Source organism: Telmatherina bonti, assembly GCF_933228915.1.
Source record: "Telmatherina bonti genome assembly, chromosome: 4".
NCBI lineage: Eukaryota > Metazoa > Chordata > Actinopteri > Atheriniformes > Telmatherinidae > Telmatherina > Telmatherina bonti.
In genome coordinates, this window is record NC_136622.1 from 10,650,701 (window position 1) to 10,794,879 (window position 144,179).

General features: G+C 39.3%; 8 protein-coding genes across 10 annotated transcripts in view; 2 read left to right on the forward strand and 6 right to left on the reverse strand.

Annotated features, from left to right (window-relative positions):
* Positions 1–1,552: 1,552 nt before the first annotated feature.
* adnpb (activity-dependent neuroprotector homeobox b) lies at positions 1,553–13,818 on the reverse strand. The gene is made up of 4 exons (XM_079238723.1): positions 13,453–13,818; positions 6,446–6,562; positions 5,838–5,930; positions 1,553–5,659 (listed from the first exon to the last, which is right to left on the reverse strand). The coding sequence occupies exons 2-4, from the start codon at positions 6,551–6,553 to the stop codon at positions 2,636–2,638; spliced, it is 3,225 nt and encodes a 1,074-aa protein (XP_079094849.1). The 5' UTR covers positions 6,554–6,562; positions 13,453–13,818; the 3' UTR covers positions 1,553–2,635.
* A 926-nt stretch (positions 13,819–14,744) lies between these two features.
* Positions 14,745–18,370, reverse strand: dpm1 (dolichyl-phosphate mannosyltransferase subunit 1, catalytic). The gene is made up of 9 exons (XM_079238828.1): positions 18,228–18,370; positions 17,872–17,971; positions 16,973–17,006; positions 16,816–16,892; positions 16,611–16,636; positions 16,377–16,472; positions 16,119–16,187; positions 15,916–16,030; positions 14,745–15,475 (listed from the first exon to the last, which is right to left on the reverse strand). The coding sequence occupies exons 1-9, from the start codon at positions 18,356–18,358 to the stop codon at positions 15,371–15,373; spliced, it is 753 nt and encodes a 250-aa protein (XP_079094954.1). The 5' UTR covers positions 18,359–18,370; the 3' UTR covers positions 14,745–15,370.
* A 3,656-nt stretch (positions 18,371–22,026) lies between these two features.
* Positions 22,027–81,529, reverse strand: LOC306755245 (collagen alpha-1(XX) chain-like). Of its 2 annotated transcripts, none has more exons than XM_079239563.1 (42): positions 81,410–81,529; positions 79,010–79,118; positions 75,754–75,858; positions 73,223–73,366; positions 68,365–68,544; positions 64,251–64,448; positions 63,551–63,718; positions 62,093–62,212; positions 61,845–62,009; positions 61,597–61,755; positions 60,139–60,311; positions 58,696–58,825; positions 58,067–58,212; positions 55,539–55,668; positions 55,213–55,352; positions 47,850–47,976; positions 47,609–47,748; positions 47,398–47,530; positions 42,129–42,274; positions 41,800–41,929; positions 39,122–39,238; positions 38,859–39,005; positions 36,531–36,587; positions 35,464–35,502; positions 35,151–35,289; positions 34,311–34,453; positions 32,203–32,312; positions 31,090–31,248; positions 30,388–30,465; positions 30,141–30,227; positions 29,988–30,041; positions 26,425–26,520; positions 26,273–26,326; positions 26,133–26,186; positions 25,989–26,042; positions 24,112–24,183; positions 23,983–24,018; positions 23,658–23,724; positions 23,371–23,559; positions 23,202–23,279; positions 22,953–23,114; positions 22,027–22,706 (listed from the first exon to the last, which is right to left on the reverse strand). In XM_079239563.1, the coding sequence occupies exons 2-42, from the start codon at positions 79,107–79,109 to the stop codon at positions 22,678–22,680; spliced, it is 4,755 nt and encodes a 1,584-aa protein (XP_079095689.1). In that variant the 5' UTR covers positions 79,110–79,118; positions 81,410–81,529; the 3' UTR covers positions 22,027–22,677. The 2 variants fall into 2 exon arrangements, with proteins under 2 accessions (XP_079095689.1, XP_079095690.1); XM_079239564.1 differs by having other exon boundaries at positions 23,202–23,275; positions 23,367–23,559.
* Positions 81,530–88,365: 6,836 nt separating this feature from the next.
* On the reverse strand, positions 88,366–98,333 carry LOC306754810 (solute carrier family 35 member C2-like). Its single transcript, XM_079238898.1, has 10 exons — positions 98,302–98,333; positions 96,088–96,311; positions 95,826–95,976; positions 94,871–94,934; positions 94,667–94,739; positions 92,830–92,998; positions 92,617–92,700; positions 91,317–91,492; positions 90,988–91,117; positions 88,366–89,109 (listed from the first exon to the last, which is right to left on the reverse strand). The coding sequence occupies exons 2-10, from the start codon at positions 96,196–96,198 to the stop codon at positions 88,979–88,981; spliced, it is 1,089 nt and encodes a 362-aa protein (XP_079095024.1). The 5' UTR covers positions 96,199–96,311; positions 98,302–98,333; the 3' UTR covers positions 88,366–88,978.
* A 1,217-nt stretch (positions 98,334–99,550) lies between these two features.
* Positions 99,551–100,362, forward strand: taf13 (TATA-box binding protein associated factor 13). Of its 2 annotated transcripts, none has more exons than XM_079239801.1 (2): positions 99,551–99,617; positions 99,701–100,362. In XM_079239801.1, exon 2 carries the CDS (start codon positions 99,702–99,704, stop codon positions 100,074–100,076), a length of 375 nt encoding a protein of 124 aa, XP_079095927.1. In that variant the 5' UTR covers positions 99,551–99,617; position 99,701; the 3' UTR covers positions 100,077–100,362. The 2 variants fall into 2 exon arrangements, with proteins under 2 accessions (XP_079095927.1, XP_079095928.1); XM_079239802.1 differs by having other exon boundaries at positions 99,564–99,606.
* Positions 100,363–102,814: 2,452 nt separating this feature from the next.
* Positions 102,815–106,261, reverse strand: tnnc2.2 (troponin C2, fast skeletal type, tandem duplicate 2). Its single transcript, XM_079239381.1, has 6 exons — positions 106,142–106,261; positions 105,181–105,232; positions 104,720–104,863; positions 104,300–104,414; positions 104,032–104,168; positions 102,815–103,401 (listed from the first exon to the last, which is right to left on the reverse strand). The coding sequence occupies exons 1-6, from the start codon at positions 106,142–106,144 to the stop codon at positions 103,370–103,372; spliced, it is 483 nt and encodes a 160-aa protein (XP_079095507.1). The 5' UTR covers positions 106,145–106,261; the 3' UTR covers positions 102,815–103,369.
* Positions 106,262–108,074: 1,813 nt separating this feature from the next.
* On the reverse strand, positions 108,075–115,568 carry tnnc2.1 (troponin C2, fast skeletal type, tandem duplicate 1). Its single transcript, XM_079239380.1, has 6 exons — positions 114,507–115,568; positions 111,223–111,277; positions 110,808–110,951; positions 109,997–110,111; positions 109,691–109,827; positions 108,075–108,589 (listed from the first exon to the last, which is right to left on the reverse strand). The coding sequence occupies exons 1-6, from the start codon at positions 114,507–114,509 to the stop codon at positions 108,558–108,560; spliced, it is 486 nt and encodes a 161-aa protein (XP_079095506.1). The 5' UTR covers positions 114,510–115,568; the 3' UTR covers positions 108,075–108,557.
* Positions 115,569–124,453: 8,885 nt separating this feature from the next.
* The window catches only part of LOC306755375 (phosphatidylinositol 4,5-bisphosphate 3-kinase catalytic subunit gamma isoform), a gene marked incomplete at both ends in the record, with an annotated part of 21,123 nt that continues 1,397 nt past the window's right edge, over positions 124,454–144,179 (forward strand). The window contains 12 exons of the mRNA XM_079239737.1: positions 124,454–124,511; positions 124,683–124,909; positions 126,348–127,528; positions 129,585–130,239; positions 131,343–131,408; positions 131,785–132,010; positions 135,556–135,650; positions 136,322–136,465; positions 136,551–136,641; positions 141,319–141,449; positions 142,651–142,762; positions 142,985–143,142. Of these exons, the coding sequence (XP_079095863.1) occupies positions 124,454–124,511; positions 124,683–124,909; positions 126,348–127,528; positions 129,585–130,239; positions 131,343–131,408; positions 131,785–132,010; positions 135,556–135,650; positions 136,322–136,465; positions 136,551–136,641; positions 141,319–141,449; positions 142,651–142,762; positions 142,985–143,142 (3,144 nt within the window). The remainder of the gene's footprint in view (positions 124,512–124,682; positions 124,910–126,347; positions 127,529–129,584; positions 130,240–131,342; positions 131,409–131,784; positions 132,011–135,555; positions 135,651–136,321; positions 136,466–136,550; positions 136,642–141,318; positions 141,450–142,650; positions 142,763–142,984; positions 143,143–144,179) is intronic.

The window sequence follows — 144,179 nt, forward strand, 5'->3', positions numbered from 1 at the left end:
ATGTTGGTAGAAATCCCCCACATTGCTGTCAATTTTAGTTTTTTCATCAGGAGGGAAACTTTTGCAGAAGTATCGTTCAGACAAAATATCTAGAAAAAGAAAACCTTGATGTTTTCATCTTGAATGAATCATTTGTGTCACTGGCATTTTTTTTTATGAGGATCTTTGGAGGACCAGCAGGTCCTGAACTGCAGACTGAGAAGCACCACACCATCATGCTACAACTACAACTTCTGGCAACGACTATGGAATCAACACTCAGGAGATGTACATTCACTTCTTTTATTTACTAAAATGTAATTGTAATAATTTAGTCATTTTTATCATTAACAATGGCTTTGTAAATTACCCAAAAAAGTTTTTCTTCATAAAACAAAAAACAAAACAAAAAAACCCTATCATTTGGCCATTTTTCCCCAGATCAAGCAAAAACAAACAGACTCACTCAAGCATGGGGGAAGAAGTCAGGAATCGCCATATATTTTTAATTTCTAAGATAAATACCTGCACAACCCTAAATTTGCAAATAAGACTGCAGCAAAAACAGGAAGCTTTAGGAGCCTTAAGGAGCTTTTGCATCTTCTGAGTGACAGAAAACATGACCCAAACAGAACCGTTCCTTTAAAGTAAATAAAAAGACAAAATACATAAATAAAATTTGTCATTAGGTAAATGAATATACAGTGTGGCAAATATTTTTCCCTCAGATAGCTTTTCTGAAATAATAGAAGAGGTACAAACAAAATAAGGAGGCTGTCAAAGGGAAACATACAGGTAGACCAGGGAAGACACAAAAAGCATGAGGAACAGAGAACTAAAAGAAAAAATGTGGACACAAACAGGAAGCTGCATTTCAAAACAAACTGAGATACCAGCTAAAGGAAATTGGATCTACAGTACATGCAGAAAAACAAAATGCAAACAATCAATGAGACCTAAACAGAAGAAAACATTGCAGCAGACTAGTGAAGTGGCAAATTCACAGATGTACTTTCATGATTTGTACACGGTTCTTATTCCATTGATCAAAAAGACGTTTGTGGATGCTGAGGCCTTTTTCCAGCACGACAGCACGCATTGCCACAGAACAAAGGTTTTAACTTTCTTCAGGAAAGACTTGAAGACAGGACCACTAAAGTCCTCCAATCGGAGTTTAAATTTATAGAAGATATATATATATAAAAAAAAAAAAAGGTCCATAATCTTGGTGAAAACAAATTAGTTTAACGTAAATTTAACAACTAAACTTCAGAACAGAATAAAACCTCATTGGATCCTCAACAGTGCTGATTCCATAATTGTTGTCAGTTTTATTAGTCATACACCTTACAGTCTGTCCCAGGCCAAATCCAAGGCACTTTATTGCCTGCTGTACAAGTTAAACATGACACCACCTGGGAATCACTTTTACCATGTTTCTTTAGACAAAATCCACACGGCAATGTTAAAGATTTAAAGAATTAATAGAAAGTTTAGGGGGAAACTGCACTGAAAGATGGTGTTATAGAAATCTTTAAAAGACGGGTTTTTTTTAATAACTATTACTGTTCATCAACTCAAACTATGACTCATTTGTGTGCCAAATCCTTTTGTTTTTTATTTCAACTGAATACCTGCCACAGCCTCTGGTTTGGTGAGAATCACATTTACCACATTGTCCAATAATGCTTCAAGTGAAAAATGGAAAAAACAAATTCACACAGTTCAGAGAACACATTTTAAACACAAACATCGCTTTTTGAAACAAAGAGAAAAATACATTTGCTTTCACTTTTGTGGACGCCAGTTTAGTGCTCATTGTTCAGTCTTGGGAGCCAAAGAAACTTTAGATAAAACAGAAAACAACCCAAATACAGTACAGTCAAAGCTAATGAGTGATAGCTGCAAAAAAAAGTCAGTAAAATCCTCATTTGGTCTGTCAGAATAAAAGTAGTTCGGTGCTGCCTTTCCGAGCAAATAGAAAAAAAAAAGTTTAAAAAAAAAAAAAAAAAAAATCCCATTTAAAGAAATATTTGCAAAGAAATTATTTTTTTAAACCAAAAAAGAAAAAAACAAAAAAACACACAAGATACCAGCCATGAAAGCGACATCTATTGTTAAACATAACAATGGAGAACATATGAGGCTACCGCACACACGGGTAATAGCGAATATTTAACTGTACATGTACAGCAACATGTGTCCAGTCATGTCTAAAAGGCTGTTTAAATTTACACTACCTACCTCAGTATAACTACATGAAAACAATGAATTATCTGGTTACCTTAAAAGCTTTTACCTCAAAACAAGTCAAACATGTCAGCCACAGTCAGGCGCAGTGGCTAAATCAATAACTCCTGAAGTCAATGCCATAAAGAAGGCAAAACCTTTTTATCATTTTGTTTGGTGTAACTTCAATCTTTGCACCATCCCTTCTCACGTAGGAAAAGAAATCTGAACAACCCTAGTTTCTTGTCGAGTCCTGCCTTTAAGTATCGGTCAATGGCTTGTTAGAGTCGTCCCTTCGTCACTGCCTCCGTTGCTCGGTTTAATTGCAGTGTCCTTCAGTTGAGAAGAGGCGGATTTATTTGGCATGGATCCAAACTGAAATGCCTCAGACTGAGTTATTTTTTTTTTGTTTTTAGTTTTTATTCAGTCAGACTTGTTTGCCCAGCTGGGCTTGATCTCTCCCACTTCTTGCAGACGATGGTACAAACTTGGGAATAATGATGGGAAGAGCATCTCTTCCTTTAGAGGCCTGTCTTCCTGAGCCTTCTGAAGTTCCAAAGCCATTCTCTACATGTGCCCCTACCTCCCCATCATCATCGTCGTCGTCATCGTCGTCATCATCATCATCATCATCGTCATCATCTTCGTCATCATCTTCGTCCTCCTCATCATCATCATCATCATCATCGTCGTCGGACATGTCATCTAGAGCTGAAACTATCTTGGCGTCTGTCCTTGACTCTGTACTCTCCTTCACTCCAGTAAGCTGCTGGTTGCCATGGAGATCTACCTCTCCCACTGGTTTGTTATCCTTCTGCTGTTCTTCCTCTTCACTGTCAGAGTCGATGGAAATGGGCTCAGAAAGGTCTAGAGGCAGTTTCTGCGGTAAGGTGCTTCTGATTGTCTTGGTTTGGACTCTATTCAGTTTACTGGGATTGGGAAGAGATGGAGTTACTTTCAACCCTTTCAAATTACTGGTTGGCTTTCGAGTCACTCCACCATTAGCAGCTACAAATTCCTTGTGTCTCTGGAGAGCCTGCTCTGACACTCCCATGTGTGTCCTTGATGTCCGACGTTTGCCACATCTGCCCTCATATGCACCATCCTCAACAAAAAGCTCATGACTCAGTTTGCTGAGCTCGTGCATGCTGAACCCCAGCAACACTTTGGCATCCTGGGTCTCACATTCCTGTACGCATTTTCTTCTATTAGCAACAAAGTGGCTGGAGATGTCAGACTTCCACAACCAAAGATTAGACGCTAGCTTCTCCACCTCCCGTTGAGTTGGATATGGCGCTCGATTGAAATATTGTGTCAGAAAAGCTTTCCTGGACTCGTATGACTGGTTTTCCTGTCCTTTGGGGTCAAGCGCTAGAACTACAGGTTCATCAGGATTTTCTACAAATGCAAAGGGACCATTGAGATCCCGAGGATGGGCTCTTTCTCCAGGGGGACCAGGTCTCCTTCGTTTTGGAGCGCTGGTGTCGGTGCTATTAAAGCTGGGTCGTTTCAAAGCGCTACTGTGAGATGGACTGGCTCGAGAAGAATGCGCTGCCCGGCTGTCCTGCCCATTCTGAGACTTCCCTACTCCTCGACAGTGCACCAAATGTAGAGTGATGGTAGAAGCAGTCATGTTGCTTGTGTAAACCCCCAAGCAGTGAATACATTTGTAAGTGAGTTTCTTTTCCACGGGGTGAACTGTTTGGATCACCTGGTGCCTCTCTCTAAGGTGGTGGGCCAATGAGTCTGAGATAGGGCCTTTTAGAATGGAAAAACAAAGAGGACACAGTGTTTTGCCCACATCTCTCTTATAGGGCACAGATGCCTGTGGGGCACTCTTGACAGGTGCAATGTCTGGGGGCCCTGAAGGTGTTTTGGGTGAGAGCTGAGGAATCAACCTCTTGCTTGGTATAAGAGAGGCAGACAGTGTTGATGACACAGAGGTGGCATTGTTTTGAGCGTGAAAAGCCACAGACTCCTCAGGAGCATCTCTCATGTTGTATGTAGTGACAATGAGCTGAACATTTTTTGGGTTACCCTGCTGCAGAGTGAGGTCAAAAGTCAAAGGAGAGTCTGTGCGTGGACCCATCCTCTCGTCCGGGTGAGACAGCCGCATGTGGGCCACCATCTTCTCGACGTCATTGAATGTTGCGCGGCAGTGTGGACAGGAGAGGCCGTGGATCAACATGTGGTTTAATAGGGTGTCGCTGGGGAGATAACGGTTGCAGTAGAGACACTTACTGGTAAAATTGTGGATCTTCATGATGTAGTTCGCTACAGCAGGCACCTTCTCTGCTTTGTGCTCCTTCTCAAAATGAGAACTGTAAACATTCTCTGGAAAGAGTTCATTGCAGATTGTACAGATTTTCCATTTCTGGGTGTAGGATGTGCCGAGGACTGAGGAGCCACCTTTTTTCGCTGTAACAGAAGCTACAGTGGTAGCCGCTGCTTGTACACGTGAACCCAGGGGGTTGGATTTGAGTGAAGAAGATGCACCAGCCATAAGTGGGCCACGCAGGTTAACAAGCTGTTTTGCTGCATGTGACTGTTGGGGCACAGAAACCTGGGCATTCCCTGGCAAATTCAGCCTAAGCTGCTGATTACCCAATGAGAATGGCTGGGTGGTCCCAACCTTTAATCCCATTGTATCATGTTTGATTCCAGACAGAAGACTATGAGAGTTGAAGCCGGCCTTTGATGCAATGACAGCTCGATTCAGCTGCTGGGAGGTTGGAGACCTTGTTGTGGCCATTACTGCACCTTTAGGGCCCATCCCAATGATCGTCTTGTCTCCTTGAGTTTTTGGAGGGAACATAATGATGGGCTTTGGTCGGGGGACTATCACACTGGTGTGACCAATCATTGCAGTGACCTGGTAGCCAATCCTCTCATGGTCTTCAATGACATGCTGGACAAGTGCCTCGTAGGTCCGGGGAACAAATAGACACTTCTTGCAATGAATCTGGTTGCTGTTAACATTATTTATGTTGTTACTTTCCGTCTTTCCAGCTGTGCTACCATTATGAGCATTTATCTTCTCACCAGGTTTCACAATATAGGGATGGGCCACTTGCTGAAAGTGTTCCCGGTAAATGTGCTTCCGCACCACATTGTACAAAGGGTCCCTGTAGGTGCACTTCTTGCAGTAATACACTGCCTGCTCAACGCTGTCCCCAATCCTCTTCAGCAGGCCATCCTTCGTCATAATCCCACCAGCTCCTGCCGCCATACCACCGGGGCCCTGCCTTGTAGTGTTGTTGGGCATATGGAAAAGCTTAATGTGAGTTTCCAGAGTCTTTTTGTTGCCATTGAAAGTGCAGTAAGGGCAGTTGAGCAGAATGTTGTTCTCAAAGTCCTCGCTGTGGACGTTGCGGAAATGGCTCTTGTATGCTGAGAAGTACTTGGATGAAAAGAGGCAGCCAGAACAACAGAAAGGCTTTGATCTGTAGTCCTGGAAATGGAGGAAAAGTTTTGATGAGGTTTTTTTTTTTTTATCTCCATCTTCATACAGTTATGTTGACAAAATGTAAGCATAACCCACAAGGATACAAAAACTTAAAAGTTTTCTTTAAACATGAGAAAAAAAGAAGGGGAATTTAGGAGTGTACATTTGCATGTGTGTCACACACCTGGACTTTAGTATGTGATGGTTCCCACATGCAGACATCTTCCCAGCTTGTGTGCTTAATGTACACTTCTGGAGGGGTGAAGTCTTTAAAGTCCTAATAAACAAAGAATGAAAGATGAGTAAATGATTGTGATGTAAGAAATATCATTGCCCACAACCAGACGTATGGGGTGTACCACTACCCTTAGTGGGTCTTTGTCCCAGGTAAAACTAATGGCTGAGCCTAAACCGACATCTCCTCCCCCTAAAGCTGGATTTATACTTGAGTAGCAGCTGTGTATTAAGGCATCCCTGCCATAGGTTCGCATAGAGCCACAGAGGCTTGACCAATACCTCTTCCAGACCTGATGTGCACCCATACTATGCAGCATGTTCACGTAGAAGTATTCCCTTGAGACTGGTCAGTTTGTGATGACATGTTTCTGAAATTCTGAATCTTCTCGCTGTATTTGTGCAGTAACCACCATTTTAAACAACACACAATTATTTATCTATTTGCTTCCCTAAACTTATGAGGACACAGTGCGCCACGTCGTTCGCTATTGTTGCTCTAAAACAGGAAGTGCTCGTAGGAACAGAAGTGATCAAGCAAACTCTGAGCATGCTCACCTCTAGGTGATCTCTGCAGAACTCCAGGCCGATGTCTCCCAAGACTTTCTTGACATTTTTCCTGGCTTTCCGTAAACTGCTGAGGTTATTGACAGGGAGCTGGAACATTCTGCCGTCCTGAAAAGAAAAGACAAAAGGCAACAATCAGCAGGTGTGAGGCAACACAAAACTAGTCCGTAAATGGTTTGAATAATTTGTCTGAAAATTTCTGGTTGTTTACCTTTTAACTCATAGTTAAGTAAAGTCCCATGAAAAGGCTTTATAGACTTAACATATAACTACCCATTAAAACAATGGTCTTTTAGCACGTAGAGATGTTCATTTTAATAAATTAAAACATCATGATTGACAACTGCTCACTTTACAATAAATTGCCCAGATATTACCCACCCATTTCCCTAAGAAATAACATTCTTGCAGAAGGAAATGATAAGACCTATTTTTCATTGAAATCCTGACATGCTATTGTTTGAGTAGCTGTATTTATTTTGAGTGTCAGAAAGTAAGAATAAACCAGGAGACATGCAACAGATGTGGCTAAAAGGAATCCAGTCAGCACTATTTAAATTTCTATTTTTTACATAATTAGGCCTGGGGGTAGTTTTCTGTTGCAGAAAAAAGAAATTAACACTGTCCTGTTGACAGAAGGTCCCTGGATCAGAAGCCTGTCTGTGAAGTTAGTTTATACCTGGTGTTAGCTTCTGACTGGACCGTGTTCTGTAGTAGTCTTAAACTTAAAGTAGCACAACGTAACTTTCTGACATTAAAAAGGTGTGTTTCTGAATAGTTTTAATGCCAAATGACTCTTATCAAATACAATTCTGGAGCATTTGCTGTCCAGCAACATCCCAAAGCTGAGAAACCACATTTTGCAACTTTTTATTCGGAGACCTACATCATATTATAGCAGAGTTCCATTTTATGTTACATGCCAGCAACTGGATATCAACACACTGCCTGTTTTGAACGACTATTGATTTAAAATAACATAACAGCTTACACATTTTTAGAGGAAGAGAGGCAAAGCAAGAGAGAAAGGAAAAGATTAAGAAATTCAATCTGCAAGCAGCATTGGAGGCCATCGCACCGCCAACAACACCATGTCACCACTGCTTTAACTGGCAATCTTCCTCCTATAGCCCATTAGCTCTCCCCTACAGTTTTGCACTCATTTGTGTAATGGTTTCCTGAATTAGGTGGTCAACATGCTCCTCAACAGGGCCAATGACTCCTTAGTGTGCCAAGTAATGATCTCTGAAATGTTCAGGACCATGTTTCTGACACATAGTTATCAATTCATACAAATGGGAGGGGGACTTTTACACAAATGTGACTGTATGTGGCCACTATGTGGCGCTCTGATTTTGGGTGGGTATTTATTTGGACACATGATCAGGATGGGACTTATCCAAACAATTTAAAAAAAATACAACCTGAAAACTTCCTTTTTCACAGAAAGGAATTGAAATCTCACAGAAAGCCATTTTAATCACAATCCTGTAAGAAGTCAGTTGTCTTTACAATCCTGTCTTGGTTAAGGATGACAATAATGAGTCTGATTTGGAAGTAAAGGCATGACAGTGTGAAATATATAGGAATTCCTGTTTTCACTGGGTATGGCTATGTCAATGCAACTGAGATATGAATGTCTAGGTCGTCAATGTTACTTATGTTAAGTTTATTAGACACTGGATGGTGTTTAGAACAGACAGAAAGACTTCACATGATAAACAGGGTGAAACCGCAACTTTGAGCAGAAACCATGGCCACGCTTACTGAAATATTGCTTTTGATAACTTTTAATCACAATGGTCACACACCCATCCTGAAAAAGTATTTATCAGATATGATAAAATCCCTAGAAGGAGTTTGTTCAAATTTAAGAGGCAAAAAAGGCCAAAATCACAGCAAAAATCAAGGTTTAAGTCAAGATGGCCAACTTCCTGTTTTGATTTAACCATGAGTCCAAGAGGCTTTTTTGTAGATCTTGACATGATGCATGTGTGTACCGAATTTCATCCATGGTGGTGAACATAGTGGGCAGAGCTGACTGAATCAAATATTTTGTGTGTGTGTGTGTGTGTGTGTGTGGTGTGGGGGGGGGGGGGGGGGGGGGGGGGGGGGGGGGTCTAAAGAATCGTTTTGGCATCTTCTCAGAATATTTGAATGCATACTAGTTTGGGGCAAATCGTCCTGAGTTTTCGGACATCTTCAGGGCCCCCAAAAAACAATTCATTAGGGAGAAAGGAGAAGAAAAAACAATTCTTGTTGTAGTAGTAGTAGTAGTAGTAGTAGAAGTAGTAATAATAATAATAATAATAATAATAATCTAGCATTACAATAGGCCTTTGCACCGCCTTTGGTGTGAAGGCCTAATATTACAAGTCAATCTTGGACTGACTTTTACTGCATGGAAAGAGCTCATAGTAAATGTAGGATAAATGACGGTTGTCAAATTAGTCATCATTAGGGGTGCCTCGCTGAGAATCTACTAAAGTTTAGTAGTACTTCTATAAAAATGTTAAATTTTCTCTCTGAATGACTTAAATAAATCGGTCCTGGGCAACACTGAATGATCACCAACACACTGCAGTGAAGTTACTTGTGTGGAGCAGTTTCACAGACTCATTCAGCATAAATTCAGATAAATTTAACTTGTTAATTTTGCCCGTCTTTGGTTGGAGCACCACTACCAAATTCTACGCCTATTAAAAAATAAAGTGGAAATACTGGAGCTCATGTCTGAGAAGATATTAAGTTCACCAAATAAAATTCAGGAATATAATAAACCATTTAACGACTAATACTGATGCCCTGTTTTTTGCTGACCACGACTGAAACTTTGGCTTTGAGTTTATTTGAATATAAAGTGTGGAACTGGGATGTTACCACACATGGACACTCAAAATGGAGACATATTTTCCATACCAAGTATAATAAGCTTTTCCTATGCAGACGCGTTATATCAGATATGAATTAGATCAATTACTGAATGTAAATTTAGTTGTGTTTCAGCATGAGTGCCTTTCTGGACACTACACCTATTACCCGATATTGACTGTGAAGGTGCCTGTGCTGAACCTAAATACACCAAACAACAAGATCGAATTTAACGTACGTAAGGCTGCACGTTTGTTTTGGTCCAGTCAATTCATACATCACGATCAGCCTCGTTTGCAATGGGGTGGGGATTAATGTGGGGAGGTAGGGCTTGGCGATATGACCAAAATCTCATCCTGATATAGCTCATTATATATCCTCATAAGGATATAAAACTGTTTGTGTAATTTTGTGTCAGTCATCAGTTATGTGTCAGATGTGCTTGGCAACGGCAGCAGTGATTTCCTGCCATCTGCGGGAACTATGGCCGTATGACGTTTCACGGGTAAATGCCTGTTACAGCGTTTACACCTGGAATTTATTATGATCGCTTCCACCACCGCTTGATGCCGCTTTTGGTTGTTGACTCTATTTTTTATTCTGTATTCTTTATCCTGTTTTAGTTGTGTCGGAGTCCATTGTTGGGACTGTGAGCTAGTCTGTTGTCGGTTCCACGTCGTTTTTTTTTTTTTTTCCTATATCCAACCCGCATCCATGCAACAGAAACTTCCCTTCTTTTAAGAACAAGCACATCAGTTTGGGTTGGCTGGTCATCTTTTAGTGAATTACTCTGCTCTGAAACGCGTCTGCTACCATCTTCCTCCATGTTTGTTGATATATTGCAGCTAGGGCTGGACGATATGATAATATACATTGTTTGAATGATAGAAAATGTCTATCGTTTCATATTAGGCTCTATCAGTTACAACCCGATAAGATGCTTTACTGCAGTATTTTATGTCAAGACGTGCTTTATGGCATGCACGCCATAAATATTTATGTGAAAAATCACTCAACTGAGTGATTTGTCTCATTTTCACACATATGCATGCGGTATATATCATTAAACAAATAAACAAAAAAACAAACAAAAAACATAGGGCTGTTTATACAAACATTCACTGCATCAACTAAATTTCCACTGTAGATTATTTGGTTAAACTTTCCGACAAGCTCCCTAGGAATATTTGCAGATGATAACTGACACAGTGGATATGGTTACATGATGTTTTTTAAGTCGGAATTAATAATTTGGAATTAAATAATTCGAAATTCATATATTGTCCTACGAGTTTACATGAAAATAATTCCGAATGGAGGTTTAAATGAAACACGTCCTCACTTAATTTCTCTTTAGAGCGGTGGGTTGGGAAGGGTTCTGATTAGACAGAGGGTGCAAGTGACGTATGACGTATACAGGAAATAAACAAAGTTGGCTCCCTGCTTCTCGTCTTTTCAGTCGTAACTTGTAAAACCTACATAATAAGTACCAGTTTTGCCGGCTTTTTTTTTTTTTTTAAATAAATTTTAAGTACCAGCTCAACACGAGCATATTACTTCACTTTTATGCAGCAACTGAAAAGGAGAAGAAAGACAGACCACCGAACACGGGAGGCAAAACAACCCGCGTCATCGGGACAGGGCGAGGTAACGAGCATGCACAGAACGACCGGAATTAATTTAGAGCAGAATAAAAGTTTACATGACATAAGAATTAAATAGATCGGAATTAAAATGCAAATAAACCAGCCACTTATCGGACTTAAGTTTAATTCCAAAAAGAAATTTGCATTAGGAATTAAGAGTTTACATGGTCATTTTTCATCAGTTTAAAAGCGGAATTAACTTTTATTCAGAATTAAACAGGAATTAAAACTCCCATGTAAACATAGCAAATGTGTGCCTGTTGTAGTCTGGTTAGTCTTTCAGACAGTGTTGCTGTTCAATACACTTCTCAGGTGATCTGCATCTTTCCATTTGTTTGCCACTATAGTGAAATATTTTAACATACAGCATTACATTAAGTCATTTAAAAAAAAAAAAAAAAGAGTCATGGGCTGATTTGTAATTTCAACTCTGAATTTACAGGATATCAGGTAATATTATCTAATCTACATAAATATCTGTCAGGAGTTATGCTGGAACAGGCCTGGAGCTAAAACATCTTCCCATCAGTTATACCTATAATGCTACTGCTGCTCATTATATTGTGTTTTGAGATCCAATTGATATTTGCAACAGAAAGTAAACATTTAACCTCCTTGCCAAAGCAGCAGGTACTATACACCTATCGAGATCAGAACTTCCACGTGGGAAGGTCAAAGGTCACTGATGCACAATGATATAAAGGCAACAGCTTGATGACAAACAGCTATGACTGCCTCAGTTTGTTTTGCATTGTAGAAACAGAAGAGGGGATGTGGACACCAGCTGCTATGCTGTCCTGGAGACCTCCTCTACATCTGTGTGTTTGAGTAGGAGAAAGACATAGACTCACCCTCCCCATCTTTTTTTACTGCTTCTCTCCCTCGCTTGTAGATGGCGCTAGAGAGGACTACCATTATGTAAGCCTCCCTATATTCTGCCTGCCCCTTTTTCTCCCTGCCTTGCAATACCATCATGGAATGGCGCCTCCTATTGAGTAAGCAGCAGCCCCTACAATATGTCTGCAGTAGAGGGGGGGGGTTGGAAGGGAACAAGAGGAGGGACAGAAGGAGTGAGACAGATCAGGGGAGGGTGGGACGATGAGGTGTAGAGGGTGAGGGAACTGGGAGGAAGAGGAGGAGGAGGAGGAGGAGTGTGGAAGGAGCGAGGGGGGGGAGAGATGAGAGGAAAGGGGAGAGGACAGAGTGAGCAACGGACGTGGAGGGGGGAGGGGAAGGGATAGGATGGGAAGGCAGGGAGGTTGGACAGACTGGCTCAGAGGAGAAGGTGGGTGAGGAAAGTCAGGGGGAGAGAGATATAATGGAAGAGGGTGAGAGAAAGAGGGGGCGATGGATAAGAGGGCAGGGGAGAGAAGAAAAAAAAAAGCAAAAGAGAGGCTGAGTAGGAGGGAAGGGAGGGAGAGAAGGAAGAGGAGAGGGAGGAAATGCAAAGGGAGGCTGCTCTGCTGAGGGTTGCTGGCAGAAAACTGGTTTCCCCCTTGTTCAAAAAAACCAAGAGGCCTTCAAACCTCCAGCTCTTTATACTCACTCAGTTCTCCTGCAGGACATGATGAGCAATGCTCTGACTGGACAGTTTACACTTCCCACATGTGCATGTTTACTTAGGGGACAAGCTCCTGGTGGCATCCACATCCACAGCGATGGAGGAAAAAGTTTGAGATGCTTTAAATGCAGATGAGCTAGTTTTACCTCCAGGGTCAACACCTGTCTGTAACCCTTTGCAATTAAGCTGAGCAACTGCATTAGAGACTCAGTGTGGTTGTTAGTCCATTGTCAAATGCACACATTCCTTTCCCCCTTGGATCAAACACCATAAGTACATCTCAACCCAGATGTTGCCTGGATGTTGTTCATATGCTTGTATTTATACGCACAACTCCACATGATCATTTATAACCTTCTCCGTATAAACGTGTGTTTATCAATACAGCTTTACTCTCAACAGTGGGAGTCATTCTCACCCTGGTGATATTTATATTGCAATATTCAACAGATTTAACAGTGGGCATTAAAACACGCAGTCTGAATCAATTAATCTGACAGGCTCCAGATCGATAGCTTTGGTAGAGATCTGCTGTCACTGACAAAGAATTGGGGGGGAAAAAAAAAAAAGGGGGGGGGGGGAATACCGCGCTGAGTTAGCATGCTAAGCTTGCCAACTCGCACCAACAGCATGGGTTGTTTAAAACTCATGTCCACACCTTTTTCCACACTTCCCCACGCAGAATAGGTGACTACGTCACGTTCAGTCTTATCAACAAACTAATGCATATTTCATTTATTCATACACTTGCACTTAAAACCCAAAGAAACATTAGCTCCTATTTGCAGTCAAGTTGCCTTAGCTTTCGTTCACCACCATCCATCCATCCACCAGCACAGGTAGGTAGGTAGGTAGGTAGGTATGTAGGCAGCTACTCAACACTGGGGACTATATCCAACATTATGACATGTAAAGTTTACCTGTTTTCACATCCAGTGCTCCCGTCTGAGTGATATATGCCACCCCAGGATGACTGAGGCGACGTATGGGCACTTTCACTTGTTCAGATATGTCGACTATTTCTTCTCAGGTGCCTTGTGAGAGAGGGAGAGAGAGCAAGGCAGCCCGCCGTCGATCGACCCTCCAAACCTGCGTGCCCCTCGCCGACAAGGGCTATCCTCTTCCCTCCGGTCGGCAAACGGGAACAGAAAGCGCCCAATCTTCATCAGACAAATAAAGCCTCCATTCCCCGGAGGGGTTAGGGAGAAAGGAGAAACTACCAACCTTCCCGTCTCTTGTAGAATAATTACCTTAACTCTGCCTTTAATATCCTGGTAATATCGCTATGCCCATTCTCCTCTGACAGACAATACACATCCAGCCTGGAAACTGCCCTATCCAAAATGGCGCAAATAAAAGGAGCGGAAGTGACATCTACTTCATTAGCATAATAATATCATTGTGAGACCCTCGTGAGCCCGCCTCATTAAAACTCCTGATTGGTTTGTCAATCAGTTTGGCCAATTAAGCGAATGTATGTAGAAATAAATATATGCGTAGTCCCTAAAAGCCTGAAACTGGCTTTGGTTTCTGTGTCTGAGTCAGAGGGGTAAACAACTCGGCGCGGTAGTTTCCACGACTGGCCGATAGCGGGCGTCCTTCTGTGGTGGGCTTTTAGCATTTCATGCGCATGTGCACTGTGGCTACATCTGGCGGTCCTCCCCTTCCCTGCGGAGTCGGATGTGCACAGTGCCTCACCACTCAGCTGGACGGTTGATCCAACGCTTGGTGGCGCTGTAGTGATGCGGCTCGAAGGCTCTGGCCCAGTCCTGCCAAAGCGACCGGGACTACTTTCCTGCACTGTGCCAGCCTGAAGTAAAACATTATCCCAGTAAAAAAAATATACATAGTAGTTTATATTGTTTTGTGAATACTGTAACTTTAGCAGCTTAGACACACCTTTCTTTTTTCTCTCTTTCTCTCCCTTCAACTTCTTTTTTCCCTCTTTCCCTGCCAGGTCCAGCATGGCCATATCAGGACTGATTACAAAAAAAATATAAAATAATAATAATAAAGATATTCAGATTATCAAGGGCAGCCATATACATGAGATGTCTCTCTTGTCAGAGCAAATCTGTCTGGCAAAAATATGACACGCAGATTGCTGTTCTGTATGCTGAGATACAGGACAGGACATGTTAAAACAAAACACACAAAAAAAAAACCCATTGAGTTTGAGATTGTAAAAGGTTTTATTCAGCTAGGGTGTATTCTTCTTTTATAGGGCGCTCCTTTATCACAGTCTTTATCTGCTAATCCTCGTCAAGATTTAATCAATGGAATTAATTTTGTGTCTTAAAGACAAAAACACAGAAGTAACATACAAGTTTTACTCCAAACTGAACAGCTTATGTTGCTGAGTTCGAGCTGGAACTTTTTGTTTTATTCAGAATAATCCAGAACAGGCCCGACATGACCCTGCACATGATTTTTATGAAGGGAAAACCAATAACAACATAACACATCAAGCAACATAAACAATTCGTTTTAATACAAATGCAAGTGCAGCACTTGAACTTGTGCGACAACCTTGTTTGAGCCAAGTCCAGCAAATTGTCTGAAGTGGGAATGATCAATGTGCTTATACTACAAGTGATTAAAGAGGATGATGGGAATGTAAAGCACTATATTCCATCAGGATTCTGAGGAAATTATATTATATAATTTTATTGATGTCTTGCCTTGTTATCCGCCATCATGGCACTATGAGACCAAAGGGAAGGACAGTGCTTTTTCCCCTCATTACTATTCTCATGTGACTTCTGAATCAAAGACAGACTTTAAGGCTGAGAGAAATGCTAGAATGTTGAAGGATGTCCACATGGAGCACATTGTTGATCATGTCGTGGCGAAGAGTGTGAGTAGTCCTTTCACAAATGATAAAATTTCATTCCCTCCAAGTTTGGATTCTCCGTAAACTCGATCTACAAAGGAAATTGGTACCTGTGGTGTGGAAAAACATTTTTCAGAGGAGTTTTAGGTTTAGGGTAAAGATAAGGATAAAAAACAGAGAAAATAGCATTTTTCTTATAAAGAAAACAATACGTTTTTCAAAATTTATCAACTGTGTGACTGTGAAAGAACTTCTAATGTACATCTGGGTCTACTTTTTAAACTGGTTCAGGTATGATGGATATGACCTGATCTATTGTGGTTTATATTCAGAAAATGTAAGGAATTCCTTCTTGGAGATATTTATTTAAAAAATATGAACATTTTACAGGAATCTCAAAGACTTTTTAACACCATAATTGAAGTAAAAAAGCAGAATTAACAACAAAAATGTGAAACAGGGACCAAATTCAGCGCTATGGCAGGATGTTTGACACAAACAGAAAATATTCATCTTGGAAAAAAAAAAGCCAAAACAATTAATATCTCACCTCTCCGATTGAATAGTTGAGTTGTCTGGCTCGGACGATCATCTCCATCTGAAAGACATACCCTTTGGACACACAGCGCTCCACCAGACTCTCCAACACCTTTTTCTTGTAGAGTCTAAAACAAAATGCAGCACAGGTAGGAAAACACAACCACATGCACCTAAAATAAAAACAACACTGGCATTGATGTGCTGAACATTTACCTGAAGCTACCCGTAAGGTCAGAAGCTCCCGGTCTCAACAACACTTGGGTCAAAAAATTTGCTCCTCGGCTGGGAGGATATAGAAAAAAAAATCTCAATTATTTAACATTTATTTTATCAGGATTGAGATTAAATGATTTCTTTGCAAGCACAGCCTGACCAACATGGCGGCAGTATCACAGGACATCGCATTATACAAGACCTAATATTACAACACACACTGAACACACATTTACAGCATTCACAACTAGCTGATACCTGATGAGTTTCCTGCGCAGGTCCCAACCGTATACACCTCCATTGCCTTGGTATCGAGTACCAGACACTAGATCATAATCTCCTTCCTTCTGCTTTCTGATAATTAATTAAAAAAAAAAAAAAAAAAAAAAATACTAAACCTTACATATTTTTTCCAATCATAATCATTTCACTGTACAGATGAGCAGAAAAGTAAGAAATAAAATAAAAAAAACCTTTAATTAAAACACTTACTCAATAAATTCAGGGATGAACTTGGGCTAAAAATGAAAAAAAGAAAGAAAAGAGAAATAAAATACCAAGCTGTACAAAACAATTTACTGAACTTACTAAATTTTACTAAAGTACTAAAGTTTAAAAAGGAAAAAAAAAGGTAAATGTAATCTAACTGTCTGATCATCTTGAGGTTTAGAAACTAAATTGAACATGTGCTACTCACATGGTGAGACAGATCTGCATCCATAATGATGATGAAGTTCCCAGTAGCGTGTTTCATGCCATGGATGTAGGCAGTACCTTGGAACGAAAACAGAACAGTCATTACTGGTGAACTTGTATCACTGAAACATGCATTTTTTTGACAGTTTCAGTCTTACCTAGGCCTAATTTTTTTGCTCTTGGTCGAAGAAGCTGAAATGCAAAAGATTACATAACTTATTAAGTATGGGATACATTTTTATTGTCTACAATATTGTACAGTTTTGCACCAGCCGTCTGTCACCTCTAATGTCTTGATATATTATCAGAAAAACAGGAAAGGACTTCAGCAACTTATAAAAATATGTGCAAATGTAAATGTAAACATATTAGGCCAGTTTTTCTAAAATGCTTACTAACTTTAAAGTCAGTATTCATAACAAGCACATTTACTCTTCATCACAACCTGAACCCTCTGGTCAAGCTTTCTTGTCATTTCTGGAAGTAGTCTTAAGATTGTTCTCCAGGCTTGCTTAAAGGACATTTAAACGTTCTCAACCAGTTGCTCTGTAACAAACATCTTGGTTGACCAAACTACTTTTTGTGTGTGTGTGTGTCTGTGTGTGTGTGTAAAACTGTCTTATCTTTGGCGCTTTTCCTGAATGCAACCACAGAAACAAGTGTCTGTGACAGAGCAGCAATCAAAGCGGTATTGGTATTATTTATAATAGCTCTTTGCTATGTTGTCTGTTATGTGCAGACAGGTTTATCCACTGCTGAATGATTAATTTCTCAATATTAACTAAACTTGAGCAAAAATACACATTCCTCTAAAAATGATCTGGTAGAAAGACTGGACTGGGAGTGAGTAAGGAGGGAGAAAATGCCAAAGGCAAACCAGAAATACTTCAAAATATTACAATAAAGCTTGGCTCGTTGAATCATATTAAAACAATGAAACTGGTTCAAACTTTTATACTTACAGAAAATGCTTAAAGTTAGCAGCTTAGCTTGTGGACGAAAAACAACATGTCTTTAATCAGATTGATCACACAACCTTTTGCAACGATTAACTTACTATTTTATCCTCTCCATATATTTTCTGCAACTGCTCTGCCACTTCCAATGTCCCATCTGGGCTCCCGTCGTCTATGACAATAATCTCGTATTTGTATCCGCTGCAAATTAAACAAAAAGACGGTTTTAATTTACGTCCCACTCTCACAAAGGAACAAGTGCATTAAGTATGACAAAAATGTCTGTTGCAGGAAAATTAACATTACCACAAGACATTAGTGAGCTATCGTTAAGCACATAAAACCAGTTTGCTACTTGGTATTAGCTCCGCTTTGAGAGACAGCTCATCACTGACTTTAACACGGCGGCGACGTCAGCTCGAGCTAGCAGAGCAGGTCTGCTGCCTCGCGAACTTACCTTTCCCCGAAATATTTCACCAGAAGCCACACGATCAGAGGCAGGTTTTCTCTTTCGTTATAAGTAGGCAATAAAACGGAGTATTTTTCTTCCTCGTTTTGGTTTAGCTGTGAAGCTTTTCGGCTTGCCATGGTGACGTGAGACAATAATCAGGTTACGCAAAGTCGAAAAGAGCGTCAGGGGACTTCCGGTTTGGTGTTGTCAAAATAAATCCAGGATAGTTCAGTGATGTTGGCGACATTGGCAACTTACATTTATTTTCAAATAATTAAGCAAGTAAATAAGTAAATGAAAGCAAAAAAATAAATAAAATAAAAACGTCGCAAGGAGCTACTCCTAACCATGGACAGTACATCTTGCCTCAGCATTACATACGACATAGCAGACCTCATTCTACTATTTTAAGAAATGTATATCTTATTTTAGGATTTTGAAAATTATATATTTTTATACTGTCTTAAATACAAACAATTACTTTTTTCCCCTCAGTTGAGTTCTTTTGTAAATTGTTGCAATGTCATTCCATGTGAATTGTACGACATATTGTGAGTTAAAATAAAGCATAAAAAAAAGCTCATTCTACTACATTATCCTTCTGTTGCACTGTCACACATCTTTCACCTTTCAGCATTTCGGTTCAACAACTAGTGTTCTGGGAATAAGAATAAGACCAGATATCAAATATTTTATTTATATATAAACTGGCGTCTCTCACACACCGGAAATTAGCTACACCAATACAAGGTAACTTAACAAAGTTACTTTTGTCCACTAGGTGGTTGGAACTTCCTAATACCACTGGAAACTATTTAATTCCCGTAGTAGTTAAGAAGCAGAATGAACAACATTAACGATGGTCTAATGAAAAATAGCTTTTCAACATCGATTTCCTAAGAGCGCTCTGCTAGTTTGCTTTAACTAGAGTAAACTAACATTCAACTCTCTCTTTAGACATACATGCATAAATACATACACTGCTCAAAAAATGAAGGGAACACTTAAACAACATGATGTAACTCCAAGTCAACCATACTTTTGTGAAATCAAACTGTCCACTTAGGAAGCAACACTGATTGACAATCAATTCCACATGCTGTTGTGCAAATGGAATAGACAACTGATGGAAATTATAGCCAATTGGCAAGACACACCTAATAAAGGAGTGATTCTGCAGGTGGTGACCACAGACCACTTCTCAGTTCCGATGCTTCTGGCTGATGTTATGGTCATTTTTCAATGCTGGCGGTGCTTTCACTCTAGTGGTAGCATGAGTGGCTCAGGTAGTGCAGCTCATCCAGGATGGCACATCAATGCGGGTTGTGGCAAGAAGGTTTGCTATGTCTGTCAGCGTAGTGTCCAGAGCATGGAGGCGCTACCAGGAGACAGGCCAGTACATCAGGAGACGTGGAGGACAACAGAGTTGTTGCCGTGGGAGGGCAACAACCCAGCAGCAGGACCGCTACCTCCTTCTTTGTGCAAGGAGGAACAGGAGGAGCACTGACAGAGCCCTGCAAAATGAGCTCCAGCAGGCCACAAATGTGTCTGCTCAGTCAGAAACAGACTCCATGAGGGTGGTATGAGGGCCCGATGTCCACAGGTGGAGGTTGTGCTTACAGCCCAACACCGTGCAGGACGTTTGGCATTTGCCAGAGAACACCAAGATTGGCAAATTCACCACTGGTGCCCTGTGCTCAGACGTGACAGAGTCTGGAGACGCTGTGGAGAACGTTCTGCTGCCTGCAACATCCTCCAGCATGACTGGTTTGGCAGTGGGTCAGTAATGGTGTGGGGTGGCATTTCTTCGGAGGGCCAAAACAGCCCTCCATGTGCTCGCCAGAGGTAGCCTGACTGCCATTAGGTACCGAGATGAGATCCTCAGACCCCTTGTGGGACCATATGCTGCTGCGGTTGGCCCTGGGCTCCTCCTAATGCAAGACAATGTGAGACCTCATGTTGCTGGAGTGTGTCAGCAGTTCCTGCAACATGAAGGCATTGATGTTATGGACTGGCCCACCCATTCCTCAGACCTGAATCCAGTTGAGCACATCTGGGACATCATGTCTTGCTCCATCCACCAACGCCAAGTTGCACCACAGACTGTCCAGGAGTTGGCGGATGCTTTAGTCCAGGTCTGGGAGGAGGTCTGACGCCTCATCAGGAGCATGCTGAGGCGTTGTAGGGAGGTCATACAGGCACACGGAGGCCACACACACTACTGAGCCTCATTTAGACTTGTTTAAAGGGCATTGCATCAAAGTTGGATCAGCCTGTAGTGTGTTTTTCCACTTTCATTTTGAGTATAACTCCAAATCCAGACTTCTATGGGTTGATATGTTTGATTTTCATTGATAATATTTGTGATTTTGTTTTCAGCACATTCAACTATGGAAAGAACAAAGTTTTTAATAGAAATATTTCATTCATTCAGATCTACAACGTGTTACTTTATTGTTCCCTTTATATTTTTGAGCAGTGTATATATTCATTCATTTTCCTAACTGCTTTTTCTGATTAAAACTTGTTCCATACTCCACGAGAAGCAAGAACTGAGTTCTTTTTCTCGAGGCTGCAAGAACAAGAAAAAACGTCTTGTTCGGCAGGTGCATACATCCTCCACGAGAAGCACGTCTGCAGCGGGGAGGGATCACTGCAGGGGGCGATGTCTGCTTTCCTGTGCAGTGAACCCGGTTGTTACCTCCGCCAGGTTATGTGTTTCCCGGCGTCTTTTTGCTCAAGATAACTTAAAAGGTTACGGGCGGATTTTTATTAAAAATTTCAAGAGTTATTGCAAATATAAAAAAAAAACAAAAAACAAAAAAAACCCTAATTAAATTCAGGTGGTGATCGAGATCACCGTTTGGATCCAGGAATGTTTTAAAAGGATTCTTTAACATTGTGCTTGGCGGAGGTTTCCACTCTCAGAGAGCTTTTCTAGTTTCATATTTAACGAGCAACTTCGTCCGCGGCAGGACGGGTCGTGCACGCGACTGGGTCCGAGTGTTTTAATGCCACATGTAAAACTGTTCGTACTTTCTCACCACCTCGATCAGCTGTTTTGTCAAAACAATCCGTTTTACCTGCAACAGCAAACACAGGGAAGCAGCAACTCCGCTTCATGCTTTCTCCATGTTAACGACGCCCACCTCACATGTCCGACCAATCACACGATACTTCTCGCAGCTCCGCAAGAAAAAAAGCCCGGTGTGTCAAGAACTGTCCTCAAACACGTCCGCGAGAACAAAATGACGTCATTTTCTTTTCGGCGCCTCGAGAACAAGAAAAAAGTTCTCGCTTCTCGTGGAGTATGTAACAGGCTTTAAGGGTCACAGGGAAGCTGGAGCCTATCCCAGCAGTCTTTGGGCGAAAGGCAGGGTACACCCTGGACACCTCGCCAGTCCAACGCATACACATATACATAAACATATGTGTGTGTGTGTGTGTGTGTGTGTGTGTGTATGCAATAATCACAAACAGTTAGGGATATTTTAATGTTTGTATGATGTCAGAATTTTTGGTAAATCGATTATAATTTTGTGAAATTACTTAATCTGACTTTCTTTAAACTTTTCAATGGACAAGTAAAACTTTTCAAGATTTAAGATGTTGAAAGTGATGAACACCAAAAAACCTAAAGAACTGAACCATGAATATATATACATGTGTGTGTGTGTTTTAAACAAGCAAAATAACAAAAAAAACAAAACACTGTAGACAAATAATTACAGGATTTTATTTATAATAGAAAAACAAAGAAACACATCAGTGAACATCTAACATTCTCTTCCTCATTCAAACACTCAACACCCAAACCCAATAAAACTGAATTTGTAAACTAAACTTAGCAGTTAGGATTTGTATACTTTATGAAATATACATGAATAAAACAATACAGCATATACAACAAACAGGTACAAATTATGCAGATAGACTATCTCACAGTGTTATACCATGGAACAAGAAGCTTTCACACCATGGATTATAGATTTTCATTATTTTTGAGGAAGCTGAGGTTAAAAATAAAATGAAATACATAAAAAAGGACAATAATGGCTTAAATGTTTGAATCTATGCAGTGCATAAGTAAATAAAAAATAGTAAAAAAAAAAAAAAAGCTTTCAGTGCGAATGTGTTGCATAGGATGGCACTTAGCTGATCCCACTGGGAAAATATTTTCCGTTCTGATGCCATCAAATCATCAGTAAACATTTTAATCTCTACCAGACCGCTCTCTAATTTCTCCTCAGTTGTTTAACACTGACAAGAAAAAACAGGAGTGATTTTCCCCCGAGTCGTTCCATATTCCTACATGCTGTTTGGAGAAATCTCCACATCATTCATCTCTGTGGAAATGGGTCCATTCTCAGTGTGTCATTTTGCTCCAAAGCACCATGCAGTTATTTCCTACAGGTGCCTATCAGCATACCACAGCTTCCAGCTCCTCAATGTCCAGTTAGGGCTCATAGCCATAGTAAGGGTCCTCTGGATGAAGAGACACAACCAGTTAACACTTTCTAAAGTACTATCACTGACTGTATTTGGCAGAGTTAAAAAGTTATGAAGCGAACAAAAAAAAAAAAAGTCTACTAACTCTAAAGTTGATATAACTACCAGTTTACCAGTTTAGAGCATGTCTGGTTTCATATGGTTGCCTCAGACAGGTCTGAATCCTCACAAAGACATATTTCCAGGCTGTGTGTCATCGGTCGGCCGCTCTCTGCATCTCACCTGTTTGCTGGGGAACCCTCTGGCAGCCGGTACTGCTGTCACACACACCCGGGGGTCCGATCTCGCCTGGCTGCCCAGGAGGTCCAGGGATTCCCAGGGGTCCTGCTCTTCCATTGTCTCCTTTAGGACCTGGGACTCCCAGTTTGGACTCACCTATAGGACCTGTCAACAAAAACAAAATAAACACTCGTGACAAGACAACGTCAGGGCGTGACACATGAGAGATGCAGGAAACTAATGGAGAGGTACCTGCAAATCCTTTGATTCCTCCGGGTCCCTGGATGTTGCTCCCAGAATCACCTTTGTCCCCTGGAATACCTGTCCTTCCTGCAGAGATGGAACAGACAGATTTCCAGACAACGCAACAAAGAACAATGAACAGCTCTTATTTCATATCATCCAGCAGATGAAGACTTGCCCTGTTCTCCAGGATAACCAGGCCTGCCAGGCCTCCCTCTTGTACCCACATTCCCCTGAGTGCCTCTGCCACCTGGTGGGCCCCGGGGTCCGGGTATCCCAGGTTCTCCTGGTGGTCCTACTGGTTCTTCTATCGGAGCTGGATTATGACTGATCTTATTAATGTACAAGTCAAGTTTTAGCACCTCCTCTAAAAAAAAAAAAAAAGAAGAATATTATTTCATTTATTTTATCTTAAAGTGTTGAAGAAAAACATGCTCAAACCTTGACTTAGTAATTTTTCCTTACTGTGGACTAGTTGCTCACAGGCCTGTGTGACCAGCTGATAGATCGTGGCCATAGACTGAGCTTCTCCCTGCAAAACACCAGTAGATTCAACTTCACTCAAAAGTAACTTATCATTGGAAGAAAACATGGAATAAAATAAGGTTCATATTACAAGTAATTTTTTTTTAATAATAATAAAAAAAACCTGATCACACTTTAGTCATCGATCAACTCACTGAAAGGATTTGGTGCCGTAGACATGAAACATGGACTGAACTCAGTATGACAATCTGTTACTGAGACAGTTTACAGCTGAAATAAAACAAACGATGAAGACAAAACCCACCTTTTCACCTCGTTCGCCTTTGTTCCCTGGCAGACCCTGTGAAGTCAAATACACACAAGCTTAAAGCTAGTCAACTACAGGTGAGAACAGACTGGAATGCTGCTACTGTATTTGTTTGTCTGGTCCTACCGTAGGTCCAACAGGTCCTGAGGGACCCCTCTCGCCAACAGGCCCTGGGTGTCCTGGCATTCCTTGGAAACCCTGCACAATCCGAACAGTAAGTGGTACTATAATAAGATATGAGTGCATTAAGCTGTCACAGCTAATGTGAATCGACAAAGAAAACTAATTTGAAACTCATTTTTTTAGTTTTACTTCTGCTCACTCAATCCTTTCTGTACCAGAGTTTCCAAACAGAACAGAGAGAATGTTTGTCCAAACGAGCCGAACTGTTTCAGCTCGAGCATGGGAAGATTTTGACACTAAAAAATGGAAACACAGAATACTGACAAACACCAGTTACTGTAAAAAAGGTCTTCATGACTGAGAGGCTGGATGTGCGGCATAATATGGTGCCCGAAGTGGGTCCTTGAGGGTCGTTGTCCTGCTGGTGTTTGATGTATCCCTGTTTCAACGCACCTTGCTTATATTAAATTGAGCACAATGACTGATTAATTAGAGTTAAGTGTGTTGAAGCAGGAAAACATGGAAGACCTGCAGGATTGTGGCGATTGAGGGTTGGAGCTGGATACCCCTGATCCAGGATTGAAAAGCTCAATAAACTTATGTGTGAATTTCTATTTGAGTTATTCTGATAAACACAAGACTTACTTTCTATATACGGAGAAGATTTATCTTCTTTCTTTCTCAAATTTAAGTATCTAATCAGGAGGATTTCCATTTAGATGTGCCACAGATGTTTATATTTTACTGCATTAGCATTTCCATCCACCTCAGTAGTAAGGACACCATCACAAGCAGATGGCGCCGGTTCTCAAGCCAGAAGGAAAACGACAACCCTCGTGATAAAGATCTCAGCAGATGATGGAAACAACCATTTTCAACAACTAGTATCAGATATGTGGTTCCAGAAGTGTTCTTAAACATCTATTTTACCACTGTGTGTCATAGTACATATGCTGCTTTTAATAACGCTTATGTTTAATGTACAAAACTTTTTCTATCTCTTACAAACTCTTTATTATAAATAAATATTTGCTATTAAGTTTTCTTCCAAGTGTTGTACTTCTAAATCATATAATGTGAATGGTTTTATAACAATTATTAACTCACTGGCTGCCAAAGATGTGCGTTGTAATCTTTTAGAAGTCGAACATTAGTTTTTGTCAAAAACGCCAGACAGGCTCTTGTGAGATTGTGCAGTTTCTGTAGTGCTAAAAGTAAATATTTTGTGTGCCCCGAAAGATGAGCCAAATGGCTCCAAAACGCTGGCAGTATGGAGCTCTCTGCTATAAGTATGGCAGCCAGTGAGTTAAAATTAAAATAAAGCCGCATATTTAAAGAAAAAAAAAAAAACAAGAAAAAGAAAAGCGAGCGTGACCAGAAAGCGGAGTTAAAAGAAAGCCTTTACTTATATCAGTTCAGTATTGAAGATTTTTCTGTTTATTTCTTTTAATAATAATATTTATCGAAAAACAATTGAAAACTTGCTATCTTTTATTTAAAGCTGGAGTAGGTAATGTTGGGGAGCTAGCAAGACCCTGTCTCAGCTCCTCCCCCTCTGGTTTTGCTCCTTGTGTGATCCAACGTGCTGCAGGAGGGGGAGGAGGGGAGCCGGGACAAGAAGCTTACGAAATATAAGAAATGAACAACTTCATTTCAGTCCAAATGTTTTAATTGGTCAGAGTTTTTACAGATTTACAGTAAACTGAGGGGTCTAACTATATTTCTTATTGTTCATGATTACAACATGTACAGACTACTATCAGGATGAGGACTTGATTCACCCAGAGTAAAAAAAATGTCTCTGAGCAAGTTTACCTGCCCCAGCTTTAATTAAAAGCTACAGTAAATTAAAATATCTTCACCAGCAGAGCTAATCTTACCCTGGCTCCAGTAAGACCAGGGGCACCGATGTTCCCCTCCACACCCCGGATACCCTGTGAAACACATGAAGACAAAAGTGAGAACTGATAAAAAGTTTATCTGGGTCAGAAAATGTGATTATTGACTTGGATAAAATTGTTTACTTTGGGACCTGGGATCCCTTCATCTCCCTTTGGACCTGGAGGTCCTGGTAAACCCTACAGAAAAAAAGAAAAGATGAAAGGTGGACAGAAGATGGTGACAGTTTCATGGAATCAACTTTAAAACTCCACCTTTGACTCACCTGGACTCCAGGTCGTCCAGGATCTCCCTTTTCTCCCCTGGCGCCAGGAGGACCCTGATTGGAACATTATTAACCCAGAAAAACAGTTGTTTTAGTTTGGGAACACTTTACTGGTGCATGGCTGGGAATGTATGGGTTGGAGTGTTACCCACCACTTTGCCTTGCACTGTTATCCCTCGGGGTCCGACACTGCCCACGGGACCAAGACCTCCCTCAAACCCAGGCTTTCCTGGGGGACCCACTTCCCCCTGAGAGGATAAGCAAAAGATGTCAGTTAATGGTTGGTTAAAACCAAAGTGATCTCTGTGTTTTACTCAACAAACAGAAACCAGTTTGCAGCAACATAAAAACTCCAGTTTTCATGAAAAGAGCAATGTTGCTGCAACTAAGAGGCATGCAAACAGAAAATTATTAGTTGTGCATCCAAGTAGTTCATATCTGACTCTGTTTATGTCTAGATGTGCAACTTTATACTTTATAGTCAAGATAAGGAAATAATCTCAATCTCAGACCAAATCAAAGGCAATCCAGTTCCTAGCTAGAATATTCTGACACAAAGACTACTTCATTGATTAAATGCTGAAAATGATGTTTCTGTGCTTAACTTTCACTTTGGAGATTAAAAATGGCAACATTTAATCAATTTCAAATAAATGGAAATTGATTATTTTCTTAGTTTTTTTTTTTTTTTTTTTAACAAACCAACTTTCATTCAGTTGTGAACTTTATATTTGGTTTTGTGCTAGTATGAGCATAGCTTTAACAGCCTGATGTGATGATATTTAAGTGTAGTTTCAGACTCATTTTACTACCTGGTACACTGTCAAAAACAACTAACATTAACTGCTTAATGGCTGCTTATGTGCTCAATATAGTTAAAAGAAATCCACTGTGCATTGCATCAGAATTAAGACTCCACATCTCTCACTAAAGCATTTATCTGTTTATGGAGCCAACAAAGAATTTAATATGACTTTTCTCACAGAGAAAATCTTAGTTAACCTTAAGAAAGTACTTTTTAAAGGTTTGCTTGATAAAATAAAGGTGAGACAGCGGTGTATTTGTGAGTTTGTTTGATTGATATGTGAAGTCATTAATTTGAAGTTTAATACGTGGAGAAATGTGGTTTTGCTTTCAGGTAGAAGATAAAATATTTTACACAGGTGCAGAGTGATTCCAATGGCATTAAACCAAATTAAATTACATCAAACATTCGCCCTCCAGTCTGAGTGAGCAGTGAAACTTTGTACACATGGATAATGTTCCTAAAATTTACTTTTGCTGAAAGTCATTAGTATTTTTGTGTTTTCATTAAAAGTACAGTGTGTAACTAGTTTGGCTTTTTATTATTCTCATTTTATTCATTTTATTATACTCATTCTTTTAGATCTCAGTGCTGCATTCGACACTATTGATCACAACATTCTGCTACAGAGGCTGGAACATGTTATTGGGATTAAAGGGACCACATTAGACTGGTTCCAGTCATATTTATCTGATAGATTTCAGTTTGTAAATGTAAATTATGAGTCTTCCTCATACACCAGGGTAAGTCATGGAGTTCCTCAAGGTTCTGTACTTGGACCAATGCTTTTCACATTATACATGCTTCCCTTAGGAAATATCATCAGGCAGCATGGTAAAAATTTTCATTGCTATGCGGATGACACTCAGATCTACCATGAAGCCAGATGAAACCAATCAGTTTCTTAGACTACAAAGATGTCTTACAGACATCAAGACCTGAATGACTGAATTTTTTCCTTTTAAACTCAGACAAGAAAGAGGTCGTTATCTTCGGGCCTGAAAAACTTAGAACAAAATTATCCAGTTATGTAATTAATCTGGATGGCATTAATCTGGCGTCCAGTACCACTGTGAGAAATCTTGGAGTCATTATTGACCAGAACTTGTCTTTTAACTCACATTTAAAACAGGTTTCTCAAACTGCCTTCTTCCACCTGCGTAATATTGCAAAAATTAGGGGCATCTTGTCTCAGAAAGATGCAGAAAAATTAGTCCATGCCTTTATTACTTCCAGACTGGATTACTGCAATTCCTTATTTATGGGTTGTCCCAAATATGCCCTGAAAAGTCTCCAGCTGATCCAAAATGCTGCAGTGAGGGTTCTGAAGAGGACTAGCAGGAGATATCATATTTCACCAGTTTTAGCCTCTCTACACTGACTCCCTGTTAAATCCAGGATAAAGTTTAAAATTCTTCTCCTCACATATAAAGCTCTCCATGACAAAGCTCCATTGTACATAAAAGATTTTATAGTTCCACATATTCCAAATAGAGCACTTCGCTCTCAGATTGCAGGTTTGCTGGTGGTTCCTAGAGTCTCAAAGAGTACAATGGGAGGATGAGCCTTTAGCTATCAGGCTCCTCTCTTATGGAACCAGGTCCCACTGGGGGTTCGGGGGGCAGACTCCCTCCACACCTTTAAGATCGAGCTGAAAACCTTCCTTTTCCATGATTCTTATAGTTAGGATATGAGCATCTCCTGAGTTGGAGTCTGCATGTACGGGACCCAACTATCCAGGTTTTGCTCTTTGCTCTTATAGTTATGGGTAGTCTAGCCAACCATTACTTATGTAGAAATGGGAATGTTACCTGATGCACTGAGAAGTACCTTGCTCTATTTCTCCAATATATTAATGTATAAATAAATGTCGATATTGCCGTCTCTAACTTATTTCTCCTTTTTTCCACAGGTCTTCCTGAATAAATGCAATTGTACATGTTGATCTGTCTTTCCTGTCCTCTCCACCCCAACCAGTCGAGGCAGATGGTTGTCCTCCCTGAGCCGGGTTCTCCCGGAGGTTTTCTTTCTGTTAAAGGGGAGTTTTTTCCTTCCCACTGTCGCCGCGTGCAGCTCAGGATGGGGGATTGGATTGAAGTCATGACTCGATTAAATCAGTTGGTTTCTATTATAGGATATGTCATATTCTCGAAATGATGTGTATGTTGATTCGTGTATGTAAAGTGCCCTGTGACAACATTGTTGTGAAGTGGCGCTATACAAATAAAGTTGAATTGAATTAGCTTTTTATGAATATTTCTTTTATGAATAGTATTTTACTGAAGTCTTATCACAATCGCATCCAAATGAAAGCATTCTCATGTCTTAGAATGAGTTATATATAAATACATAGGTGGCGGTGCACACAGCAGAAGGCTGCTATGTTGCATCGGCATCTTTGAAATACGGCCATTTTACCAGGAGCTTCAATTTTTATGATTTATTCTGGTCCCTCTGTGCTGATCTTGCATGATAAACTGGCATACTGTCCAGGGTGTAACTTGCCCCCTGCCAGCTAACTGCTGAGATACTCCAGCCTCCCTCCGACCCCGAATAGGAATAAAGGGTATAGAGAATGGACAGATTAAATATGAACAACTAGTTTATTAACAAAGAAGGTAGTTGTTGTCCTCACCTCTTTACTAGGTTACATTATACCACAAAAGATAAAGCAAACTGGTCGCAGAGTAGACTTCATCACGTTATTCACTGTCTACCATGTTTTGGGGAAAACAGGAGTTATTCAATTAGTAACTTAAGAGCCACTGAATGTAAAAATATCCTGCAGAACAGACCTGCTGTCACTGTTCTTGCTGAATTACCGTGATAAATGGGAAGAAAAAGATAATTATACTCCAGCTTAAATTTCTGACAGTTCTTTTTAAATGGTAATAGTAATTTCCATCTCACCTTCTGGCCTTGCTCTCCTTTCTCACCTTTTTCACCTCTAGGACCTGGCTTCCCCTGGAAGAGAAGATGCAAAACTCAATGTTAAAATCCATCAAAAGAATGAATGACAGAAAACATGACAATGGTATTCAGAGTCAAATTGTAGTGACACACAGTTGGTCCGGCGACACCAGGAGCTCCGGGAATGTCTGAGGAACAGGTACAGGTGTATGCAGGAGCAGGACAGCTTTCCTCATCTCTCTGAGGCAAACACAACAAATATTTGGTTTATTCATGAACAAATGATGCACACTTGATAACAATATGACTGAAATGAGAGAAAAATATGGAGGAAAGTAACGAATGGGAGTCATTTTTAATATACAGCTGTAAAAAACATAGTAAAGAGTGACACACTGACCACACCAGGCAGGTCACAGCATGTATCCTCTGAAGCCCATGTGGTGTTGCATACAATCTCAAAGGACTGTAGTTGGAACTGGAAACAAAGAAGAACACTGGGCTTCATTCACCATCCTTTTTTTTTTTTTTACAGAGATCATTAAATCTTCGTTTCTTCTTAGCTTTGTTCTTAGAGAGGAAGAATTTCTGCAAACACGCAGAAGTAGTCTGAGAAGCATTTGAGAGCCAACCATACAGTCTATGGAGCCAACATGTTGAAACAAACATTCGTGTTGTCTTCTGCTGATCAATCAATTGAAACACAGTCATAAAACCACAATAATGTTTTTTCAGATTTTTAAAACAACTATTGGTCATTTCATTCATCCATTTTCTTATCGTTCATCCAAGGGCAATTATTGGATCAGAGGTTAAGGGGTGCTTAGCATGCTACAGATATCTATATATATCTATCTATCTATACATAAAAAAAAAAAAAAAATAAAATAAAATATATATATATATATATATATATATATATATATATACACATATATCCATATAAGTATATATATATCTAAGTATCTGTTATCATGTTCAACTGATCTGCATTGATCACAGGCTGAGCGTGTGACACAGCCACCAGCTTTGTTTATGGTGTGTTCAGAGCATCCACTTTAATTGCAAACTGAGCTGGCATCAAAACAAAAATAAAGAGTACCGGGGCTGATCCACTATTGGGTCCTCGAGTCTTCACCAGTTTTCCCAGCATCTCAAATCCATCGGTCGGTAGGTTGCCTAGAGGGCGGGCTGGCCTTTCACCCACATGCTGGCAGTCAACCGACAGGGACACACTCACCTGGCTAACGGACAAGTGAACCTGCCAGATGGGACAGACTGAGACATTAATATAACCACTTGGCAAATACAGGAAGGGGAGTAACGGGGGTCTGTGGTTGGACAGAAACTGACTACCTCTCTATCTACATGCTGTGATACAAAAATGTCTTTTTGTTGTTTTCTTTCTGGGTGTCCTTGTTATTCATGAGGACAGGGATGGGAGTGCAGGTTGATAAATATTCTGTAACAATCCTGCCTTTTCTTTTTATTCTTGTGTGTTTTCATCAATAAAATCCTAGTTCCTATGTCCACCTGCCTCTAGCACCCTGAAGCTTGGCACACATGGGCTTATCAGGGATCTCCAAGTATGTGGGGTTGAATTGGATGGAATTGAAATCTAAAATCTGAAATTTGATGAAAAATTTCCCCCATTATGCATCTTAAGGCAGTCGAGAGTGTCTAAAACAGCATAACTAAGTCTGCAAGCTAAGTGTTACTACCGACGCAGAGATATGAATATGATGACCAAAGACGTCAGCACATCAGCAGAAACGTGTGCATTATTGTAATGGTGCTAATTAAAGTCAATAGAAAACACATTCAGTGGAGTTTTTGAGCATAACATGAAAATTCCTTCATATCATTGTGTGTAAAAATCAGCATTACATTTTCTTACATATTACATGATTGGCCTTGCATAAAATTCCCAAGAACATGGCTTTTAGGGTGATTTTACTGGTTAAAAGGTTTAAATGAAGCATTTATATAATGGACTGCTATCAAATATAGGAAAAACTCTAACAGACTGTCATGGTTTTGGGGTTGTGTAATCCTGTCATGTTTAGTTTTGGCTTCCTGCTTTATTTTGTAGGTTCTTTCCCCTTAAGAAGTACTTTTTACTAGTTGTGCACAGAAGCATGGTGACAATATGATCTTCTATTCAATTTACATGTCTTCAAAAATTAGTTCAATGTTTGTTTGTTTTTTATCTCACCTTGTGAAAACTGCCGTAGAACAGCTTGTGGACCTGCGGCTGATCGAAGGTCAGCTCCTGCACCTCCCCTCTGTAGTCCAGACTGAAGTACTGCAGATGCTTGGTTGAAGCTGTGGAGAAACAGTCATGCCTCACCTTATGACATCCAGAATGAATACATAAATCAATAAAATACACATGAAACATTCATTATCCAAAGCGCTTAATCCAATAAAGAGTCGAGGGGGAGCTGGGCCTATCCCAGCAGTCCATGAGCGAAAAGAGAGAACCCACACATACATGAGGAGAACACGCAAACTCCACACAGAAAGGCCACTGTCCAAACCTCGCCCCAGCCAAGGATTGCACCAGCGACCTTCTTGCTGTGAGGCCACAGTGCTAACCACTATGCCACCATGCAACCTCACATGAAACATGAAAAACCATATTTTTTGTGGTTCAAAATTTGTTCTTTACCAGACCTTTTTTTTTTTTAATACATTACATCTTCGAAAGGGCAAAGAAGTTGCTTTTGGTCTTTTTTTTTTCAAATCAACAAAAACAACAAAATTATTGCGATAAAAAAATACAAGAGGGGTATTGGCAGGTGTAGCAGGGACTGTTCTACACCCAACTGTACTGTGTACGGTTTCATTGTCACTATGAAGGAGCTCTATGAGCTTTTGGAGAAGTAAAAACTTTCAGATGTGCATATATCAACACATGACAACACTGTTCCACGTGAAAACCATCAAACCTCAGAGGGGTAAAACGGCACTTTCTCCCTCTCTCTCTCTCTCAGCAACACAGAGATTAGAGAAGATGCAAAGGGCTCTTCTTGACTCCACTGACCATAACCAAACCCATAACATCTAACTATTCAGAACTTTTGGCAACAAGTGACTCCTGGTGTTACATGACAGTCTCAAATAACTTGCAGAATCCCATGTAGGTATGATTAGTCCCCTCATTAAACAGCCCCAATACATCTGGCACACATTGATAATTAAACCTCAGTGGTTTCAGGTGGAAGATATTGTGCTCATGGAATCTTTGGTTGAGTTATACAACTCAACCCGAAGCACACTGACCTCTGTAGTCGGCTGTTTTGGGTAACAGCTGCTGTGTTTTAGCAGCAACATCTGGATATAAATACACAAAATTCATGATAACATTACTTTTTTTATTAATTGTTTATAGATCAGAGCTATATTATCAATCTCATAAATATTGGGGCATCCTTGTGTTTAGGATCACAGTCAGCTGGTTACCGACAGCCAATCAGGAGAAACGTGCATGTAATGCGTGGCCTTGTGGTTGTCACAGCGGTATGAAGAGGTCTTGAATGGACGGGTCCAGGTTGCTGTTCTGCTTTGAGGGAACTGTTGCCCACCTTGAAAAAGTCCTTGTCATTAAATGTGTGAAATTCTTACTGAAAGCTGACATCTTCTGCCTCCATCGATCAATTCACTACTTCACTTCTGAATTGTTGATATTTAGGGAGTTTTACAAAGTTTCTGTATGTTTTCCAAATGTTTGTTCTTCTACTTCTTCTTCAAAGCGCATTGACCTCAAATTTGACCCCATAAACACCCATGAAAAGTTGGGAAAGTTTTGCAGACACCAGAAAAAAGCAAAAAATTAGATAGTCTATGGTCTGCAACCACCCTGATGTTGCCATGGCAACAGGTGTATGATTGAATGGGGGCAGTGGGGGCATGAGGATCGGTCCCGATGGATGCCGCTTGAGGCTTTGATGTATATTTGAAACTGTACAAAAGAAATGTGAGGAAGAATTTCCCCAAAGTAGATTTTAAAATGTTTTGCAAACAAGCAAAACTTACACAACCCCCGAGCAGCGTCTCCACAGACCTTCTGGGGTTCACGGACCCCTTGTTAATGACTTGTGCTCTACAGCAGGGGTGCCCAAAGTCTGTCCTGGACTCCGGCTGTTCTTCAGGTTGCCCATGTATCCCCGTTCCAACACACCTGGTTTGTTGGAACATGGATACATGGAAAACTTGCAGGATTGTAGCCCTTGAGGACCGGAGCTAGACACCCCTGCTCTACAGGGTTTATAAAATTGCTCTGATATTCAGTAGTTGGAGAGTTGCAGAGGCAATACTCACGGTCAATCACGACTCCCATCTTTGGTTGGAAGTCGTTGTCAGTGAGCTGCCAGAGAGCGAACGGCTCTCTGGGTGTATCCTGTAGCAGGCGAAAGAGGATGCTGATGGTGTATTCTGGAGAGAAACCTGCAGGATGGATGAACCTTGGAAGAGATGCGAGAAAACAGATTCAAACTCTGTTTGTTTATTTTATTAAAATGATCTAAATGCGTTTGGTCAAATAAATGTACAGATGTAGATTCCTTTATTAATATCATGTATTTGATAACGACAGAAGTGAAACTCAGCAGTTCACAATTCTTCTTCACAACAAAAAAAGAAAACTTGTGACCAGAACAACTTTGTTCAGAAAGTTTGCCACTGCTCAGTAGTTTGGGATGTAATCGCTTCCATCATCTCTGCATGTCAATGTTCAATATCAATCAGTTTTTACAGAGAGCATTAGAATTACCTTCAACAGATGGCGCAAATACATCTGTACTTGTGTGTGTAGAAGTAGTACAAAAGTAAATTCACCTACTCTGACACTTAAATTCTCATCCCTTCCCATCTTTAGCAGTGTTCCTTTAGGTTTTTAGATTTTATTTACCGTACGTTTTTATTTCTCACACACTTGCATCTACTTTCATAGATGGGAATTATCATTCAGTTTCACATGAACATTTGGCCTAAACAGCTGATCGGAAGTTACGGGACAAAAGGTAGAAGTCAGAAAAATCACTAAATAAATGTTAATATTCTACATTTATATTTTTTATGTACATACATGCATTTATACACAAACAGAAGCTAAATTAAGAGAAGGAGGGGATGATAAAAGTAAAAAAAAAAAAGTCTCACTTGGTGCTCTGTGTCAGTTGAACGTCTCTGTACAAAGTGTAGGTGGGGAGTGTGTTGAAGACAAAAGGCTCAGCTGCAACACCCTCCACAGATGAGTGGGCTTCCTGCGTCAGACCAAACGCTTCCATCATGTTAAACCCTGAGCCAGCACACACACACACACACACACACACACACACACACACACACACACACACACACACACACACACACACACACACACACACACACACACAAATCATAACACTGGAAAAGTCCAGTTTATCAATCACAGTAGCATGTGACAGTTCCTTTTGTCAATGTTTTTGTTTACCTTTAACAATGCTGTTTCTGATGGTGACTTCAGGACAGACTGTACGAACAAACAGATCCCAGACATTATCTTCACGACAGACACACTGAGATTTACAGATTTATTTCATTAAAAGTATTTCTAAGTAAAACAAAATTATCTCATATATATAAAAAAAACAGCCTTAACACAAATATGTAAAGTGACCATCACATTAAGTATGTTACAATGTGATTATTGGCACAAATAATAATGTAGCTGGGATGAAAACTAATGATTACTGGGAAATTAATAATTAAATTTCTCTGGACAACATTTTTGCATATTATAAAAATTAAGAAATATTTTATTGATTTATTTTTTATTTAGTTGGTTTATGTGTTAATTTTATATGATTTTTTTATTTGCATTTATTGCAGGTGAGACTCAATATTAAAAGCAATCTAATTTTTTTAAGGGTTTTGTAATTTATAATGCTCAATTAATTACATTGTAATCTAATTTTTTTTGTCTTGGAAACACGGTTTTGATTTAAATGGATTTTACTGGATGATAATAGACACATATTGTTACCTCAAGCTCCAGTAATAAATGGAACAATGTTTTTAAATTGGATTTTCAGTTCAAAACAGTAGAAAAAGAAATAGAAATTAAAGCCACAAACATGTTTGAAGACTGTGGCACCTTCAGCGATGCTTTGGCGTTTACAACAACTGCGTCCCCTGACGACATTCCTGCCACGGCGCTCTCACTCTCACCTGCAGCCATGTATGCACTCGCTCACAGGTACAAAAGACAGCCCTGTCTCCCTAATGATATCACCGGTGCCTCAGTGTGCTCGGTGCTGACATGTATTCATATACGGTCTGTGGGACTGACATGTATCCAGGAGGTCACTGTAGTCATACGTTAAGTTTGATAGACAGGTGTTTGGAACACAGTAAAACTTCATGTTAAGTGGTGAAACATCAACATCGAACAGACATCATGGTAGCGCCCATTGATGTATTGTAAAGTTTTCAATAACTTTTAATCAAAAGGGTTGTATGTTTATCCCAAACAAGTTTTAATCTGGTTTATAAAGTCACCTTTGTTGGGGATCGGGTACATGCGGGGTTGGATGGGAATTCTGGCTGGAGCTGTGGCTGTAAAGAAACAAACACAATCAATTACATCAATCATACTGCAGGCTACTGCAGCAAAGGAGTTGAAAGCAAATAAACAACTAGATGAGAAAGAATTTTCTACAGTTAAATGAAGGCAAAACTGAGATTATTCTGTTTGGTAGCAAAGAGAAGAGGTTCAGCCTTGGTAAACATCTGGAGACTTGGGTTCTTTAAATCCCTGACCAAGTTTGTAACCTTTGGGTGTTGACAGACTCAAACCTGACTTTCAACAACCACATCAAAACTATCACCAGAGCAGCATTTTACCAGCTCAAAATCATGAACAAAATTAACAGTTCTGTCTCCCAAAAGGACAAGGAGATACATTCATATCCAGTGGATGTATGGATATGTTATGTAATGGTCTTTTAATAGGACTTCCTAAAAGGAACATTGCAGCTGGAGCTTTAACTGTCCTGTGACTGACTGGAAACCAGTGTAAAGATTTAAATACTGGTTTAATAATAATGTGTTCAGATCTCTTAATCCTAGTTAAAGCTTTAGCAACAGCATCTGGATGAGCTGCAGAAGTTTCGTTTAGGAAGTCCTGTTAAAGGACATTTCCAGTAATCCAGTCTACTGGAGATGAATGCATGGAGGACTTTCTACTGGTCTTTCTGGGAGATGAAACTATAATTATGTGGATGTTTCTGAATTGTTTACAAACTCTTTAGTGAAGCTTTGACGTGGCTGCTAAAAATCAGATCTGAGTCTATCAACACTCCAAGGTCACAGACCTGATTGGTGGTTTTAGGAGCCCGAGTCTTTTACATTGTTTCATTCTGATTTTCATTCTCTTTATATTCTGTTTTGTACTTCTTCAGCATCTTGCTGTGATGCATGAAATGCTTTATGTAAAGCATTTTGAATTGTCCTGTACACCTGTATGTGCTATACAAATAAATTTAGCTTGAAATTAGTTTGTTTTACTGTTTAAATCAAAATATTTCACCACATATATCAACTTGTTCTCAATGCTGACATGACAAATCTTGATAATCTAGAACTCTGGTTCCCAGTCTGGAGTCTGGGACTACAGGACCAATGCGCTGCCCAAAGTTTTGACCATTCTGAGTCATTGTGATAAAAAGTTAAGACCATGTCCAAACAGAGACGAGTTAAAGTTTATCTGCTGAGGTTTTTTTCTTAATCGTCTGGGCATTTTGTTCACATGGAGCTGTTGCGTTGGGAATCTGAATGACCCTAATATTTTAAACCAAATCCCAAATTGAATAAATGGGGGTCATCAAAAACTGTGGTACAATATTTTAACACACATTACTTTAGTCAAAAATAAACAAAACAAAATGACAAAAAGTATAATATAAGGCTACAACTTGTTCATCCACTTGAATTTTGTTCATGTACTGGGGTTTAGGTGGAACTACACCAGTGGAGCATTTCATACTGGTAACCTTGACTTTTCCTGCAACTTTTAAATCATTAAACATGTCTGACAAACATCACATCAATGATTCGTCCCCATTTAAAGTAGGAAAAAGTCATTTTAAAAAGTATGGCTATATGTTGTGAATTTAACTTTATTTATGAGAATGCTGCTAATTAAAGCCTAAAATTAAAGCATGGTTTCAGCATGGGGTCGGGCAGGGAGTGCACAGCTTTTTAGTATTTAGTATTTAGTACACGAAGGGGCTCTGCAAGGAAAATAGGTTGGGAACCACTGATCTAGAGCGTAAATGTATCCGCATATTAGCAGAAGAAAAGAACAAAGACCAAACTTTACATCTTTACTTTTAGTTTGACAGATGGCTGACACAAAATTACAACTTACAATTGATACATTAAAATTGGTTTTACATTTAAAAAATAAAATTTAGAACTCTAACCTTCTGCTTGAAAGGTTTTGTATAACCCTTCTGCACAAATTTGCCTTAATTTAGATTTGGGGGATTCTTTAAATGATCTAATCCCAAAAACCCTTTTTTTTTTATTTTAATTTTTTTAGTTTAATTACTTTTATTTAACTGTTCATGAATATTCACTCATATACATCTTTTATTTTGTAAGTTATGCATGCCAGTGGAAAAGGGGATCATTTTTATTTTATTACTATTTGTAGTTATGTTTAGAAACAGTTACTGTCTGAATGACATCTGCATCACATTTTCTGGAGGCAGTGCGGATTAAGTAAATAATATTTCATATTCAATATGAGCCATTCAATTTGTGACAAGCCGTAACAAAGAAAAGCAGGCGTTGCCTAACATGCAGCGTTAGATGCCATCAGACCTGTTGGATGGAGAATGGAAACCGCAGAGCCCTCTGTTGAGCCCAGCAGTGAGTGCACGCTGATGCGATACAAAGTCTCAGCTTCCAGGTCAGTGAAGCAGTGACTGCTGCTGGACTCATCGACAAATTCTTGCTTTGTTTGCTTGTCTGTACACACACACGAGAAGCACATGTTCAGGTCAACAGGTGAAACACTGCGGTCATTGTGGTTTCAGCTCAAACGCATACAAACGTCAACTTTCACAGATGTTACAAAAGATCACCTTTTACAGACTGGATGACAATGCGATATCCACCAACAGCAGAGACCGGTCTCCATGACACACATATACTTGAGTGGTCAGATCTGACGACACTTACGCTGCTCACCCGCAAACTGGCTGCAGAGACACACGAGGAAACAGAAAGTTAACAATTAAATGCAGACACAGAAGAGTCCAGGTGAGGCTGTGAGTGTAACATCCACTACTTACAGTTTCAGTCCAGACAGTTCTCACTCATAGAGAAGTCTTATGCAAACTGTCACTCCTTCTCTTCCACTCACACTTCACCTTACAGGTAAATGTTTTGAATGTGATATCTGATGATGAATTCATTTTGATTGAATTTCATGGAATATATACTGTTATGTGACTGCAGGGTGGTGTGGCGGTGGTGGGTAGCACGGTCATCTTCTAGAAAGCTCCTGGTTTGAACCTCAGTCAAAGCCTTTCTGCAAGGAGTCTGCATGTTCTCCATCTGCATACCTAGGTTCTCTTTGGGTGGGCTCCTGCCACAGCCTAAAGACATGCATGTTAGGTTTCTCTCTAGGAGTGAGTGTGAGTGGTTGTTTGTCTCCGTGCTGGCCCTGAAAGGAACTAGAAACCTCTCTAGGGCAGGGGTTGGGCAACTCCGGTCCTCGAGAGCCGTAATCCTGCAAGTATTGGGAGTTTCCCCGCTGCAACACACCTGACACATATCAATGGTTAATTAGCAGACGGTGCAGAGTTTAATGGCAAGCTCTGCACCAGTGTGCTAATTAATCCTGATGTGTCCACCCCTCTGTCTACGGCAGTCCTCTTCAAATGGCGGCCCACGGGTCACATGCGGCCCAGAACCAACTTCTATGTGGCCCAGCTTATGTAAAAGAATAAAGATATTAATCAAGAACCTTCAGTCATTCCTACGCTGATTAAGTAGCCTACAATCCTACAGTTGTGTAGACATGGATGCAACACTTGGTTACCTAGCAACATTAACGCCAGCGCGTGTTGTTTTGTTTTGAAGGTTTTAAGAGCAGCGCTAGCAAGAATGTCGCTCTTTGTCCCAAAATGCAAAATTAACAACAAAAAACACAGATTTAACCCCGTCTGGACTGATAAGTATTTGTTTATTTTGCCGTCACATTCGAGCACCAAACCGATGTGTTTAATATGCAATGAGTGTGTGTCGGTGTTTAAAGATTACAATGTGACGAGGCACCACATCGAGAAGTTTAGTTTGATATGACCTTTTTATGTTAAAAGTTAGGAGAAAAATAGGCTCTGACTGGAATTTTCATTATTTTATTTTGTGCACTTGCCCTTGTCATGTGGGACTAGATTTAAAATAGAAAAAAATTATAAACTGCTTATTTTTCAAAATGTAACAGTGTCTTTTTTTTATTTATTTATTTTTACCTATTTATTTTCCCTTACTTGATTTACTGGCTCTGATCATTTTTTTTATTTGAAAATCTGGCCCACCTGAACATCTAATTGAGTAGCCCTGCTCTAGGGTGTACCCTCCCTCTCACCTAGGAACTCCATCCCCTCAACATGCTTGGAATATACGGCTATAAATGATGGATGGATGATAAAAAATTACAGTACTAAAAGAACAACATATTTATATTTTATATAAGTTATTTAATTAAAAATATGTGCAAATTCATTGATTCATTGTTGATAATCATTGTATCAACTTTGTTGAGACATTTTTTTTTTTTTTATAAATCTGGGCCAAATACAGCACATATTATTACATGGCATCAAACTGTTCCAGTCCTGCATAAGATCACCATTGTTTCTGCAGCTGGCCTCGTGCTGGTCCATGTGCAAACCAGATCTGGGCCTCCATAGGGCTGTCATTCTTTGTGGTTAACTTACTGGCTTCCAGGCATTGTTGCAGTAGAGAGCCACACGCGTTTTGGAGTATTTTGGCTAATCTTTTGGGACCGCTGATTTGGCATGCATGCATGCATTAGGACGTGTTTGAGGTGCGCACCCGGAGTGCATTCACAACATGTTGGGTGTGTCAAAAGACGTCTTTGGCAACCAGTGAGTTAATGGGCCACAACTGTAGTGAGTAGTAGTATTTTGGCTTGCTTTGAACTTTGACTTAGGTAGTACTAAAAAGTCCATATTTGTGGTAGTACGGCAGTCCTCAGTGTGTCCTCTTTTGATATATATGACTGAGAAAAATGTCATGAAAGCCACGACCAAGTTGAACAGATACGCACACAACCACACACGCAAATGACCAAGAAACCCACGCAGCAACACAAAGTCCAGAAAAAACAGATGAGTTTCAAACTGGAATAATTTTCCTTCACAGATAAAAAAACATTACAGGAAATGTTCATCACGCACAGAATGATGCTTTGAGTTGGCTGTTAGTGTCACGTGAAGCGCCTCTCTTCAGCGGGAAACAGAGCCATGACATAAAAGCAACCTGAGATTATTAAAACTACTAAGTCAATAATGTTCCCCCACATTAAATTCTACAAGAGATTAATAATGTTTACTTTTTAATGCAGCTTTTCTGCTAAAATGTATTCAGTGTCTTCCACACTGTGGAGGAAAATAGATCACACACATAGCGATTGACCTTTTCTTTTTAAAAGGAGCTCATGTAAGGATGGAGCTGCACCATAATTGTGATTTTGAGACTACACCAGCCATGCCTGTTGTGTTTGACTCACCGGTTTTGCCTTGAGCCGACCCACTGCCCCCCTCTCTGTTGTGATACTCTGCAGTGACCAAGATGCTGTAACGTGTATCTGGCTGTAATGACTCCAGCACCACGTGCTTATTACCACCAGGGACCAAGACCTGCAGAAAACAAACTAGTCTTTCAAGGATTTAAAGAAAGCCAGACTCCTCCCAACATTATCATTTACTTGCTAAATAAAAAAAAATTAAAAAAAGTTAATAAATGTAAGAAATTTGACAAATATTGCACAAAATGTTAAACAGTAAGATACAGAAAAAGAAATAAAAGTGTTATAAAGTAATGGCTTCAGGCACTCACAGTGTTGTCTTGAGTCTCAGCTCCAGTCAGGGCTATGTAAGACACGCGGTACTGCAGGACATGAGCGTTAGGAGGCACCCAGCTGACCACCATGCTGACCGCAGTCTCCTCTGAAACGGTTACACTGGAGGGACCTCCACCTGACACTGCAACACCACAGCACAAATACTACATAGTTTCACTACATAAATGTCTACTCATGTCCCATAAAAACACATCATTTCTTCACAAATGTATCATCTAAGAACAAACACAAAAGATAACTCGGGACTTTGAACAAAAATGTCATATTTTAGACATTATAAGATGTAAGTACAAACAAGGCAAATAAATATGATGTAAAAATGGAAACAAAGATACAATAACGCTCAATCCCATCTCCACCCCTTCCCTCTTCCACTTAGCACTTCTCCTCCATTTCATGCATTCATGTGGAGGGAAGGAGTATCCCGATTGTCCTTTGGACAAAGGGGGAACGGGGAATAAGAATGGCAAGACACCCCTTAAAACAAAGATTTTCCAGGACCACACTTCAAGTGAAGGGGTGGAAGAAATTTCCCCATTCACCGGGAACATAGCTACCTACACTGCAAAAATGATCCACAAATGTTAAGTGTTGTCAGCATTAATGACGATTCAATAATGATACTGAAATTACGGCATTCATAGTTTTATGTTACAATCATCTTGCACTCGTATAATAAGCTGATCTGCTCTTTATATAAAACTTTGTGAAACAGGCTGGCATTTGTTGAACAGCATTGCCTTTATTTTTGTGCTCAGTGCAAACTGTATCAAACGTCTTATAACAAGGGTCGCCATTAGACACGAAGTCGCTAATCCGTTTCCGCGCAGAAAATGAGGAGTGTTTCCTGAAGTCGACGTATTCAGCAAAAAAACTTTGGGAATACATTTATTGTTACGTTTCCGTTCTTGTACTAATTTCTATTATAAAGCCTATATTAACTTTTTATTATAAAACCTATATTAACTTATAATTGCATCACCACCACATATGTCAAAAAATGTGCAACAGCATTAAAAAAAAATTACACATGCAACACATTCCAAAAAAATTGGAGAAGCAGCAACTAAAGATTCAGAAAGTTGAGGAATTCTATTCTATTCTATTCTATTCTATTCTAAAGAAATGTGTTTTTGGTCTGATGGTGACTTAGAACAATCTGAGAGACCACCAAGCACTTAAAAAAAGGGCAAGGCAAGTTTATTTATAAAACAGAATTCAACAACAGGGTGATTCAAAGTGCTTTACAGAGACAATAAACAATGAGAAAATAATAGAGGCATATAAATAAGCAGAATTTTGAATAAAAACTACTGAAATGCAGCTGAGAACAGGAGGGTCTTTAACCTCGATTTAAATAAACTGAGTGTTTCAGCTGATCTGAGACTTTCTGGGAGTTTGTTCCAGACATGAGAAGCATAGAAGCTGAATGCATCACCTCCATGTCTCGTTTTGACTCTGGGAACTGATAAAAAAAAAAAACAGATGCAGATGACCTGAGGGGTCTGGTAGGTTCATCATGGGATAAGAGGTCTCTGATGTAGTTTGGTCCTAAACCATTCAGAGCTTTATAGACCAGCAGCAGAACTTTAAAGTCTGTCCTCTGGCAGACAGGCAGCCAGTGTAACAACTTCAGAACTGGACTGATGTGGTCCACTTTCTTGGTTTTAGTGGGGACTCAAGCAGCAGATTACTGAATTAGCTGCCGGTGTCTAAAAGATTTTTTAGGAAGAGCCGTAAAAACACTGTTACAGTAATCAAGCCGACTAAAGATGAATGCATGGACTAATTTTTCCAGGTCCTGCTGTGACATCAGATCTTGATACATTCTTAAGGGGATAGTAAACTGACTTTGTTATTCCCTTGATGAGTTTTTCAAAGTATATGTTATCATATGTTACTGGTCTACAGGTAAAAATGAGGTGGTCATTATATTATCAGGATTCATCTATCTAATTTGAGCTCAAGTGCAAAACAGAACTGTGTGAATGCTGCGCACGGCCACTGCAGGCAACATGTCATAGCATTTTTCAGCCACCTGGGGGCAGCATCAGCAACATGAGGGGCAATAAAAGTTGTTGGCTCCTCTCAGCCCAACATGGAAAACAGAATATTAAAATATCTGCTTTGAGACAAGATGAAAAGAATCATTATGTGTTAAGTATCTGAGCTTTTCATAATAGTTTTGGCAGAGCTTCACTCTGTTGTCTCTACTCTTTTAGTGCGTTTCCCACCCATCAATACATGAAATTATAACTGCTTGTACATGCAAACCAAGGGGCTGTTTCCCCCCCCAAAAGCTGAAGTCACACGCAGCAGAAACACACAAATATATGCATGTGAGAAGAGAGAAAAACAGCAGTAAACCTACAAGGAGTTGAAATTACATGATGGTGATATTCCTGATTCCAGATAAATGTCACCGTCAAGCAAAGATGAGTCTTTTTGATTTTGACTTTGACCTTTAACACTGATAACTGCATCTTATAGCAGTGGATTTAGTAACGTTATACTACTGTATCTCACAATAACTCAGCTTCATATAAAACTTCACATTTCAGTAACATTTTCTAAAGGATAATCCAATGGAAATAAAACTTGAATATAGTCAGGGTAGAACTTGTAAAGCAGTGTAGATTACTGTTTTCTGAATATTACTCAACACAAGTGTCTAGTTCTGTCTTCATTTGTGCAGCTTTCCTGCTTGAAAGGGATGGATATGTCTACACAGTGCTCATCAGCTGGATTCCACTCAATGACTGAACCGTTTTCTTATTTTAGCGTTCATTTTTTCCCATTTCTGTTAAAGAGACTGTTCAACCGAATGGTTGTAATGCAGGTAAAATCTAGAGAAATTGAAAGAATTTACAGATCCCATGTATCTATTCTTGTTACTTTACATGGATTACAATTAATAAAGAACAAAACTAAAGAACGTTAAGCACTAAATTCCACACTTATGGATATTTACGTAAAAAATGCAAGATTTTTACAACTCGTATTTCCAAAAACATAAAAAAGTGCAATTAACAATTCTTTACAGTGCATTATTTGAAATTATTAAATATCCATATTCTAAATACTGACCCACACTAACATTTAAACACTTATCACTTACAGATCATGCATCCACCAAAAACCTGGGCTACATCCTCCTATAACCCAGCCCGTTCATCTCACGGTTTTCAATATCGTCCACATCCTTGTGGGCTTTTTAAGCCAACAACCATTAACAGTACAACAATCACAATAAACCGTCATCTACAGTACACTTTATTCCAGTACACATTATCAGCAGACACCCCCATTCATATCCATACACTAGCTCCATTGTCAGAAATCTCTGTCCAAACCATTGGGTACGTTTGAGAAATCTAAAAATATTCCCAAAACAGAACTCAGCAACCACTTTTCATACCCTTAAAAATGTTAGATCTTTTTTAAATGAATCGTTTATCATCAGTGATCTAAATTTAGATAACAAGATGGACTCCCTCTTTTTAACCCCATTATTTAACTTTTTTTTTTAAAGAAAGGCGAAGGAACTGCTTTGAAGCTCAAATTTTATTCAAGGATTGTTGGACTTTATAACATCATTTCACTCCAAACACAACATCTTCATAACTTGCATGGTGAGAACAAGTGATTAATACACAAATGAGTTCTGAATTCTTTTAAACTGTCTGGATGTCAAGCAGCATGTCGCACAACTTACTCACAACAGAAAACACACCCTGGAACTGGTCATTACCTATGGCCCGTCCGCTGGCGTGTCAGACCAGCAGTATCTATTTTTTCACCAGTTGTATGTAACAGGAAGCTCTGGTGACAACCCTGAGGAGACGATATATGCTGCAAACTTCAGAGACATTTTACACTGAGTTTCTACCAAGCAGCAGCCTTCGGCAGTTTAAAGCGAAGCCTATGCGAAGTGCAAAAACTGCACTTCCCTCCTCATCCACTAGGGGCCGCAAAACAGAGTAAGTCCCAATAGACCCAAACTTCACAGCAGAAATAAAAATATTTACAGCCTTGTACAAAAACATTTTTGGGTTTAATAGGTCAGGTTTACTTTCATGACAAATGTGTGGGGAGAGAATTTTTTTCTAACTCCTGTCAAGGTTTGGTGGAGATGTGGACCCAAATGGAGAGACAAGCAGACACTAAGAATGTTCCAGAATAAGTTTCTTTAGTATTAAATGGCAAGGGACTAAATGCAGGCTTCCATACAACTCAATGGACCAGCAATGTTAAAATAAACATGAGGGTTATAAATACACAGAACTAAAACGAGACAAAGGTGACGTCGATGAACTAAACTAACCTAGGTGAACTAATGAACATGGAACAAGGCAAAACAGGAAAAACCACAAAATAAAAGAGGAAACCAGAACTAAGGACACAGGAAAACATAACCTCATGACAACTCCTCCGTTTATAAGTAATCTAATCACAAAACCAGATACCTTTCAGAAAGAGGAATGTAGAACAACCGCTGAGACTTAACTTTAGCCTGCTAAACTCTGTTAGCTGGTTAGCTCCTGTTAGCTCTGGGTTAGCTTCAATAGCTCTTAGCTACAGGTAGGTCGGAGTTTGTTACATGTCAAAGTAACAAGGACATGCTTGAATAGCTGAAAGATGGCGACGGTAGGAACTGTTTAATCACCTACGGGTGATGTCACGGAGGCTCCGTCCATTTTTTATATACAATCTAAGGTTTCTGCCTGCATCATGAAATTCTACTGTGGATCATTTAACTCCAATCGGAAGTCAGCAACTTAAAGCTCCACTTAAAAATAAATCCAACAGGCTCATATTTGTGTTCAGGATGAAACTTGTTTGGCTTCACACCTCATAATACCAGATGATAATATGTTGAGACAAACATCACTGGGGTTTCTCTTCATTACCCAGAATTGATTATTACTGTTACTTGACAATTACTTGGTGAAGTTTAGGGACAGATATGCTCCATCATATTTTCTTCTTTTTTTTTAGTATTTGAACTTGCTCTTGTTGATGTATCATTGTGTCCAATTGGTCCTTTCACAAATTTGTCTCCAAGTTTTATTCAGCCCCCTGACATAACTCTGGGCCCCCCAGTTTGGGAACCACTGTTTTAGGGAATATAAATAAATAGTCTACTAACTTTTGTGATACTGTATAAACTGCACCAAAATGTAAGATGAGGCCGGGCAGGAAATGGACAGATTTATATCAACGCATGGCGTGTTAATGACTTACCGGTGCTATAGCGGATGGCCACGGCTTCACTCTGAGCTCCATCTCCATAAAGTGCTGACAGAGAGATTTGGTATTCTTTATCATTCTCCACCCCCTCCAGAATGGCCCCTTCACTGTCCCCATTTAGCCTCAGCTAGAATAGACAAACAGCACAACAATTATACTCTCTGTCTTTACTTAGACATGCAAATGTCCCATTACGGTTCCCCACCTGTCTCAGGTCTCCTCCATTTAAGGAGATCCACTTTATGAGATAAGAAACAACATCATCAGCTGCAGCCTCCCATCGCACGGTGATGTCAGTACCTGAGAAGTTAGTGACCCTCAGGTCTGATGGGGAGGGCACCTTCACTAGGAGACAGGAACATTCAGTTTTACTTGCTGGTTAAAGTTGATCACATAAAATTATGGTCAGTAAGAGGACATCTAAGAAGCACTTCTGTATGACTTACGCGTGGTGACGTTGCTGGTGAATGCTGCAGACAGACCTTGTGGGTAGTGGGACTGGACTGACACCTGGTATCTTGACAGCGACGAGAGGTTCTGAACCAGCACGGAGGTCAGCCCTGTTACCTCCATCTGGACAGATTATATAAAGGATAAAAAGATGAAACTTTAGAGCCTTTAGATCAGCTTCACACATTTACTTTTTTAGAAGGTTCAGATAAAAAATAAAAATAAAAAAAAGAGTTTATAGTAAATCAAAGCACATTTTACTTCTTTTTATGAATTGGAATAAACTTTGGAATTACAAACTCCACCTACACAGAACCAACTAATTCTCTTTTCACTAAATTGAAAATATTGAAATTTGAGAACCTGTTAAAATCCAAGATTCTCCAAATTCTGTACAAAGTTAAAAATTTTTCAATAACACTATCCAAATGCTTTTCCAAATGAGAGAGAGTAAATTCAGCCTGAGTTAACGTGCATGTTCATAAAACCAGCTGTGAGAACAAAAGCTAAACTTCCTTGTATTTCCACAAGAGGAGTTCAACCCTGGAATAGTTGTAGTGAACATATAAAAAACATGTCAATCAATATTCATTTTGTTGTCAAACATTTCTCGATCAAAATTAAAAAAATAACACGTCACTTTTTAAATTATGAAAGTGGGCCTGTGTGTTGCCTTTCATTTTCTATTTTGAAGTGTATTTGGCTTTATTTTTGCGAAATAAAACATTTCTTTAAGTTATTTAATCTCGCTCCTCCTGAGTGGTGCCAGTGTTTGGTCCTTCACTTTTGACCAAATCTTTCAATGTCACCTTCCAAAATCTTTTTGGCTTTCATTCTGATTTAAAGCCTTTTCATAGGTAGTGACAGATGAGGCAAAGGTGTATTCAATTCTTCAACAATAAAGGCTAAACAAATGCACCAAAATAATTTTAGACAAATTATATCTAGATGGATAACTATATGAAGAGTCCAAGATGTTGCCATGGATGTTCTTGTCTGGGGAAGGAACAATAAAGTTAAATAAGAGAAGCAATGAATAAGAAAAGAAAAAAAGGAGAGAAAAAAATGGAAAAAAGAAAAAGTCAGATATAAAGTCTGATATTTATGAACTGAATTGAAGGTTGGCATGAGATGGCAACAGATCATAATTACATGGCAACCTTAATCTAAATAATAATCCAACTCTGTCACTCTTTGATTTGATGCATAGATTCTAAAAACTCACTGAATTATTTTACATGTATATAATCAGGTGGATGTTCAAATGAACATTATTGTTGATCTGAAATCATTTCTGTTCTGTTGATGTCAACTTTGTTGAGTTATCTTGAAAAGTGTGTATTTTATTCAGCTTGGCAAGCCAGACTGACCCAGCGTAGAGTCTGGGGACTCACTCGCATCAATGGATTTCTAGGGCAGGACAAACAAGCGCGGAGTAAACCAATCAGAAAAATGGCGGATGTGACATCAGTAAAGCGGCAGCCTACAATGTCCGGAAGTGTTCAGTAGAGCGAACTCAACAGAAGGAAATAAACACGACGTGCAGTACAGAAGACATAAATAACCTGTAAAAACCTGAGGCTACATGGCGTCAGTGGCATTTATTTATTTATTGTTCCTGGTCATTTAAAACTGCATTTACGACAAAAAAGAAATGAACTCCTGCTACGTCTGTGCGCCATCTGGAATGTTTTGATAAATACGTGGTGACGCAAGGCATGAGGCAAGAGTTTCCTCAGATCCACCAATCAGAGTAGCCGGTTTATTTAAGACCAATGCAAATTTTCGTGAAAGGGAGGGTGTCCAGACTGAGTCGCTCTCTTTTAATTATATAGAGTACTCCAGTCTGGCGTGGCAGGCTACATTTTATTAACTATTTCAGTGTATTTTGTTGAACTTTTTCCTCTTTTCATCTCTGAAAACCCATTTTGAGGTACCAGGCTTTCATAGTAGAAATGCTTTTAAAGTACTTACTTTCATGTGGTGTGAATTATGGTAAGAGGTCCTGAGAACCGATGATCCATTTACACTGCTGGCCTGAATGCTCAAATCTGACTTTTTTTTTTGCTTGACTGGTTATTTTGCATTTTTAAATGTGACCTGTCTGCGGACTGCTGTGTGAAGAGCTCACGCTCCTGAAGTGACCGGCATGCTCAGCTGGACATTAATGACGTCACGCACAAAACATTGTTGAAGCATGTTGGTTACTGGTATCGCCATTTACTGGCTCCTGTTAAAAACAGTTTGTGAGTCGGCACAAACTGCACATTTGGTTTCTGGTAAAAAGGATGAAGAGGAGAAAGACATTATTTTTGCTATGATGTCCCTATTCAGAGCAACTGCTGAAACATTAGTTCTAGAGGTGGAAAAGTTGAATTGAAAGATCTAAAATTCTGATTTTTTTCTCCACATTTTTAAAATAGTTTTTTTTTTGTTAAAAAATTATTTTTCAAAAAAAAAAAAAAAAAAATCCTCTATAATTTTTTTGTTATTTTTATTGATCTTTTTAGTTGTCTACTTTGGCATTATCGCAGCAGCGGGATAGTCTGGCTAATGTGAGCAAAAAAAAGTTTTATACATTTTTTTGTCTTTAATTTACAAAAATCAGCAATATCAAAGAATTGTGAGAATCACTATTTAAACTGAATCGGCACCCAAAAAAATCGGAATCGAATCAAATTGGGACAATAGCATATCGTCACAGCCCTCATTAGTACAGAGGTGTGTGTGGATGCGGCATTGTAGCCTGGAGTGTTGGGATCAGGACACAAATGATTTCACAAAGCTGGAGTTCTTCCAAAACTTCAGAATGTCAAAAAATACCTTTCACACATCTGTCAATACATCCTCTCAAGATTTTCAACCTGTTTGGCATTGACAAATCTGCTCATGTCCTCATGCCTGAGTACATTAAACTAACTCTAGGAAACAATCTCTAGGAGCTCCAGAATGATGTCAGTCGCATTGAATGCGACCTGGCTGTTCAGACTGTAGTTGCACCTAATGAAATCCAGTATGTATTCAATTCAATTCAATTCAATTCAATTCAATTCAATTCAATTCAATTCAACTTTATTTGTATAGCACCACTTTACAACAATGTTGTCACAGGGCACTTTACATACACAAATCAACATTTCACGCCAATTCATACATGTCCTATAATAGAAACCAACTGATTACATCGAGTCATGACTTGGATCTAATCCCTCATCCTGAACTTGCACACAGCAACAGTTGGAAGGAAAAAAACTCCCCTTTAACGGGAAGAAAACCTCCGGCAGAACCCGGCTCAGGGAGGGCAGCCATCTGCCTCGACTGGTTGGGGTGGAGAGGATAGGAAAGACAGATCAACATGTACAATTGCATTTATTCAGGAAGACCTGTGGAAAAAAGGGTTCAGAACCATATTTGAAAGTGGCCTGAATCTGTCTCAAAAATGTTGCATTCAGCGTAACTTGTGCTGTTCACACTAACAGATATGAACAGATACGGGTCACAATATCTCCCTGAGCCGTCACCTTATCGTGGTGGAGGGGTTTGTGCGTCCCGAAGATCCTAGCAGCTATGTTGTCGGGGGCTTTATGCCCCTGGTAGGGTCACCCATGGCAAACAGGTGTCTAGGGGAGGGACCAGACCAAGCACGGCTCATAGACCCCTATGATGACGACCAACCTGGGCATGAATGTTCCCTTGCCCGGACACGGGTTACCGGGACCCCCCTCTGGAGCCAGGCCTGGAGGCGGGGTACGAGAGCGAGCGTCTGGTGGCCGGGCCTTCGCCCATGGGGCCCGGTCGGGCTCAGCCCGAAAGGGTTACATGGGCCCCACCTCCTGTGGGCTCACCATCTGCGGGAGGAGCCGTAGGGGTCAGGTGCAATGTGAGCTGGGCGGCAGCAAGGGGCGGGGACCCTGGCGGTCCGATCCCCGGCTGCAGAAGCTGGCTCTAGGGACGTGGAACGTCACCTCTCTGGTGGGGAAGGAGCCTGAGCTTGTGCGCGAGGTTGAGCGGTTCCGACTAGATATAGTTGGACTCACCTCGACGCATGGCTTGGGCTCTGGAACCAGTACCCTCGAGAGGGGCTGGACCTTCTTCCACTCTGGAGTTGCTCATGGTGAGAGGCGCCGAGCAGGTGTGGGCATTCTCATCAGCCCCCAGCTTGGTGCCTGCACGTTGGGGTTTACCCCGGTGGATGAAAGGGTAGTTTCCCTCCGCCTCCGGGTGGGGGGGACGGGTCCTGACTGTTGTCTGTGCTTATGCACCGAACAGCAGTTCAGAGTACCCACCCTTTCTGGGGTCCTTGGAGGGAGTGCTGGAGGGTGCTCCTTCTGGGGACTCCATTGTTCTGCTGGGGGACTTCAATGCTCACGTGGGCAATGACAGTGAGACCTGGAGGGGAGTGATTGGGAGGCATGGTCCCCCCCCTCTGAACCATAATGGTGTTTTGTTGTTGGACTTCTGTGCTCGTCATGGATTGTCTATAACGAACACCATGTTCCAGCATAAGAGTGTCCATATGTACACCTGGCATCAGGATTCCCTGGGCCGCAGTTCAATGATCGACTTTGTAGTCGTATCGTCGGACCTGCGGCCACATGCCTTGGACACTCGGGTGAAGAGGGGGGCGGAGCTCTCAACTGATCACCACCTGGTGGTGAGTTGGCTCGATGGTGGGGGAGGAAGCCGGTCAGAGCTGGCAGGCCCAAACGTGTTGTGAGGGTCTGCTGGGAACGTCTGGCTGAGTCCCCTGTCAGAGCGAGCTTTAACTCCCACCTTCAGCAGAGCTTCGAACATGTCCCGGGTGAGGCGGGGGACATTGAGTCCGAATGGGCTGTGTTCCGTGCCTCTATTGCTGAGGCGGCCAGCCGGAGCTGTGGCTGTAAGGTCGTTGGTGCCTGTCGTGGTGGTAATCCCAGGACTCGTTGGTGGACACCAGCAGTGAGGGATGCCGTCAAGCTGAAGAAGGAGTCCTATCGGGCCTTCTTGGCCTGTGGGACTCTGGAGGCAGCTGATGGGTACCGACAGGCTAAGCGGCATGCGGCTTCGGCCGTTGCCGAGGCAAAAACTCGGGCATGGGAGGAGTTCGGCGAGGCCATGGAGAAAGACTTCCGGACGGCTTCGAGGAGATTCTGGTCCACCATCCGGCGGCTCAGGGGGGGGAAGCAGTGCTCCATCAATACTGTGTACAGTGGAGATGGGGTGCTGCTGACCTCAACTCGGGACGTTGTGGGTCGGTGGAGGGAATATTTCGAAGACCTCCTCAATCCTACCAACACGTCTTCCCATGAGGGAGCAGAGCTGGTGGACTCAGGGGTGGACTCTCCTATCTCTGGGGCTGAAGTCGCTGAGGTGGTCAAAAAGCTCCTTGGCGGCAAGGCCCCGGGGGTGGATGAGATCCGCCCGGAGTTCCTTAAGGCTCTGGATGCTATGGGGCTGTCCTGGCTGACACGCCTCTGCAGCATCGCGTGGACATCGGGGGCAGTACCGCTGGATTGGCAGACTGGGGTGGTGGTCCCCCTTTTTAAGAAGGGGGACCGGAGGGTGTGTTCCAATTACAGGGGAATCACACTCCTCAGCCTCCCTGGTAAGGTCTATTCAGGGGTCCTGGAGAGGAGGGTCCGCCGGATAGTCGAATCCCGGATTGAGGAGGAGCAGTGTGGTTTTCGTCCTGGTCGCGGAACAGTGGACCAGCTCTATACCCTCTCTGGGGTCCTGGAGGGGGCATGGGAGTTTGCCCAACCAGTCTACATGTGCTTTGTGGACCTGGAGAAGGCATTCGACCGTGTCCCCCGGGGGCTCCAGTGGGGGGTACTCCGGGAGTATGGGGTACCGGACCCCCTTGTACGAGCTGTCCGGTCCCTGTACGACAGGTGTCAGAGCTTGGTCCGCATTGCCGGTAGTAAGTCGGATTCGTTTCTGGTGAGGGTTGGACTCCGCCAAGGCTGCCCTTTATCACCGATTCTGTTCATAACTTATATGGACAGAATTTCTAGGCGCAGCCGAGGGGTTGAGGGGATCCGACTTGGTGGCCTCAGGATTGGGTCCCTGCTTTTTGCGGATGACGTGGTCCTGTTGGCTTCATCTGGTCGTGATCTCCAGCTCTCGCTTGAGCGATTCGCGGCCGAGTGTGAAGCGGCTGGGATGAGAATCAGCACCTCAAAATCTGAGACCATGGTCCTCAGCCGGAATAGGGTGGATTGCCGTCTCCGGGTCGGGAGTGAGGTCCTGCCTCAAGTGGAGGAGTTTAAATATCTCGGGGTCTTGTTCACGAGTGAGGGAAGGATGGAGCGTGAGATCGACAGACGGATCGGTGCGGCGTCTGCAGTAATGCGGGCTCTGTGCCGGTCTGTCGTGGTGAAGAAGGAGCTGAGCCAGAAGGCAAAGCTCTCGATTTATCAGTCGATCTACGTTCCTACCCTCACCTATGGTCATGAGCTGTGGGTCGTGACCGAAAGAACGAGATCTCGTATACAGGCGGCTGAAATGAGTTTCCTCCGCAGGGTGGCCGGGCTCTCCCTTAGAGATAGGGTGAGGAGCTCAGTCATCCGGGAGGGGCTCAGACTAGAGCCGCTGCTCCTTCGCATCGAGAGGAACCAGTTGAGGTGGCTCGGGCATCTGGTCAGGATGCCTCCTGGACGCCTCCCTGGTGAGGTGTTCCAGGCACGTCCCTCGGGGAGGAGACCCCGGGGAAGACCCAGGACACGCTGGAGGGATTACATCTCTCGGCTGGCCTGGGAACGCCTCGGGATCCCCCCCGCAGAGTTGGCAAATGTGGCTGGGGAGAGGGAAGTCTGGGCTTCCCTGCTTAGGCTGCTGCCCCCGCGACCCGACCCCGGATAAGCGGCAGAAGATGGATGGATGGATGGATGGGTCACAATATTGCAAAAAAAAAAAAAAAAAATCAGAATCAGGTCACATTTAACTGCATAGCCTGAACGCTAATCCCTCACCCACCTGAACCTGTAGATGAGTTGCAGTGTTTTATCTTGTTCTTTAAACAGGGGGAAAAAAAACCAATCCATCTCCAACTTCCTTTTTTCATCTCTAATGAAAACACCTGCCATGTTTCTGCACTGCAGCCTAGCTACCACGCAAAGACAACATTGACAGCTCTGAAGCCAGTATACTCACGTCATACCAGTGTCATAGTATTCACAAACAAAAAGCACACTTGACAGCAAACAAACAAAAATAAAACCTGCCTGGAAAACGTCAGTGCCAAGCCTGATAAGACCAATGCTGCCATGACTGACTGGTCGATGTAACAGAATACTGAACCATAACTGTGTGAGTAACTTTCTGAACTTAAAGATGGTGTTTTTCTGGGGTTTTAGTGGAAGTTTGTTTTTGATGACTTACCTGCTTGATGTCACTTCCGTGGTTAGTGCTATAGGTGATTCTGTGGCCAGGGACATCGACAGCACCCGGCACCCAGCTTACCCTCAACGTACTGTGGGTGACCATTGGGAACTGAATACTCACTGGTGCTGGGAGAGGGACTGCAGGAAAGAAAAATGAGAAAGTACTATACAAACTTTCCAGAACTGCTATTGAAGAAAGTAAACTGAATAGTAAGTGAGTGTGTCATTTGGAGTTAAAAAATAAAAAGTGAAAAAAGGGCTTCCTTCAAGTAGTGACCTAAAGGAAGAAGAGGAAAATACAAGAATGCTGAGAGAAATCCTCACAGGTGGTAGCAACAGAAGTGACAGGGTCACTGGGATCTTCTTCGTAAAGTGCATAAAGTGTGATGGAGTAGTCTGTTGCTGGAAATAAGCCTGTAAGCTCCACCACAGTCTGATCTGCACTGAATTTCTCCTGCACAGACACAGAAACAAAACACAAATGTAGAGATGGAAGCTTGTTAATCTGTCTCATGTTGAAGTACAAAACACTAATGTGTGTGTTAAGCTGACGCTGCTGTATGGATACTTTCAAATATTTTATTACATTGACCATAATTTGAAAAAGGCTTTGGAATAAGGAGGGTGTCTATCCCTAACTACATCTGGAATATATAATGGTATTCAATTATCTAAACATGAGGGAACAGACTACATATAGAGGAAATGGGAAAAAGAGGGAAACATTTATCTCTGTGGAGAGTTTTCAGAAAACATGGAATTTACATTAGAGTACAACAGGGTCAACCATATGGTGTCGGTTCTGCTGGAAAAGCGTAAGAGTTTTTATCACACTGATTCATAAATGATATTGGGGTAACAGCTTATTTGATATTTTATGGAACCAAATGAGAAGGCTACACTTAAATTTTTTTATAAATGCCAGTTCATTAAACCCATTAAAGGGATCTGTAGACAGACAGACGGACGGACGGATGGATAGATACATCCACTAAAGGTTTTCATGTACAAAAACGTGTACAAACTGATTTAGTAATAGAGTGCACTGAGGGTTGCATCCTTTAAAAGTGCAAAATAGTGCATCTGCATCCAGTTAGTAAGTCTTTTACAATTAATATGTTACATGGGGCGTTTATGCACAACCTCGCCAGTGCTGGGAGTAAAATCGATATATGTTCATTTAGGATCCGCAAAGTAATCTATTGAACCTCAAAGCAATTTTTTTTCAAGAAACTCTGCCTATATTTAGCATGTTTCAGTCAGAGGTGCAGTCTGTGGCTGTAGTTATTGTCAGAAAAAGGAAGCGTAGAGCATTTTTCAGATGTGCTGTCCAAGTTCTCAATGTCACATGTTGCCCAGTGGCTATGGTTATTAGGTTTCTATGCAGTTAATAAATGAGACCAAACTAGTTTTTTTTAGCAGTAGCTGGGTTTCTCTCAGTAACAGCAGCAAAAGGTTGCGTCCATGTACACATTGTGTCGCAGACACTGAGCATGTGCACAGAAATTGCATACATATTTGCTGATTGTGCAGTGCATCTGTGATGCCAAAGGCATAATTACCAACATTGTGGCAAAACATCCTGGGTCAGTGGGTGATTCTTATATTTTCAAAAAACAGTCTTCTGTTCTCCAAATTGCAAGCTCGTAAGTTTTAGATGGCTGGCTTGTTGGTTTGGTCAGTTTATGAAATCCTTCACAGATGTTTTCTTATTTATTTTGTTCTCCTTCGAATGTCTTCATATAATTTTTTTAATTTCATCCTGTGTTTGCATCGTCTTACTGACAGCATTAACTTTTTAAAAAATCTGCTCACAAAAAGTGTTTCTTTGTGCGGCTATCACATTTCTTTGCTATAGGTCATTTAAGCGTTTGTTGGTTTCCTCAACCAACACCTCCAATTCCATAGGGTTGAATTTCTTTTTGCACTTTCTCTCCAACCTCCCCCCTGCTGCAAACCACAAAATGCATAAAGCCCTCATTTGAATAGGAAGTCTCCAACTTGTTTCCACTGAAGCCATTTACATTATCACTTAGTAAATCACCTGCAAGCTATGGTTCAGAAAATTCACGGACAATTCTAGACTGCACACGCACATTGGAATTTTAGTAGATCTGGCCCTTGTAAATATTACCCTCTGTTGATAACCATGTAACTGGGTGATGTAAATTATGAAAAATGGCTGAAGGAGCCACCTAATTCTGACAAAGAGATTAAAATTGTATTTAATATCTACACTATGGAAAAGATGTCATTTGCTCTCAAAATGGAAAATAAGAGGTTTTACTGGATGCAGTGAAAATGGACTGAGTGTATGTAAAATATCTTGGGAAAGTAATATAGACGTTGTCATATTTAAAACTTCTCACTTAGATGACGAAAACCAAAAGTACTTAGTTGTGCAGTCTGTGAGAAAATAATTGCAGTTTGCTTAGTTAACACAATTGTATTATGTTGCTTATCTTTAATAAAACAAAAACAAAAATAAAACATCCAATAAAAATAAAAAATAAAAAGCTTTTTCATTGAAATGTTGTACAATAGTATAATGTTTTGAGCATCAAGTTGCATCCTGGTGTTTCATGTTTTTATTTGAATAAACAAACGGTTAAGATTTAAAGTAAAATTTATTATAAACTCAGCCAAGACTATTTCTTTACAGCATCCATGAGTCGTGTGTTGAAACATTTTCCAACAGGATAGCACTATGTACATAATATTTATCTCCCATACACACTCTTGTTCCTCCTTGCTTTCCTTTTCGCCTTTCTTTCTGATGATAACGTTGGGTTTCCCTCATTTTTACTGACATGTCGTAATTCTGCACAAACTTTTACAGATTCATGTCTCACCTCCCTTGCATCATCAGGTTCTCCATGGTTGAGTGCAGAGTACAGGATCATGTACTGAGTAGCACCAGGTGCTGAACTCCAGCTTGCACGCAGTGTGCTGTAAGAGGAAGGAATCACCTGCAAGTTGGTCGGCATGGCCAGCGGCACTGGGGGGGGGGGGGGGGAGAAACATCATTACCTCTGCCAAGGAGGTTATCTGTTTGTTAGTAACTTTACGTAAAGACTACTGGATAGATTTTCAGTGGGTTTTTTTTTATATTTGGCTTTACAAAGACAAAGTAAGAATTCTTCTAAAATTTCTGGGATTCAGGCAGTGATCTGGATCACCCACAATTCCATCTGTAAGTCTGAATGATGTTGCTAACAGACAGACAAGACAGAATGACAAACAGACAATACAATAAAATACAAATAATGATATAAAATATACAAACCAATGCTCCCAAAAACATGACCTCCACGTTGGTAGAAGCATAAAAACCCCCCATCATTCCACATCCCCCTTTTCCCCTGCCATAACTCCAAATTCTGTCCATCTTAGACACTTCACAACTCCCTCCACCTGTAGATTTATTCACATTGTCTTCTTGATACTGATATTGTTATATTTATCTTATTGTCAAGCTTACATGTAGTGACGGTTCCTCTGAGTGCAAGGCCAACGTTGTCTGCATACACAGGGAAGATGGACACGTGGTACAGAGTCTGAGATGACAGACCAGCCAGCAGCACAGTGGATTCGGAGCCAGACAGTACCACCTGCTCATAAAGCATGCAGATAAGTCAGGCCAATACATACACAATCCACCAAGTGAAAACACCTAAGTGAAAACATTTTCATACAAATTTTTAATCATGACGAAACAATAATTAATTTCTTTTGCTGCAAATCTTGAACAAAAATGTTGCACAAGAATCCCTATAATAGGGTCTGCTCTAACGTCTCCAAAATGTCAGATATGTTTATCGAGAATTCTTCTGGTCAGAATTATTTATGTTATTTTCAACAAAAAAATACAAATATGGAATGCTTTAGTATCTATTATTATGTCATATTTCTCACAATAATCTTTATTCTAAATTCTCAGAGTTTTTTAAAAGAATCCAAACAAAACCTGTATGAGGTTGTTCATTCTGAACTGAAATGTCAATCACATAATGTTAGAGAAAAATGAAGAACATAGTTGTATGAATAAATATAATAGTTTTATAATTATTACAGTTTTCACCTTGAAACCTGTGCATTCATATTATGAGCATCATATTCTGTGCAGTTAACATTCTGTACATGATTATTACATTATAACTGTAACCATATTGTCAGTAGATACATAGCTCACCCTTATGAAAGCTAAAAATATATAAAGAAGTAAGATATATTTAAAAACATAAAGACATAAAGAAGAAAACTCAGTGCTAACACTTGTTCTGAGCAACTGCTCTTCAGTTCACTAGTTGCTCACATTCAGTTCACATCTTCTTGTCTTTTGTATTTGTGCTGAAAGTGAATTTCTTGCAAGATAAAGTTACTCTATCAAGATTCTGTCGTTTTCTATTTTAAAGGTTGAGCTTTTTTTTTTAATCCAACTCATAAATAAGGCAAATAACAGAAAGAATATATCCTATTTTTCCATTTTGTCAGGTTCAGTAGTGGTTGCGAAGCTAAATGCGGGCTGATGAGGTAAACTAGTGCAGGAATATGGTCATAATTAAAGCTCTAAGAACCCAGACGGTAATGTGACATTCAAAAGAAAAATAAATTAGCTATGGAAAATGAGACCAGTTGGTATAAAAGCACAGGTGACCAAACAGGGAGCAGGTGAAGCCTATTAACAAATCAAACCAGGTGTACTAATGAACAGGAAGCAGAAAGCAAAATAAAATACACAGGAGGGAAAAAACTATAATCAGGAAACCAGACACGACAAAAAAAGATTGCAAAAGAGCACATATCAGGACACATATTGTTTTACCAAACCAAGTGTGGTAAAAATGTACAATATCTAAAATTTCCTCACATACAAAAGATAAAACGATCTATCTGCAAATGAAACTGAGACTGAGTATCTGACCTCCTGGGGAGTCTGACCCTCAGCACTGTGGTACACCACTCTGTACTGCTGGACTGGCTCAGTAGGATTGGTCCAGTGCAGCTTCACCTCTCTGGGTCCAAGTTCAGAAAACCGGAGATCAGTAGGACTTGGGTAAGAGAGGGCTGGGTCTGCTGTGGGACCAGGCTCCATTCCTTGAAAGATATTAAGAGGAATACTTCATAAACCAAATGCATTGATGTGATCAGTTTTTCACTGAAAAACAGGATAACAGATTATTTCTATCTTCTGCCTTCTGTCAATTGTAAGGTGTTACACATCAGGACATAATGAGAAAGCTAATCTGGACTCTACCAGAGGCTTTTTTTTAAGAAAAATGTAGCATTTAGATATTCAAGAACAATGGCTAATTTGGGTTTTTTGCATTGAAAACAAGAAGTTCTAGGCTTAACTGGTTAAACAAACAGAAGGTCAGGATAAACAGACCTGGATTCATCAAGCCATGAAAATCTAAACCTGGATTAGTGCATGACTACGACTTCCTTAAATATACCTTTGCAAATTTATTACAGAATCACTGGTTTACTATGGCAATGGGAGCAGAGTGATTGAAGCATATGAAGTAGTCAGGGACCAAATAAAACTAAGAGGAAACAGCGCCATGCTTATATGTAATGAAGAGAAAAAGTACAGCAGAATATTGTAGACTGCCACATAATACCAATCTGAAACAATCACATAACGAACACACTAGGCACCAAAAGTGAGGAGGCCAGAGACCTGAAACCTTAAATTTATATATATATATATATATATATATATATATATATATATATATATGTATATATATATATATATATATATATATATATATATATATATATATATATATATATATATATATATATATATATATATGTATGTATATACATATATATATATATATATATATATATATATATGTATGTATATACATATATATATATATATATATATATATATATATATATGTATGTATATACATATATATATATATATATATATATATATATATATATGTATGTATATACATATATATATATATATATATATATATATATATATATGTATGTATATACATATGTATGTATATATATATATATATATATATATATATATATATATATATATATATATATATATATATATATATATATGTATATATATATATATATATTCATGCTGCCGTGTGAAGTGAATACTGCTGTTTTGTTATAAGTGTTAAAAACAAAGTTATTGAACTCTTTTGGTCTGTTGTGGAGCAGTACTAGTATAAACCTGCACAAGGCACTATTTCTGAAACATTATTGAATTTTAAATGATTAATCACAGAAAATCATGGTATTAATCGCAATTAAAATTTTAGAATTACTTTTAGCACATAAAATCTATGACTGAGTTTTTTTGGGTTTTTTTAACACATGACTGTATGTGCTTTACGTTTTGTGATGCCACGGTCCTCTATCCTCCCACACAGAATGTGGACCAGCCGAGCCACCAGCTTGCTAAGCAGAGGAAAGTCATTCACGTTGTAAACGTTCAGATCCACTGGCTCCGATGCCACCTGCCTTAACTCGGCTTCGTCAGCGTTCTTCACACCTGAGCAACATAAAGTTTTAATCATGGATCAACCTTTTTTAACATATAAAATATTGGTAAATGTTTTCTTTTCAGCCTTTCAGCCTTACCTACAGCAATGATTTCCACCCCTGCAGTCTTCAAACGGTTTGCTGCAGCAATAGCATCGTCTTGAGACTTCCCATCAGTCAACAACACCAAGAAAAATGGTGTGTCTTCTCTTGCGCCTGCTTCAGACTTCATGTTCTCTTCCATGACGTGAATCAATGCCTGCCCTGGGGAATGACTAGCTGGTTACGCACCGGCAGCAAATGGTGCATCTACAGTACTTCAGGTTCAATAAATGTTGCGTTTGTACCTGTAAACGTGTTTCCTCCTTTATATCTGAAATTCCTTACTGCCTCCAACAGCTGTTCTTTAGTAGTGTGGTTGTTGAGCTGCCACTCTGTTCGAGGGTCTCCACTGTACTGGGTCAAACCTGAGAAAAAAAAACTACATTAGATGTGATTATAAAATCTGTCACACAACATTTGGAAAAAAGAAGTCCATTCTACTTTGGTGAACTTAAACATTCCTGCTTCTGTTTTTGTTACTTCAGAGTTATAGCTATAATAGTAATTCAATATCAATAGCGTTGCTCTTTTCCCACCTACACAGCGATATATGGCGATAATGGTGAAAAGGGAGTGTTGCAGGTATTCATAGCAGCATTTGAAGAATTTAAGATCAAGGTGTATGCTTCATTTCATTAGATGCATGGATATATCAGTTCTTGGCCCCATCCTCTTCATTAACCTCAGGGGTGTCCAGTTCTGGTCATTAAGGGCCACAATCTGTGCTCCAACATACTTGACCTAAACTAATGTGCCACTGAGCCAAACTACATTGGCTGTTGAATACATTTAATGTAAGTCAGGTGTGTTGCAGCAATGATGCAACAAAAACCTGCAGAACCAATTTTGGACACCCCTGTTCAACCTTATTCCCCTCTGTTGGGTCATCAGCCTCCATGGTTTTTCTTTTCATTGCTATGCTGATAACACGTATCATCATCATTAATCTCTGTCACAGCTCACCACCTGTCTGGAGGAGACAAAGACTGTATGGAGCACAATTTCCTCCAACCCTACAGCCCCAAAACTGAAGCCATCCCGGTGGGCATTCCTCACCAGACCAAATTATCACTCAAAACCAGCATTACTTTCTCTGGCTCCATTATTAATCTCTCATCAGTTTTCACAGTTTCGCAGTTTTGGACCACCAACTCACCTCTGAATCCCATTTTGACCTCATTCTATCACCTCTGAAACACTTCCAAACTCTCTCTCAGATGAAGAAAAGTTGGTCCATGCCTTTATCTCCTCCAGACTGAGCAACTGCTATGCACATCTCATTGGGATCTATAGCAGAGGTTCCAATGCTTCCAAAAAGCTGCTACTCGGGTCCTGATGAGGTTGTGCGAATATGATGATATCATCCCCATCTGATGACTCCACTGGTTTCTTGTCTCCACCAGGACTGAACTGAAGGTTTCCCTCTATACAGCTCAATATATTCATGGACATGCTGATTTTAGGGGTGTCGTGGTCACAGACTCCATTTTAGATCCCTTTCTTTGCAGGATCAGCTTTTCTGTATTTGCAGCTTGTTTCTGTATTTGCAGCACTTTTCTGTCTTTTGAATTATGTTTTTGTATTTGCAGCGCTTCTCTGTACTTGCAGCTTTTCCCGCTAAAATTTCTGTTTGTATACACGGCGTGTTGTTGTATTTTGTAGATGGTGTCCCCACCATACTCCCTAAACAAGCTGGTTCTTACCGATCTGGATGTGATTTGGCCCAATGCGGAAAGGTGTCACCAGTCCCTCCAAGAAGTCTCTGACCCGCCTGAAGTTGCTGCGTCCAATACTCCAGGAACCATCCACCAACAGTATGATGTCTGCTGCAGCTTCTGTGCTGCACTCATATGGTTTTCTTGGATACATCCCTAAATTTAAGGATACAAGAGATGGACATTCTTAAACTGAAGCCGTTCTTTATATTGCCCTAAATATTGCTTATTCATTTAATGTTTTTCTCGTGTGCATTGAGGAAACAGATGACTGTTGAAGGCAGGCAGAATGCTAGTGTGTACAGTAAATACTGTTTGAACATGTGTCAACATGAAGCATTCATGAGCATTTCCATGCATGTAAGGGTCTGTGCGCTCCTTTAGATTATGAAGAGAATGCATTTGCCTTGCAGCTGCAAAGGATGGCCTGTCATTATCCCGTACCTGTCCCTCCCTTATGCAAACACTGTCATCACTTCCAAAACCAACACTTACTCCTCCAACAACCTCATGTTTTCTTAGATCCCCATTGCAGCTGAAGGCATCTTTCAAAGTCAGCGTAATGTCCTGCTAAAACAGACTTTTCTTTTTGTCTGCTATCTATTTTTGGTTCATTTAGGTCAATAATGTACTTCAAAACAGCAGAAGAAGTCCAAGACATTTCCTAATGTAGCATATTAGACGTTACCTGTGACTGGCTGAGTATGGAACGGTGTTTTCCAGGTTTTATCCTCTGTCAGTATACCCTGTTTCATTCCCTGCTCCTCCTTGTTTTCCACCGCAGAGCGATGTCGCTCTTTTTCTTTCTTTCTCTTCCTCTTCTCTTTGGTGGTTTTCTCTGAGGCCTCCTCAGGGATTTCAGAGGGCCTTTCTGTGGTTAGGGGTCCTGGAAGCCAACAGTTTACAGCAAGATAGACAAAGTTAATTCAAAACAAGATGTGACAGGAATGTATCAAAGGAAAAGTGAGATAAAATGTAATCAAACTTTTGAAAAGCTTGCTACTCCTTGACAAGAGCAATTTATTTCACTTCCTCTGACTTAACCACCATCCTCATGGTCTTGTCTTATTTTTAGCTTCTAATTGATCAGCTCTTATTTGTTTATTTATTTAACGGTTTATTTTTCAGGGACCATGTACAAACATTAAACTCAGACCAGACTGAGTACCAGCATCTCCAGTACCTGTGGCAGGTAGAAAAGAAATGCAAAAGAGTTTAAAGAAATAAAAAAAATAAGAACAATTTAAAAAACACATGACAAAATATACTTGTGATAATATACAGTGACAATAAGTCAATAAGATGCATTAAAAAATTTAAGTGCTGACCAGATTGACATCTCAAAATCCTTTATTTTATTTTACTTCTTTGGAAGAAATCCTGTAAATGTGCTGATCTTTGAGTCTGTGGGGAGTTTGTTCCATCTCTAGATATTGTTACTGTTTATTGGTGCAGAGGTAAGGTGAGCAAAGACCTTAAGGGATGAAGATGCAGTGTCATCTATTATTTTAAAAACCAAAACTTAGAATTTTATGCCCGTTCAATGACAATAGTGACATTGTTCTCTTATCCAGGTTTTTTTTTCTTTTAACATATTCTGTCCAGCATCATGACAGCATAATGCTCTGGCAAGAGGAGCCTTTTGGATATGGGGCTCCCTGCCATGGTGTGGAGGTTTTTTTTTAAGTCTTTAGTTCTTGTTTCCTGTTTTTATTTTGAAGTTTTTCCTGTTAGCTTCCTTGTATTTTTCTGTTTTTTTTTTCTTCCTGTTCATTAGCTCCCCTGGTTTCCTCATCTACTTCCCCTGTTCCTTATTAGTCCCTCCAGTGTTGACATACTCCTCTGTTCTCAGCTTTATTTGTCAAATCATTGTCATCTTTCTTCCAGCCAATGTTCTTATTCTTTCTGTTGGATCAGGGGAGTCAAACTCCAGTCCTCGAGAGCCGGTATCCAGCAGGTTTTTGTTGCTTCTCTCTACCAACACAGCTGATTCAAATCAATGGATCCAGCAGCTTCTCGTCAACCTACTTATGTATTTTGGTCAGGTGTGTTGGAGGATGGAGACAAGTTTGACACCTGTGGATTAAACCATTATTTTCATATTCCATCTGCCTCCTACCTCATGGTGCTGCATTTAGGTCCCCACATCTCTACAAATCCTGACACTCCCCTTGTCTCTTACATTTACATTTTCTGCTTATAACCACTGGACTGGAAAGACAGCGATAAAAGAAGAGCAAAACAAACAACTGCAACAAATCCTCAATGGTAAAACTAGCCCTCTTCTACACCTGTAAAGACACATTTATTCTAGGACTTCAAAGAAAACACAACAAACATCATCAGAATCATAAACTACAAACACAGCAGTGACAAATAAATGTGTATCTGTGTGTATGTGTGTGTACTAAACATTACATTTAATATCTATTATGTGATTATGTAAGGTTATGTGAGGATTGTGTGAGGATCAGGGACAGATCTAGAGGGCTCCAAGTCACAGTAACCAGCAACCAATACAGAAGCAGAGCCCACCCACCTCAGGGACGGCCGCACGCCCACCAAGGAGGGGCAGGGTGTGTGGCCAAAGGAAAGCTGCAGCCAGATTCCTTTTTTGCACATTTACAAACTTAATTATTTCTTTGTTTTACCAGGATGAAAAAAACTTGATTTACAAATTTAAACTGAAATGATTTTAAAACATTTGTTTACAGCTGCAAAATATTTCTGACTTTATGATAAGCCCATAAACATCTCACCATCCCCATTCATGAATGATTGTGGAATGTTGTTTGCAATCAAAATAGAGTGGTGAAATCACTCCCAGCACAATATGGGTTGGTGCATTTGGCAGGATAGCCCCTACCCAGTTTGCCCAGGCCACTTCCCACAGTCCACCCTCCCACCCAACAATCTAGTGTCCACCCTGCCAACCCTCTCCCACATTCCTACTCTAAACCCTCCCTATCTAGAGCTTGTAACATCCAGATTAGCATCCTTCCGATGCGAATAGATGACTGTATCATCTGCATACCTGAATTTTCATATAATCTTTCACATACCAAGAGGAGACTGTTTATCTACCGAGTAAACAACAGTGTGCCTAAAGCAGAACCATATAGTATTACCATGGTGCAAACTCTCACTAGTGATTTTATATAATTTATACCAGGGGTACCCAAGTCCATCTCTGTAAAATCTATTATACTACAACTCTCGGATGCATCCCTTCTCCAAACACCACAATCAAATGGTAGAATCCCCTCATCCACATGTCATTCGGCTCTACAGAGGCATGGTAACAAGACATTCATTTGATTCAGGTTTGTTGGAGAATAGTTACATCTAAAATTTGCAGGAAAGTAGATCTAAAGGACCGGCCTTGAGCAACCCTGATTTATACACACAGTGAGAGTGATTTAGTATATATGCACTATTTAGTATGTAACTAACATTTTGTCGCTTCTCACAGGAAGTCAGTGGTGTAATGGTTAATGGAAAGAGCTACGGTTCTGATGTTCATGCTTTAAATTCCTGGTTATGCATTTTTACAAATCATCTTCTACTCTTTTTCATTTGTAAGTTACTTTGGATAAAAGCGTCAGCTAAATGACTGATCTTTTCGTTTTTCATGTGGACGGTCATTGTAGCTTAACTTCCCATTCATGCTGATTCATGAAAACATGGTTTCTGATTTGTGAAAGCTTTTTTCAATTTGTGATATTTCAGTCCAGCTTTGAAGAGTAAGTTAGGTGTTGTAGTTTTTTGTCAGGACGTAGTCCAATGTGGTCCAGATGCCAAATAAAAATCATAAAACGAGCCTAATTTGCATTTTTACCAAACTAATTAGGCTCATTACATAAAGACGTAAATTGTCCTAAGTTGGCTCCACAAAATCGAATCTATTCTATTCTACAGTCATTTAGAAGACGCTTTTATCTAAACTGACTTACATATGAGAGTGAGAAGAAGAAGCACAACTATCTAACATATGTATAAATGCATAATCAGGAATTGCACCCATGAACATCAGCAGCATACCCCTTTTCTTTAACCACTACGCTGCTGACTTCCTCCATTAAAACTGAAGTTTGTACTATGAGATGATGTCATCATTGGGCCACTTCTGGTATTTAGGCCCTCCCTTTCCGTGTAAAGCTGCCTTTTGTTAATTTGTTTCGGTATTTGTAAAAGTGGTCTGCCAATTGTAGATTGTCTTGGTTCATTTAAGTGTTTCTTGAAACATAAATTGGTTTCCTCAAATAGGAATTTGCTTTCTTAATTTTTTTTTTTCAAACATGTATGTTTGATTCCTAAAAATGTAAAAATGTTTCTTAAAATATAAATTTATTTTTTAAAATGTATATTTGTTTCCTAAAAAGTGATTTTTTTTAATTTGTTTTTTAAATTGTGAATTTTTATAAAATGTCATTTTGTTTTCAAATTTTGGAATGTGTTTTTGACATTTTAATTTGCTTTGCACTTCCCAGCCACCGTACTATCAGCAGACATCTTGAAAAATGGCCGTCATCTCGGATTTTCAAATTTTCCACAAAATTGTGCCAACTGTGCCAATTTTCATGCTTGTATTAAAGTTTGCATGATTGTTTCTATCATCTTCTCAACTAATAAATTTAGATTTACTTATTTAATTACTTACTGTTATATTGTTTTTTTATCTTCAAACCTTAGACCATGATCTCATATCGGACTGGATACAACTTGCTTTTTACTGACATCATCACTACTGTAACAGGAGTGATATTGGTTTGTCTGATTTACCTTTAACAAGTATGCAGTACCTGCAGTAGTGGCAGAAGAACCAGTTGTGGTCGTGAGCTCTGGGTACAGAATTGATGGCAGACCCAACAAGGTCTCTGTTGCATCGTCCAAATCACCCGATCCTGATCCACCCGGCAATATCTTCTTCTTCTGGTCACGGCTACCGCTGCGAATAAGCTCCTCCTCACGCAAACCCTCCACTGGGAGATAGAAAATGAAACTGTCAGAAGAAATACTTGCAAACAAACCACCAGGATAAAACATGGAGCCAGTGGGTGACAAAAACAATCTTTCTAAAAATATGTTCACTTTTAAATTATTTTTTGCAGTAATGTTTCAGTAAAAAGATCTTTACCTGTTATTATAATTATCTTCTTTTGTATAAATACCATAATTTTTTTTTAAAGAATTACCTTTGAACTATAAAACTGCATATTTAAAACTTCATTTTTTCATCAGGTTTTCTATGGAGGCTTGAAGTTAGAGGTAAAACTGAGTATGCAATTAGACAGCAATTAGACAGAATCAAATTATAAAAGGCACCCAGTCCAACAATATATTTCATAAAATAAGCCTTTATGCTGATGACACTTTACTGTTCCTCCAGAATTCACAAACATCTCTATCTGAAACAATCTCACTAATTAATTTCTGACTATTCTATTGATTGGTATAAAATCCCAGTTACCCATTAACTGTAGCTTTCAAAATCCATCCAACATCACTTTACAATCAGGCAACATTAGATGCCTGGGTGTAAATATTCCTTCCAGACTGTCAGATCTAACATGAGATGCAATCTCACCCACCTTCTTAGGCCTATAAAAGATAACCTTGCTTGCTGGAAATCCCTCCCCATTTCACTTATGTGGAGAGTTGCCACTATAAAGATGTTGGTACTTCCCAAAATCAACTACTTGTTCTGTATGAGTCCTTTGAAACATCCCCCAACCTGGTTCAAATCATTAGAATCATACATTTCCCAGTTTCTCTGAAAGAATAAACAACTCTGCATTAGTTTAAAAACTCTACAGAAACTTAAAGATAGACGAGGATTAGAATGACCTAATTTTCAACATTACTTCTTAGAAAAAAGGCTATAATATGTCTTAAAATGGCTTAAGCCTAGTCCATTAGATGAACTATGGACAGACAGAACAAATGTTTTGTGACAATTTGGAAATCATATCTTCCTTTCTTCATCTTAAATGTTAAAAGGTTAAAATTGTTTGAAAGTATCAACTTTAGCACCTCCCTGACTGCATTATCTTCAATAATGCCATGTAAACTCACACCCATCTGGAACAACCATGTTATTGTACTAAATTAAAAAAAAAAAAATCATTTTTAATCAGTGGATTAAATTAAATACTTTGAGCATATTATTCATTAAGGAAGTATTTTATTGTTCTGCCCTTGGACTGATTAAACTGTTTTAAATGCCAGGTATATTGTGCAAGACATTTACAATATGGTATTTTTAAGCCATGTTTGTTAGTAAGAAAAGACTTTTCTCTGCCCCAGTTATATTTGATGTTGTTTTAGTTCTCACGAAACTTTATGACATTCTTGCGAGACTTCTTAGCAAACCCGTGAGTTTCTGGTATCCGCTAGTGTTTCCGCTAGCCAGTTATCTCTGTCATGTTTTAAAGAGTTCCAAGTTACTTTTCCATCTTTTTCCCCCAAGACAGCAACGTCTGTAAGTGTGTTATTCAGGTATATTTTGGCTAATTAATATGTTTGCCGTAAACACAAACGGTTAAAGTGTTTATTCTGTACTGAATGTGTGCTAATTGTTAGGGAACGCTAGGTTAAATGTAGCTTCCTGTTAGAAGCTTAGCTGAGCGACATTTACCGATCTCATAATTTATTCTCTGCTGTTTGTTTTATAGTTTTATTCTTTTAACATGTCAACTTGTAAAGACAAGAAAAAAAAGTAGCAAGACGTTCGTCTTCCTGGATTGTGAACACGAGTTTGGTTTGCTGTTTAATCTGTGTTCACGCACCAGTTCAACACACAGACAAAACAGTACATTTATCTTTTAATACACTCTCAACACGATATGGGATTAACAGCAGCAGATTCCTAGAATATCAACACCTCAAATCAATTATACACAAAAAATTTCCCCTTCTTCAAAGAGACATGAAACTTTCTCCCATAGTAGCAGAATTTATGGACTGTTTCACCCCAAAGTTACTTTAAAAAATATAGACTTATGTTAAATATAGATTATACAAATTCCTTGTCAACTTCAAAATGGGAGATAGACCTATCCATCAATCTTAGTCAATCTTTCCATAGAAGGCATGACTCAGGACAAAGGATGTTCAAGGTGGCTCTTAATGAGTCACAGATCTGCATGCAGTGCACAGAAACACAGTAGATGATTACCTACATGCTTTATGGCTCAGTGCACCGGTTCAATATTTTTGGAATAAGGTTTGTGAGGATTTATAAATATGGTTTAGATGCAGTATTCCTGCACGAGCCAAACTTTGCTTACTGGGAGACCTAAGTGACATCAACATGGACACTAACAAAGCACGTATGGTCCTCGTGGCCCAATGCATTGCAAAGAAAACTATTCTAGTAAATTGGAAGTCTTAAATAAATTTAAGTATTAGCCACTACAGATATCTCCTGCTTGATCAGATCAGTCTAGAGATCACATCTGCATCCATCAAAAGCTAACCCTCAGTCTCCCTGGACCCTGCTAGTCACATCACGTAATGGGGAGTGGAGCTGGGGGGGGTCGGATGGTAGGCAGGGAGGTTCCCCTGGTCAGGTGAGGGGGGCTGTGGACAGATTCTGGACCTTGGGGTGCCCAACCCTTGTATCATGGTGGCAATGGTTTTCCTCTGGGTAGGCTGGTTCTTCTCGGTCCTGGTTGGGACTCTGTCGGGGGGGGGGGGGGGGGGGGTGTCCCTGGGCCTGCAGGTTGCTGGCTCTCCATGCAGCTTGCACTTTCGCGTCCATTGCCTGCCAGGCCTACTCGCCGTCACCCGCCGAGCTTGTGAGTAGTCGCCCTGCTCAACTCGGTGCCCCTGCCCCGTCGTACCTTGGGGCTCCTCTGCTCTGGGCTTGGTGGGGCAACAGCTCTCTCTGCTTTGGCTGGCCTGGGCTCTGTGCTTGGTGGGCTTGCCGGGCCCTGGGGATCTCAGGTTCCTCCCTGAAGCTTCGGGACCTAGTTGTGGTTCGCTTATAAGCACAGGGTTCACCAGTCCCACATAATCACACGTGTACATTCACACGTGCATATGCCCACAAAAGTGCTCCTTTTTCCATATGCACTCTACTGAATCTTGCTGATATTTATGTGTTGTTAGGTTCCCTTTAGGTATGTTTACGTGTGTTCTTACATATCATTATTATTCTATATTAGGTATCCTGTCGTACCATAGTACTGTAGCAGTTCATGTGTGTATATATACTGTGGTTTTGGCAGGTAAGCCAACTTTTCCCTTCACACTTTAATGATGCGCTTTTCTCTTCTCTTTTATTTCTTTTTTTTCTCTCTCTTCCTACCTTTTTGTTCCCTGCCAGGTTCAGCATTGCCATATAAGGACAGATGATCACAATCAAAATAACAATAAAAATATTCAGAATATCAACGGCAGCCATATATAAAACACATCTCCCTTGGTAGAGTAAATCTGTCTGGCTAAATATGGCATGCAGATTGCTATTTTGTATGCCACAATAATTTTTTTTTTCCCATGCTGGAGCTTTAAGAGACAAGGTGGAGAAAAGCAAATTAAAGGTACAATTTTAAAGTAGTAAGGATTGCATTAACTTTGTAGCCCAACCCTTACCTGGTCCAAAGTAAGCAAAGAGTCATGAAGGGGTTAAAGCAAATGAGAAACAAGAAGACGCATCAGGAAGGAATTCCCAGACAGCCATCATCGCAGCATGACAGCTGGTGCTGCAAATTTCCAAGTCAAGGTGTTTTTCTGGCCTGCCTAGACACGCTCAGCTCGACATGGTAACCTAATATCACTTGCATGGTTTGCAAGTAACCGCAGGCTACATTCACATATTATACAATCCCCTTTGAGCTCTTTAAGAGGATGAATCAGGCTCACAATAAACATCAGAAGTGAAAGGGTGACATGAGAATGCAGAGATTTAATCAGCACAGAATCATGAAAAATATCTGTCTGACAATTCTTCTCAGATTTTTACACAACTTTTACACAACAAAAAGATAGTTGTTCTCTCTGCAAAGTGCCTGTCCAAACAGTGTCAAAGTGTGAGTAGAAAGCCATTATTAAGGTTGCCTTTGTGGCCCACAATGGAAAATTTACAACCCAGGACACTGTTAACTAGTGTTAAGTATACACAGTAGGTTCAAACACAACAAGCCTGTAATCCCACTGTTTGGTATTTAAAACTACTCTGTGTGTGTTTGTCTGCTTGTGAACATACTCTGTCAGATGAGGCGGTGTGTTTCCAACCTGATAAAGCTCAATTTTGTCAATATTATCTCACAGTATTAAGTGAACAGCAAGGCCATTTCTTGTCAGTGTTCTACAGACCAGTATAGATAAGTATTTTCTCCTTGCTGGTCAAAATAATAATGAATAGATGTTTAAGGAAATAAACACAACAGGATCCATGTTGACGTGAAGTGTCTTGATGATTAGTCATTTCTGCAGCGGTTTCCAGCCCATCAAGCAGAAACAAGCTTTTTACTTACAGCACTAAGTTAACGACACACATTTCTTGGAAAAAAAAAATCTGTTAAAAAAAATCTGCAGACAAAATTTGATGCAGTAAATCTGCAGCACAGACAAAATATGTTAAAATGGCATTTAAAAAATGTAAACACATCTATCAGCTTTATTAACTGTTTCCTTGTATGGTGTGTTTCTTACTGGTGAATCGTCTCTTCGCGAGTAGTTTCTCTGTTGTCCCATTGAGAATGAGAACCTGGAGGGAATATTCCTGACTGGAGTCCAGTCCTGCCACTGTCGCCCGGCCCCGAGTGGTGGTCAGCATCAGCTCTGGTTGTGGCACATCTGGAAAATAAAAGCATGTCTGGTGATTAAAGAAAAATGCTTATTGCTGTTTATTATTGAAAAAAAAAAAAAACACAACCGCAACAAGAAAAAAACAAACAAACAAGCAACAGAACTACAACACAAATGAAATTTTACATGGACCGCATTTACATTCTGCTTCTCCCGTTTTGTCAACCACTAAATAGATTTTTTCACAAGAAATTACATATATAATCACATTCATGCATTAACTGTAAACATCTTTTTCAGTTTATGCTGTGTTTTTCTCCATTGCACAAACAGAGAAAATGTGGAGTGCAGTGTTTTGCTGAAGGACAGGAAGGACTGAATAACAAATCTTACATCCGGCACCTCTGGAGCCACAGATATTCCTGCCCATAGAAAAAAAACACACTTTTGGATTTGTGCTGCTTTGTTTATCACAAGGAGACGCACAAACATAGATGTGAATGAATGGGGGAAAAAGAGGAAGGGAAGTTCATTTAAAAGCTGCTGATTTGCAACATCAGAACCACAGCTAACACTGCATTACAAATCAAACAAACTGTGTTGGTTGGTCAGGAGAACAGAAGACCAGGCTTCCCCCCACATGAGAGGATTGACGAGTGAGAACTGCTGGTAATTTACACTGAGAGAGGCAGAGCTAATCTATGTGTTTATGGATCTGCAAAGCTACAGGACATTTCAAGGTGTAAAAGGGTTACTATCAAGACAGAAAAATAATTTACAAATGAAAACTAATTAGCTTGTGGGTTCAATCTGAAGCAGCAGCTTATAAATAAATTCATTAAGAATTCAGATGTTTTAACACAAAAACTTGTACGTTCTTCTAAACACCTCAAACCATTTTCACTCACTTATCATCTACTGATGCTTGGTGAGAACCTACTGTGAATATTTGGAGTGCACACAGAACCCCAAAGTGTCTCTTTTGGACATGCATAGTTTCCAGAGCTGGTAATGGGACACTTAGCATGTCATTGTGTAATAAGCAGGCTATGTGGTGGTGCTGTAGTTGCTGTTGTTCTTCAAATAAATGCGCTGGTTCTATCTGGGTTCTCCAGTTTCCACCACATGCATGTTAGAATAAATGCCTCACCTCGCCTACGCTCTAATTTTCTCATGCGGTCTTAATTGTACAGCAGCAATGTGTATTCATGTCACCGTCAGTGTGTCCCCAAAAAGACAACTCATCCATGCTTTCCCTGTTTGCCGGAAAGCAAAAAAAAAAAATTGCCTCATTTATTAACCATTCATACATACCAACTGGTTCTCAAAACCTACTGGGATTAGTGAAAGTCTTTGTATCTAGGATATTTTATAAGTTAAGGACAAATCCTACTAACACTGTCGAGGGAAAATAAAACATTAGAGCTGATATGTGAAAACAAAGATCATTAAAGTAAGTTTTGGTCATTTACAAAACATTTTGTTACTTTGAAATAAATAGCAAGACACTGCAGATAATGTCCAAACATTTTATCCCTCTGGGGAAAAAGAAGCTTTTTTCATTCATTTTATTAAATCTCAAGATGGATTTCATTCTCGTGCTGGTTTTCTTAAAACATCAGCGTGATAGACTCCACACGTGTGCACAAAAGCCACCTCACCAGATCGGTTCTACTAACCGCAATATTATCGCTGCATAAATGCCGAAGTTACCTGTGACTCCCAGATCCACCTGCTGAATGTGGTATAGAAGATCAAAACTGAGCTACAACAGTGTACTTTCATAATAATGATGAGTTTTATTAGGAAATCATGGTTGTGTCCAAGTTGCATGGTTAACAACACCACTGACCGACAATCAAACTCACTTAGAGCTTTTATTTAATCCAGTCAGAGCACTGAGCACAAACCAGCTGCTCCTAACAGGTCCTAGAATAAGATTAAAGGCAGAGGTGACAGAGCTTTTTCTGACAGATTGCTGCAATATTTATTATTATCTAAAAAAAAATTATTTTATTGTATTTTATTTTATAAAAATTAGTTTGAACAGTTTGAACATTTTCCTTTAGTTTTTAATGTATCTATGCTTTTACATGTATTTTATTTAATTTTATTACAATGCTGTTTTATTGTTGTTAGATTTTATTTTACTTTAATGTTGATTTTGGTATTTCATCTGTTTTGTTTCATACAGCACTTTGGTCAGGTGAGCCTTTTCTTAAATATGCTTTATGAATTAATTTGACTTGACTTAATCAGTTTTTATCTCTTCAACGCTCCCAGGAAAGTCCCACATGAAACTGATCTGATGCTGACTAATTATTTAGACTTAAAGTATTTTTTCATTTCATGCACATTTGACTCAATGTCATCCTAAAGACTGGATGAGAAGAATAAAGTTAGAAAATCCTCTTCAACAACCTGAAAAGTCCCACCTGAGATTGATCTGACTCGGACTTTGTAGCCTTGCACAGGTCCATCAGCCTCCTTCCACTTCATCTGCAGCCTGTCTTCAGACAGAACTGTCAGCTTAAGCCGACCTGGACAAAGACAAACAGCGGGAATACTTATATCAAGAGTCTTGCACATTTTTTTAAATCAAGTCTTGAGGTGAAAAGAAAAAGTTAAATTTAACAGATTTTTCAGATCAAAGACTGGAAAACTGTCTTCATTGCTTTGGTTCTTCAAGGCAGTCTAACCCTGCTCACTTCCTCCTCCACAAATCAAATCCACCTTTTGTTCTGGCTTCATTTACATAATTTCCAGCAGAGGTTTCCCAACAAGCAATGTCTTTCATGTCTCAGTCGTCCCATCCTCATCCATCAAAGCAAGCCCTGTACTGTTGACTACAGCAGAAACAGGAAGAGGACGCTGGTTTAGGACTGCAGGGTCAGGGGTCATCTCAGAGGAACGTCAGAGTTACAGTGGGACAGGGTTTCGTATGTAATATGCAACGGGTTATAGATGGAGAGGAAGACGAGGGGGGAAACGGAAGCAAGGAAGACAGAAGAGTGTTGCAAGGGCATCGTGAATCACAAAACGTTGCTTTTATTACTTCTGTGGACGTATGACCTTCAGCCCTCCACAGATTATTTTCTGACATGAATGGGTGTGCATGCGACAACCTCTGTGTGTATGTGTGTGTGCGTCTGAGACACACTGAGCAGACCAGGGGCCCCCAGAGGGTCTTCATTTAGATCAAAAACGGTCAGATGGGATTTTGCAGAGACAGGGACAAGGTCTACGAGACCTACTAACAACAACAAGATTTCCAGGCGGGCAGGCAGACATGCAGATATGCATCTACAGTATCTGTATTGTTCTTCATAATTTGTATTAGGAGAGCTACTGCGACATACTACATTTTTAATTCAAACTAATAAACTCTTTGTGTCTCAGTGATGATTTATTTATGATATGCAGCATAAAATAAGTCTAAATAAGTAGATTTCTGAAAAGGAGGTCAAATGACTGTGTTTTGTGCTCCACTTTTAAATCAGAAAAATATATTTATTTTTAATTGCCATCTTAATTACAATAAACAAGCTTAAAACAACTATATACAATAGACTCCATAATTACATATGCTTGCTTTTTATATTTACTTCAAATGAAAAGTGCTAAATACACTCAACAGCCACTTTATAAGGTCCACTTGTTCTATTAGCCGTAAAGACAAACAGTGAATCAGCCAATCACACGGCAGCAACTCAACGCTTTTAGGCATGTAGAAATGATCAAGATGGCTTGTTAAAGTTCAAACTGAGCGTCATATTTTAAAGAGCGGTGTGAAAAAGAAAGAAATATCCAGGGAGCAGCAGTTGTCTGGACCAAAATGCCTTGTTGATGTCAGAGGAGAATGGTCAGACTGGTTGCAGGCGAGAAGGCAACGATAACTCAAATTATCACTGGTTACAACCAAAACATCCAGAATGCCGTCTCTAAATTCACAACATGTCCAACCTGAAAACACGTGACAGCAGCAGACCGCATTGGGTTCCACTGCTGTCAGCTGCAGGCTACAATTCACACAGACTCTCCTAAACTGGACACCTGAAGATGGAAAACCATTGTCTAGTCTGAGTCTCCATTTCAGCTGCCTCAATCAGATGATAGGATCAGAATTTGGTGGAAGCAACATGAGCGCATAGACCCATCTTGTCTTGCATCTATAGCTCAGGCTGCTGCTGCTGTAATGGTGGTAGTGGGAAGAATGGCATAATTTGGGCACTTTAATACCATTTGAACATTAAGGTTTAAACAGCACATCCTACCAGAGTACTGTTGCTGACAATGTCCATCCTTTATGATCACAGCGTGGCGTCTTCTGACAGTCGCTTCCAGCGCCATGTCACAAACCTCAAACGTCTCAAACTGGTTTCTTGAACATGGGCTCATTGTACTAGAATAGCCTCCAGTCACCAGATGTCAATCAAACCGAGCAGCTTTGGGATGTGATGCAATGGGTTTAAGGGGTTAACATAACTGATCAAGCTTTTAATACAAATTGAATAAAAAGATCCAGAAGACTGCAGTGTATAAGAGGAACAAAGCAGGTTTGTACCAGTCTGGCAGGATGTTGTGTGCTTTCCTCAGAGAAGCAGGTATTGTAGATCATACTGATCTCAAGCAGACTGGCCAGTTGCTGAATCCCAATATGTTGTTTTTGACATTGTTTTTAATTCAAAGAACTCTTGAATATACCGAGATGGGCTTAGCATGTTATTTTTTACTTTCATTACACAAACAAAAGTTGGAAATGCTATTTCAGAATAAATTACTTTCCCGTCATGAAAAGGACAATCAACTCTGAACAAGCAACTGAGTGAAGAGCATCTACAGAAAATGCTTCATGCTGGGACTATTTGGAAAGGAATGCACTCCCATTACCACCATTACCACCACCGTTGCCTGCCTTCATTTGGTTTCGTTAGGCTGAAAATGGTTAATGGGGACTTTTCCTTTCCAGTAAGCTGGTGCCTGTGTTTGGCTTTGCCACTGCTAATGGCCAGTGTTTCTAAGCGTTTTGTTCTCTTCCTTTATTTTTGCTTTGTGTGGGAACATTGTTGGGAATTTATACAGTTTCAAAAAAATCTAATAATAATCATTATTCATTTTTGGATAAACTTTGGTATCTTTTGAGCCATGCTAACAAGCTAGCAGTTTCATTCATTCATTTTCTGGAACCGCTCGATCCGATGAAGAGTCGCAGGGAAGCTGGAGCCTATCCCAGCTGTCTTTGGGCAAAAGGCAGGGTACACCCTGGACAGCTCGCCGGTCCATCACAGGGCCACACAGAGATAAACAACCACTCACACTCACTCCTATGGGCAATTCAGAATAACCAATTAACCTAACATGCATGTGTTTCAAGGCAGGAGGAAGCCAGAGTATCCAGAGAGAACCCACACATACACAGAGAGAACATGCAAACTCCACACAAAAAGGCAACCATTCAAGCCTCCCCCCCAGCCAAGGATCAAACCAGTGACCTTCTTGTGAGGTCACAGTGCTAACCACTACCCATCCGAAGATAGCAGTTTGTTAAATAAAATACAGAAAAAAGGTATTTTACATAAAAACAAAGCACTATAATATGTTTTACTGTTGAAACTACAAAGAAGTGGTTCCCTTGTATCAGTAATAAAAATTTAACACCACAGACATAATTTCATGATGAAGTAACGCTACCTTGGCCATCGACCCCTGACGACAGCAGCATGAGGACACCGATCAGGAAGAGCAGCATTCGCCAGACAGGTGACGATGATGAGGTAAGAAGCAGGGACATGAGTGAGGCCTAAAAATATATTTTAAAAAAAACAACAACATAAAAATCATAACTATACATACAACTATCAGCTGATTCAGAGGGGTCAAATTAAGACCATGCTAAATCTGTATTAAACAGCATAAATCAAGGAGCTAAATGACATTTTTCTTTACATTCATCCACACAGAATCCTAACACACTACAGTTATAATAATACCAAACAAGCAAGGGATGATAAAACTGCCACACTTCCATCCGAGAGGTACGTTGTTGGAATCCATAAGGTCTGCACTTCTGAATTCACCTGAATATATTTGATAAATGCAATGAGCTCATTCTCACAGAAATAGATACTGATTGAAATCTTGACCTTTCATCAAGCCTAACTGTAGAGCCACATAGTTTCCACTATGTGACTCCAATCAAATAAAGACTATTTGAATTTTAAATGAACACATGGCGACATTGTTGTGAGTTGTAGGCAGGTGACCTTTAGAACAACAGGTCATAACGTTGGCATTTGTTTCTTTGTGCACAGGAAGACTATTCAACAAGCACAAGCCGAACAAGTATGAACCGCCTGGTCGTGCAGCGCATACGTGTGACCAAGCTGAGACAGATCTTCCAAAGCTGCTTGTTGTCATTTCCTTTCATAGTATGAAACTTTGAAAATGATCAAATGAAAAAGAGGACCGAGCACAGCAGCAGAAACAGCAGACTCACAGTTCTGCTGACCAGTCAGGCTTTTTATTTTACTCCCACTGACATAAATCTGCCATTCCTTGTGTTTATTCCATGTTAACTACATTTCTCAGTTCTTATTTTCATTAACTATTGACCAAACTGGTCTGCTTCTGTTTTAGATCTTCAGGACAGAAGAGTTTGAGACAACCTTCTGACAAACTTCCACGTTCTCCAGGCTGTATTTGAAGCATAAGATGTTACTTCACTGAACGTTTTCTGTCAACACAAGAACTCATTCATACTTCCCAGCATGCCTACCCCAAGGCGACCAGTTACAGATATATAGTGCATTGTCATGGCAACAGATTTAACTAAAGTTTTCTCTTTTTTGGGGTCAATTTAACCATATAAAGCAGGGATCACCAACCCTGGTCCTCGAGGGCCGGTGTCCTGCAGGTTTTCCAAGTGCTTTGTAATCAATGACTATTTAGCAGACATGTGCAGAGCTTGTCTGAGTCTGAGACAGGAGTTTTCCAGCAGGCTCACTTGGAAAACCTGCAGGACACCGGCCCTCAAGGACCAGGATTGGTGATCCCTGCTATGAAGCAAAATGTATCATATTTGATACATACAATTTCTGAGACATTTCTCAACAATTTATGGTATAAACTTTGCTCAAAACCCTGTTGTGTACTGTATGATACTGGTCTCCTGCCCTCCTGGCGAATACCAGAAAACAAAAGATTACACTGAAATAGTTTTGACCTTTTACATTGTAATAAATGCTTAAAAAATGCCAAAAAAAAAAGGAAATTACTTTTTTTTTTCTTTCAACAGTTTGTTAGAGGGCCAAATAAAGACTTTAGATTAAAAAAAAATAAAAAAATTGATTTTTCGGCCGAGTTGTTCTTAGGTCAGGCTTTAAAGGGTTAAAAGTAGAGTAAGAGAGTGAAATGGCCTGTGCATTGAAAGTAAAAATCTAACTTGATTGGTTTTCTCTCCCAAACTTTTCCATCATGTCCATTTGATTGCTCCAAAATCATACTGTCGTCATTACTATCAGCCATATATGATGCCTTAATACTGACCCTGGAATGACCTCACCATGAAAAAGTTGCATCACCACAGAACAACTTGAACTCTGGTTGCCCTGCGAGGCCGTACCAGGTGGTCCAGGTCAGGAGACATGTGCAACACTGGACTTCAGCTGTCTGATTTTATTTTGACGTCAGTTTGTTTTGTGTTTTATATTTTTAAACCTGGTCGTAGAAATGAATATTAAAAAGTAACAACAACAAACAAACAAAAAGTATGTCTACTAACATGACAACTTTATGACATATGTTCCCAAAGACAAAAAAAAAAACAACTCACAAAATACACACAATTGCGCAATTAATAAAGTAGTTATTGTAAAAGGTTCTGTTTGAGACGCAGAACGAACTGAACGTGTTTTATCAGCAGGATTTATCATTGCTTTGTGTTGTGTCCCTCCTAAGTGTCACTTTTTCCTCTCTTTTGTTCTTCTTCCAGCAGTTTTACAACAAAACACAACAGCAGCACAATCTCCGACAGAAAGAAGTCATCCGCGCGCCACCATCACAGACCAGCTTGCTTCTCAGGTGATGTCTTACCTGGCGGTTCGGTGAGTCCAGGTTATTCCCTCCGAGAGAGTCCGCGCGACATTCCACAAGCTGGATGTCAACACGCGCAAGTTCCGCTTACCTTTGAAAGAGCTCTTCTCCTCAGGCTCTGTCTAAAGGAGTGAAACTGGAGACCTCCTGCTCCGGCATGGGCGTGGTGCTCCTCACACACACACACACACACACACACACACACACACACACACACACACACACACACAGGCATGTGCACGGAGATATGGGGTATGGGGTTCCGTTTGTGTAAAAAAAAAAAAAGTTTATGTAATATGTGTACATGTTGTTGGTTTATGTTGTTCCAATGTGTCTTTGGTACATGTCTATGGCCTAATGTTTTTGACAAGTGTTGTTGCTTTTTGTATGTGTCAATATTGCGTATGTATTTCTTGCATATGTACATGTTGTACATGTACATGTTGTATATGTACATGTATCTGTTGCATATCTATTTATTGCACATATAAATGTTGGATGATGTAAATGTTGTACATGTATGTTGTTGCATTTGTGTTTGCTGCATATGTAGGCTTCGTATTTCGCTGCACGTCTTTACCTTCTGATTGGCTAATGTCGTTGCTTTCTGTTGTTGGTCAATGCTGTTGGTTTATGTCGTTGGTCTCTGCCGTTGTTGCCTTTGTCACAAATAAATGCTGAAATAGGCCATGTCTGGTCTAAGTGTTTATTAGACATTACAAAAAATGTTAGAATTTTAAGAAATACATATTTTTAAAAGCTTTCAAAATATCTCCATTATAGCATTTTTTCCCTTCAGGCGGTAATTCGGACAGCAAAGGGGTCCTAATGCAAATAGCGCCGGGATAATGATGTTGGCTACTTTTAATTTTAATAACCTAAAAAAAATATCTAAAAATATCTTCTTGGAGTTTGGGTTATTTACTGTGTATGCTTGTGCGGCCGCAATGGCTGGACTCGGACTACTCTGCATGCTAGCGAGTGTCTGGGCCACCGGATTATTCTGTCGTTCAACTGGTTCCAACTTTATTGGGACAGCAGGGGGCGTATTTGCTCAATGGACGCTAATCTTTATTTCTTCAATGAGGGTTATTTTATTATTTAAATTGAGAATATTAACGTATTCTTTGAAGATATTGTCACATTTCAAATGATCACAATGCTATTTGTGCCTTTATTCACAGGCTCTGAGGACTCACTGCAAAGTTTTGCATCCCTAAAAGTGGGAATCATTGCCTAAAATGTTGGGCTGATCTATCTGATAACTTTTGATACAATGCATTCACGTTTTACAGCAGCATGACGGCCGAGGCCACTATACGCACAAAGTAAATGTCCCCTTCAATTCCCTTATTATCTTTAAATGACAAAATTACAGAAGCCTACATTTTAAGTCCTTAAAGATTTTATATTTAAACTACACAGTACAAAAAGATACATCTTCAGCACAGAAAAGACAAATATCTTTATTACACATTAACACAAAGTTCACATTCAGATATAAACATTATAGGGGGGGAGGGACCTCTTTAACACAAATGCAAGTTAAGATACATCCCCCAAAGTATTTACATTTGTTTAGTCTTGGGAAGAACATCTAACACGTTTTTTTTTTACCATCACCTGCAAGACTGAACCAGAAAACTGACATAAAATATATTTAATAAAAAAAAAAAAAAATCTGAGTTGTCAATGTGAACATTGTGAACAGAGTAAAACTATTTACTGATGGGGTGAACAAAACATAAAATTTCAGGTCAGGATTGTCATTTTATAACAATATACATATCAACACATATGAATATATTTCATATCATATATATATATATCAAAATGTAAATGTAAAATGTGTGATATCTGTCAAATGTGAATGCACTGTATCAAAAGTTATCAAAGTAGATAGATCAACCCAACATTTTAGGCAATGATTCCCACTTTTAGGGATGCAAAACTTTGCAGTGAGTCCTCAGAGCCTGTGAATAAAGGCACAAATAGCATTGTGATCATTTGAAATGTGACAATATCTTTAAAGAATACGTTAATATTCTCAATTTAAATAATAAAATAACCCTCATTGAAGAAATAAAGATTAGCGTTCATTGAGCAAATACGCCCCCTGCTGTCCCAATAAAGTTGGAACCAGTTGAACGACAGAATAATCCGGTGGCCCAGACACTCGCTAGCATGCAGAGTAGTCCGAGTCCAGCCAATGCGGCCGCACAATCATACACAGTAAATAACCCAAACTCCAAGAAGATATTTTTAGATATTTTTTTTAGGTTATTAAAATTAAAAGTAGCCAACATCATTATCCCGGCGCTATTTGCATTAGGACCCCTTTGCTGTCCGAATTACCGCCTGAAGGGAAAAAATGCTATAATGGAGATATTTTGAAAGCTTTTAAAAATATGTATTTCTTAAAATTCTAACATTTTTTGTAATGTCTAATAAACACTTAGACCAGACATGGCCTATTTCAGCATTTATTTGTGACAAAGGCAACAACGGCAGAGACCAACGACATAAACCAACAGCATTGACCAACAACAGAAAGCAACGACATTAGCCAATCAGAAGGTAAAGACGTGCAGCGAAATACGAAGCCTACATATGCAGCAAACACAAATGCAACAACATACATGTACAACATTTACATCATCCAACATTTATATGTGCAATAAATAGATATGCAACAGATACATGTACATATACAACATGTACATGTACAACATGTACATATGCAAGAAATACATACGCAATATTGACACATACAAAAAGCAACAACACTTGTCAAAAACATTAGGCATATTACATATACTTTTTTTTTACACAAACGGAACCCCATAGGCCACAGACTTCCTGCTCTCTGCTGGGAGATGTTGTGTCTAACATATAACACTGTAGTACTAACCATTTTTAATATGTAGGTCTACCCTATGGGGGTTTCCCATGCTGACAATTATTGATGTATTTATTTATTTGTTTATATTTGATTCTTTTCCATATTTCGGCGATGCCTTTTTTTCCCCCAAAAAATATTACTACATTTTATTTCTTTTAAGTCTCTGGGTCTCTGGCGTGAATGACCACCAAATAGCAGGCCCGATTTATATTTATTTATTTATATATAGAATATTATTTATAAATAGAATAAATACAAATAGAGAACTAAAAAAAAAAAACCCTAGACTCATCCCTGATGCACATAAAAGGACCGTGCACTACTGTGCAAGTCAGTATTTACTTGTCACTTGTATTTAGGCTACAAAGTTCATAATCAAGATTTGTTGAATGCAACAAAAAAAATTTGATTAAAACTTTTTCATTTGCTTAAACTTTTATTAAATAGACAAGATAAATAACTTATTTAGGTGTAACATGTAAATTTAGACATAACATATTAAACCGTAAACAAACGTTGAGTTTGATGACAGCTACCCACTGAAAGAGTCGAGAGAGGCAAAGAATAACAGAAAACAGTACATGAAAGTAACACGTTTCTGGAAGCTTCTACTACAATCAGGAGATTAATTGGTGACAAGTGAAGGTCTGGATGTAACAGAAGCATCTGCCAAAGGATTAGTCTTTCCAAGCAAGGATGTGTTGAGACTCACCATTTTGATCCAAAGTTTATTTAATCAAACACCCACTCAAAAAAATGTCTTAATGGAAAATAGCACCGAACTCTGCTTTTTAAACTTACAGCACAAAATGGTGAAAAGATTTAGATTCTGAGCAAATCTCTGCATATAAATACAACTAAAAACCGCTGGTTGTACGCAACCTTTGTCCCCTCGAGCTGTGCTTCACGAGCAGCCATCACGTAACCATGATGGGCATTAAAGAGTATATTTAAAACTTGCTCAACTCAGACAGCATTTACATCTAGAAATGTGACCCAGAATGTTATTTCATAGTGAGGAAGTCTTATAAAAACTGTGTCATTTTGGTTCAGATGGACAGCAAGAGGATGGGGATGTAGTCAGAGCAGACAGAGTCTGCTCTGTCTCCTGTGTGTGTGTTTTAACGTGGTTTTCTTCTAGACTCCAAAGACACAGATGTCATTCATCTGCCCATCACACCAGCAGTATATCTGTCAGTCCATCCTGCATTCAACGCCAGATTGTTATACTACTTACTGGTGGTCTCTGGTCTCTTTAACTTAGAGATTTGTGCTAGCTCTTGTTTCTTGTATGTGGAACTACCTCCTCCAACCATCCCTGCACCACACCTGCATCCACCAGCACTCCTGCTTGCCATTCACCTGTCTGCCTACTAACAAACTCTACTAGCTCCCCGGACCACTCACTTTTCTTTAATAAAGTGTTTTTCAGTTCTAGATTCCTGTCTGCTATTTGGGTCCGAAGCATTGCCCTTGTGACATGTTCCACATCTCAGCTGCTGTTAGAAGAAAAACTGTTTCTACAAGACAATCCAGATGTAAGAAAATGTGCAAATTTGCTATAATTGTTCAAGTGCCGCTCAGTAAACAAGCTCACCCTAAGTACAAACAAATTGTAAGAATTTGTCATTAATTTATGAAGGACAATTCAAACCTCCAACTTTTTCCAACATGTGGAGAAGGTTCACAGCTTTAACTTTCTCAGTCAGTCTCTCCTGGACTGTCAACGTCTTCATCGTGAAAAGGTTCAACAATTTCTAAAGACTCCTAAAAAGACATGGACTGAATGAACAGTTTTGCTGATACTGATATAACTATGAACACTTCTCTGCAGCAGGTGAGGACCATACCGTCAGCCGTCATGGACGACTGCACCCATCAGCCAGTGGTTGTTCAGCCTCCTGCCCTCTGGGAGATGCTATACAACAGGGCTATTCAACACATTTCAATGTATCCCTGCTTGAACATGGCAGACCCAAATTAAATGGATCCAACAGCCAATGAAGTTCTGCAGAATGACTCATTACTTTGAGTCAGGTGTTGCAGGTCTGTATTAAAAACCTGCAGGGCTGCAGCCCTTGTTGGACCAAATTGACTAGCCCTGTTAAATAACATGTAAAGCCCGGACCATCTGACTTGGACAAAGGTGGTAGTAAAAAAATGTTAAAAAAAAAAAAAGCAGCATGGTTGGAAAGCATCAGGGCACATGAAATAGTTAACTTGCATGAATGAAGGCAACACTGATGCAACAGCTTCTTCAAACTATAGTAGACATGACTTTTACTCCTCCTGGAAGATGGTTTTTATCTATTTCAGCAGGACGTCTGACTTTACTCTGTGACTTCTCAGAGCTGAATGTTTTTCACTGACCTGCCTGCCATCCAGATAATGCAGAAAGTATGAAGAGGAGAAGGAGACGTGTCAGCTGGCTGCTGACATCTGATTCAGCAAGAACAGAATAATTCCTGTAAAAAAACACTGCAACAGAGTGCAAACCTCCGCCAAGGCTTTTAAAAAGTTCCTGGATCCAAAAAGGTGATCCGGATCACCACCAAAATTAAACCAGTTCTTCCTTCTTACATTTCCAACAACTCCCGAAACGTTTAATAAAAATCTGTCCATAACTTTTTGAGTTATCTTGAACACAAACAAACACACAGATAAACATTGGTAAAAACATAACCTCATTAGTGGAGGTAATAATTTCACAAAAATTAAATAATTTAAATCTAAAAAGGTTAACATAAGAAAATAGTAAGCATACCAACTTTAAATAAGCATGTTAGATTCAAGACTTGTAAGAATTTTCTGAATTTAATTAATTTTGACCTTGAAGAAAAGTCTTTTTATTCAGTCTGTTGAAATAATAAAGCAAATTACAAATTATTATTTTTGTTGCATTCTTTAAAAATTCTGAAGTTTTTTTGGAAGTATTTTATTTTAGAGCGGCTGTAAAGTTGAATCCTCTCATTTTCAGACTGAAATGCTGACTAACTCAACTCCTGCATGGCGCTCTTCTTTTACAGGCTGATAGTGTTACGCAACCAGAAGACCCGGGAACAAATGAGGATGAAACCATCAGGCGTCCCACTGGACGCACCCAGCTAAGCCCCAAAACTGAAGAAAGTTAATCACTCAATGGCATCTGCTTCCCTGGGTTTTAAAGTAGCAGTTTTATTTAATCAAATCCCATCTTTTATTGTCACATTGACAGTTTGGATTCTGCTGGGTCGGGGTTTATGACCCAACTTTCCTAAAGTCCTCACAGTGCGACAGTCTTGCACTGGCCATGTCTCACTGCCCTCCGTCTGTGGGATTTCTAACACCCTCCACGATGAGGAGCTTTGAACTCTGTGGGGCTGAAGCATCTTCAGCAGGACTGATCTATATGGACAATCTGGAACCAATGAGGCATCTACATCAATATGCAGTAAACCCATCCATCCAGTTTCATAACCGCAGGAAAGTCGGAGCCTGTCCCAGCAATCACTGGGCGAGAAGCACGTGTAGGTTATGAAAAATGAAAATATCCAAAGTAAATTAAACATTCAAAATGTTAAATCATGACAACTGTTTGCTTCTTTGTCTTTTAGAGATTTTCAAAAACAAGAAAAATAATGACACGACCCATTTTAAATATTTCATACGCAGCTTTAAACACATATTTAACGTACATCCTCAAAATATGCTGTTTAAAGTCTTTTCGACTGATGAAAATAAGGCACAAGTATTTTCACGTCTCAAATCCATGTACGACCCGATATGACATAAGAGAATGAAATTACAGTCATAAGAACTTCATGAACAGTGCAGGTAATATTAATACGACTCTTTCTGTACTTAGTCATGGGCTAGCAGAGTATTTGAAAACAGTCAACTGATACTAAACTAATCAGATTAATATGTTCTGTGCTAATTTTTGGAAAAGGAACATTAAGGCTTCAGGGAACCGGATAACTTTCATGTTTTAAAAGCACTCACAAAGGGATTACTGTAATTAAGACAGTAACCTGTAGATTTATTTATAATAAATCAGCTTTACAAAGATCAGAAAAGTACAAATTAGGAAAAGAAGGAAAGAAAAGTACATTAGCTTTTATAGCTAAGTTCAGAAAAAAAAACGATAGTATTAGCTGTAAAAATAGAAATTTGATTTTATCACAACTATTTCACTTATTTCAGTCAAAATAACTTAAAAGTGTTATTTCTTAAGAATCCCATTTCTTAGGAAAAGAAATAACGCCGTGCCTCTGACCCTGCAACTCGGACACAAACGGCGAGAAATCCTCTCGTATCCATCAGGTACGCAGACGTCACCGATGCGCCTGGCAGGCAAGGAAAGCGTATGTCCACAATGCAAGGTTTCAAGTGATCCCTTTAAAGCTATCACACACTGCCTCACACATGCCATGCGTCATACATGGCTGATAATTGCACGGATTTGCTACATTTAAGCCTCTTCTCAGGCAAAACAATGATTAAGCTGAAATTCCACAGTGACTGTACAGATAGGACCTCTGCAGGACCCGAAGACACGATCAATGGAAGAAAAGAAACCTGCTCGTTTCCTGCTTTTGTTGTAAAGCACTTCTTTTTTTTTTACATCACAATTCAAACCCCTGATGGCTTAAACTGGGAATGAGTCAAGATAAAGCTGGACAGAGACGTCAGTGTAAAGTGATCTCGTCCTCGTCGTCATCAGCGGCTGAATCGTCACATTTCTCTCCGTTCGGCTGCAGCAGCGGGAACTCCAGCTCTGGGCTCTTACTGCTGAGCTGCCTTACAGAAGGACCCTTATCTGGTGGAAGACAAACCAAAACATAATCATCGTCACTTCCTCAAGTTTTTATTCAACTTAAACACATTTTAAAAGGATTTCATTGGATGCACGGTACAACACTGGGTTGATTTGTACGTTTATTACGACTTGGAACCAGCAATTCTTTGAGAAAAAGGTTCCAGTAGCAATACCCAGACGTTTAACCAGCAGCCAGGACAAATCGCTGGCTAAAATCTTTAAACATTAAAAGGAAATTAACTTAAATGCTGCAATTTTTAATGTTATGCCGAATTGTTTTCATACAGTTGTTCTACAAACCCCGTCCAGATAAATGCAATGTATACTGTAAATAACAATACAGTGATTTGCTTTTCATATAACCCCTGGTTTTATGATAGAATATAAACATATCAGAGAGGGTTTGAGCCTATGGCAGCAGCTAGCAGGCGAGAGGCAAGGTACACCCTGGACAGGTCACCAGTCCATGGCAGAAGGAAAAACACTCCCATCAGTAATAAATAAAAAGAAATATAAGCTAAACACCATGAAAAATAGACACATGTAGCCTACATTTGTGTTCAGTGTATATTTTTTAATTGTGTTTAGCTTATATTTCTATTTTTTTTCCTATTCAGCTTATATTTCTACTGGTTTATCTTTGACTTCTATTGATACTTTTATATAGTTTTTAGTATGTATTCGTATTTCCTTCTCTCAACCACTCCCGAGACCTGAAGTCCAATTTTGCATCTCTGACATGTAAATGTTAGCTGATATGACAATAAAGTTCCTGGAATCCTTGAATCTAGAGCGAGAAATGAACATCTTTGAACGGTGGGAGGAAGCTGGGGTACCCAGAAAAAACACATTTCACATGCCAGCTCGGAAAAACCACAGTTTGGAGCTTCCTTTAGGCCGTGAGTCTGCAGTGCTAACCACTATGTCACCATGCTGCCCTCAAAATCTGCTGATTTGAAACTTTTTATGTTAAATTAAAGTATATTTTGCTTGTGTGACCTTTTTCCTCTTTGCAGCCAACAACAGATTTGTATTCATCAGAAATATTGTTCAAACCCTGAAACTGACCGCATGATTTAATCGCTTCAAGCAGCAACAACTAAGAAATATCATCCGCACGATGTTTTATCAGGAATTATGTTTCACTCTTCAAATTTTTGCTTAACTTCTCTGGGATTTGCAGCCTTCTCTTTATGCAAAGCTCTTTGAATGTTCTGCCATATGCCAACCGGGCTGGAGTCTGGATTCTACCAAACCATTTCCACACCTCGATTCTTTTATTCTCTTCTAGATTTACTGCTGTGTTTAGGATTGTTTTCCAGCTGCAGAACAAACACGAATCATCAGCCCTCCACCACCATGCTTTATGGTTGCTATGACGACTTTTTCCATTTGTTGTGTTGAGTTTTCTCCAGAACAGCAACTGTGCGTTATGACCAAACACCTCTAATTTGTTCTGGAAAGGTTTTATCTCGTTCTAATGCAACTGTGCATCTGCCGCCATGTTCTTTTTAAAAGAGAGACGGCCTTTTTCCTGCAGCGTGTCCAAACAAGCCGTACTCTTCCGTCTCTGTCTGACTGTACGGTCATGTCCTTTAACATTTAACATGCCAGCTGAGGCCTGTCGAATCTGCAGCTCTTGGGCTTTGCGCAGTTGAACATTGCATGGTCTTGCAGCACATCTTTGGAACCATGTTGTCAAACATCTTGGTCGAAGTGTCGCCGGATTACCTTTGTCGCATCTTATGAAATAGTTGCTGCTTGCAGAGCAATTTACTTTAATTTACTCTTTTCCTGAATTCAGTGAAACTTTTTCTCTGTAAAAAAAACTTAATTTTAATGGGTGCAAAAAGACGAGGAAACAGAAAATAAACTTACTTTTGGAATAATATGTCTTGAGTCCCACATGTAATGAAATTCCACACAAACACACAACGAATCCCAGCCAGTTTACTGCGCTCAGTTTGTCTCCCATTAGAGGTCCAGCCAGCACGAGAGTGCACACCTCCTGCAGGAACAGAAGACAGTAAGAGTTATGCTAAATGTCTTTTTCTTTCCACTAAACAGCAGACAAGAAATACCTTTGCATGCATAAAAAGTAAAGGTAAGTGTAACACACATCTAGGGAACCTTTAAGTGGAAAGTAAAAAGCACTATTAAATGCCAGCTTGCTACACATTACATGCAACTGCAGAGTTTTCAAGCACCTTAAAAATCCCTGATATGGACAAAGTAAGGCTGGAGGTTCGGGAGACAAGCAGGAACTCAGAGAAGCCCAAACCAAACGCCAGTGATCCGCCGATACTCAGCGTCATGAGGGAATACAGGAGAGGAGAGAGCTCCGTTACACGGAATAACTTCTCGGAGGTACTGAGGCTCAGCGCTGCAGGGACAGAGGAGAGACGACAACAGTGACCTTTGCAGAGCCTGGAAAGATGATCATGCAGTTTAGCAGTTACTGTGATTATCTGTGTTGATTCAATGCCGTGTTACAGCAATATTTTTGTTCTAAAAACATGTAGAGACTTTATAAAACTTGAGAAAGACACAAAATAATCTGACAGCAAATGAACATGTCAGCTTATTGTCTGAACGAACAGCCTGCTCACGTTGGTCACAGCAGCATTTAGTCTGAACGGCCGCTGAACTGGGTTGGGACTGACCCGACCACGTCAACATGTACCTCTGTGAAATTGCATTTCTTTGCTCGTTTCTCTGCGTTTTGTGAAATAACGTTCATCAGCTGGCTCATTCAGGTATGCACGATATGCTTTGCATCGACCATTTATGGTCTAATGTGGTGTGTAAAGGACAGAACACGAGGAGGAACCTTGTACGCAGACATTGAGGTTCAAGAGTGATTTATAAAATCAAAATTGCTTGTAGGAGTGAGTGTGTATGGTTTTATATGACTTTTTTTTTCCAGCTTCTGGGAGTACATTGCGTAGTACAGATCCAACACAATGTTCTCTGATCGAGACCCCAGGTGACTGTGGACGCTGTTGGAATACACGGAACTGATCGTCATGTACAAGAAACCTGTTGGAGACGATTTGAGCTTTGTGACGTCGTGCATTTCCTGTTGAAAGTTGCTGTCATAAAGGTACTGACACGGTCAGCAACAACACTCAGGTCGGCTTTGGTGCTTAAACCACGCTCAGGTGATACCAAAGGGTCCCAAAGTTTGACAACAGCCCCACCATTTACACCACCGGCAGCCTGAACTGCTGATACAAGGCAGGATGGAGTCATGATTTCATGTCGTTTCCACCGAACTGTGAAACCAACCATTCGGATGTTGCAGATAAAACAGTCAGTTTCTGTTGAGACCAGCCCATCTGGCTGCAACATTCAGTCGCTTCAGTCCCATTTTTGATGGTCGGATTGAACTTTAGCAAGTCATCTCGACCATCGCTACATGCCTAAGTGCACCGTGTTGTTGCAATGTGATTGGCTGATTACCTATTTGAGTCAAACAACAGAACAGGTGGTTAAACATATACTCACCTTCATTGTACAGAAAGAGAGGGAAGAGGCTGAGAAACATGAGAGGTTGTAAGTGGTACATGGCATCTATTGGGTTCTGAAGACCTGGAAGGAAGTCCAGAAAGAAAAGATCTGAGGAAGTGTCCAATGTTACCAAAATGTCCTCAAGTAAAGCAATTCTAACGGAGACACGCCGTTTACTGAATAGTCACCATTTTAAAACTCAAAACTGACCCAGCTCTGCTTTCTGCATGAGGACCTGAGTGAGGGTCCATCGAATTCCCCCAATGAAGGATGCCAGCAGCACCATAATGAAGCCCTCCAAGTTAAACTGGGTTGACTCAAATGTAAACATGAAGAGACCGCTGGAGATCAGCAGGACCACCAGGATCAAGAAAGGGTTCTGGTTTAAAAAACACAAAACAAAAAAAACAGTGAGAAAAGACAGATGTAACACGACAGCCAAACTAAACCACATGATGAGATTATTATTCAAAGTGACTTTAACGGGCTTGATGACACGCGGTTCCCGTTTTCACCACTGATATAAGGTGATGCTCCTGAAATGATGCCGCTATATTTGCTCTTATCAGGCGAAGTGGAGCAGAAACAAGCAAACTGTCTGGTTTCTGAGGAACTCTGCTGCTGCTGTAGTTTTAAAGACTCACAGAAAAACTCACAAGAAGTTCACGTTCAGTTCACTGGAGCTCCAGTTCAAGTTTAACCTGACCATTTAACCCCGACCACGGGCCCATGGTCCATTATCATTGACTGTTTCAATGATAATGACATTGTTGGTGTTTTTTTTTGTTGTTGTTGTTGTTTGTTTTAAAGTCCCAGAAGAGCCTTGTGGATAATAAACAGATAATAGTATATCAACTATTATACTATCAGAAAAGCATCAATACCTTCATTTATACCATAAGTATCATTTTTCATCTAACAGATTGTACAAGATTTTATATAAAAAAATACATAAATGGCCCTGGAGCGGGCTCCCGCTGGTTAAAGGGTTTATACATGTATTGGAAGGGAATTATTGCCTGAAATACATCAGATGCTGCAGAATGTGAGAAACGTTTGATATTCTGTAGCTTCTAACTTTCTCTGACGGCGATCATCACTGTGTATGTAGGTATAATGACATGCAGTACACATGTTGTCTTTAAGTTAGCTGACTGATGATGTTAGAGTCAGAAAAATCCAGAGTATTACAGCAAAGCCAGCTGATGTGCAGTCCTAGCAGGATGCTTTTTACTATTTCTGACACGTGTATCCATCTGACAAAAGAAAAAAAAACTGAATAAAAACTGTTTGAATGGGAATTTTGTAGTAATATCTTAACACTGAAACTGTCCAGTGTTTACAAAAACATGTAGAAAGTTCAGGGCCACTTTAGTCTATACACTTTAGTATAAACATAAAGTAAATATAGTAACTGTGTGTTATTAAAGTTTTATTGCTCATCATCTGTTACATTTTCTTTTACAGCCCTTAAGATCAGCTTGTATTGATTTAAATAGGTTTTATAAATAATAGTGACAAGGTTAATATTGTAAAGCAGCTACGGATGTTGTTAGATGTTGTGGAAATATCTTTTGGCTGCGATTAAAATGCTAAACATTGAGCTAAAGACTGTTGTACACCATATTGCCTAATTACATCATTTCCTAATCCAAATATGACTTTATGTTTTATAGTTACCAGAAAAAGTTGTTTACAAGTCTGAAAAAGCTATTTATCGGCTTGATTCACAGTTAGATATGGGCATACATCAGGAAACATATCAGCTTCAAACCTGCATATGCAGCAGATTTACATGGAGAAAAGTGTTACTTCTACTACTACTACTACTACTACTACTACTACTACTACTATTATTATTATTACTACTACTGCTCTATACTGACATTAAGAAAGAGAAAGCAGAGCAGCAAAACCCTTAATCTAACCAAAAAAACAATCTGAATAAGACTATTAATCATTTTAATTCTCCATGAAAAAAGGAAATCAGAAACAGAAGACATAGATGGATTTGTGCATGCTTGACATTAGGGGTCTGGTCACTCACCGGCTCCTCGAGTTTAAACACCAGAGAGAAAAAAAGGATAAAAAGCACCGCTGAGGACTTGGTCATGGTGTACCTTAAATGACAAAGTAAAGGGCAAATATTACAAACAATTTGAGAATAACAGATTAAATATAATGTTTATAATCTGAAATTAATGTGTTGATTTATGAATAATTAAAAAAACAGGCTGGGCCACTGGCTTACAAGCTGATGGTGATGAAGAGGAAGCTCCAGTTGGAAAGTCCAATATCCAGTGCGGTTGCCAAAGCTGTGGGTGAGAAGAATGTAACACTTCATTTCCTCCATAATGCCACAAAAACAATTAATTATGCTCTTTAAAGGTAAATAAACAGTTTTAAGGTGTTTTGGCCACAGAACCCAATAACTTTTATAAACCTCAAATTCATTCATACAAATTTATCAAATAAAGTATTTTAGCATTCCACATTAAATGATCCGTTGTATGGAAATAATGTGGGAATAATATCCAACTTCCAGCTCATTAAACAACTGACAAGTTCAAGGCTCATTTATCCTTTACATATTGTTTTATTTATTACTGCTCTGTCTGCAAACTTTGGTTGGTAGGAACATTTCTTTTCTGTATAAAATGTATGTGGAAGAATGACAACACTGAGCTGAGATTAGTTTCTATGGCAACAAAACCAAATTATCAGATAGATAGAATTTTGATTTGTTCTCAGCATTAATATTTATCTACTTTAATCCCAGTAGCGAAACTAAAAAACTTAAGTCCAAATGCGGCTGCTGTCTGGCAAGAAAACAAATGTATCACTTCCACAGGTTGACTAAAGTGGGATCCCAATTCCTTAATCCTGCCCCCCCCCCCAACATCGTCATTTTTCCATCTCAATTCAAAGCACAGCATGAGCCCCAAGTGGTTGAGCCAAGGACAGGACATAAGATTGGGTCTAAATCTATCATTTCTGAAATGAATCCTGTTAGTGTAGCAACTGGTCCGACATGTAGTGTAACAGAGGGCACTTTAACTATGTTGGGGGTCTTAATCAAGTGGCTGATCATGGAATGAGGAAAGTCTGACAATGTTTCTTTAAATGTCCAATCAGGCGTGATGTGGCTTCAGTCAATACGAACTTTAGTCAAAGCTGATAACGGTAAGGAAAAAAAAAAAACTGACCTGTAGGAGCAACTTTACAGATGTAGTCTCTCCAGCTCAGAGTAATGCGTTGTTTCCCTGTACAGCACTGCATGATCCGACGGGTCAGAGCTGACAGGTAGAAGTTGACGGTGAGATGGACCAACGTCATAAAGATGGGGTAATGGAAGCCCTGGGGGAGATGGGAAATAGTCATCTAGAATTTCTCAACTCTCTGAGACTACAACATAGTCAGGAGACAAACACTTTAAGCACAAACCAGAAAACACAAAGATTCACTTACCTTCATCAGCCATTTGTTATAGAATGTGATGCCTATGGAGAAAACATAGTAAAGCAGAACAAGTCCCACTGCGCGGAGTCCCCTGCAGAGGAACTGGATCGGACACGCCATACAGGACTGCCTGGACCAGCTGTCCAACAGACAGCTACTGTCGCCAGACCATCTCCAAACAGCCTCTAATCCCACTCTTCCACCTCATAACACCTTCTTACAAGATGGTGAATCTGTATGTAGAAGAAACACAGGAAATTATCAGTGAACTTGTATATAAAAAGCCTAGAGCTTGGCGATTGATTGGATTTTTATCTCAATTGCGATCAAGGTTTTCAAGCTGGTTGTGCTGTAAACTCCTCCCACAGCTGCTTTGGTTTCATTCAGACACTGTTGCCAACTTGGCGACTTTCTCACTAAATCTGGCGACTTTTTTTGTTGAAAGCAAATCTAACAAATCTAGACAAATCTAACAACTTTTACTGGAGTTGTTAGAGACTTTTCTGTTGTTTTCGCGACTGACTTCTGCAGTTACTGTAAGGAAGGAGCAGCGGGAGCCTCTCCCGTCCTAAAGCACTCCCAGGCGGCCAGTCTCAGTCGGCTCCGGCTGCAGGTCAATGTAGAATAACTGCAGTAGGATGTGGAAGTTCACCTAAACATAGTTTATACCATTGTCAGTGAGAACTGGCTGCATTATTCTTGTATATATAGTTCGGCGAGTTAAACACTCTAAAATCCATCTGTTACAGGGCAACGCGTCAATCAGCTGGTTCAGATCAGCTGTCTTATAACAGTTGAATGAGAAAAACGTGCTGTAGCCTGACAGCGGTTGTTTGGCACAAAAGTACATCGAGGCCAACATAAAATAGTTCCTATATAAGCGGTAAAAGTGGATCAAACAACTTGGAACTGTGAATTATGCAGTTATAATATAACAGTTGGTTATAATATATGTTATGACAACTTCGCTGTCACACGGACGTAACAGGATATCATTCCTGCCCACCTCAATAAGACTGTTCAATGCTTCTTCCTTGTGTCTAACATCATGAATGTTACCAGTGTTATTTATCTCCTCTCAACCGCCGAGAACACCACGAAGCGCAGCATTGTTTAAAAATACCGGATAATTGTGTAAATAATCGTGATTATAATTTTTATTATAATCGAGCAGCCCTAAAACAGCCAAGGCTGGATTATCCAATGGGCATTATGGGCACAGGCCCAGGGGCCCACGTCCACTTGGGGCTCATGTGGGGCCAATGTAGGGCAAATACCAGCAGTTTGGACATGAAACAAAATGTACATAAAAGCCAGACAGTTTCACCACAGTGTCTAGTGTATTGTAATTGGTACCAGTGGCTGAAAGATGTTAGAAATGCCGTTTTACAGTGTATCATTCACAATTTTTACAATGTTGCGATGGGAAAGGGGGCCTCTGGAACTCTCCGGGCCCATGGTCCTGTGCACTGTAAATACGGCCCTGTGAACAGCTTAGCAGCAGCGTGAATTTAATGGAGAACAATGTTAGCTCAAGTTTGAGCACCTTATCAGCAGCTATTCGTTGAACACGTCAGCTAGCTGCTGGGCTACTAATCTTTACCACCTCATCATTTATTTACTGCCCCAGAAAATAAACTAAACACTCTGCTAGATACTGGGATCACCTCTGACTGACTGGGTAGTTGTAACCAGGGGTTATTTGGCTCTGTTAGTCAGAAACAACCGCTTTTTGTGTTGTCTTCAACATTATATTGACCAGTCGACTATTCCTACATGCAGATGTAAACAGAAAGCCTGTAAATCACTCGCATCTTACAACAGTGTTCGGTCACATCTCATCTGGACTGTGGTTTCACAACAAACCCAGTAACTCCAGTATACCTGGCTCAGATGGTGACCATTTGAACTGTAGCTCACATTATGCAACACAGATTGGTTGTCATGTTAGAAATTGGTTGTCATGTTAGAAAAAGCTTCCAGCAACAATCCTGTTTCGGTTTTCATTTCTTAAAGCTGTGCTTCGTTGAATTACTTCACCCAGAAGCAGAAGAAAAACAGAAGTAACACACGTGGATGACGCCAATAAATTATGCTAACTGCTGTAAAAGATGATGATCCACTTAGTCTTCTTAAAATAAAACAGAACAAACAAAACTTAGATGACATCGATCATTAGCAGATAAACTGACAAAATAAAGCTCTTTACCTAAAGACACTTACCAGGAGCCGTGTAGACTACATTACCCGATTGCTAAACTTTAAGGCTACAGCGTCCTTGTAGTTACCCGTAGGCGCCACTATGGGGCGCTGTTTTTAATGGCTGACATCATAGACATAATATATACATAGACGCCTCATTAAGCGCTGGAGAGTGAACCAGCATTGCCGCCATATTGGATGGGTCTTTGCTTTCGAGTCTTGCTGCAGAGTCAACGTAGTTTCCCCCAAAAACTCTTTTTTTTTTTTGTGGAACAAGACGAATATATTAAACATAAACAAAACACTTTTCTGCATAATCAGTTTACAAATAATGATAACACAGTGAGTAATCTACCAAATGCAAATGATAAATTTGACTCCTATGAGGTGTTTATGGAAAAATGTGATATTAATGTTTCACAAAGAGATTTTTACATGGTAGCACAATTATCTCTGTCAAGGAGGTTATGTTTTTACTGGCTTTATTTGTTCATATGGTTGTGTTCAGGATAACTTAAAAAGGTATGGACGGATTTTTAAGAAATTTTCAGAACTTGTTGGAAATGTGAAAAGGAAAAACTAATTTATTTTGGTGGTGATCCGGATCACCGTTTCACCATGAACTTTTTAAAATCCTTGGAGGAGGTTTGCTTTTTTCGAGTGTTTTTCTGGGTAACTTCTGAATTGTACAGTTTTGATACAATACTTTATTTTCAGACTTTGAACAACTAAACTAATAAATGTAAATAAAATAAAGTGTCAACCGTAGTCAAGAGAAAGCCTGCAACTATTGCCGTATTTTGCAGAATAATGAAAGCAGATTCTGTGGAATTACATTTCACAAGGTTGACAAATAATTTATTTGACCAGATAAAAATATATAAATCCGAATGCATCAATAAACAATCAAAAATGTTAGTATCAAATTCATTTATACATTTATTTATATTATAACTACCTTATGTCTTAGTTTAATAGCATTATTTAAAAAAAAAAAAAAAAAAAAAATTAGCATAAAAGCATGTCATTTTAATGTTTTACGGTGATCTTACTATAACAATATCTCTGCCCTTTGTAACAACCCAAACTGTCAGAAAAATTAGGTAATAATTGATTAAATTATCGTTGTGTTTGGACCTTCTCCTTACAAATAAAGGCATTGGAGGCGGGTGGAAGACCCATCCAAGATGGAGGCGCGATGAGACGTCAGCTTGTATCGGCAGCGTGATGCGGGTTCTATGTAAATGATATCTATGTTTATTTACATCATCGGTCAACGAATAAGAAGCGGAAGCACACGCAGACTCTCGCTGTTGTTGATCTCTTGTGCGTACAAGGTAAATATTGTGCGTTTTGTTTTTAATTAGTTACCAGACCAAAAGCGTTGGTTAACCCGCTGTGAATGTGTGTTTTGGAGCAGAATGGCGGAAGAGGAGGACGAGACTGGTTTCGACGAGGAGCTGGAGGAAGGCAGCGGCGGGGTGGATGTGGGCCACGGGAAGAGAAAGCGGCTCTTCTCCAAGGAGCTCCGTTGTATGATGTACGGATTTGGAGACGACCAGAACCCTTACACCGAGTCTGTGGACATCCTGGAGGACCTGGTGATCGAGTTTATCACGGAAATGACACACAAGGCCATGTCTATCGGACGCCAGGGCCGCGTGCAGGTGGAGGACATCGTTTTCCTGATTCGCAAAGACCCCAGGAAGTTTGCCAGAGTCAAAGACCTGCTGACAATGAACGAGGAGCTGAAGAGAGCTCGGAAAGCTTTCGATGAAGCCAATTATGGTTCTTAAACTTAGTCAGGGACTCGTTTTTCACAGATTTAGTGCAGCATTTCTTCATATACTTTACACTTAAGATTACTGTTGTGTTTTTTTTTTGGTTTTTTTTGTTGTTGTTGTTATTTACAGGTGAATAACTGGACAAGCTCTGTTTTTACAGATATAAACTACAAGCCATGTCAAAATGTGGATTAGATATTTAACACCAACATGTCAAATAAAGCAGCTTACTTTTTTTTTTACCTTAAGCCTTGTGAGCTCATTGCTGAAATTTAAAACAAATAAACAAATAAGAGTTTTTTCCCCCCCTACTTTTCTCTAACAACCTTCATATCTTAGTAGATGCTTTAAAAAAATCTCTTTAAAGCATATTTGTTCAGGCAAGCATTTTATCTCCAAAAAGACTCTGACACTGCTGTGTGTATTTATAATTTATTTATTTTCCACACGTTGCAGCCTTTTTTTTTTTTTTTTTTTTTTTTTTTTTTTTTGTTATGAAGCACTTTGTGACCTTGTGCCTATGAAAAGTGCTATATAAGTAAAGTTTCTTATCTTACAAATGGAAAACTTAACTCGCCACATGTAAAATTGATGCACTTAAAGTGAGAGTTTTAAAGCCAAAGAACTTTCAGCTGCAGCGCTTTACACGTCTTTAGGAGGTGCTAAAGGTGCAGGTTCTGCTCAGACTGGGATTTTTTGTATCAAAATATGAGACGTTTAGCTTTCTTATGAGAGACAAAAACAAACATTTGTCAGGATCTTTCTCCGCTGATACACTTGCCTGGTTTCTGCAGTTGCAAAACTTTCAGTTTCTGAGAGTTTTTCTAAAAGGAGCTAATTTTACTAATGTAACCTGGTATTGTTTTAATGGTTCCTGGCCTTTTAAAAAACAAATTATGATTAAAAAACAACAAAGCTTTTAATCAGTGGTTCTAAAACATTTTCTGCCTTTTGAAGGAAGAAAAAACCAACTCTGTCTCTCACTGTAAAATATTAACTAGTTGGCTTTACTAAAAAAGAAACGAAATAAAATTGTTTGCTTTAAAAGTTATTATTCACTTACATAACTGAGTATAATTAACTGGATCACTACTAGTGAGTATAACCTGTACCATCCTGATCAGTCTGAATATGCTGTAAGTGAATTGAGGTTGTAGAAGATGCTTGATGTGATTAATTCCTCATAAATACTTAAAAGTCTTGTTTTAAGATTAAACACGTGATGATTTACAGTTCATCCTATATAAAGTATTTGATCGTCTTAAAGTTCTTGCCCTGCATCTGGAACCAGGTTTGTGCTAAAATTAATGTCAGACTACAAATTCACAGGTAAGCAGCTGTCTGGATAACTGGTTTAAAACACTGGGATAACCAGTAACTACAGCACAGTCATATGACACCCATTAATTTGAAAAAATCTTTTTTTTTATTTTTTTTTTATCAGCAATCACCATTCTAAAAGGTAAATATTAGTAATATATATTAGTATTTCAAACATATTTGTATTAAATATTAGTATTTTATTAGTATTATTTTGTATTTTATGTCTAGCACATGTTATCTTTGCACTGAAACAATGGTGATCCATTATTGCTGGTCAATATGGGGACCAGACACGTGAGGAAAACTGGTTTCCTTACGAGGAGCTTTGGAGGTAGAGATTATCAGGGGGTGGCATGGGATGATGCTCTTTTTTTAAATTTTTAAAAAAATTTTTTTACATTTCATCTTTCCTAAATAATACCAAACAAAATAAAACCAAAAAAGAGAAATGGTAAGAAACTTAAGCTTGCATGAGTGAAAATAGACATGACAATAGTTTCTTTCTTTCTTTAATCAATGGAGTGGATCACACAAGCAAAATAACTAAAAAAAAAAAAAAAAAAAAGTACCAGCAGTACTTAAAAGTACTGGGTAGTTTCAACTAATTGCGGGGATGGGATCCAGCTTCCCTGTAAGCCTGAACTGGATCATGGAGAATGAATGATTTACATTTTTCTCTGCTGTATGTATTTCTTATCAAACTTTGATCTACTCTGCAGAACTAAGCCAATACACTCTTTATTTATTTATTTGTAGCACACATAATGCCGAATGTGGTGTAAAAAAACCCCAACATTTTTCTTGTAAGAAAACTGAGAAGAACTGTGAAATAAGTAAATCATGAGTTGTGTACATGCTCAGGTTAATTAAACAAAGTTTTCTAAGTATAATTTAAAAAATTGTCTATTTGAGGAAAAAATAAGCTTTCGGGGATCTTGTACTGATTATATTGACCATGTTATCATCGTTCATAACCTAATTTCAGGGCAAATTGTCTTTTTTTCTGCATTTTCTGCTTGTGGTTTCCTAACTTGACCATGACCCGTTGATGTGAAGGAGTTGTAATGTAACGAGTTTTTATTTGTCAGGTTTCTGTTTTCTGGCAGTTTTTAAACACAACACACATATTTCTGCTCATCTTCTGACACATTCATTATAAATCCAGAGCAAAATATCCATTTTCTTTTCCTCATTCCTGTTAGCTATTTATGTTTTTCCCCATCTTGTCACCATGGAAACCTCCGTCCTACTTAAGATTTACTGTTTTAAATAGAAAATTAATCGTCATGTTCACAGCCAGGCAAGTTGGACATGGACATGCCTCAACAGTGAAAGTTAAGGTGAGAAAATACTGACAAAAAAAAAAACCACAACAAAACCCCGATTACAGCAAAACTGGCTGTGGTTCAAACAAAGTGGACAAAAAGAAGAAATAAACAGCCTTTATTTAAATTCCTCAAAACAAAATCTTTTTTTTTTTTTTACACAGACCTTAAATATGACAGACCAACTACAAGTGAGCATGTGTTAGTTCATTTATTCTCTTCAAGCAAATTACTTCCTTATACAGCGAAGTATTTGAATAAATTGGTCTAAGCAGCAGGTAACAGGCTGCCCATCTATCTAGACTACATCTAGATTAGAGCTTTACCAGCAAAAACGGGCAGGGAGGCCGCTGGTGCAGGTGGGTGCAGTGAATTTCCTCACTGTAGGCTCACCGTCCTTGCAGAGGGTACAAAGGTTGTCTGCACTCACAAGCAAGTCTAGGATGAGTGGTGCCCAGCCAGTGATCTCCGCCAGGTGTCCTAGCTGTCTGTTGAGGATGTCTACAAGGATGGAGAAGAGAAGCAGTGAACCAGATGGACAGGAGAGAGGGGACTGTGGATGGGAGTTTTGGTGGGTCAGTGGGACATAGGTGGTGCAGATGGATCCAGAAAGGGGGAGTTCACAGGGTGGAGGAATGTCCATGAGTCTTTCTTGGATTACTGCACATTCTCCATCATCTTGAGGAATTCTGGAAAAAAGAAGAGAGTACATTAAAGGTGTATTAACCCCAGGCAGAATTTTTTATCACTTAATTAATGTTATATTTGCTTTATTAATCTGTGTTCGGTTCAAGAGACAGTATTCATGGAATGATGTATTTCGGGTAAAGTCGGAGCGTGTGTGTGTGTGTATGGGGGGGGGGGGGGGGGGGGGGTGCTCTCTGTCCTTGTGTGTGTATGAGTGTGTGGAAAGAGCTTGTGTCTTTATTGTTTTTAAATGTCATATTATCTACTGTTTGTTTTAATCCTATGCCTTGATTTTATCTTTTGGAGCACTTTGTGTTGCCCGTGGCATGAAAAGTGCTCAAGTAATGAAGTTTGATTTGACTTGATTTGATTAATTGATTGTAAATGGTTGCAAATAGTAAATTGAGAAGTTCAATTCATCAATCAAATTAATTAACAAATACGAAAAAAAAAAAAAAAAAAAATCCATCAAGGCAGAACAAGTAAAATTAAGTTGCAGTTTTGTGATTCTTTAGGCTGCAAACTCTGTTTTCATTATTTATATGTGTTATGATGACATGAAAAAGAATCTATTACGTTCATCATCATCATTATCATCCTCATCCTCATCATCCACATCATCACGCGCGTACCGTCAAAGTCCAACATCCCGTCGGAGTTCTTGTCTCCATCCTTGAGCAGTTCATCAATCTCCTCCTCTGTGATGGACTCTCCGGAGCTGCGGATGATTTGAGCGAACTCGTCTCTGTCGATGTATCCGTCGCCGTTCCTGCCGGAAAACACACATGAAGCACGAGCTTGTTGCCATGAAGAGTCACGCGACAGAACAGAACAGGATGATAATGGGAGCAGACGACAGTCTTATCATTCCTGCTGCTGTGCGCAGTCGCAGAAACTCACTTGTCGAACACACGGAAGCACTCTGCCAACTCTTCCTCGCTCTTGCCGGCCTGGTCCTCCTTGAGCAGCCTCACCATCATGACCAAGAACTCCTCGAAGTCGATGGTTCCGCTACCTGAGCGTCAACAAGGTGCCAAAAATGATTTAAGCTTTATCAGAGCAGTGAAACTACTTTTTTAGTACATTTTTTCTTAATGCGCGATGGATCTGGGTAAAGCAATGGCATGACATGATCTGACAACCAACAATTAAAAAAAAAAACCAAGAAGTTGGGATAAATTAGTGATGTTGGAGCACTTTAAATCATAAAAATATCTCCGCTAACGGATGAAAATAAGTTAATATAAACTGGGTAAAAAGGGTTTTTACGCACGAATGGCTGCTGTGTTGCTATAAGATTTACTTTTATTTGTTGCTCACCGTCCTCATCGACCTCCTCAATGATCTCATCCAACTCTTCTCTTGTCGGATTCTGGCCCAGCATCCTCATCACGGTACCCAACTCCTTGGTGCTGATATCACCGCCACCGTCGGTGTCGAACATGTCGAAGGCGGCCTTGAATTCTGGAGAAATAAGATAAGGAGGAATGTTTCTGTGCTCCAAACTGGCCCGATTTATTTATACTATTCAGCTTTCGATCGTTCAGTTTAATTGGTTTAGTAATGACGCAGAATCATTTGGCTTTTTGACGCCTAAGCAGGTGTTGGCCTGATCTGAGCAGAGAGGAACTAAAATCCTCCCATTTAAGGAGCCATGATGTTAGAAACTTGGTCATTTGGTCGGGCTTTCCGGGGTTTTTTTTTTAAACCAAAACCTGTATTTATATGGCAGATAACCTAATATAACTCATGTATGAGAGCAGGGATGTGTAGCTACTCACCAGCCAACATTTCCTCGCTCAAGTAGGAGCGGGCCTCTTGTTGCGCGTCAGTCTGGAGGAAAGAAGGAGCCACTCCATCATTTCAGTTTTTACCAACTTCATCCATAATTCTGCAATTATTTCAGTTCACTTCTTGATATTGATTCTACATATTCTTCCCATAGATTCCTAATTAGGCGTTTTCCTAAAATCTTTTTATTATTAATTTAGCTAAACTTGATTTATGTTTCACAAAAAAAAAGAACTAAAAAGTGAAAATGTTTAAAGTCAATATAAACTACTCAAATGGGAACAATAACAATGATTGAGAGAGCAAAGAGAACAAATATACTTTTACCCATGACACAGGCAAAACATTTGAAATTTGAGGGACATTTTAAAATATTTTAACTTTTGTTTTAAATTATAATTCCTGTTTTAGATGGCACAAAGCAGCATGTATTCATAAGCCATGTGATGTAAGATACAGCAGGCTCTGACTTGGAAATAAAGCATTCTAACTTGGTGAAAATACTTCGGCTATTTCAGGCTCAACACATTAGACTGGCTGTATATGGCCTGCAGACATCCAATCCCCTGGAATTTGACTCCTAAGCAGAATCTGCACTTTCATAATTGACGCTCGTTCTGCTTCTCAGCATCTCGCACTGTTTGGTATCAAGTCCATTAGCAACTATATGAATTTACACCTTTATTAAAATTAATCACAATCACACAAACATATAGCATGTCTGTGAATTAAATAGAAAATATAATAATATATAAATTTAATTTGGAAAAACAAAAACTGACTGAAGGAAGCTACATCCCAGCAAGCAATTCAGCTATTTTTACACGTCGCCATGCCTTTATTAATCATTCATTAACATACTCTGGATGAATTCATGGCTAATGAATGCCTGGTTTATAGATAAAAGTGGATAAGTTCATCTGATCATTTTGCACAACTAATTTGTCTTACCATGTTTGTGGATTAGCTTTTCCCCCCCAAATATCCAAGGAAAACAGAAAAGCCCAAAGGAGTGGTCAATCCGTGTGCACCCCAACAGAGAGACTAGACGGCAAGACAAGGTTCAGACACACTTTAAACGGGACAACTTGGTCCCGCCCACTGCCTCTCACAGGCCTCCAGATTTAGTATCCTGAACTTTTAGGGTTCTGGGGCCAAGGCAAGCCAATCACACCTTGAAGAGTGATGCCGTAATGTATTGAAGTTGCATATAGTTGAGAATGCAAAATAATTAAAATGTGAGGAAATTCAACAGCAAAAATGAAAATTTTGGGGGAAAATTCCAGAATTCATTTAATAATTTAGTGTTTTTGTCTTTGGATTTGCTAAAAGTCAGATATCCAGGAAGGGACATGGGAAAGAGCTCACCTGGCAAAACAGCACGCACCTTTAAAACCTCATTTTCACAGTGAGGTGATATTCTGGAAAGTCCTTAAAGCAGCATGTTGCTGCGTTGTCTGAAATTAACCACTGCAAAATGAAAAAATAGCAAATCTGCAGGTCATTGCCCACTGGATTTCTGTTCAGGCCTTGTAAACATATGACAGAGAACAAGAAGATGGGGTGGGGGGGCTTCCTCATCACTGGATTTCTAAATAAGTTGTGGCTTTTGTGATGATGAAGTTTCAATCTGGCCATGAAACTCTAAACCAAGAGAAAAATGCTTCAGGGCCAAACCCCTTCTCACCAGTCCTGACCCCTCCTTAGCCGTGCCCTGAATAGCAGGCGGACTGCAGACTGAGAGGGGGTGGGGGGGCAACGAAAGCATCCATGCATCAGGTGGTGCAGTGTCACCTGAAAAACACAACCTGTTGTTCCTAATTTGGTGCGCAGTTCCTAAAGGGTGGGATCTGGAGTATGAAGCAAAACAACTCAGAAGAGGTAACCAAGAGGAAAGGGGCAGGGATTCTGCTTCGCTGGAGTGGTGGGGGCCTTGCAGGCTATAAACCCTGAGGGAGACCAGCCCTGTTCCAAAGGGAGAATGAGCTCAGCCTGTAATACCAGCAGCTGCTCGGCTTCGCCTCTCAGGCTGGGGTTGAGGCCCAGGGGTCACTGATTCTGTGCTGGGAGACTTCTTCATGAGACTGATAGCAAAGTTAAAGGGACCAGTTTGAGCCTCGCACCTTAAAGTTTCATCAGAAATGACAGCTGACTTGTGCGAGGTTAGGAGTTTGGAGGTTCTTCCATTCGTTTATCTATATTCTTAACCGCTTAGTCCCATTCAGGGTCATGGAGAAGCTGGAGCGTATCCCAGCAGTCACTGGGCAAGAGGCGGGGAACACCCAGGACAGGTAGCCAGTCCCTCGTAGGTTATGAGGTTGTAACGATGCAAATCGGGAGGGGGGGGGGTTCGGCAAATAGGTTTCTTTGCTTTTGAAATTAAATCATGCAGATTTAACTGCACTGCAAAAACTGAAATCTAAGTAAGATTAAAAATCTTAAATTGAGTACACATATGCTTCTTTTTTTTTTAAAAAGGGAAGATAATTCTTGGTTTTTATGCCAGAGAATTCCTCTTGTCTTAGGAAAATTTTCATTTGTTTTGGGAAGTCTTGACAAGCCAAATTTTCTTGTTCTGTTGACAGATATTTTATCTTATTATGAGCAACATTTACCTAATTTTTGTATATTTTTTCTTGTTTTTTAAGGCTGAGTTTTTGCAGTGTGGCTCTTTATTTAGTGAGGGCAACTGGGTTTAGAAAGCGCATGGATGGTTTTGTCAAGGGAATGATTACAGTATCTGTGGCCATGTGTGTGATGATTTTAAAGACAGGCAGTAATATTCTGGCAATTTACAATAAAGCCAGACGGGATTAGAAAAGGAGCAACACACTGATGTTTGTTAAGAATGTGTGCAGAAGAATTAGCAAAACTGAACAATAAGTGGATGAAGAAATTTGGTTTATTCAGAAAGCACAGATCAGGTGGAGAAGACATTCAGTTCTGAGGGTAAGTAGGAGGAGGGCAGGGGTTGAAGCTAACCGGTGTTGTATTTCTGGAGGAAAAAGCAGCTGCCAAGATGACAGCTGGGCTGCAAAGGGGCGGCCGGGGAAAAACGCCTTCGTCTTAAAAGGTTTGAATGGATATTTATAGATATCGTCAGCAAGCTTCTGGGTTTCAAGAGAGGAGACGAAGGACTGTGTGTGTGTGTGTGTGTGTGTGTGTGTGTGTGTGTGTGTGTGTGTGGTGGTGGTGGTGGGGGGGGGGGGTACATTTGCATGCATTTAGACAAATCCAGTAGATATGACATTCATATTTTGGGAGGGTTTTACAGTGTGTAGAGTTTGCTGTATGCAGATTCCGCAGAAGTGACTTGTAGTTTGTTCTTTCTGAGAATCGATCACCAAGGAATGTAGTGTTGGTCTCATTACTGGACGTTCTCCATCATCTTCAGAAACTCTGCAGAAAAAAACCCCAAAACAAATAGACAAGAAAAAGTGTTAACCCTTTAAAGGCCAACCTTCGACCCACGGAGCAGAAAAGTCTAATTTTTAAAATCTAAAGTCTTTTTTCGGCCAGAGTGCTGATTACGTATTTGATCTTTAATTTTACAGTCCTATTTCAGGTTTTATTTCCTGCATTTTTAGAATATAAGGAAATAGAAAGAGACTGCAAGTGAACACATTTGAAGGATAATTATATGAAAAATCTGAGAATTTGAGAATACATACATTTTTTTCAATTCTAAAAGGAAATATAATTCCAAGCTTTTTCTAGGTTATGTCAATAAATGTCATTTTGAGAAAATATTTTCAAATAGCTGAATTTAAATATTCAGCTATTATATATATACATTTACATATAAATGTATATATACACATGGTGTCCATAAAGTTTCTATAATTTAAAACAAGTATTAGAAAGACAAGTGGTTACATTGAGTAATGAGATTACCTCCATGTACACCGTAGTTATCAGAGTTTTAAATAACATGTAGGTGTATTTCAGACACCCATTTCTCTTTAATAAACCCTAAAGATGCTGCTCCGTAAGAAAATGGGTATTGTGGTTCACTGAAACAAAACTGGACAGACAGTCAGCGAAACTACAGGAATAATCATGGATGATCTTCATCATAACATTCTTCAAGGAAATACATGGACAGTGTTGGATAAAAGGAGGAGTGGACGAACATCAGAAGAAAACAGACTCAGAGGTCTGTAAACTGGGACCAAAAAACAAAAAAAGTCACAATCTGCTCTTTTTTTTGTGTAACTTTCAGAGAATATCTGTTCATTTGCTTTTTTAATTCATTTACATTGTAAAGAAACTTTATGAACACTTTACATTCTTCTTAACACCTTATGAACTGTGCATGTATAAAATAAGCAAAAGAAATTAAAAATCGATATCCTTTTGGACTGCCGTCCTCGTATTTGTTGTTATCAAGTTATGCTAATGATGCTAATGCCATAGCATCGGAGAATCACATCCAATTTTTTCTCTTAACACAGGTTATGTTAAGTCCATATGTAACTTCTTCTACAAGTCGTATCTTACCATCAAAATCAATTTTTCCATCTTTGTTTGTGTCTGATTCACCAAACATCTCATCAATATCTTCCTCTACGACTGGTTCTCCAGTGAGATGGAGGATATCTCCAAATTCCTCCCGATCAATGAAGCCATCTCCATTCCTGTGGAAGTAAAGCAGCATCTGTTTTATTTTACATTTGTCTAATATCATCCAACAATCGCAAGGCATTGACTTTCAGCAGACAGTCGTTCATATTTCTACAGCTCAGGCACATTTTCATCATTATATTCTAGCAGAACCAACTGTGACCAGGTTAAAAAGTGTTATACTTGTCAAAAATACGGAAACACTCTGAAAGCTCTTCTTCACTCTTTCCAGCCTGGTCCTCCTTTAGCTGCTGCACCATCATGACCAAGAACTCCTCAAAGTCGATCGTCCCGCTGCCTGAGGGAAGATGAGGTGAATCAGTGAGGACATGGAAGCTGCGTGCCTGCAAGTCTCATATCTTCCATCTCTTCCCTACTTTTACTGCCTGAAATAATCTTTTTATATCAGTTTTTTATTTTTAAATTGTTTTTAGATTTATTAGAGGATATTTGAGAAGAAAGGAAACTATATTTTGTCGATTTGTCTGGGGAGTTGCCACAATGTGACCTTGAGTCTTGGGTCAGTATTAGAGCAGGTTATATTATATATACATATAATATATATATTATATATATTAAATATATTATAGATTATCCAACATAATATTATTATATTATAGAGCAGGTCAGTATTCATCACAAGATCTGAAGCACCGATCTCACACTCTAATCCTCGAAACCAGAATCCTGCATCCTTTAGCTGTTACCCTGCTTCAACATTCCTGACTCTAATTAATAGATCATTTTGTAGAATTTCACAACATGCACTTGGATCCATTTAATTTGAATTGTGTGTGTTAGAGCAGGAAAACATCTAAAAGCTGCCAGACAGTGGTCTTCCATCTCAGTTTGAGATACTTGGTCTAAAGTCTGAAAGAAATATGCATATCTTCATTTGTTGCTCTGAAGACCTCAAAATGTGTCTAAAAGATGCATTTTGTCTGAAAGGTACAAGTTTGCAATGGTATGAAATTAGTTTGTAGAATATTCTTACCGTCCTCATCCACCTCCTCGATGATGGCATCCAGCTCCTCTCTCGATGGATTCTGACCCAGCATCCTCATCACCGTTCCCAACTCCTTGGTGCTGATGTCACCACCTCCATCTGTGTCAAACATGTCGAAGGCAGCCTTGAACTCTGAGCAAAGAAAAACAGAAAAAGTTCAAAGTTTGATGAAGGGAAAGCAGCAAACCAAAAGCTGAGTTTTTGTAGTCAATATCAAAGAAAGAAGAAAGAAACAAAACAGGAGTCGTCGCACACAAACACTGAACATTTTACTCTGATTGAATGACTTAATGTTGATTTTGCGGATCTGATCAATACAACAGGAGGGTAACATGTGAATCTATTAAGGAGCTGCAACGAAGGTGATGCAGAAACTCATTTATGTAGCTGAGAGACGACAAACCTGCAATCATCTCCTCAGTCAGGAAGGAGCGGGCATCGCTTTGGGCATCAGTGGGCTACAGGAGGAGCGAGAAGAGCTGAGTTAGAGTCGTTTGTAAAATAATAAAGACAAACAATTCTGAAGAAAGTTTGATGGGTGCCAGTGCAGCTCCTGCCTGCTGACATGTAAACTGGCTGCTATGGGGGAGCATCCATGATGGAATCCAGAAGTCACCAACAAGGAGCTGCTGTTTAACTGGTTTATGCAGTAATGGATCAGATAAGTGTGTGAGGGGAGGGTGTGGTGGGGGGGTGGGCTGTGCACAGACATTATATCAGGGGTGTCCAAAGTCGGTCCTCGAGGGCCGCTGTCCTGCAGGTTTCCCATGTATTCCTGTTCCAACACATCTAGCTTTCACTAAATGGATCAAACAGCCAATGACGTGCACAACTGATCAAGCTCTACTACTAATTAATTTGAATCAGGTGTGTCTGAGCAGGGATACATAGAAAACCTGCAGGATTCTGGCCCTCGAGGACCGGAGCTGGACACCTCTGCATTATATCTTATATGGGGAGACACCTATATTATATTATTGAGAGATCATAGGACTTGATTGACAGACGTTTAATGTAAACAAATAATCTGTCCTCAAGCAGCATGAATGAGGGGTCATTATTTAAAATAGAAGTTTTAAAGAAATGTGTGTGTGTGTGTGTGTGTGTGTGTGTGTGTGTGTGTGTGTGTGTGTGAAGAGCTGTGTTGTTTGTTCAGTGGGCGCATTTTATTGTTGTGTATCTCATATTTGACTGATTTTCGAAGGTGTGTGTCCATTGCAACATACACAACCATTTACTTGAAAGGTTGCTATGACGACACAGCTTTTTCTCACTCAGAAGCAGACACAAACTTCAAGTTTTCAGATCATTTATGATTTGGCACGCCCTCCAAGCATGCACAACTAAAAACTTGAACTGTGCGTGACACAAAAGTCTGCCAAACACAAGTTTAATACTATTACATGTAATGTAATGTAATAATATTACATTAATGTAGCATTCTACTGTTTTCTAAGCTATATGTCAGGTCAGTGATAAAATCAATGTTGTAAGTTACTTCAACATGTTTTACAAGATGGTCATGTTATTTTGCTCAGTGTCCTTCACTTTACGCTTCAGACAAGGCAAATGGGGGGTGGGGGTAGAGGGAGGTGTGGCTCATGACACACTTTGTTTTGGTCTACACCATGTGTGTAAATACCCAGTTTGATCACAATGCAATATTATAACGATTTAATTGAAAGCAGTTCACCGTTTGCCAATATCTCAAATTCATTTACGATCCGAATTAGATTTTTATTTAGGATTCACTTATTGATATGAAGTAACTGAACACAGTCATTTCCAGTCCCATCAAATTCACAAAAAGCAGCTAGAATATAGTTTAACAATTTTATTCCTTAGCTTTGGTATTTCAATGAATTCTTTTAAATAATAAAAGAATCTTTCTTATAACCAAACAGATGAGTAATAACCAGAAAACGATGTGCCAGGAGACTGAAAATACAGCCATTTTTCAAAATAAAACTGCATTTAAAAACAGTGATTGCATTGATTTTTCAATGATGTTTGCAATTTAGATTGAGGTCATTGGCTCATTGACCACATGATCAGTGTATTGTTACACACCAGCAAACCTCACAGTGTAATGATTTAGCTATTTGCTCCTTTAAATTCAGTCAATAAAAGTACAGTCTATCAGAATAAAAGCACATTAAACATAGATGCACATTTACTTTGCGCTGCCTGAAAAGGTTCTTATAACTAACAACAAGCAACGAAACACTCAAGGCAGTTTAAAATAGTTGTCCCTAATGGTTATTGGCATCCTGCAAATTTGTTTGTAAAAACATTTGAAGAACTTCTCCTCATGCTTGAACCCAGAGACTCAGATATCACAGATAAAGTGATATCTGTAGGCTGTACATCAGAAAGATGACAAGCTTAATCCTCAGCCAGCTGCCCGAGCTTGTTAGTGATAGATGTGACGCCTGTTGTCTCAAACCACTTCTGGCCTTTATTTATTTAACAAATGAATTCTGTTTTTATATTCATTTTTATTCACTCACAGTTATGTACTTTTATATGATCTATTATTAGTTTTTTGTTCGTAACCTGGCTATTATTTAATAGTTTTCTTTTTATTTCAGTCTTTTGTTTTTTATTGTTTTTCTGATTTTGCTCCAGTATTTCTTTTTTATATAATTGTGCATAAAAAGAAGCATCAAAGGGCTAAACTGAAATGCAAAATAAGGCTAAATATGCATCCAATTAATGTTTCTGAAAAGAGTTAAAATTTTTACACAGAATTTGGTTTTAACATGATGATTGCATTTCTGCTCTTTAATAATCATAGTTTGTTTTCTTATCCAATTTTTTAAGCATAACAAGATTTATTCTTGACAACGTTGGCTTATTTGTAATTTTAATTGTCTAGTAAGCATAATATGTTTTCTTTTCAAGATGGTCGAGTGCTGATTGTGTTTTATGGGGGGATGCTGCTGAACACGAAGATACAGTCATTCAATCTATCTAGCTTTGATTCCCCGGTCATATTGTAATCATATTTCCACCTGATTTTTCAAGAGAAAAGTCACAAATTTTCCATCTTTTCCATCTTTGCTTGGTTGGACTTTAAACCTATGGTGAAGGTTGTGCAAAGCCACCATTCAGTTCACTTAAAATCTATTTTTAAGGTGAGACTTGGGAAGGGATTTCAGAGGGATTTTGTCAAGGTCCTGAGTAAGGACAGTTGGAAAAAGCAGCGCGTCTTCTCACTTTACTCAGCTGTGTGCTTTCTATCTTTAGTATAACTCCTTTCAATCTAAATATCAATCCCACTGGGTGGAGTAACAAAACGATGGAACACAAATACAGTCTGGAAACACTTTGCGGGGAAAAAATACAGAGATTTAACAGAACAGAAAATGTTTTATGTCGCAGGTTGTTACAGAGAAACTTTGTTAATGGTATGCCTAAAAGGAAATTTCCAAAGATTTTAGGAATTCCATGAAACAAAACAAAAAAATATATCATTATTACCAGTTGTACTCCAGAGAAAGACTTGTAGAGTAATTTTAGTCAAGTAGAACAACTTTGACTATGTTTCACATAAGTTTATCTTTTGTCTGCCATCTTGTTTTAATCCTCATCAAAAAAATCAAGAAAACAAACAAAACAAAACTCAAATATTCATTAAAACTAAATAAGCTTGCATTTGTCCATATCAGTTTTTTGGTTTCTTACCATGGTGGCCGGCTGTGCTGAACAAAAGACACCAGAGCAAACACAGGTCAACTGTGAAAGAAAGTCCCCCTCCTATACAGTTCAGGTAGCCTTTTGACTTCGCTCCACTCCATAAATACACTCTCATCCATCTCCAATATGACTAAAATCAGCCAGGATTGGTCACCGATCCCTCCTCAGATTAGAACTAGCCAATCAAATCCAACTTTAGTTTGCGCTGTATTACAATCTTCTGCTGGACATCCCCTTGTGGGGCGCACTAGCCAAGCCCCCCGTTTAGATAACAGACACTGACATACAATTAAAAAAAAAAAAGAAAGACCTGGACAGGCACCAGGCAGCTGGAGGTTATTTTGGCACAGGATCAACAGTGTATCTAAGTACAGTCGGACTCTTGATCTCACATACTGTGCAGGAAACAGAGCCCACCCCCACACACACTCACACTCACACATACATGGACATCCATGGATTAACACCTCCCTGCATGCATATTTCACAGTGCTTATTAACGCATCTATCACCCAGTCTTGCAAGTATTATTTCTGTAACTTAAGACACATACAAACGGACTGTCCCACTTTTATCACGTTTGTCATGTCATCAGCAAGTAAACAAACAAACATCAAGCTATGTGAAATCTGGGTGCACAGCATGACAGTAAATGACATTAAAACTGAAAACCTCATTCAAGAGTCTGATATTTCTAGTTTGAACCATTCAGATTGTTCCACCACATGGGGGCCTGGGGACTGACACATAGAGCTCCAGGCCTGGCTCTGGTCTGGAGGAGTCCTGCTGGATAGGCACTGTGGTTGGTTGGGCACCAAACCCACCAAGACTTTGTGATGTCACCTGTCACCCTTACGTTTCTGATAGTTCCCACTGTCGCCATCTTGGCAGCGTCACATCAAGAAGTAGAGCTGATAACATAATATAATAATATTATGTTGGATAATCTAAGCCGTTGTGTGTCACAGATTTTTAATATCTAAGTATCCCCTATTTTTTGAACAGCCACAGGTGGGACAAATACCTGTCAGATTTCACAGAATTTCACAAAATAATCCCAGAATCTCAACACTGTTAGTGTGTCCAGGATCTTTCCCAGACACTGGGCGGAGGGTGGGACTTACATGTTGCTCTCCTATCAAAACTTTTCACCTCTCAACACAGCCAATAAGAACACTATTCAGGTGTAGTTACTTTGACTAAATCATCAAACAAATGGGTCATTTGTGACAAAAAAAAAAAAATTAAAATAGACAAATAATACAACATCATGCTTTTTTCCTATAGAGTAAACAGGTTTGCACTTATATAGTACTTTCCCAGTCATTTTGACCAGTCAAAGCACTTTACATTACATGGCACATTTACCTATTCACATACTGAGAGTATAAGAATCAGCTGTCCAAGGACACTTCAGCATGTAGTCAGGAGAAAACTGGAGTCAATCGCCACACCTTCCTTTGAAAGATGGTTGCTCTTCTTCCTGAACTACTGTCCACAGATTTATACTCCACTAAGTATCACTATCAGGCAACATGGCATTCTTTTCCACTGTTGTTCACATACTCAGTTTGACCTTCTCATGCAACCAGATGAGAGCAATAAGATAACTGGACAACACGGCTGTGAGAAGATTGACTGTGTGCATAATACATGTAGCAAGAAAGAAATTACACACAAAAATTCATGTTTTACACACATTTTTTTTTACACATTGAACTTCATAAATCTTATAGTTTTGCATTCAAAAGGCTCTTGTGCATTCAAAATGTGTGCACAAATCGCCCGGTACACACAGACAGAACTGCATTTATTTATTTATTGATTGATTGATTGATTTTTTTGTTTTATTTATTTATTTTAATTATTTATTTTATGTATTTAATTAATTAATTAATTAATTAATTAACCAGTGCATCTGGTTAACATAATCTGATGTTTTCAAATACTGAACTAGGTAAACCAAAAAGTAAACTCTTCAGAAAACACTGCTGCACTCAGCGAACAATCTGAAAGACATCTGTACAAAATTATGGCTTTATAACTAACTTTTATTTAAAGATTATTTTTGTCATCCTGAAAGTTCCATACCTCTTTTGTTTTGCCAAACCCTTCTCCACCAGCAAACACTTTCTCCTCTAAGCAACGAACTCCTTCTCTCCATTCCTTATCACTTCATCCTGGTCATCATTGGCCTTTTGTTTCAAATATTTTCTCAAAGTAAAAATTAAGGCTTTTGATATAGAAAATAATTTTGGATTTTTCCCTTTTTAAAAAAATCCGTTGTTCTTTCTAATTTTTTCTCACCACAAGCAATAAGTCTTACATAAAATAAAAAGGAAGTCTGCAATCAAAAGAGCACCTTCAGAGATCACTAAGTTCCCAAAAGCACTCTAGAATAATTCCTCATGTTTGAGGTTTGTACACTTTAAAATATGTGGAGAAACATGTGTTTTTCATATATCTTAACTAATAAAACCAAACAAAAAGCAATGCGATGCTTAATATGACTTTACAAACAAAATACTCTGGGCCTTCCTATCTGAAATGTAATTTTGGATCAGTTTGCTTCATGATATCCTAGGAATACTGAACACCCAGAGTAACTCTTCTGTGTTGGGAAAATTACATCACTATAGGATTTCTATTTTCTCACTTTGTGTTTAGATATAAGTAGCTGCCAGGTGACAAGTAACCTGAAATAAATTATAGATCTGGTCAGGCTGTTCTTTTTCTTCAAATAATACCTGTTTGTCTTTTTTGCCTCCTTTATTTTAAATGACATTTCATTTTAAATAACACATACAAGGAGTCAGGGTTTACTTTTCTGTAACAATTTTTTCTGTAACTCTTTATAATAATGGTACAAATCATATACTTGTATATGATAAGTATATACAATCATATACTAGTATATGATTTGTAAGTAATGTGTAACTTATGATGAACTAATGCATTATTCTATTAAGACTGTATCATGATTACCTGTTGCTCATTATGAACTAATGATGATCTCAATGTTGATTCATGTAATTACTTAACCCCTCATTGATCATCAATTGATGAACATTAGTTCACTGTTAATTCACCAATGTCAACAAATTTGCCAGTTTAAATACAAATATATGATTTAATTCCCTGCTACATTTTTTTTTTTCCCCCCCATTTTTATTAAAAGCAAGACACACTCAAAGAAGTTGACTTGGGCTACATGGATATGTTAAAGTGCTTGGAGGGATTTTTAAGGTTTTCATATCACTGTTAATGCAGTCCATAAAAAAGATAACACTGGGATATTAAGGAAATGCTTTATATCAAATACATAGCTTCTATAGTAACAACAAAACAAACAAAGCCCTACAATAAACCTTTATTAATAGTCGCTCAAAGTGTTTTTACCTCCATGTTCACCCAAATAAACTTCTTTGAGTGTGTCTTGTATAAATAAAAATGAAAAGAAAATCAGCAGCAGGGAATTGAACACATTACTATTTAAACTGGCCAATATGTCATCATATTGATGAATTAACAGGGAACGAATGTTCATTAATTGATTATCAATTAAGGATCAAGTAGATACATGAATCAACTTTGAGATCAATTTTTTTTAAATACATTGCAACATGTTATCTTTCTGCTGTCCGATGCACGATGTAGACAGTTAACCAAAAGCCAGGTGTATCTTTTAACAGACATTGGGTGTAAAATTTAATTCAAGTAGCCACACGAGAAAAGAAGTGCATCAAGACGGGGGATCAGATCGAAGTTAGGAGTCGATTAAATCCTTTTTTAAGGCTTTTTTAAAAATGTATTTTAATTTTTTTTTATCATGAACTGAATCGAATTAAAATGTCTGTAAATTGACCTGAGATTAAACAGTTGTGAAGTGAAGTGGTTGAATAAATCAAAATCGTATTATTTGAAAAGAGCATTTTCCTGAACAGTTCAGAGTCTCCACCTGTAGCCTGTCAGAGCTTTCTGGGCGGGCAGTCAGGTTATAAAAGTGGAAACAGATGCTGGAGGGAAGCTGTCGCACATCACCTCATGTAAGACAGTGCTTGTAAAACTTAATCTTATTTTACTATATCTACTGATCAAAATGTCAGCAGCTACCACGACACCGGATGAAGCACACAACATCACAGTGGACTGCGACCACACCAGCCAGGATAACCAAACTACCTTCCTTTTTCACGCACTGCAGCGTTATGGACAAACGGTCCCAGTGCTGATTTGCATTTTTGTTTTGCTGACATTTTTCTCCTGTGTGATCAACGTGCTCACTTTCTTCAGCATCGGAAGGTCCGACGACCTCTCATGGCAGCCGCGTTTTACCTTTTATAAGAATCTCATCTTTAGCGACCTCATCCAGACGCTCACAATCGGTCCGTCGGTCGTTTACGGACTTCTCCAACGCCGGACAGTTGCGCAGAGCTTCTGGTGTTACTTTCAGTACTTTGTTGGGTCAGTGAGCATTTTCTCCAGTCTTGTCACCATCACCTGCATGACGCTGGAGCGCTACCTGTACATATGCTTTGCCATGCAGTATTTGCCCCTTGTCACTGAGAAGCGCTTGCGCCTCGCGCTCCTTCTTATCTGGGTTTATTCCATCTCTATCGTTGGGATCAATCTGAGTTTGATGCTGCACGCAGGAATAGTAGCAGAGAGTGAGCAGGCTATCATGGGTCTCCTGTGTGAGGCGGACATCATAGAACAGCACATAGGGTCCCCTCGTGCCCCTGCCATCTTTCGGAAAGTGATTGGTTTGTGCACTCTCGTGCTGTGCCTGCTGGCTCATGCTTTCTCCTACTGCAGGATGTACGAAGAAGCGCGCAACGCAGCGATGCCTTTCAAAGCTGTGAATGCCAAAGCGCGCAAGACGGTGATGTTTTACAGCGGGATGCTGTTCCTGCAGGTGCTGCCGCTGCTGATTAAAGTCATCTCGGACGTCCTGTGGGAGTTTCAGGGGAGCGCGATGCTTGAGAAGTTACACCAGTATCGAGGCACCTGCGAGGTGAAGGAGATCCCCTCCACCACAGCGGCTGTGCTTCACGTGTCCATGCTGACCATGCTTTTAGTCCCACCGTGCATCAACCCGCTGGTGTACGGGCTGAGGAATGTGGAGATCAGGAAGACGCTGAGAAACCTAGTCCCCTGGAAAAGGTTGGAGAATAGAATCGCGCTTCCTCTGGAGATAATAAGGGAGGCAAACCATTTGGATCAAAACTAGGTTTAAAGCTAATAAAATAAGAAGGCTATATAGTTTGCATCAAAGTGAAATGTTTGTGCACCTGTACAACTTTTTCCTCTTTTTTGTGTTAGAAGTTGTGTGCTATCAAAGAACTGCTGTAAACAAGGGCTGCAGAGGAGGATCACAAGTCCTGTTATTCTGCTGACACCGTGGACGTGGATGATTTCTCAACTGGTGTCTAAACTGTCTCTGAATCGCAAGATTATTTATCTTTGTTTATTTGATATAATTGTAACAGACTATTTTATTAATTAAAAATTGTGGCTGAGTTAAGGAGTAAGCATGCTGTTGCAAGTTATTATGGGAAATGTCTTTGAGGAACACTTTTGTGTACTTTTTTTTTCTTAGATAGCCCTGCTTCAGTTGCAGTGCCGTTTTAGATAATATGTGCAGTAAAATAATTATAACTCAGAGGTCCACAATATGATAAAACATTTGACGTTTCAAATCCCCAGAGAGACTATCGGTGTGGTCATCTGACGTCAGAACAGCCCCACATTTCCAAATGATTTCCACAATTTAGTTTATAATTCCAACGCAAAAACCATAAATTCAGTTTTCAAGTCTTGTTTTCTTTCTGAATGTTATTGTTGTTCGTGTTATTGTTACATTTTTAAATGTCAATTTACCAGTAAATGTGTTGTCCTCTCACTAGAATTGCTTAAAACATGCTGAGATTGATATGAGAGGCTTTTGCTGTACAGTAAGATGATATTTCAACACCGTGTTTTGGAGATATAATGTAATAGGTTTTTGTCTGAATGATTGGTGGACTAAACAGCTATATCTGTCATAAACTCCTTAACCATGACAGTCTTATATTATACCATGTAATCATTCAAACCATTCTGCTTTAACAGACTGAAACAGGCCTCCGAGTTGCATGGGACAAATGTTCCATCATGTCTGGCTTTCCAGCACTAAACCCGGACTGCTCTGGTGGTCAACCCAACTTACCTCCGACCATCTCCTCGCGTCTCAGCTCCAGTCCAGATCTGTACCACTTTAAAGAAGCACTTCCTTTAGCAGTGACTTTGTGCTTTCTACCCGCCAGGTGCTCATGGAACCTGTTAAAAACTCTTGAACAATTAGGTGCTCACAGGTTACATGTACTCTCTTGCCCTGTTGATCCTGTGGTTTAGTTCTATCTATCTATCTATCTATCTATCTATCTATCTATCTATCTATCTATCTATCTATCTATCTATCTATCTATCTATCTATCTATCTATCTATCTATCTATCTATCTATCTATCTATCTATCTGTTGGTTGCATGTATGTATTGTTTAGTTGAGCCTTTCAGTGTGATTTTGTTTTGTTTGCTAATAAAGAATGTTTACATTAGTTCAAAAATGTGTGTGACTGAGTTTTATAGCTTCAGTATTGGTAAACCTTTAGCCAGGAGGCAAACAAATCAACAAGTAAATGAGAACAGACTGACAAAGGAGAGTAACGATGAGGACAATCTGGCAGAGAGTAAAGAAAAGGATAAACTGGGATGAGGGGCATGGTGAATATGCAGGCCAATAATGAACAAAAGTGGTAACATTGGGATTGAATTACAAGGGGTCTGAGGACTTCTGGACTAGAAACAGTTGAAAAAACAACAAAAAACAAATAAAAAGTGAAAATTGCACTCAACATAATGAAACATGTAGGAAAGCAGATACAAAGAGGACTAAACAACAGCAAAAACTCCTGCAAAACCACAAACTTCATTTTCACGAGACGTTATTCATTATGAAATAAAGATATAGATTGATAAACCCAACTTAGCAATCAATTTATAGATAAAAAAGATCAATTTGCAAAGTGTCTTATTACACATTTTAAATTGAAATATTACAAAGAGATTCCAAATTGAAATATTAAATCACTATTATTATTAAATACTGATTTGCAAATTATTCCTTTTCTGTTTGTTTTCTGTTAAACAGCAATGTAGCAGATGCCTACAAGTTTTACAGTCTCGATCAGCCAGACTGCATTTTACACAGACTTCTACGTGTTAAAGACTATTAATGTCTAAAGGCTATTTATCCCACATATTTACTATTTCTCACCTCAGATCATTTTGTTACTGAATTAATACAAGTTTGGCTTTACAGTATATCTGAAATATTAAGTAAGAATCCCATTTTATAAACCTGTGTCCAATGAAAACCTGGAAAACTGAGCAGGCTACACCCACCTAATATATTAACAGTTTATACATCTTAAATATACCATCATATTTACCTTTTAGCAACACATGTCACATATAAATAATATAACAACCAGCAAGGCTTTATTAAGTATTCAATTCATGAAGCATCTACATGTTTTCCAAATACTAGCTGAAGTGTGGGTGTCAAAACTGGAGAAACTACAATCATGGCGTTTCTTTGCGTTCAGCCGGACAGCTCTGCTATCTGGAGTTGTAGTTCTTACATCCTTGGCACGTTTAGCCTCAAATGTAAAGTCGTAAATGCAGAATTGACAGCAAAACTGGGGTTTAAATGGACGATAAACTCAACTGTGGATTTGTTAAATGGGTGTAACAGTATTTTATCTATATTTGACAACGCCAACATTTGCTTAGTATAAAACAAGTGTTATTGCAAGACCCTCTGGTCCAGACTTCTCATATAATAGTTGGTGCTACGTCATTAGACCCCGTTGTGGTTATATTATAAGCCTTTAAATATGCACTGAAATCAAAGTTAAAAGGTTAGTTTTCCAAAGGAGTCATGGCGTTTTTGAGATGATTTTCAGCCTTCCAGGAGCCTCAAGGCTTCATGCTAGATGGTGTGTTCAGGTGCAGATGGAAAGCTGGGTCATCTGGGATTTTTTTCTCTAGTTACTTCAAAATGGAAACTGACAGAATAGTTGCCTGATAGACAGGATAGACAGAGTTCAGATAGAGAGGATTTTCATGCAAATTTTCATCTACGAGAACCAAAATTCTCAAAATCGGTTTTAATTTTTCATGTAGAGGCAGTCCAGAATATTTCCTATCATACCATTTCAGTCTATAACCACTCCCTTTTCTCAATTTCATGTTTGTTGGGCTGGAAACAGGCATATACAGATTTCATTGAGAAATAAAATAATTTTGACCAACTAAATTAATATTTTTCAAACTAAAAGACTGAAACAATCATCTGGTTCATCCCTAAGTGGTAGAAATGATGATGTCACAACTCTCCCCATTGTACAACCCTAACCTTGTCACAACCCAGGAGTGGTTCCACATAAAGGAATAAAAAAGTAGTGATCACTGTGATGTGGTATGGGGGGGCTGTTAAGGTGGCCGTGGCCACCTCGCCCATCTGCCACTGTTCAGAAAGAGGGAGAAAATGAAAAAGACAACCTGGCAACCAGACTCTCCTGTCCAGGTAGATAAATTATTATAATAACCTAATTGTTGTCACACACAAAGGGAGGGGCAGGGTGGACAGCGCGCACTCACATGCAGTGACACATGCTATAATTTATGACGATACAATGTCGTTCAGGTTTTAAACACTGTCACTGAGTGTTTATGGATTAAATGTTCAGATGTCAGCCTGCAGACGTTAAATTCTGATTTGTCATATACAATCAGGGTGATCCCATTGCATTTTGGTGGACCTTGACCACATTTGACCATGAAAAACTACAATACTTAGGCGGTGAAAATCTGGACTGAATTATTCTACAGAGCAAGTAGATTTACTGAAACTTTTTATAGTTTATTAAACCTTTATTCTGTTAATAAAAACGCAAATAAGGCCCATTTATTTATTTATTTATTTATTTATTTATGTATATACATTTATGTATGTGTTGACAACCTACATAAAAATCTTTAGTTGTTTCCAGCAAACCCCGCTCTGCTACTATATTTTCTCTGTTAAGATTGAACAGCTCATGCTGCTGCTTTCTATCTGGTATCATTCTATCTCCTCTGTTGAAGGGATGGGCGACTCTGGTCCGAATTCCTGCAAGTATTAGGAGTCCCCTGTTGCAGCACACATGACTTAAATTATTGAGTAATTAGCTGACTAGTGTAAAGTTTAATATCAAGCTCTGCACTAATCTGCTAATTAAGTCTGATTTGTGTCAGGTGTGTTACAGCAGGGAGTTGCCCACCCCTTCGAAATTCATTCACTTTCTCCTGTCTTTTTCTCACCACTTCTGTTGTTGGGACCAACATTAACATCTACATTCAGCAACAAATTTAAAGACCCAGACCATTTTTAACAACCTAAATTATCAAGAGGGAATTCATATCCATAAAGCTCATCTTATCAAAGTAAATTTGTTTGACACAACACAGCAGACTGACCGCCTTTCTGTGTCCTATGATGCTTGGTAGGACAAGTTAAGCAAAATAAACATAACTTGTTTTATTAAATGAATCAAATGCACATCAACATTCCTTTGAAGCAAACAAGCCCAACAGGTTTGGTGCATTCCAGGAAGAAACCATTGCACTGTTTTTGCCTGTACAACTTACAGCTAAAATGCAGATGATCTCCTTTCCACTTTAATGTCAGCTGGCCATCGCTGTTAGTCCTGGATGGTGTGCAGCATTAACTGTAGGTATGTCAAAAACTGTATTGTAATTTGTTATCTAAGTAAAAAAAAAAAGAACAAGGAAGTTAACTCTCTTAAACTGTCTGTAAATGCTTTGTTGATATTCATTTCTCAGTAAAAGAATGAGGAAGTCTCAGAGTAATGACAAAAAGAGGAAGACAGCCTCTCACTGTCAGACAGGTAGGCTACAACCTCAGGCTCAGCAGTCACTGCGGTAAGATGATCATTTTCTAAACAATGTGTTCTGATATCTGACTAAATCTTTTATTAATCCTTAAATGATTAAATAAAGATGTTGCACCAGATTATTAGCAATGGACTCCTAAAAATCTTACTTTTGTTTGGGTTTAGCTGAAATATCAATGGCGGCTGTGGTGATCCTGACTCAACCAGTCTTTCCAAATGAGGAGACAGGCTTGTCGACTCAAAGCTGTTCTGAGAACAACCTGAAGTTTATTTGTGAGCTTCAGTCTGGACCTGAGGAAGATGACAGTGTCAGCGTGAATAATGAAACAGTGTCAGTTATCCTACCTGCACAGTGCAGTGTCCACCAGCTCCGGCTTCGAATCTGTATGGAAGTAAGTCTACCCACTAAAATGTGTATCTTTCATCGCGATGTTTATTTTTTCTCTTATTCAGGTACTCCACTACATGATAGGTAGATTTTTTATTTCCACCTATAAGGTTGGTTCTTGTAGCTACGGTGCAATATCACAGTCAGGAAAGATAAATTCATTTCTTTAATGTTAATTAGAAAGATAAATTATGTGAATAAAACAATCTAATTGTTGCCTTGCCTGACTAAACTGACAATCCTCACTAAAATTAGTCAAATTTAACATACTTAGATGTGGCTGTGAGTTGATGCGCTACAGAACTTTGGCAAAATTTCTCGAGATCCCCTAGAATTCGGCATCCATACTGCATTCTACCTGTACTATGCCCTTTCTCCTGACAGTGTTATCTATTGCTTTCACTCTTTCACTCCTTCATTAAAGTCCTCTTACATTTCTTTGCTGAATCAGACACAGTGCATCCTCGAAATAACGTGTGTAAATTCAGTATTTAGGCAAATGTGGTGACTGTGGGGGAGGTCGTGTTAATGCATATTCTCAGAATGAGACATAAAAAGAGGCAACACAGTAGACAGTGATCTGTGCAGCCATTGAACACATCACATCTTCTTCTTTTTGTTCCTCTTGGAGGTTACACATCATTTATCCTGCTCAACACTTTTTCTCACACATTATGATTGTCCTACTCCATTTGCTGCTTTGGAGTATGCATCTGCAAAAGCAATGACACATACCACGTTACCCACATAGAGGACACAGGAGATGGGTGGAAAGCTCTGTATCCGCCTTTAGTTTTAAGGTTGGAAAGTTACAGAGTCTCTCGTCTCTCACTCCGACTTCATAGGCTGCTCTGTGACTGGTTTCAAAGTTTTGACCTGGATGTAACTGAATAAGCTGGTAGCAGCAGATGATAACAGTAAACAATGACGGAAATCTAATTTATTTTAAAAGAAAATAAAGGAGTCAAATTGCTTTTCTGGTATTTTGCTCTATAATGTAATAGATCATTTAAAAAATGTCTGACATTTGAAAGTCAGCAAAGGGTTGTAATTCTGTATGTAGTAGTGGAAAAAGACATAGTCATGACATCAATTCCTCATTTTGTGTTTGTATAATGTCCATTAGTGCATAATTAAGAAAAGGGACAAGACTGCTCATAACCTTTTCAGCTGTCTTCACCATGTTGTGGATGTGAAATGCAACTTTGTCAGGTTTCTGAACCAGCAGGAGATACCTTACTGAAGGATTAAGTCAATGGTTGATGAATTAAGATAGTATTTTCAGTGTATAAATGTATACCCTCGTAATTCAGGATAGCTTTATTCTGCATGACCTTTGTTCCAAAACTGTATTGCGCCAAACATCTTTGTTGGAAACATATTTGTTGGATTTTTTTCGAACATTAGGAACATATTACCAATATTTGTCTCCATGTCTTCAGGCACAGGAACAAAATTGCCATCCAGACCCATTTTCATTACTGGATCCCAACCTATACACCCTGCTGTATACCCGAGGAGATGACTGGTATGAGGCCTACGATGACTGTCAGGTTATTAGAACGTTAGATATTCCTCGGTCACGTGATGAGTCTCAGTGTCTTGTGGCGCATATTGTTGTAAGACCACCAGTGGCGGTTGATTCTGAGGAGAAGAAGAGACAGCAGCAATGTTTGTCTTACCTCATCGGTCATGACCTGGAGAACGAAGCATCTGATAGGCTTGGTGAACTGATGTTCACCCGCAGGAAACTGGCATCTCCAAGAAGGCAAGAGCTGAAGCATCGAGATGACATCCTGTATGCCACAGAGCCCTGGACGACAAGCGCCCCCGTCCCAGAAGACCTCCAGGACTGGTTGAACAGAAAGCTGCCTGTCACTCTCCACTACATGAGGAGAATCAGTTTTAGCATAATGGTTGATTTCACTGCCACACCAGATATTTTTCTTAAAGTCTTTAGAAGGGTGATGGCAGACAAGGAGATTGAATATGATGACTCTGGTAGTCTGGTGTTAAAGGTTTCAGGGAGGGAGGAGTTTTTTTCTGGTAACCACACTCTCATGGATTTCCTCTGGGTTCGACATTGCTTGAAAACCAATCAAGAGCTTCACCTCTCTGTGGTTCCTTTCTCACGCCTTCCATCAGAGACTGTCAAGTTTGTGGACTGGCCGCTTGTGGATGGTTTCAGTGGGCAGTTCAGTTCCCATGATGATCTTTGTCTCCAAGGAAAGGAATTGGATGACATCTTCATGATATCCTTGTGGGACTGCAACAGAAACTTCAGAGTCAAATTACTTGGCTTTGATATCCCAAATCTGCCAAACAAATACCCCAACTCTGTTTATGTTGAAGCTTCCATACTTTATGGTAACAAAGCCCTCTATACAGTGTCCTCTGTTGCCAAGCCTTTTGAAGATGAGGTACTGTGGAACGAATGGCTGGACTTCGATGTTCTCCTCAGGGATCTGCCACGTGGAGTCAAACTGGGTCTTACTATTAATGCAAGTGCAGGTGACATCTCTCCAACAACCAAAGACCCAACATCAGTCAACAAGACAACAGACCCACAGAAAGGTGGAGGAAAGGTGCTCTACTTTGTCAATCTTCTCCTTATAGATCACAGGTGAGTTTTTTGTTTTGTTACATCACTTACAACTTCAGTATATCCAACAATAATTACATGGTGACCTGAAATTGTCCAGTTCCCCAAAGACCAACTTTAAACTTTCAATTTAATGGGATTGACTGCTTTTCAATTTCATGGTCATTATGGCTTAAAAACCAAAAAGTAGCTTTTCTGATCAAATCATGAGAAAATGTAAGTTTTAAAGACAGTTTAATAAAGGTAGATGACATACTGACTAACATACTTAGATTTAGATTCTAAAACTACAATGCAGAAAAATATTCCTTGTTTACTCTTATTTCATGTTCAATTTTAGTGCCTGGTTAGCGCCACTTCACAACAATGTCATCTCAGGGTTATTTACACACACATCAAATCTAGCCAATTCATAATAGATAGCCTAGTTAATAAAAACCAACAGATTGCATCAAATCTTGACTTGGACCCAATTCTCCATCACATGCATGCAGTGGAAAGGAAAAAACTTCCTTTTACCAGGAAGGAAAAGCTTCCGTCAGAACCCGAATCAGGGAGGGCAGTCGTCTGCTAGAAGTGCTTGGGGTGGAGACGACAGGGAGAGAGACCAAGATGCACTGCAAGTTTTATCCAGGAAGACCTGCAGAAAGAGGAGAAAACATGTTAATGATGCCAAAACTGTTGTGTGTTTCTACATGGAAGAAAAAAGCAGAGAGATGAAAAACCAACTGCTCAGTGCATCATGAGACGTCAACCAGCAGTCTAAGCTCACCCTTTGTTTGCAAAACAAGGGTGGTCTAATAGTTTTTCTGCAATTGTATTTGGTGCCTGGATGCACTCTGTACATGACTTAAATGTCAAGCAAGAAGTTAAGGTTGTTCTTTTTATGATCGCACCAGTGTTGTCTTTTTGAAAAAAAAAAAAAGGGGGGGCAAATATAAATATAAACATTTTTTAACCCTCTTAAAAATAAACAAATACTGCAAAATCATACTAAACTATCAAAAAAATTTCTGCAGTACATATTTAATTTATTTTCCATTAACAATAAATACTCCATTTCTACATCCGTCAATCCATCCATCCATCCATCCATCCATTTATTTTGAATACCCTCTTAATTTAGTTCATGGTTCCAGGGGTGCTGGAGCTACAGCATTTCTCAGCTGCTACTTGGCAAGAGGAAGGGCACACCCACGAGTAACCTACTCACTAGTGTCCTGGTTGCAATGAGCATGAGACAACATTGCCAGTAGGACAGTAAAGTGGTGCTTCTGCAGGAAGTTTAAGAACTCAGGAAGTTCCAGTAAGTTGAATCACAATTACTGGAAAGTACCTGGTGCATTTACAATAACTTGTTATGGTGTAACAGGATTATTATTATTATTATTATTATTATTATTATTATTATTATTATTATTATTATCATCATCATCGTCATCATCATCATCATCATCATCATCATCATCATCATTATTATTATTATTATTATTTCATTTGTTGTTGTTTTTGTTGTAGTTGTTAATTGGGAAGTTATAAGGTAGAAATAATCAACAATGTACACCATGGCTGAGCAACAGAACTTCATTTTCTCCTACTTGATTTCATCCCCTTACATGACCTCACATCTAAACTCTTTGCTTTGCTTTGAGGATGATGATGAAAACTATAAATATGAGCTCATATAAATGAACTGTTCTTATATGATATTTTTCTAGTCATCTTGGCCATTCAAAGCACTTTGACACAAAATGTCACATTCACACATTCAGCACTTCTACATTTTTTATATCCAAATTGCTTTGATCTGTCACATACCCATTCATACCATTCGGGAGGCAACATGGAGTTCAGTGTGTTGCGCCAGGACACTTTGGCATGTAGTCAGGGGAAGCCTGGAATTAAACCATGAGTTTCAGATTGGCAGACAGCTGTGTGATTTGCCCCCTACAGTTTACTCTTGTAGACTGATTATATGTGTTACTAATGAATTTTTTTCTTGTTGTTTGTTGCAAACACTAACACATTATTTATGAATTTGTACTGTCTTAATGTTATACTCATTTTTTTCCACCAGATCCGTCCTCAGCCAGGGTCCCTACACCCTGCACATGTGGTCCTACCCAGCCCTAGAAGATGAAGCCCTCACATACCACGCTGATAAATTGTCCTCTGCCACTAACCCAGACATTGCTGACTCCATGGCGATCAGCTTCCTTTTAGACCGCTACAGCTTCCCAGTGGTTCTTCCAAATACTGTCAGTTACAACAAGAGCTCTGACAGTCCCACCTCTGGCCTTTCACCCACTGAATCTGCTTGCTTCTCCAATGCAGCTTCCTCACCACTCCCACAAAACACATCCACAACAGAGTCTTCCTCTCTGCATGTTAAACCTCTTCAGGCCCCATCAACTGAAGCAGTGACTCTCAGATCTCCATCTCCAGTCATCAACACCAAGAGGGCTTGCCTCAAAAGGTTCCGGGAAGAGAGCATCCAGTATGCCTCCAACCTTCCCCACTACCTTCGTAACGTTGATTGGCTGAACCGTAGAGTGGTTGAGGACGTCCACTGGCTACTAGGAAATTTGGGTTATGATGAATTGGATCTAACTGTGGCCCTGGAGCTGTTAAGTACAGATTTTGCTGATGAGACAGTAAGGAGGCTTGCAGTACAGAGGCTGGAGGCCTTGTCCAATGATGATGTACTGAAGTATTTGCTGCAGCTGGTGCAGGTATGATGTTGATAAGTTTACATTTAATATTGGTCTACAACTAAAGAGAAAATGTTGAGCTGCAGGCCAAAATAAAGTCATGTTAGGTGTGGTAAAACTTCCATTTGAGTCACTGCAATGGAGTCTCACTTCAGAGGTTTAATCCAGGGGTGGGGAACCTTGGCCCTTGTCATGCAAGGTTTGCCATGTGTCCCTGCTTGAACACACCTAGTTCAAATGAATGAGTCACCGTGCAGAACTTGACAGGCTGTTGGATCCATTTGATTTTAATCGGGTGTGTTGGAGCAGGCACACATGGAAATGTGCAGCACTACAGGAGTACATCCCTTGATGACAATGGTTCCCCACCACTGCTCTACTGCCGTACTGGCAATAGTCTCACAAAAGGATAATTCTGTACAAGAAAAAAAAGTGGAAACATAAAGACAAACTAAACCGGAAATAAGTCAGATTTTTTTTTAAACTTAGGAATAGATAGACAAAGACACTGTTTAAAGAAATAAAGAAAAATGGAAATTGATATGGAAATCAAAGGAATAAAATTAAAGTTTGGATAAGGTTACTTATGTGCCACAGTGAAACTTGTCCAGTTACCGACCTACCTGTTTTTATATCTGCCACACCCTTCATGCTTTCCATTCCGACTTAACGTTTCATTTATATGTTTAACCCTCCACAACGCATGAATGTTTCATTCTGAAGTGCTTACTCTCACATCTTATAGCTCCATCCCTCTGTACTGAACCTTGACTTGTCTACCATGTACCACAATAATGCTTTTTCCACACCACTGTCATTACTATGGCAACGTATGGTCTACATTTTTCTTTCTTTCTACACTGTTTGCTAGAATTACACCAACAGCCTATCACGAAAATCCTGGATGTATTGTTAATATTTCAAGTACTTTTTAAAACCATTTTAGCTCACTGCCAACTTTTCTGCATCCTAATCAACCTCAGTTGCCATCACCTCACTTATTCTACTAAATCTACGCATTAGGGTGTTTTCTTGTTACTTTTTTATGTTAAGTTTAAGTTACTGAACTTCTATCAATGAAGAAAACTGACCCAGTTTTTCTGTTACACTCATAATTTCTATAGATCCTGAAAGTGGAACCTTATCATGACAGTTTCCTCGCTCGGTATCTCATCCAAAGAGCTCTGCGGGTGAGTTATGCAATATTCATGTATCATAAATGTGCAAGCTTGTCAGTACATTTTGCCATTTTCTTTCTAAAATTTCTAAATTTTTTCATAACTTTTTGTACCATTGTGCTTCTTGTGGTCTTATCATTTTATTTAGCAGCATTATTTTAAAACAATGTTTTTAGTACTGTAATATGAATACATTGTACTACTTTTTCCTACAGTAATGCTGCCTATTACTTTATTATAACTACAGTCTTCTGGATCCAAGTTACCTAAAATAATCATATATTACAAAAATAACATCTTGTAACCAGCACAGCTTCAAAATGTGGCTTTTGCAACCATGTCACTGATTGAAATATGAATTCTGATCCATGTACACGTTTCACTGCAGAGCAAAAGAATCGGCCACTTCTTCTTCTGGTACGTCCGCAGCGAGGTGGCAGGGTGCCCATACTTTCGCCAGCGTATGGCCATGATTTTAGAAGCCTACCTGCTGGGCTGTGGTCAGGCCATGATTGACAGCTTTATGCAGCAGGTCCAGGCTGTGGAGGTCCTACAAGATGTTGCAGTCACCATTAAGGGACTCTATCCAGACAAGAACGACCTTCCTGCAACAGGTTGGAGTGCTGGTGTGACATGATGAGATCTTACTGTACTGCATTTTTTGAAAAACAGGTGAAAAGAACTTTTCAGAAACAAACAAACAACAGAATAATAATTAAAAAAAATGAACATAGAAAAACAGCACAATGCCAAAAAAAAAAACCCACTTTTAAAACAAAAGGAATTATAATTTGCTTAAATCTACAAGAATTCAACAGCGCAGACACCAAACACAAAAACATTTGCTCAAAGTTCAGATCAACACAGCCAACACAGTACATTTGGCATTATTCTTGCCAAACACACATAATTTTAGCTTCTTTTTAAAGCCACTATATTTTGTAAAATAAAAAAAAATCTGGTAATATTTTCCCTGCCACCACTGCCCTTTGATTAACTGCCTTCTGTTTTAGATGGGGCTACACAGTGGCATAGTGGTTAGCACAGTGACCTCACAGCATGATGGTCACATGTTCAATTTTTAGCTGAGGGGATGCCCAGGCCCTTATGTGGATTTTGCATGTTCTCCCCATGTATGTTTGGGTTCTCTCAGGGTACTCTGACTTCCTCCCACCATCCAAAGACATGCATGTTAGGTTGATTAGCTAATCTAGATTGTGCCTAGGTTGATTGTCTCTTTGTTTAAGCCCTGCGATGGACTGGCGACCTGTCCAGTGTGTACCCTCGCCTCTCACCCAAAAGCTGCTGGGTTGGGCTCCAGCACCACCGCGACCCTTGATCGGATTAAGCGGTTCAGATAAAGAATGAATGAAAAAATAAATATTTTAGATTAGTTTGACATAAAGGAAGTGAGCACCTAAGGGGATATATGCGCATGAGAAAGTATCTGGTGCGCACGAGAAACAATTGTTAATTTTTTTTTATCTTCATGTCCCATTAGGGGCTCCATATAAAGGCAACAAAAAACAACCTTCTGACAATAAATGATTGTGCATGCTTTTTTTTTTTTTTTTAAAAGAATTAAACATATCAGTGAACCTTGCATCCTATTTTCTACACTGAACCATGACAGATTATGGTTCATCACACCAACACTGGCCTGATAAGGACATTGCACAGCTAATCTTGCAGCTTTGTTCTAAGCTATCTGCAGTTTATCGAGATAACGTTTTGTTGTACTAGACCACATTACAGAACAATAGTTTAAATATGACAAGACTAGTATTGTATCACTAATTTAATTAGATGACAAGGTATACGTTTCCTACAGTATTTAACCATGGCCATACCTCGACCCATTTTCCACACTATTTTGTCAACTTGACTATTCCAAGACATTTGATTTTCCACAATTACTGTTGTTTTTCTGAGTTTCAGTGTCTTCATTGAGGTTTTTCTTCTTTTGGATGTTCTTCATTCTTTCTCTTCAGACTATACTATTACCAACCCAGTCAAAAGTACCAGCTAATGGAGTACCAGATATGCTGACATCATTGCTTTCTGTGGGTGCATTTAGTTTGATAGACAGATTTTCTTTCACATTGTAACACTCAAGTTAAATTTCTACTTCAATCTGTGGTTGTGAGAATTAGCATTTGTGGCAAATCTTCATTTGTCCTACAGCTCATTACCAACTTCACTGTAAAACTAGCATCTAAATTTTGACTTAGAGAGATTCATGCTCATTCTCACAGGTGCTATATTTCTACCTTTATAAGGGACAGAAAGACCCTCATCTAATGACAAGCAGCCATATGCTTACTTTATGTTTTGTTTCTTTCCATCAGGGTCATAGTCCTAATCATTGCTTCATTTTAAAAATACATTTAACTCTAATAATATGCAATAATATGTCTGTAATACTGACCTAATGTAGATAGAATCTGATGGTTGTCACTAAAATTAAAATTTCATATCAAAACTGAATAATCAACCATGGTTTCTCAAATTCTAAGATTATGTAACCTTTACTACTATAAAACTGGGGATCAATGTGATAAATATGACTTATTGGATCGCACCTGCTTAAAATAACTGATAGTACTCTTTGTTTAACACTGTCATGTTAATTTGTGTTATATTGGTAATTAGAGAAAAACTAAATCTATAATATTTATGGCAGCATCTAACAATACCACCACAGAGGTGACAGATGGCAGCACCAGAGGCAGAATAATCTGGGAGTGGGTTGCAACACTGAATTGTATTAAGAACTCTGGGCAAATAAAAAAATATTGTCTTTACAGTCCTATTTGTCCAGGTGAGAGCTGATTCTATAATGTTGGTATGTGAGCCTTTCTTAGGTCTTTGCTTAAATATTACATGACCATAATTAAGTTAGCATATATATATGCAACCACAAGGCATATTTGAACATGTTTAGAGTCACACCAAAGGGAGATTTGTTCAGATGTTTGTCAGCCATAGACTCTACATAAGATGAACGGAGTCGCCATGAAGTTACCTCATTTGGCAGTTCCCACTGACGCTATCTTGGCAGCGTCATGTGTGGTTTCGCTCAGAGAAAATGTAAACAATTAGCCATGTAGTGGTGCTGAGAAGTGGGGTGTGAATGAGAGGGTGGGTACCTGACATTTATTAAACTCAGAGCTCCCTGTAGCTAAGAGCTAAGCAAGCTAACCTTCAGCAAATGGAAGCTACTTGGAATTAGGCTCCGGGTGTGCTGCACTCTGCTGTCTTCCCCCTATTTTTTGGATACCTGTTTATCAAAAGGATATGTCCCTAATTATGCCATATTTCAAGATTAAATAATATTTAGACAGACAAACAACAACAAAAAAAAAAAAGCCATTTTAGAGACTCTAAAATGGCCGTCTTCACACACTCTGGCCATTTGTTCTGAACTGAGGGGACAGGACGTGGATCAGGTTTTACTATATTCAAAACAAATCCCAGTATGACAAGCAAACAGGAAGTACAATTAAACACAATTAACACAGCCATTAAAGTCAAGTGTATGTGTATAAATATCTATCTATCTATCTATCTATCTATCTATCTATCTATCTAGTGTGAAAAGAAGACTCTATACTCTCTCATTAAAAAAGAAGAAAGAGAAGTGCCCTTTATGTAAAGGCAGTAAAATGCCCTCATGTTGACTGAGTGGTCTATATTTTAAATTCAAGCTAACTCTAGTGCTTCTGCATGTGTATTGGTGCAGTGGCTACAATTGTGACTGTAACAGTGTTTTCATGCATGTGTAAACCCACTCTCCCAGTCATTAGTGGTCGACAGATAAGCTTTCAGTGTGAAGTTTCACTTAAAATGGAGTAGGCAAGGAAATTCAATCTGCAGTGAATTCTAAAAACATGGCTGGGTTTGTATATGTGAATGACATGTTGCTGCTGGTGCTTACCAGCCAGTAAATTAGTGAACAGATTTTCCTCTCAATCCTAAACAGTTGCCCTGTATGTAATAGCTGAAATGTGAGTAGTTTAATAACATATTGTACATGACTTAAAATACTGAGCAGCTGCTTCTTGATGATGCTGACAAGGTTTATTATTACACAGCCTGTTTAAATAGGTGTTTGTTGTGCTAATTGAAAGAATTAATTTCTTATCCGCTACTGTTTTAGCTCCTCAGAGGCTCCAGGAGCTACTCAAAATCAGCAGTCTGCCAAATGAATTCCTGCTGCCATTTGACCCACGAGTCAAAGTCGGAAAAATCTTGGTACGTACTTTTACACTTGTCTGTCCTTATTTTCACATCAAGAACTGAGCAATGTGGTTCTTACTAAAAATTTATAAGTAACAAAGTTTTATATTTTCATTTCAACTTCTAAATGTGAAACATGTATTGGACATCTTTGAGTGAATATGTTCATTTAAAGTCATTCACTTACTTGATTTATACCTTGAGAGGGCATTTTGCTTAGCAGCAGATACATTCATCAGTCACAGCACATAAAAGATGAGATTAAGGATATTAACAGCTAAATACAACAGATGCCAATCAGTCGGTCTAAAATCATCTAAAATGTGCATAATAAGTTATTTAATACATAGTATAGGTACTAAGTAGCAGGTATCTGTCCTTTGTTGTCATGAAAGTCTTAACCTAGAACATAATTTTTTTTGTTAGTTTAGATTGTCCAAAGCAATGGATGATGCAGAAACAAGCAGTGTTTTGGTTTTTGATAATTGCCAAAATGAGTGTGTGTGTGTGTGTGTACGTGTGTGTGTATATACTTTCAAATGTTATTATTTGCTGTTGCCTTCTTCCACTCTTTGGAGAGATCGAGCCATCCTGCAAAGTAATTAAACACACAAATGACTGGCAAGTTGTTGACTTTAAGGTCACACAAAACAAATCCAAACCATTTATATCTCTCTATGACACAGCTGGAAAAATGCAAGGTGATGGCCAGTAAGAAGAAGCCTCTGTGGCTGGAGTTTTGCCCCATGCCGTCACCCATCTCCAGCACACCGGTTGGAATAATCTTCAAAGAAGGAGATGACCTCAGACAGGACATGCTGGTCATTCAGGTTGCTGTGATCACTTTGCTCCCAGTTATTTTCATTATCTCCTTAACAATATTTACCTTTCACTAAAGTGTCTGTTCCTTTCTAGACACTGGTGTTGATGGACTCTATCTGGCAAGAGAAATCACTGGACCTTAACCTGATCCCATATGGGTGCATCGCTACTGGACATAACATTGGTATAAACTTGTATTTTATTTTGTTTGCACAGACCTTCCAAAATTTACCCAATTCAGATGTTATAACTTGATTGAATAGACAATATCAGTGGTTAGCAGCCCATTGGTAAGGGTCAGTAGGACCACACATAGATTCCCTGGCAAGAGTAACTACCTTTACTTTCACTCATAAACACAGCAGCACATTATTACAATAACAAGCTTCCAAGTGTAGAGTTCTGGGATGAGCTTAGGTGGATGAGTATATTTATATGGTCTAAAACTGTAGGATCTTGCCAGTTAACAACTCGGGAGACATCACATGTGTTCAATCCAACCTCTTTATTATTCTCTCACTCCCGTACAACCATGTTTTACCCCCTCTGTAGGACACCTCTCGACAACAGATCAACTTCTTCTAAACCGCTTCAATATAACATCCTTACGTAACAATAACAAAGACATGCAAGGACAAATAATATAAGGAACATTCTTTCCAGCAAACAACCAAACTGGAAACCATCAATTTACAACTGTTATAACTACACATCAGTAACTACATACGTCATCCACACTTTTCTATTCATTCCCACTATGTAATTAACACCAAAGCTAACAGTTAACTGGGATATAAGAGGTCAGGTAGCTTAATAGCATAATGAGCCACATGGTGAAAGGATGAACAGCTCTACGTAAACACATTAACCAAAGAATATTAAGAGTCATGAAAAGGCGGAAATGCAACAATCTATTTAAAGGTTTTTGCAGACTCACACAACTCAAAATATTTGGTTGCCCAGAAATTCACCTTAAAGTCCGGTCTACACATGCTTACTGCTGCTCATAAGTTTCCCTTTCTACAAACCTTCCATGTGCTCAATAATGCAGATGCACACCCTTACCCAAAGGGGGCACTCACGTCTCATCCACACTCTTTCCAACAGATTTATTGCCATCACTAATCCGCAGCATTGACTCAGGAACCAAAAAAGCATGACGGACATCCCTTCTATATTCAGTGAAAACTGCTACATAGACGGTGACTTTAGCTTTGTTTTGATAACTTTTTGTAGGAACAAAGGTGCACTTTGTTTTCAGAGAATCTCTTTGGTTAATGTATACAATTCATAGTTTTTGTTAGGATGTAAATTCTTTTAGGTCTCTCAATGAAACCATAGGAATACTACGGTTTTGGTTGTTGCTACAGTGGTTGCTAGGATGCTATTAACAAAGAGCTGGAAGGAAGTTTTCTGTCATTGGACTTAGCTTTCACATACTTTGTTCTCTTCCTTCTCTAAAAAACCTAGTCTCATAAAAGTATGTTGAATAACCCCTTATAAACACTCATTTATATGTTGGCGGCACGTAATTTTGAACAATAATTCTTGGATGAAAAATGTTTTTAATAGCTATCCCAGGGATCTCTAGGCATTCCCAAATTCCATCCCTTCAGCTGTCCAAGGTTTTCCTGGAAATTCCTCCAAGTGGAACATGCTGGAACACATCACCAAAGAGGTGTCCAGAAAGCCTTCTGATCAATTATTGCCACTCCCCCCCCCCCCCCCCCCCCCCCCCCCCCCCCCATAATAAAGTACAATCAGGCTTCACAGTTATTATCAGCAAGACATATCCATGATCCATGACCACTGTGTCAGGTTGATTGACCACCACCATTTTGTTGGTTTGAATTTGGAAATCTCGCATGCTTGTAGCCCTTTCATTCACCACCAACTTCAGAAGTGTTTCCCATTGAGACTTGGGAGGTATCCAGTTCAGTTTCTGCACAGGTGCTTCTGCACACTATGCTGGTTATAGTGTTCCATGTATTCTTTGCCTGACAGCATCTTGCACCCTGCTGTGAGCTGCTGGATTGCTTCAGATGTTTCTTTGCATAGTCTGCACCTGGGGTTCTGCCTGGTGTGGTGGATCTGGGTCCCAGTGGCTTTGGTACTTAAGGCTTGATCCTGTGCTGCCATGATTATCATCTCTGCGCTGTCAATCCAGCCCTCTTTGGCCATCAATAGGACTTGTTCATAATGGGCACTCCTGCAATCTGTTGGTGGTCCATCCCATGATGCAATTTGTTTTCTTCCAGGTTTCAGATGTTCCCTTGGGGTCATCTTCCTGGAGTTTCATCTTGGACAGTGGCCCTGATGCTCACTAGTCCTCAGCCTCCCTCTTTGTGCACAGCGTATAGTTACTAGACACTGGATTTGGGGTGGAATTCCCATGTATGTGAACAGCTTCCACATTTTAACATCTGTGGTCTGAACATCCACTTTGGGCAGTTTATTATTCCGGCAGGGTATCTGGTCAGCGGCAGGGCATAGCTGTTACTTTGCTGGATCTTCTTGCCATTGAGCTGATTTCTCAGTACTTGCCTTACTTCCTGCAGATATTTGGCTGTGGCAACTTTCCTTGTGGCATCTTTGTGGTGGCTATTTGCTTGTGGAATGCCAAGATACAAGTAGCTCTCCTCCACATCTGCTATTCTGCCCCCCAGGAGTGCAAAACTCTCTGTATGGACTACCTTCTCTCTTTTTGTTTACATTCAGCCACATTTCTCCAGTCCTATTGAGATTCTGATGGCCCCCTCTGTAGATCGGTGTGGATCAGAGAGTCATTGTCTTCTTCATTCTTTGCGTACAGCTTGATGTCATCCATGTACAGGAGGTGACTGATAGTGGCCTCATTACTGAGTTGTTAGCCATAGTCAGTCTTGTTGATTAATTGGCTAAGGGGATTCAGGCTTATGCAAAACAGCAGCAGTGACAGAACAGCTCGTAGATACATACTGCATTTGATGGAGACTTTGCAACTGGCTCAAAGTTGGCCTCCAGGGTAATCGACCACAGCCTTATTGAGTTTGCAATGAAGCCTTTTAGTTTTGTTGTGATATTTGTGAAGCCTATTAGAAAGCAAGAGGCCTGGTACACTCTAGATAGGTACCCAATCCATCGCAAGGCCAGGACATACACTCTCAAAAATAGAGGTACAAGATAAGGACATTTCTGTACCTATAGGTACATTTTAAAGAAATGTTCTCTCAAAAGTACAATACTGGTCTTTAAGAGACCAGAAGCACACCTTCAGAGTACGAAAAAGGGTTCAAAGTGACATAAAGTACAAATTTGTACCATTTCGACCATAAGGGTACCTGCAGCATTGAAAAATGTCATGTTAATGGCTGTAATGTTACAAACTAGAGCAGAGTTAAGTGATGACAGTAGTACTACTTAACAGTCATTTACTACACCAGACAATGAAGGTCAGATGCTGCAAACTAAGTGTATGGCTGGTCAGTATTTTGAGTTTTTGAAGATTATTTCTAGATTAAAGATAAGATAATATTGCTAAGTGGCATGGACCAGGCCTAATGCTGTGGAAAACATAAAAAACATAACTTGAAAAGGTGAGGTTGAACTTGATAAGGTACAAAAATAGACCAGAACTGAAGGGTACAGAAATGTCTCTCAAAAGAGTACACCCCCAGCGACAAGCATTTGTACCTTTTTAGGTACAAGCTGGTACCTCTATTTTTGAGTGTGTAGAGACAAATTATTTATTATCAGACTCACTCCTTGGGACAATTTAAACATATACTTGACCAAGCATGTGTATTATTGGATGGTGGGAGAAAGACAAAGTATCCAGAGACAACCCACACATGTAAAGTCCACACAGAAAAGCACAAACCAGCAACCCTCTTGCTGCAATGACACAGTGCTAACCACTCACCACCCTGCAGCCCCAAAATTGGACGGTAACAGTAAAAATAGTTCTTGCATTTCTTTTTGTAGATATTACTGTAATAAAATCAAATAACTATGTCAAAGAAGCTTGAACATTTTTGGATTTACTCATTGAAAGTCAGCAAAATAAATGCCAAACCTGTATGAAGCTGCCTTCCATCTAAAGACCGAGGGATGAATATCTGATGGGTGGGCGAGTTTGGTTTTTCACCCAGTTAGAATGTGCCAGAGAGTGGCTGGACTGAAGCAAACAGTCTGGTTCCTCACCAAACCACTAGATGAGATTAGTTGGCATTGAAAAGATGTCATAAGAACTGAAAGGACTCAGAATGTTATATGTGTAATTGGTGCCCATTAAATTTCCTTTTTGTTACATGCAGCAAAATTACTGACTAATAAAAACTTGCATATTTTTTTAAATGAATCCATTGATGCATCGTGTTCACTACAGTGGGCACCCATTTGGACTGCCTTCTAGTATATTCATAAGTGAGGATAGTATATTTGCAATTTCACCACATTAGGAGTCACCCAACACACCGCTGCTTACTGAAAAATAAACAAATATAGAATAAAATTGTATATATGCACAAACATATAATTACCAAGTTTCAGTGATAAAAGACAAGAAAAGTCCATTTTTTGTAGAACATTTGTATTATATTTATATGAGAATATACTATTTTATAAATATTTCTATAGAATAAATGATATAAATAAACAAAATAAAAAGTCAAATAGTATTAAAGACAAAGGGAAGTGTCCCTGTCCATGTCTTTAGAAGTAAAATATTGCATTTAAAAAAAATATATATATTTTTTCCCTTGTGTTAAACATGCTCTACCTGTTACATGCTTGCAAGCATAGTTTCTGTGATTAATAATGTAATATTTAAAGAGAATTTTTTAAGTCAAGGATAAATATTTAATTAAATATCTTTGAATAGGTATCATAGAAATTGTAAGGAATTCAGCAACCATTGCTGCAGTCCAGAGGAACCATGGAGGAACAACTGCAGCCTTCGCAAATGATGCCCTGTTTGAGTGGCTCAAATCCAAGTGTCCACTCCAGGAAATAGTGAGTAGCCTAATACAGACAGTAAAAACATGCACAATCATATTACACAAGATTTGGACCCCATACTTTTAAATTTGTGTGCAAGACAAATCCTGCTCTTTTCAAGGCTTTTGGGTTGAGTGTATACTTCTTCTCTTACAAATCAAAGAAAGTTTTTTTTTTAATTATCATTTTTTTATTTATTTGTTCTTAAATTGTAAAATATTCTTGCAAAATCCCAAATTAGTGAAACTGATACATATGAAAAATGCAACTGAATATTAAAGGGGGGAAAGTTTATTTAATTTATCATACATCTCTTTAGTCTAATAGAAAAAGTATGGAAAGATAAATCTTTATTGTCTGTCCTAAGTGGTGACAGAAATTTTACTGTGTTGAAAACATCTAAAAAAAACACACACTAAAAAGTTTAAAAAGAAATGTGTGGGTAAAAAGCAACAGATGACAGTGTGCCTGTTTGATACTGTTCAGGATAGTTGTGGCAAAGGGAATGAATGATTTTTGTAGTCATTTCTTGGGCCAGTAGGACTTTGAAACATCTGTCTGCAGGCAACATTTACAGCAATTATGTCTTAAGGCGTGCTATGTAATGGGCTCATAGTTGCTGCATTTACCGTTTCCGAATTATCCACATATTCACCGTTTTAAATGCAGTCACAATTTTGAAATGTGTTTTTGTTTTTTCATTTGAGCTAAAATAAAGAATCTTTGATAAGACGGCCTCAGAGCCATCTTAGATAAACCATCATTCTGCAGGACACTGATTTGTAGTCATGTCCATTCATTTTTACAAAGAAATTAATTTTACATTACCATCCTATTTTCTCCCTGCTTGGCTTTGTTTGCTGCTATCCTTTCCTTAACTACAGTGGCCAGAAGTGCCACAAAAATACAAAATCACAACACTCTACAATTAGCCACAACACAACATGCCAGGGCTGTTCTAATATGTATATGTATATATATATATATATATATATATATATATATATATATATATATATATATATATATATATATATATATACATATATATATATATATATATGTATATATACATATATGTTCATTATTACACAGTGCTGCTTACTAAATATACCAAATGAAGTTAAATCAGGTAACCTCATTGTGTGCAGGTTAAATCAAATTAAAAATTAATTCTGTATGGGAATTTAAATGATTTGATCTCATTTAATGACAGCACTACAAGACAGTGGAGAAATTTGTGAAGTCTTGTGCTGGTTACTGTGTGGCCACTTATGTCCTGGGTATAGGTGATCGGCACAACGACAACATCATGATTACAGATCAAGGTATGCAACACACACGTTTATTCACACAGAATTGATATTCATGGCACTTGAGATGAGTGATATTTATGATTTGGATGTCTTTTGTTGTTATTACATTAATCACTGGCAAAATAAGTTGACATTTAAGATAAAACAATTAAGATAAAACAAAAACCTGAGCTATGCAACCAGATGATTATCAGAATCAAACTTTCTTATGCTTGTATTTCTTGGGCCTTGTAGGGAACCTTTTCCACATTGACTTTGGCCACATCCTGGGAAACAGAAAGCACTTCCTGGGTGTGAAAAGGGAGCGTGTACCCTTTGTCCTTACACCTGACTTCCTGTATGTCATGGGGAGGGTCAAAGGTCGCAACAGCCTGTACTTTCAGAAGTTCATGGTGAGATCTTTGTATTTCTTTTGTGTGGGTGTTATTATGCAGTGTGTGTTGTTATGCAGATACTTAAATTTATGTAAGTCTTTAACTTAGTTTTTTATCCTTTAAAGACTAATTCTTTTTCCTGACTCCAGTACCAAGCTGGTCTAAACTGCTAGAACATTGAGAATATTTTATTTATTTTATATTTATTAGAAAATGATTTCCAAATGCAATCAGACTCTGTTGTTACAATAGAAGGTATTTTCAGGGCGGAGATCTTAAACAAAGTCCACAGCACTTCTTAAACTGTCCAATAAGTAAATTGTAATATGGACACTGCATCTTGATGCCACTTGTGGCATCATTTCATTTCCCTCTTGTTTTTTTTTTTCATTTCAGTTTCAGTCATTTCAGTCTGGAGCATAGATTTATTTGGCTTTGATATGCGCACCTTACTTATGCATCTTTTGTGTGTTGGAGAAATGTTGCACCGTCTGGGCAAAGGAACTCTTTTCAAATGTTTGTACTGATCACAGGAGCTTTGAGTCACATTCATCTTGGTCCCTCTTCTACAGACCTTTTTGCCATGGGTAATCGTACCAATGGCATGAAGCCTCCGACAACATAGCTCCTAGGATTTTCAGGACACGCAAACACCTCCACCACGATTAGGTGGCGGCTGAAGGAGGGTGGATTGGATGGTGGGAGGCAGCCAGGGTGTTGGGACCCTAGTGGTCTGATCCAAAACTGCAGAAGCTAGCTTTGAGACATGTAACATTGCCTCACTGGTGGAGAAGGAGCTTGACCAGGTTTGCAAGGTTGAGTGGTTGAAACTAGATATAGTTGGACTGACCTCAATGCAAGGTTTGGACTCTGGACCTAGTGTCCTCCAGAAAGGCTGGACTCTCTTGGCACTCTGGAGTTGCTGAAAGGTGATGAGCAAGTGTGGGGAAACTCATTGCCCCCTGACTCGGTGCCTGTATGTTGGGCTTCACCCAAGTGGATGACAGGGTAGCTTCCCTCCGCCTTAGCATGGGGATCGGGGGGGGTTCTGACTG

Bases quoted from the DNA above. Each gene is read 5' to 3' on its own strand.
- adnpb (XM_079238723.1), bottom strand. From the start codon at position 6,553: ATGTTCCAGCTCCCTGTCAATAACCTCAGCAGTTTACGGAAAGCCAGG. The intron at 5,931-6,445 runs GTGAGCATGCTC...TTTGTTTATTAG, and splicing joins TCTGCAGAGATCACCTAGAG to GACTTTAAAGACTTCACCCC. The intron at 5,660-5,837 runs GTGTGTGACACA...CTCCATTTCCAG, and splicing joins CATCACATACTAAAGTCCAG to GACTACAGATCAAAGCCTTT.
- dpm1 (XM_079238828.1), bottom strand. From the start codon at position 18,358: ATGGCAAGCCGAAAAGCTTCACAGCTAAACCAAAACGAGGAAGAAAAA. The intron at 17,972-18,227 runs GTAAGTTCGCGA...TTTAATTTGCAG, and splicing joins GTGAAATATTTCGGGGAAAG to CGGATACAAATACGAGATTA. The intron at 16,637-16,815 runs GTGAGTAGCACA...TTTCATTTTTAG, and splicing joins ATGCAGATCTGTCTCACCAT to CCCAAGTTCATCCCTGAATT.
- LOC306755245 (XM_079239563.1), bottom strand. From the start codon at position 79,109: ATGTCCCTGCTTCTTACCTCATCATCGTCACCTGTCTGGCGAATGCTG. The intron at 47,531-47,608 runs GTGGGGAACCGT...TGTCTATTCTAG, and splicing joins ATGGAGGAGACCTGAGACAG to CTGAGGCTAAATGGGGACAG. The intron at 31,249-32,202 runs GTGAGATAAAAA...CCCATCTGGCAG, and splicing joins TCTACGGCAGTTTTCACAAG to GTTCACTTGTCCGTTAGCCA.
- LOC306754810 (XM_079238898.1), bottom strand. From the start codon at position 96,198: ATGGCGTGTCCGATCCAGTTCCTCTGCAGGGGACTCCGCGCAGTGGGA. The intron at 91,118-91,316 runs GTGCTTGAAAAC...CTGTTCCTGCAG, and splicing joins CCATATCAGGGATTTTTAAG to GAGGTGTGCACTCTCGTGCT. The intron at 89,110-90,987 runs GTAAGTTTATTT...GTCTTCCACCAG, and splicing joins CAAGACATATTATTCCAAAA to ATAAGGGTCCTTCTGTAAGG.
- taf13 (XM_079239801.1), top strand. From the start codon at position 99,702: ATGGCGGAAGAGGAGGACGAGACTGGTTTCGACGAGGAGCTGGAGGAA.
- tnnc2.2 (XM_079239381.1), bottom strand. The intron at 104,169-104,299 runs GTGAGTTTCTGC...GTTTTCCGGCAG, and splicing joins TGCTTCCGTGTGTTCGACAA to GAACGGCGACGGATACATCG. The intron at 103,402-104,031 runs GTACGCGCGTGA...TCTTTTTTCCAG, and splicing joins CGGGATGTTGGACTTTGACG to AATTCCTCAAGATGATGGAG.
- tnnc2.1 (XM_079239380.1), bottom strand. The intron at 110,952-111,222 runs GTTTGTCGTCTC...TTCTTTGCTCAG, and splicing joins GACTGAGGAGATGATTGCAG to AGTTCAAGGCTGCCTTCGAC. The intron at 108,590-109,690 runs GTAAGATACGAC...TTTTTTCTGCAG, and splicing joins TGGAAAAATTGATTTTGATG to AGTTTCTGAAGATGATGGAG.